The 144,179-nt window shown below is 43.2% G+C and overlaps 3 protein-coding genes across 5 annotated transcripts; 1 reads left to right on the top strand and 2 right to left on the bottom strand.

Moving 5' to 3' along the window:
• Positions 1–33,837: 33,837 nt before the first annotated feature.
• Positions 33,838–118,299, bottom strand: snx7 (sorting nexin 7). Of its 3 annotated transcripts, XR_013788549.1 has the most exons (10): positions 117,978–118,299; positions 109,106–109,324; positions 106,361–106,471; positions 104,583–104,741; positions 101,868–102,066; positions 101,026–101,231; positions 98,042–98,185; positions 86,199–86,351; positions 36,803–37,486; positions 33,838–36,437 (listed from the first exon to the last, which is right to left on the bottom strand). XR_013788549.1 is itself a non-coding variant. In XM_079490191.1 (9 exons), the coding sequence occupies exons 1-9, from the start codon at positions 118,116–118,118 to the stop codon at positions 37,409–37,411; spliced, it is 1,410 nt and encodes a 469-aa protein (XP_079346317.1). In that variant the 5' UTR covers positions 118,119–118,299; the 3' UTR covers positions 33,838–37,408. The 3 variants fall into 3 exon arrangements, 2 of the variants coding, with proteins under 2 accessions (XP_079346317.1, XP_079346318.1); XM_079490191.1 differs by having other exon boundaries at positions 33,838–37,486; XM_079490192.1 differs by having other exon boundaries at positions 33,838–37,486; positions 98,099–98,185.
• On the bottom strand, positions 50,828–51,958 carry LOC306913500 (actin, cytoplasmic 1-like; the record flags this gene model as incomplete). Its single annotated transcript, XM_079490198.1, has 1 exon — positions 50,828–51,958. One exon carries the CDS (start codon positions 51,956–51,958, stop codon positions 50,828–50,830), a length of 1,131 nt encoding a protein of 376 aa, XP_079346324.1.
• On the top strand, positions 65,749–67,389 carry LOC306912802 (general transcription factor IIH subunit 1-like; the record flags this gene model as incomplete). The annotated part of the gene is made up of 1 exon (XM_079489258.1): positions 65,749–67,389. The coding sequence occupies one exon, from the start codon at positions 65,749–65,751 to the stop codon at positions 67,387–67,389; it is 1,641 nt and encodes a 546-aa protein (XP_079345384.1).
• Positions 118,300–144,179: the final 25,880 nt, after the last annotated feature.

Below are 144,179 nucleotides of genomic sequence, written 5' to 3'. Positions count from 1 at the left end.
TGTGAATTGTCTGGACCCAGTGGCGTGGTGTGTTAGAACACTGCCACATGAACGGGAGATGGTGAGTTCAAACCCTACTCTAGTCTTTACTTTCAAGACCGATTTCAGAAGAAGAAAACCAACAAAAAAGCAGTGTGAATTGTCTGGACCCAGTGGCGTGGTGTGTTAGAACACTGCCACATGAACGGGAGATGGTGAGTTCAAACCCTACTCAAGTCTTTACTTTCAAGACCGATTTCAGAAGAAGAAAACCAACAAAAAAGCATTGTGAATTGTCTGGACCTAGTGGCGAGGTGTGTTAGAACGCTGCTACATGATCGGGAGATGGTGAGTTCAAACCCCACTCAAGTCTTTACTTTCAAGACCGATTTCAGAAGAAGAAAACCAACAAAAAAGCAGTGTGAATTTTCTGGACCCAGTGGCGAGGCGTGTTAGAACACTGCCACATGATCGGGAGATGGTGAGTTCAAACCCCACTCAAGTCTTTACTTTCAAGACCGATTTCAGAAGAAGAAAACCAACAAAAAAGCAGTGTGAATTTTCTGGACCCAGTGGCGAGGTGTGTTAGAACGCTGCCACATGATCGGGAGATGGTGAGTTCAAACCCCACTCAAGCCTTTACTTTCAAGACCGATTTCAGAAGAAGAAAACCAACACAAAAGCAGTGTGAATTGTCTGGACCCAGTGGCGCGGTGTGTTAGAACGCTGCCACATGATCGGGAGATGGTGGGTTCAAACCCCACTCAAGTTCAAACAAAAAACTAAAGGTCCAGGGTGCAATCCCACCCCAGTCTTTACTGTGACACTTTGCTTTTCACACTGACATCAAGTAGCACAGAAAAGCTGTATTGTAGTAACCAGCAGTTAGCTCAGTGTGATGAGAGGCTGTCCTTGGGAGCCACAGGTCCAGGGTTCAGATCCCACATTAGGCGTAACTGTGACACTTTGCTTTGCACACTGATTTCCAGAAGGACAACTTTAAAGCAGCCCAGATATTCACCATGATTGTGTGCCGGTAAGTGGCCCAGCGGATAACGCCCAATGCATTCTCAATGGCAATAGCACAAACTTTGGCATGCTACTAGTCCTACATACTTACACCTAGAAACCCCATTCAAGCCTACTTAGGTTCATCTTACGGTGGACATGTTTGCCTGAAAAGGAATCTTTGAAATCTTTCATAGTTTTAGAAATATAGTGCTTTTAAATTTGAGAAATTCAGAATGGGGGTCAATGGCAGATTTTGGCAAGTAAAGATTTGAGTGGGGTTTGAACCCACTATCTCCAGATCATGCAGCCAGTGTGCTAAGTCACTGATCTACTTGCTACCTGCCACAATGCAGTCTGCTGTTCCCTTTGAGTACAACATTGATACAAAAATAAAATACAAAAAATAAAATAACAGGAGTTTTGTCTTTTGTTTCTTTTGCTGTTGTTTATCTCTAGACGCTCGAATGTTTATGAACCACAATGGAAACAAGTCTCTGGCTCTTCTGTCATTATCTATTCGGCCTTTTAAGAACACCATGCACAGTGGCGCACTGGGTACAGAGCCAAAATTCATGAAAATATGACATAATATATTATGCCGTCCCAAACCATGGACTATAGTATGTAGTTTTTTCATGATTTTCATCTTTTTTTCAAATCCTCCAAAATCATGAAAAACTACATGCTATAGTATGCCGTCCGAAGCCATGAACTATAGTATGTCGTTTTTTCATGATTTTCATCTTTTTTTCAAATAGTCCAAAATCACGAAAAGCGACATGCTATAGTATGCCGTCCGAAAAAAATTATAACTTTGGCATGCTATTAGTCCTACATACTTACACCTAGAATCCCCATTCAAACCTATTTAGGTTCATCTTACGGTGGACATGTTTGCCTGAAAAGGAATCTTTGAAATGTTTCATAGTTTTAGAAATATAGTGCTTTAAATGTGAGAAATTTATAATGGCAGATAGTGGCACGTCAAAATCACTTTCACCTAGAAACTCCATTCACACGTTTTATAATTCAGCTTACTGTGGAGACACATGCTGGAACTTTTTACTTTGAAATGTTTTGTAGTTTCTGAGTTATTTAACTTTAACGCCCAATGCATTCTCAATGGCAATAGAACAAACTTTGGCATGCTACTAGTCCTACATACTTACACCTAGAAACCCCATTCAAGCCTACTTAGGTTCATCTTACGGTGGACATGTTTGCCTGAAAAGGAATCTTTGAAATGTTTCATAGTTTTAGAAATATAGTGCTTTTAAATTTGAGAAATTCAGAATGGGGGTCAATGGCAGATATTGGCACGTCAAAAAAGCACTTTCACCTAGAAACTCCATTCACACGTTTTATAATTCAGCTTACTGTGGAGACACATGCTGGAACTTTTTACTTTGAAATGTTTTGTAGTTTCTGAGTTATTTAACTTTAACGCCCAATGCATTCTCAATGGCAATAGTACAAACTTTGGCATGCTACTAGTCCTACATACTTACACCTAGAAACCCCATTCAAGCCTACTTAGGTTCATCTTACGGTGGACATGTTTGCCTGAAAAGGAATCTTTGAAATGTTTCATAGTTTTAGAAATATAGTGCTTTCAAATTTGAGACTTTTACAATGGGGCTCAATGGCAGATTTTGGCAAGTAAAGATTTGAGTGGGGTTTGAACCCACTATCTCCAGATCATGCAGCCAGTGTGCTAAGTCACTGATCTACTTGCTACCTGCCAAAATGCAGTCTGCTGTTCCCTTTGAGTACAACATTGATACAAAAATAAAATACAAAAAATAAAATAACAGGAGATTTGTCTATTGTTTATTTTGCTGTTGTTTATCTCTAGACGCTCGAATGTTTATGAACCACAATGGAAACAAGTCTCTGGCTCTTCTGTCATTATCTATTTCGGCCTTTTAAGAACACCATGCACAGTGGCTCACTGGGTACAGAGCCTGCCTGGTAATCAGGAGGCTGCAGGTTCAAGTCCTGGCTCTGACATAGTGTCCCAAAATCATGAAAATATGACATAATATATTATGCCGTCCCAAACCATGGACTATATAGTATGTAGTTTTTTCATGATTTTCATCTTTTTTTCAAATAGTCCAAAATTACGAAAAACGACATGCTATAGTATGCCGTCTGAAAAAAATTATAACTTTGGCATGCTACTAGTCCTACATACTTACACCTAGAATCCCCATTCAAACCTATTTAGGTTAATCTTACGGTGGACATGTTTGCCTGAAAAGGAATCTTTGAAATGTTTCATAGTTTTAGAAATATAGTGCTTTAAATGTGAGAAATGTATAATGGCAGATAGTGGCACGTCAAAATCACTTTCACCTAGAAACTCCATTCACACGTTTTATAATTCAGCTTACTGTGGAGACACATGCAGGAACTTTTTACTTTGAAATGTTTTGTAGTTTCTGAGTTATTTAACTTAAACGCCCAATGCATTCTCAATGGCAATAGCACAAACTTTGGCATGCTACTAGTCCTACATACTTACACCTAGAAACCCCATTCAAGAATACTTAGGTTCATCTTACGGTGGACATGTTTGCCTGAAAAGGAATCTTTGAAATGATTCATAGTTTTAGAAATATAGTGCTTTTAAATTTGAGAAATTCAGAATGGGGGTCAATGGCAGATATTGGCACGTCAAAAAAGCACTTTCACCTAGAAACTCCATTCACACTTTTTATAATTCAGCTTACTGTGGAGACACATGCTGGAACTTTTTACTTTGAAATGTTTTGTAGTTTCTGAGTTTTTTAACTTTAACGCCCAATGCATTCTCAATGGCAATAGCACAAACTTTGGCATGCTACTAGTCCTACATATTTACACCTAGAAACCCCATTCAAGCCTACTTAGGTTCATCTTACGGTGGACATGTTTGCCTGAAAAGGAATCTTTGAAATGTTTCATAGTTTTAGAAATATAGTGCTTTTAAATTTGAGAAATTCAGAATGGGGGTCAATGGCAGATTTTGGCAAGTAAAGATTTGAGTGGGGTTTGAACCCACTATCTCCAGATCATGCAGCCAGTGTGCTAAGTCACTGATCTACTTGCTACCTGCCACAATGCAGTCTGCTGTTCCCTTTGAGTACAACATTGATACAAAAAAAAAATACAAAAAATAAAATAACAGGAGTTTTGTCTATTGTTTCTTTTGCTGTTGTTTATCTCTAGACGCTCGAATGTTTATGAACCACAATGGAAACAAGTCTCTGGCTCTTCTGTCATTATCTATTCGGCCTTTTAAGAACACCATGCACAGTGGCTCACTGGGTACAGAGCCTGCCTGGTAATCAGGAGGCTGCAGGTTCAAGTCCTGGCTCTGACAGTGTCCCAAATTCATGAAAATATGACATAATATATTATGCCGTCCCAAACCATGGACTATAGTATGTCGTTTTTTCATGATTTTCATCTTTTTTTCAAATCCTCCAAAATCATGAAAAACGACATGCCGTCCGAAGCCATGAACTATAGTATGTCGTTTTTTCATGATTTTCATATTTTTTTCAAATAGTCCAAAATCACGAAAAACGACATGCTATAGTATGCCGTCTGAAAAAGATTATAACTTTGGCATGCTACTAGTCCTACATACTTACACCTAGAATCCCCATTCAAACCTATTTAGGTTCATCTTACGGTGGACATGTTTGCCTGAAAAGGAATCTTTGAAATGTTTCATAGTTTTAGAAATATAGTGCTTTAAATGTGAGAAATTTATAATGGCAGATAGTGGCACGTCAAAATCACTTTCACCTAGAAACTCCATTCACACGTTTTATAATTCAGCTTACTGTGGAGACACATGCTGGAACTTTTTACTTTGAAATGTTTTGTAGTTTCTGAGTTATTTAACTTTAACGCCCAATGCATTCTCAATGGCAATAGCACAAACTTTGGCATGCTACTAGTCCTACATACTTACACCTAGAAACCCCATTCAAGCCTACTTAGGTTCATCTTACGGTGGAAATGTTTGCCTGAAAAGGAATCTTTGAAATGTTTCATAGTTTTAGAAATATAGTGCTTTCAAATTTGAGAATATTACAATGGGGCTCAATGGCAGATTTTGGCAAGTAAAGATTTGAGTGGGGTTTGAACCCACTATCTCCAGATCATGCAGCCAGTGTGCTAAGTCACTGATCTACTTGCTACCTGCAAAAATGCAGTCTGCTGTTCCCTTTGAGTAGAACATTGATACAAAAATAAATAAATAACAGGAGTTTTGTCTATTGTTTCTTTTGCTGTTGTTTATCTCTAGACGCTTGAATGTTTATGAACCACAATGGAAACAAGTCTCTGGCTCTTCTGTCATTATCTATTCGGCCTTTTAAGAACACCATGCACAGTGGCTCACTGGGTACAGAGCCTGCCTGGTAATCAGGAGGCTGCAGGTTCAAGTCCTGGCTCTGACATAGTGTCCCAAAATCATGAAAATATGACATAATATATTATGCCGTCCCAAACCATGGACTATAGTATGTCGTTTTTTCATGATTTTCATCTTTTTTTCAAATCCTCCAAAATCATGAAAAACGACATGCCGTCCGAAGCCATGAACTATAGTATGTCGTTTTTTCATGATTTTCATATTTTTTTCAAATAGTCCAAAATCACGAAAAACGACATGCTATAGTATGCCGTCTGAAAAAGATGTATAACTTTGGCATGCTACTAGTCCTACATACTTACACCTAGAATCCCCATTCAAACCTATTTAGGTTCATCTTACGGTGGACATGTTTGCCTGAAAAGGAATCTTTGAAATGTTTCATAGTTTTAGAAATATAGTGCTTTAAATGTGAGAAATTTATAATGGCAGATAGTGGCACGTCAAAATCACTTTCACCTAGAAACTCCATTCACACGTTTTATAATTCAGCTTACTGTGGAGACACATGCTGGAACTTTTTACTTTGAAATGTTTTGTAGTTTCTGAGTTATTTAACTTTAACGCCCAATGCATTCTCAATGGCAATAGCACAAACTTTGGCATGCTACTAGTCCTACATACTTACACCCAGAAACCCCATTCAAGCCTACTTAGGTTCATCTTACGGTGGAAATGTTTGCCTGAAAAGGAATCTTTGAAATGTTTCATAGTTTTAGAAATATAGTGCTTTCAAATTTGAGAATATTACAATGGGGCTCAATGGCAGATTTTGGCAAGTAAAGATTTGAGTGGGGTTTGAACCCACTATCTCCAGATCATGCAGCCAGTGTGCTAAGTCACTGATCTACTTGCTACCTGCAAAAATGCAGTCTGCTGTTCCCTTTGAGTACAACATTGATACAAAAATAAAATACAAAAAATAAAATAACAGGAGATTTGTCTATTGTTTATTTTGCTGTTGTTTATCTCTAGACGCTCGAATGTTTATGAACCACAATGGAAACAAGTCTCTGGCTCTTCTGTCATTATCTATTCGGCCTTTCAAGAACACCATGCACAGTGGTTCACTGGGTACAGAGCCTGCCTGGTAATCAGGAGGCTGCAGGTTCAAGTCCTGGCTCTGACATAGTGTCCCAAAATCATGAAAATATGACATAATATATTATGCCGTCCCAAACCATGGACTATAGTATGTCGTTTTTTCATGATTTTCATCTTTTTTTCAAATCCTCCAAAATCATGAAAAACGACATGCCGTCCGAAGCCATGAACTATAGTATGTCGTTTTTTCATGATTTTCATATTTTTTTCAAATAGTCCAAAATCACGAAAAACGACATGCTATAGTATGCCGTCTGAAAAAGATGTATAACTTTGGCATGCTACTAGTCCTACATACTTACACCTAGAATCCCCATTCAAACCTATTTAGGTTCATCTTACGGTGGACATGTTTGCCTGAAAAGGAATCTTTGAAATGTTTCATAGTTTTAGAAATATAGTGCTTTAAATGTGAGAAATTTATAATGGCAGATAGTGGCACGTCAAAATCACTTTCACCTAGAAACTCCATTCACACGTTTTATAATTCAGCTTACTGTGGAGACACATGCTGGAACTTTTTACTTTGAAATGTTTTGTAGTTTCTGAGTTATTTAACTTTAACGCCCAATGCATTCTCAATGGCAATAGCACAAACTTTGGCATGCTACTAGTCCTACATACTTACACCTAGAAACCCCATTCAAGCCTACTTAGGTTCATCTTACGGTGGAAATGTTTGCCTGAAAAGGAATCTTTGAAATGTTTCATAGTTTTAGAAATATAGTGCTTTCAAATTTGAGAATATTACAATGGGGCTCAATGGCAGATTTTGGCAAGTAAAGATTTGAGTGGGGTTTGAACCCACTATCTCCAGATCATGCAGCCAGTGTGCTAAGTCACTGATCTACTTGCTACCTGCAAAAATGCAGTCTGCTGTTCCCTTTGAGTACAACATTGATACAAAAATAAAATACAAAAAATAAAATAACAGGAGATTTGTCTATTGTTTATTTTGCTGTTGTTTATCTCTAGACGCTCGAATGTTTATGAACCACAATGGAAACAAGTCTCTGGCTCTTCTGTCATTATCTATTCGGCCTTTCAAGAACACCATGCACAGTGGTTCACTGGGTACAGAGCCTGCCTGGTAATCAGGAGGCTGCAGGTTCAAGTCCTGGCTCTGACATAGTGTCCCAAAATCATGAAAATATGACATAATATATTATGCCGTCCCAAACCATGGACTATAGTATGTCGTTTTTTCATGATTTTCATCTTTTTTTCAAATAGTCCAAAATCACGAAAAACGACATGCTATAGTATGCCGTCTGAAAAAATTTATAACTTTGGCATGCTACTAGTCCTACATACTTACACCTAGAATCCCCATTCAAACCTATTTAGGTTCATCTTACGGTGGACATGTTTGCCTGAAAAGGAATCTTTGAAATGTTTCATAGTTTTAGAAATATAGTGCTTTAAATGTGAGAAATTTATAATGGCAGATAGTGGCACGTCAAAATCACTTTCACCTAGAAACTCCATTCACACGTTTTATAATTCAGCTTACTGTGGAGACACATGCTGGAACTTTTTACTTTGAAATGTTTTGTAGTTTCTGAGTTATTTAACTTTAACGCCCAATGCATTCTCAATGGCAATAGCACAAACTTTGGCATGCTACTAGTCCTACATACTTACACCTAGAAACCCCATTCAAGCCTACTTAGGTTCATCTTATGGTGGACATGTTTGCCTGAAAAGGAATCTTTGAAATGTTTCATAGTTTTAGAAATATAGTGCTTTCAAATTTGAGACTTTTACAATGGGGCTCAATGGCAAATATTGGCACGTCAAAAAAGCACTTTCACCTAGAAACTCCATTCACACTTTTTATAATTCAGTTTACTGTGGAGACACATGCTGGAACTTTTTACTTTGAAATGTTTTGTAGTTTCTGAGTTATTTAACTTTAACGCCCAATGCATTCTCAATGGCAATAGCACAAACTTTGGCATGCTACTAGTCCTACATACTTACACCTAGAAACCCCATTCAAGCCTACTTAGGTTCATCTTACGATGGACATGTTTGCCTGAAAAGGAATCTTTGAAATGTTTCATAGTTTTAGAAATATAGTGCTTTTAAATTTGAGAAATTCAGAATGGGGGTCAATGGCAGTTTTTGGCAAGTAAAGATTTGAGTGGGGTTTAAACCCACATGCTCCAGATCATGCAGACAGTGTGCTAAGTCACTGATCTACTTGCTACCTGCAAAAATGCAGTCTGCTGTTCCCTTTGAGTAGAACATTGATACAAAAAAAAAAAAATAACAGGAGTTTTGTCTATTGTTTCTTTTGCTGTTGTTTATCTCTAGACGCTTGAATGTTTATGAACCACAATGGAAACAAGTCTCTGGCTCTTCTGTCATTATCTATTCGGCCTTTTAAGAACACCATGCACAGTGGCTCACTGGGTACAGAGCCTGCCTGGTAATCAGGAGGCTGCAGGTTCAAGTCCTGGCTCTGACATAGTGTCCCAAAATCATGAAAATATGACATAATATATTATGCCGTCCCAAACCATGGACTATAGTATGTCGTTTTTTCATGATTTTCATCTTTTTTTCAAATCCTCCAAAATCATGAAAAACGACATGCCGTCCGAAGCCATGAACTATAGTATGTCGTTTTTTCATGATTTTCATATTTTTTTCAAATAGTCCAAAATCACGAAAAACGACATGCTATAGTATGCCGTCTGAAAAAGATGTATAACTTTGGCATGCTACTAGTCCTACATACTTACACCTAGAATCCCCATTCAAACCTATTTAGGTTCATCTTACGGTGGACATGTTTGCCTGAAAAGGAATCTTTGAAATGTTTCATAGTTTTAGAAATATAGTGCTTTAAATGTGAGAAATTTATAATGGCAGATAGTGGCACGTCAAAATCACTTTCACCTAGAAACTCCATTCACACGTTTTATAATTCAGCTTACTGTGGAGACACATGCTGGAACTTTTTACTTTGAAATGTTTTGTAGTTTCTGAGTTATTTAACTTTAACGCCCAATGCATTCTCAATGGCAATAGCACAAACTTTGGCATGCTACTAGTCCTACATACTTACACCTAGAAACCCCATTCAAGCCTACTTAGGTTCATCTTACGGTGGAAATGTTTGCCTGAAAAGGAATCTTTGAAATGTTTCATAGTTTTAGAAATATAGTGCTTTCAAATTTGAGAATATTACAATGGGGCTCAATGGCAGATTTTGGCAAGTAAAGATTTGAGTGGGGTTTGAACCCACTATCTCCAGATCATGCAGCCAGTGTGCTAAGTCACTGATCTACTTGCTACCTGCAAAAATGCAGTCTGCTGTTCCCTTTGAGTACAACATTGATACAAAAATAAAATACAAAAAATAAAATAACAGGAGATTTGTCTATTGTTTATTTTGCTGTTGTTTATCTCTAGACGCTCGAATGTTTATGAACCACAATGGAAACAAGTCTCTGGCTCTTCTGTCATTATCTATTCGGCCTTTCAAGAACACCATGCACAGTGGTTCACTGGGTACAGAGCCTGCCTGGTAATCAGGAGGCTGCAGGTTCAAGTCCTGGCTCTGACATAGTGTCCCAAAATCATGAAAATATGACATAATATATTATGCCGTCCCAAACCATGGACTATAGTATGTCGTTTTTTCATGATTTTCATCTTTTTTTCAAATCCTCCAAAATCATGAAAAACGACATGCCGTCCGAAGCCATGAACTATAGTATGTCGTTTTTTCATGATTTTCATATTTTTTTCAAATAGTCCAAAATCACGAAAAACGACATGCTATAGTATGCCGTCTGAAAAAGATGTATAACTTTGGCATGCTACTAGTCCTACATACTTACACCTAGAATCCCCATTCAAACCTATTTAGGTTCATCTTACGGTGGACATGTTTGCCTGAAAAGGAATCTTTGAAATGTTTCATAGTTTTAGAAATATAGTGCTTTAAATGTGAGAAATTTATAATGGCAGATAGTGGCACGTCAAAATCACTTTCACCTAGAAACTCCATTCACACGTTTTATAATTCAGCTTACTGTGGAGACACATGCTGGAACTTTTTACTTTGAAATGTTTTGTAGTTTCTGAGTTATTTAACTTTAACGCCCAATGCATTCTCAATGGCAATAGCACAAACTTTGGCATGCTACTAGTCCTACATACTTACACCTAGAAACCCCATTCAAGCCTACTTAGGTTCATCTTACGGTGGAAATGTTTGCCTGAAAAGGAATCTTTGAAATGTTTCATAGTTTTAGAAATATAGTGCTTTCAAATTTGAGAATATTACAATGGGGCTCAATGGCAGATTTTGGCAAGTAAAGATTTGAGTGGGGTTTGAACCCACTATCTCCAGATCATGCAGCCAGTGTGCTAAGTCACTGATCTACTTGCTACCTGCAAAAATGCAGTCTGCTGTTCCCTTTGAGTACAACATTGATACAAAAATAAAATACAAAAAATAAAATAACAGGAGATTTGTCTATTGTTTATTTTGCTGTTGTTTATCTCTAGACGCTCGAATGTTTATGAACCACAATGGAAACAAGTCTCTGGCTCTTCTGTCATTATCTATTCGGCCTTTCAAGAACACCATGCACAGTGGTTCACTGGGTACAGAGCCTGCCTGGTAATCAGGAGGCTGCAGGTTCAAGTCCTGGCTCTGACATAGTGTCCCAAAATCATGAAAATATGACATAATATATTATGCCGTCCCAAACCATGGACTATAGTATGTCGTTTTTTCATGATTTTCATCTTTTTTTCAAATAGTCCAAAATCACGAAAAACAACATGCTATAGTATGCCGTCTGAAAAAATTTATAACTTTGGCATGCTACTAGTCCTACATACTTACACCTAGAATCCCCATTCAAACCTATTTAGGTTCATCTTACGGTGGACATGTTTGCCTGAAAAGGAATCTTTGAAATGTTTCATAGTTTTAGAAATATAGTGCTTTAAATGTGAGAAATTTATAATGGCAGATAGTGGCACGTCAAAATCACTTTCACCTAGAAACTCCATTCACACGTTTTATAATTCAGCTTACTGTGGAGACACATGCTGGAACTTTTTACTTTGAAATGTTTTGTAGTTTCTGAGTTATTTAACTTTAACGCCCAATGCATTCTCAATGGCAATAGCACAAACTTTGGCATGCTACTAGTCCTACATACTTACACCTAGAAACCCCATTCAAGCCTACTTAGGTTCATCTTATGGTGGACATGTTTGCCTGAAAAGGAATCTTTGAAATGTTTCATAGTTTTAGAAATATAGTGCTTTCAAATTTGAGACTTTTACAATGGGGCTCAATGGCAAATATTGGCACGTCAAAAAAGCACTTTCACCTAGAAACTCCATTCACACTTTTTATAATTCAGTTTACTGTGGAGACACATGCTGGAACTTTTTACTTTGAAATGTTTTGTAGTTTCTGAGTTATTTAACTTTAACGCCCAATGCATTCTCAATGGCAATAGCACAAACTTTGGCATGCTACTAGTCCTACATACTTACACCTAGAAACCCCATTCAAGCCTACTTAGGTTCATCTTACGATGGACATGTTTGCCTGAAAAGGAATCTTTGAAATGTTTCATAGTTTTAGAAATATAGTGCTTTTAAATTTGAGAAATTCAGAATGGGGGTCAATGGCAGTTTTTGGCAAGTAAAGATTTGAGTGGGGTTTAAACCCACATGCTCCAGATCATGCAGACAGTGTGCTAAGTCACTGATCTACTTGCTACCTGCCACAATGCAGTCTGCTGTTCCCTTTGAGTACAACATTGATACAAAAATAAAATACAAAAAATAAAATAACAGGAGATTTGTCTATTGTTTATTTTGCTGTTGTTTATCTCTAGACGCTCGAATGTTTATGAACCACAATGGAAACAAGTCTCTGGCTCTTCTGTCATTATCTATTCGGCCTTTTATGAACAGCATGCACAGTGGCTCACTGGGTACAGAGCCTGCCTGGTAATCAGGAGGCTGCAGGTTCAAGTCCTGGCTCTGACATAGTGTCCCAAAATCATGAAAATATGACATAATATATTATGCCGTCCCAAACCATGGACTATAGTATGTCGTTTTTTCATGATTTTCATCTTTTTTTCAAATCCTCCAAAATCATGAAAAACGACATGCTATAGTATGCCGTCCTTAAGCCATGAACTATAGTATGTCGTTTTTTCATGATTTTCATATTTTTTTCAAATAGTCCAAAATCACGAAAAACGACATGCTATAGTATGCCGTCCGAAAAAAATTATAACTTTGGCATGCTACTAGTCCTACATACTTACACCTAGAATCCCCATTCTAACCTATTTAGGTTCATCTTACGGTGGACATGTTTGCCTGAAAAGGAATCTTTGAAATGTTTCATAGTTTTAGAAATATAGTGCTTTAAATGTGAGAAATTTATAATGGCAGATAGTGGCACGTCAAAATCACTTTCACCTAGAAACTCCATTCACACGTTTTATAATTCAGCTTACTGTGGAGACACATGCTGGAACTTTTTAGTTTGAAATGTTTTGTAGTTTCTGAGTTATTTAACTTTAACGCCCAATGCATTCTCAATGGCAATAGCACAAACTTTGGCATGCTACTAGTCCTACATACTTACACCTAGAAACCCCATTCAAGCCTACTTAGGTTCATCTTATGGTGGACATGTTTGCCTGAAAAGGAATCTTTGAAATGTTTCATAGTTTTAGAAATATAGTGCTTTCAAATTTGAGACTTTTACAATGGGGCTCAATGGCAAATATTGGCACGTCAAAAAAGCACTTTCACCTAGAAACTCCATTCACACTTTTTATAATTCAGCTTACTGTGGAGACACATGCTGGAACTTTTTACTTTGAAATGTTTTGTAGTTTGAGTTATTTAACTTTAACGCCCAATGCATTCTCAATGGCAATAGCACAAACTTTGGCATGCTACTAGTCCTACATACTTACACCTAGAAACCCCATTCAAGCCTATAGTTCATCTTACGATGGACATGTTTGCCTGAAAAGGAATCTTTGAAATGTTTCATAGTTTTAGAAATATAGTGCTTTTAAATTTGAGAAATTCAGAATGGGGGTCAATGGCAGTTTTTGGCAAGTAAAGATTTGAGTGGGGTTTAAACCCACATGCTCCAGATCATGCAGACAGTGTGCTAAGTCACTGATCTACTTGCTACCTGCCACAATGCAGTCTGCTGTTCCCTTTGAGTACAACATTGATACAAAAATAAAATACAAAAAATAAAATAACAGGAGATTTGTCTATTGTTTCTTTTGCTGTTGTTTATCTCTAGACGCTCGAATGTTTATGAACCACAATGGAAACAAGTCTCTGGCTCTTCTGTCATTATCTATTCGGCCTTTTAAGAACAGCATGCACAGTGGCTCACTGGGTACAGAGCCTGCCTGGTAATCAGGAGGCTGCAGGTTCAAGTCCTGGCTCTGACATAGTGTCCCAAAATATGACATAATATATTATGCCGTCCCAAACCATGGACTATAGTATGTCGTTTTTTCATGATTTTCATCTTTTTTTCAAATCCTCCAAAATCATGAAAAACGACATGCTATAGTATGCCGTCCTTAAGCCATGAACTATAGTATGTCGTTTTTTCATGATTTTCATCTTTTTTTCAAATAGTCCAAAATCACGAAAAACGACATGCTATAGTATGCCGTCCGAAAAAAATTATAACTTTGGCATGCTACTAGTCCTACATACTTACACCTAGAATCCCCATTCTAACCTATTTAGGTTCATCTTACGGTGGACATGTTTGCCTGAAAAGGAATCTTTGAAATGTTTCATAGTTTTAGAAATATAGTGCTTTAAATGTGAGAAATTTATAATGGCAGATAGTGGCACGTCAAAATCACTTTCACCTAGAAACTCCATTCACACGTTTTATAATTCAGCTTACTGTGGAGACACATGCTGGAACTTTTTACTTTGAAATGTTTTGTAGTTTCTGAGTAATTTAACTTAAACGCCCAATGTATTCTCAATGGCAATAGCACAAACATTGGCATGCTACTAGTCCTACATACTTACACCTAGAAACCCCATTCAAACCTATTTAGGTTCATCTTACGGTGGACATGTTTGCCTGAAAAGGAATCTTTGAAATGTTTCATAGTTTTAGAAATATAGTGCTTTTAAATTTGAGAAATTCAGAATGGGGGTCAATGGCAGTTTTTGGCAAGTAAAGATTTGAGTGGGGTTTAAACCCACATGCTCCAGATCATGCAGACAGTGTGCTAAGTCACTGATCTACTTGCTACCTGCCACAATGCAGTCTGCTGTTCCCTTTGAGTACAACATTGATACAAAAATAAAATACAAAAAATAAAATAACAGGAGATTTGTCTATTGTTTCTTTTGCTGTTGTTTATCTCTAGACGCTCGAATGTTTATGAACCACAATGGAAACAAGTCTCTGGCTCTTCTGTCATTATCTATTCGGCCTTTTAAGAACAGCATGCACAGTGGCTCACTGGGTACAGAGCCTGCCTGGTAATCAGGAGGCTGCAGGTTCAAGTCCTGGCTCTGACATAGTGTCCCAAAATATGACATAATATATTATGCCGTCCCAAACCATGGACTATAGTATGTCGTTTTTTCATGATTTTCATCTTTTTTTCAAATCCTCCAAAATCATGAAAAACGACATGCTATAGTATGCCGTCCTTAAGCCATGAACTATAGTATGTCGTTTTTTCATGATTTTCATCTTTTTTTCAAATAGTCCAAAATCACGAAAAACGACATGCTATAGTATGCCGTCCGAAAAAAATTATAACTTTGGCATGCTACTAGTCCTACATACTTACACCTAGAATCCCCATTCTAACCTATTTAGGTTCATCTTACGGTGGACATGTTTGCCTGAAAAGGAATCTTTGAAATGTTTCATAGTTTTAGAAATATAGTGCTTTAAATGTGAGAAATTTATAATGGCAGATAGTGGCACGTCAAAATCACTTTCACCTAGAAACTCCATTCACACGTTTTATAATTCAGCTTACTGTGGAGACACATGCTGGAACTTTTTACTTTGAAATGTTTTGTAGTTTCTGAGTAATTTAACTTAAACGCCCAATGTATTCTCAATGGCAATAGCACAAACATTGGCATGCTACTAGTCCTACATACTTACACCTAGAAACCCCATTCAAACCTATTTAGGTTCATCTTACGGTGGACATGTTTGCCTGAAAAGGAATCTTTGAAATGTTTCATAGTTTTAGAAATATAGTGCTTTAAATGTGAGAAATTTATAATGGCAGATAGTGGCACGTCAAAATCACTTTCACCTAGAAACTCCATTCACACGTTTTATAATTCAGCTTACTGTGGAGACACATGCTGGAACTTTTTACTTTGAAATGTTTTGTAGTTTCTGAGTAATTTAACTTAAACGCCCAATGTATTCTCAATGGCAATAGCACAAACATTGGCATGCTACTAGTCCTACATACTTACACCTAGAAACCCCATTCAAACCTATTTAGGTTCATCTTACGGTGGACATGTTTGCCTGAAAAGGAATCTTTGAAATGTTTCATAGTTTTAGAAATATAGTGCTTTCAAATTTGAGAAGTTTATAATGGGGCTCAATGGCAGATAGTGGCACGTCAAAAAATCACTTTCACCTAGAAACTCCATTCACACGTTTTATAAATCAGCTTACTGTGGAGACACATGCTGGAACTTTTTACTTTGAAATGTTTTGTAGTTTCTGAGTTATTTAACTTAAACGCCCAATGCATTTTCAATGGTAATTGCACAAACTTTGGCATGCTACTAGTCCTACATACTTACACCTAGAAACCCCATTCAAACGTATTTAGGTTCATCTTACGGTGGACATGTTTGCCTGAAAAGGAATCTTTGAAATGTTACATAGTTTTAGAAATATAGTGCTTTTAAATTTGAGAAATTCAGAATGGGGGTCAATGGCAGATTTTGGCAAGTAAAGATTTGAGTGGGGTTTGAACCCACAATCTCCAGATCATGCAGCCAGTGTGCTAAGTCACTGATCTACTTGCTACCTGCCACAATGCAGTCTGCTGTTCCCTTTGAGTACAACATTGATACAAAAAATAAAAACAGGAGTTTTGTCTTGTTTCTTTTGCTGTTGTTTATCTCTAGACGCTCAAATGTTTATGAACCACAATGGAAACAAGTCTCTGGCTCTTCTGTCATTATCTAGTCGGCCTTTTAAGAACAGCATGCACAGTGGATCACTGGGTACAGAGCCTGCCTGGTAATCAGGAGGCTGCAGGTTCAAGTCCTGGCTCTGACATAGTGTCCCAAAATCATGAAAATATGACATAATATATTATGCCGTCCCAAACCATGGACTATAGTATGTTGTTTTTTCATGATTTTCATCTTTTTTTCAAATCCTCCAAAATCACGAAAAACGACAAGCTATAGTATGCCGTCCGAAACCTTGAACTATAGTAATTAGTTTTTTCATGATTTTCATCTTTTTTTTCAAATCCTCCAAAAGAACGAAAAACGACATGCTATAGTATTCCGTCCGAAGAAAATTATAACTTTGGCATGCTACTAGTCCTACATACTTACACCTAGAATCCCCATTCAAACCTATTTAGGTTCATCTTACGGTGGACATGTTTGCCTGAAAAGGAATCTTTGAAATGTTTCATAGTTTTAGAAATATAGTGCTTTTAAATTTGATACATTTATAATGGGGCTCAATGGCAGCTCTATGGCACGTCAAACAGTCACTTTCACCTAGAAACTCCATTCACACTTTTTATAATTCAGCTTACTGTGGAGACACATGCTGGGACTTTTTACTTTGAAATGTTTTGTAGTTTCTGAGTTATTTAACTTAAACGCCCAATGCATTCTCAATGGTAATAGCACAAACTTTGGCATGCTACTAGTCCTACATACTTACACCTAGAAACCCCATTCAAACGTATTTAGGTTCATCTTACGGTGGACTGAAAAGGAATCTTTGAAATGTTTCATAGTTTTAGATATATAGTGCTTTCAAATTTGATACATTTATAATGGGGCTCAATGGCAGCTCTATGGCATGTCAAAAAGTCACTTTCATAGAAACTCCATTCACACTTTTTATAATTCAGCTTATATGCTTATTCCGTCCAAAACCTTGAACTATAGTATGTCGTTTTTTACCGTGATTTTCATCTTTTTTTCAAATCCTCAAATCGTGAAAAATCGTGAGTCTAGTTTAATAATGTTGAGGATATGCAGCAGCAATCAAACCAGACAAACGCAGAACATTTTTTTTAAATAATAAACTATTTAAGTGTAAATACAACAAAATGAGCAGGGCACTTCAGGGAATTGAACCCTGTCCCGGTAAACCAGGGGTGCCAACACCAGTGCCTTCATTTTAGTTTTGTTGTCATTTACAGAAAATTTACGAAAAACAAATCACATAGTACATTCACACTCATTTACATTTTAACAGTAAAGTCACTTCAATTACAATTACAATACAATTGGACACTAAGGGTCCCCAGTGTCTGCCCATTGCCTCCCTAGTGTCTGCCCAGCGCCTTCCCAGTGTCTGACCAGTGCCTCCCCAGTGTCCCCTCAGTGCCTCCCCAGTGCCTCCCCAGTGTCCCCCCAGTGCCTCCCCAGTCCCCCAGTGCCTCCCCAGTGTCTGACCAGTGCCTCCCCAGTGTCCCCCCAGTGCCTCCCAGTTCTTTCAAATCCTAAAAAATCATGAAAAATGACATACTATAGTATTCTGTCGAAACCATGAACTATAGTATGTTGTTTTTTCGTGATTTTCGTATTTTTTTCAAATCCTCAAAAAGGATGAAAAACGGCATGCTATAGTATGCCGTCTGAGACCATGGGCTTGCATGGTATCGGAGTGATTTTCGTCTTTTTTTCAAATCCTCAAAAATGTAGATAAACGGCGTGCTATAGTATGCCGTCCGATATGGGCATACCCACGGTAAAACAATGATGAAAAACGAGGATTTGAAAAAAAAGACGAAAATCACTCCGAGACCATGGGCCATGGTATTGGAGTGATTTTCGTCTTTTGGGTTACACTGGGGAGGCACTGGGCAAATGGCAAATGGTGCATTTATATAGCGCCTTTATCCAAGGCGCTTTACATAGATTGTGCATTACATTCACCCATTCACACACACATTCATACACCGATTGCGGCGGGAGCCATGCAAGTTACCAACCAGCAAATCGGGAGCAATTTGGGGTTCAGTGTCTTGCCAAAGGACACTTCGACATGTAGACAGGAGGAGCCGGGATTCGAACCGCCGACCCATGGATCATTGGACGACCTGCTCTACCTCTTGAGCCACAGTCGCCCCTACAGACACTATAGGCAGGCACTGGGCACTGGGCAAACACTGGGCAGACACTGCATGGGCAGGCACTGGGGAGGTCTGGAGTGTTTGGAGTCATGACCTGAACTGGTTTAGTTTGTTGTGGTTTGAACCCATACCTCCAGATCATGTAGCCAGCGTGCTAACTCACTGAGCTACTTGCTACCTGCCACAACCCTGTCTTCCTTTGCCTTTGAGTAACACGATTGATTACAAAATAATTTAAAAAAAGATTTGTCTATTGTGCTGTTCTAGACGTTTGAATGTTTATGAACCACCATGAAAACAACCCTCTGGCTATCTCTTCTATCAATATCTATTTGGCTATTTCTACACAGCAAGCACAGTGGCTGACAGGGTAAAGAACCTGCCTGGGGATCAGAAGGGCCACAGGTTCAAGACCTGACAGTGTGTGCCTTAATTTTGATTGTGACAAGTCAATAAATAAATCTGCTACGCTGAAGTGCCGTAGGTGAAATCCCTCGCTTCGACAACCCAGCGCAAGCGTACAGTTGGGTGTCACCGATATTGTCCCTTATCATTTGACCCATTTAGGCCTGACCTCAAAATTTTAAAAAAATCCTTCTAAATCCTCCAGTTTTCTGAAATAAATATTTTCACGATTTTTCAAAAATAGCAGACCTACAAGCTCGTATGAGCTTGTAGATCTGCTATTTTTCAATAGCTAAATTATAACATAATGTTTAAAACACCAAAAGGGGTTCCCGCCCAAAATGGGTTAACTGTCCTTTTGCGCAGATCACGCAAACCTCAGCAAAAAGAAAAGGACAATATCGATGGCCTCCAACTGTATGTGGCGGCGCTCCCGAGACGGCAACATGACAGACGCAAAGTAACGTTTACTTGCAGTCAGTAAGAATACTGAAGTTTGAGGTACTCATACTTACCTCAAGTGTTAACAATTTCACTTCTACTCCACTACATCTCGGATCCTGATATTGTACTTTTTACTCCACTACAATTATTTGAAAACGTTAGTTACTTTCTAGATTTTTAATATTAGAACACATACAATTAACCATGTGTATACATTTCCGCCATTTGAAAATAGCAGATCTACAAGCTCACAATGTGTCCCATCGCAACACATTGCTTGAAGATCTGCTATTTTCAAATGTTTATTTATTTTTTTACATTTGAAAACATTCTGCATAAATTGAGTGGTTTCTACTTTTGGAACTTTAAGTAGAAAGTACTCAGCTACTTAGCTACTCAGCTACTTAACTCGAAAGAGGGGCAAGTCGCAACTTTGCCTCAACTCTGCTGAGTTGGTTTGGCTTCCCCTCTTTCCCAGCCTGCATGCCTCTCTCACTAGGTCCTCTCCCTTGGGCCTTCTCTCCTCTGGCGTCCTCTCCCAGTGCCTCCACAGATGGGTCCTGCCACAGGCGGGCAGGGCACACCCCGCCTGGTGCCAAGCAACCATTTCCCCCGGCTGGAGTGTCCCTGTCCTCGGTGCCCCGACACCGGCCCCCGTCCATGGCCGCTCTCCTTCCATCCGGCCAGCTCCTTCTTCTCCCCCTCTGCTCCTCTCCACCACCTTTATTCTCTCTGTGCACTGCTTTCTCTCTCTCTCTCTGTACTGCTGCAGCCTGCCTTTTAAAGGCTCCACCCAATTACTCAGGTGCAGGTGATTTCCTAATTAGCAGTTTCTCAAACACCTTCAGACACCATCAAAACCGACCCTGTCACAGTTGCACCACTCAAATATACATGCTTATACACTTTTATATGTATTATGTAAATATATACAATTCAGTGCCTCTTCAGTTGGAGAAATATTGGATTTAATGTAGATGTAAACCTTTTTTTCTGTACAGTTCCTCATGGGATTTGTGATACTTGGTAGAGTAACAGAAGTTGTGTGAGCCAGCCAATGGTCCTATAATCATTAATTGGTTCACAAGAGCGCCCTCATTTTGGCATTGCGCGCTGTTTTTAACTCACACATTGAAATGTGGATGCGGTGGTGGTGGGTATAACCAAACTGCAGTTTGCACTGCGCCACTGAAGAATTAGGCCCCTAATGCTCTTCTAATGGCACTGCCCTGGGAGGGCCAGAAGTCATCCAATATCATTATGAGGAAACAAATGGTTCACTTCTGCCTCTTCCTCTCTCTCTCTCTCTCTCTCCCCCCCCACCCTTGCCTCGTCTGGATTCTCACCAAGGCCCGCTGGCCTCCAGAGCCCCGGGGGCCAGTGAGACGGCACGGCGGGATGTGTTGGCGTATCCATCTCAATAACCGTCGCCAGCGTCCACATCCAATCTACCCGCTCTCACTTTGTCTTGCTTAATGTTGGTATAACAGTAGATTGTGGATTACTGCAGAGGGTGAGCCACAGCAGAGTCCGTATAAGACAACAATAGTGGTCCGTAACGGGTAGGTAAATGTACTTGCGTATCCCACTGTACGCAAGTACATGTTTGGAGAATCTACTACACTGTACTATTTCTTGGGATATACTCCGCTAGATTTCATTTCAAAGACAAATAAACAACATTGCACTGAATAAATATTTGAAAAACCACAACCAGCCTACTTTTGAATTTGACTTCAGTTGACTAATATTATTTGACCAGGAGTATCAATACTTGACTTGGTTATCTGCATAAAACTAAGCTATTTCAACAATTTGATTCGCCGCCAAATAAGTGGCATTACAAAGCTATCAAAGTGCAATCTTCCCTCCTAGGTGGGGTTTTGGATTTGGATCAAACACACAAACATGCTAGAATGAACTGGCACAGAGATGAGGTCATGTCATGGCAGTGGGCTGTTGCTGCTGCTGTGGTCATTATGTCCTATCATGTCACGGTGACTAAGGAGCTGCACATGGGCACTCGACCCGCCTCGGGGCGCGCAGCGCTGCGAGGGTCCTTCCATTCATATGACGGAAGAAACACAAAGAGAAGAGACAGGCGGTCTGTGGTTAGCACTGAGAAGAACCGCATAAAGCACAGAGATTGGACGAGTTGTTGTCCTGAAGAGTGAAAATAGGCTATCACATGAAAAAGTAATAACGAGAAAAAGATATATCGTTTCGACTGTTATCAATAGACAAGACCGCAGTGATCACTTAGGATCAGTACGATTGTTTTCGACGAGTATGGGCATTCTCTGCTGACTGATAAAGTAGGCAGTAGACCAAAACAACAGGATTAAGGTTGGCGAACATGCGTTAATATTAGGACCGCGCTGCGACATGCTTGCGGTTAAGTTTAGGGGAGGGTATGAGGATGCTTGTCATTTTCAGTAGGCTCCAAGCATGTCCAGTAGACCTGAGTAGACCGATAAGATCGGTTAACGTGTCATCAACGCCAATCGCAGCCAGTAGGCTCCAGACTACATGCAGTAGTCGGCTAGATAAAATCGGCGTAATAAGTAACCTACTGGGAATTATCGGTTGATTTTCGGTCGAAACGGCTCTCGGGCATGTGTGTCCAAAACCCTTCTCAGGAAATGGACAAAAAGGATCAAATTTAATTCTTCTTCTTTTCACACACCTGGGGGCCCCTGGGCCCTGGCACAACACAATTATTTTCTAACAAGCTTCTGGAAGTTATATTAACTATATTAACTCATTTTGCTTTGGTCCCCCTGGAACCCCCTCCTCCCTCAAGGACCCATGGGGGTCCCCGGACCCCACTCTGAGAACAACAGCACGAATGCATTGCACGGCGGATTTTTCCACCCGACAGATTGGATTTGACCGGGCACGCCCCCCAGGTCCTGGCACCCGTGCCAGGTTCACACCCGCCGCGGCAGTAATTGCACGCACGCACGCACGCACGCACGCACGCACGCACGCACGCACGCACGCACGCACGCACGCACGCACGCACGCACGCACGCACGCACGCACACACGCACACACGCACACACACACACACACACACACACACACACACACACACACACACACACACACACACACACACACACACACAGCGTTAACTATAGAGCAGTGACTATAGAGCAGTGGTGGACTGTCACAAAGTTAATTTACTTGAGTACTGAAGTAAGTACACAGTAAAGACTTGAGTAATCATTTCAAAGGCAAATATTGTACTTTTGACTACATTACATTTCAAGGGAAGTTAAATTATTAATTAACCACTAAAACATAGTTTTCATCTTGCTCGTCTATAGCAGAGAACATGGACAAGATGAGGAATATTTTTCATTCCTTCCCCAGGGCCACACTTGTTCTTCTTTCTTTGTAGACTTTCCAAAGCTGAAGTATATATGCCTCTCTTGGGTCTTGTACAAAAAAAAAAGTAACGATTGATGAGGGAAAGAGCTGCCTTTATGCCAGTGGAACGACGGGAATCGATGGAGTGTGCGATGAAGGCCAGTAGTTCAGAACATGTAAGTGGCCAGCTTTGTGCGATCAATGGCTTTCAACTTTAAAATTATATTTTGGAGAACCATTAGGTTTGGAATGGTGTTTTTGTTTTCCTTCTCTCTGTTGTGCTTTTCAATATTTTTATTAAGCAGAAAAAGACATGGACAACACATGAACTTATGACACATGGACACAACATACGACACTTAACCCATTCTGGGCGGGAACCCCCTTCTGTAACAGTTTTTTTATTTTCTCTATTAAACACTTGAAGGTTCTCAGAGGGTTTAGATCAAGATCTATAAGACATTCATAAGATCAACCATAATCCCAAATGGGTTGACATGATAGCCCATGGTCTCGGAGTGATTTTCGTCTTTTTTTCAAATCCTCGTTTTTCATCATTTTTGACCATGGGCTATAGCCCATCTCAGACGGCATACTATAGCATTTCACCTTTCACCTTTTTTTCAAATCCTCCAAAATCGTAAAAAAAACATACTATTGTATGCCCTCCGAAACCATGGACTATAGCCTTTCACTTTTCCTTGATTTTCACCTTTTTTTAAATCCTCAACAATGATGAAGAATTGGACAGTGTTGGACCTGTAAGGGTCCATTTGGTTACATGTGTTACACTCTCAGACTTACAGACATGGACCAAATGGTCAATGTGGTTACACTAGACCTGTACGTGCCCGTCGGCCACTCTCAGAGTTACAGACCTGTAAGGGTCCATTTGGTTACATGTGTGTTACACTCTCAGAGTTAGACCTGTAAGTGTCCATTTGGTTACATGTGTTACACTCTCAGAGTTACAGACATGTAATGGATGGTCCATTTGGTTACATGTGTTACACTATCAGAATGACAGACCTGTAAGGGTCCATTTGGTTACATGTGTTACACTCTCAGAGTTACATTTGGTTAGCGTGTGCATGCGCATGTGCGCCTGTGCGTGTGTAGGTGCATGTGTGCGTGCGTGTGTGTGTGTGCACGCTTCAATGACCACTGTTGGACCCCATGGGGATCAGGGACCTCAGGGAGCCACCCATAATCAAAACGGTCACAGCAAACTCTGTTGCATCAGAACTGGTGGCCAACACCGCCGCCGACCCACAGGAGAATACCATCGCACAGTGGTATCAGACCAACCACAATCAGCCAGCCCTCAAACCAAACCCTTCGACCTAGAAGAACTCGAAACTGCAATGGGGAAAGTTGAAACCCGGAAAAGCAGCAGGGATTGATGACATACTGGCAGAAATGATACAGAACCTGGGACCTAACGCAAAGACCTGGCTCGTGGGGATGCTGAACACATGCATGGCACAGAAAACCATCCCTTCTGTCTGGAGAAAGGCCAAAGTGGTTGCAATCCCCAAACCTGGCAAAGACCCATCATCCCCAAAGAGCTACCGACCCATTTCCCTCCTCTGCATCACCTACGTACAAGCTCTATGAGAGGCTGCTACTCCAACGCCTCATGCCACTCATAGACACCAAACTGACTAAAGACCAAGCTGGTTTCCGTCCCGGCCGCTCCTGTGCTGGACAGAGCTCAACCTCACCCAACACATTGAGGATGGGTTTGAGGGAAACCAAATAACTGGAGCAGCATTCATAGATCTCTCTGCTGCCTACGACACTGTCCAACACCGCACAATGGTCAGGAAAAGCCTCCTCAACAACAGGCTAACAAGATAAAAATGTTACATAAATAGTTGAAATACATAAAAACAAAAAGTGTATGCAAATCATAAATCATATGCCAAAGGGGCACAAGGACAGAAAGTATATACAAATCATCTTGTACCTATTTACATTTTCACACCTAATTGAGTATTTTAGACATCACAATATAGCTGCTACCATCATCTTTAATTAATGTAAGTCTGACCCCTATACCTCCCCATTGGTATGTCATCTAACTGGCCTCCTCGGTCACTCCAATACACATAACATTTGACCACTCGTCCCCTGTATGAGGCACCAATGGCAGCCATGCTTCGACGACTTCGGCCAGGTTGCCCCGTAGGACACATGAGAGCCTCTCCAGTGGCATTAAGCGTAGCACTTTTTCAAACCATAATATAACACTATAGAGGGCTGTCATCTTGTCTATCCATTTATGAAGAATTGACAGCCGAGCAGCATAGAGCAAGGCTCGTACTAGATGTTGGTGAATGGTAAATGGTGCATTTATATAGCGCCTTTATCCAAGGCGCTTTACATAGATTGTGCATTACATTCACCCATTCATACACCGATTGCGGCGGAAGCCATGCAAGGTACCAACCAGCACATCGGGAGCAATTTGGGGTTCAGTGTCTTGCCCAAGGACACTTCGACATGTAGACAGGAGGAGCCGGGATTCGAACCGCCGACCCATGGATCATTGGATGACCTGCTCTACCTCCTGAGCCACAGTCGCCACAGGTGACTTTTAGTTAGTGTGGTATTTATGTCTGCCCCTAAGACGTAGTAAATTGGATCTAATGGTATTCAAATTCCAATCAGTTTCAGAATTTCATCTTGAATAGATACCCAAAAGGGTCTGATTAGTGGGCATGTCCACATCATATGGCTGTGGGTACCTTGTCCACTTTTGCACAGGGGAGAGCATAGGGGGTCGAATTTACTCCTGGTTACTGGGGAGGTACTGTACGTAGCTTGTGTATTATTTTATATTGGGTTTCATAGGACTTGTTTGTGCATGTTATTTTATTTGCATTGAGTAATTATGTTACACCATAATAGAGCATCGCAGTCCCGTCCTCTTTCATGACGACGCCAGGCCCAGGAAACTCATGACAACAAACACAATATTTTGGACCAAACAAATAATTACAAAGAAGAAAAACAACAAAAAAAGTGTTGTAACCTGCCGTTTTTCCTTCTTTCTAATTATTTGTTCGGCCCAAAACATTGTGTTTGTTGTCATGATTTGTCACGACTCGAGTTGGCTTTGTCCGCGGCGTAAACGTCTTTAAATAAATACTTTTTGAAATGTCTATGAGGAAAATGAATGGAGAATCAGTTCCTGGGCCCTGGTAGGGGGCGGGACTGCGATGCTCTATAACCCCTCGTCAAATTGTAATTGGAGATGGTTTTCCCATGCTGTTTTACTATTATTAGTTGAGGCTTTTTCCACCTGGAATAGGCTCTCGTAGAGAAAGCTGACTCTCTTTTTGGGGAGAGTTGATTATTTTATTAGGATGGATTCTACTTGGTTGGGGGTCGTGCTCAGGCCAGTCCTATATTCTGGAACAGAGTTGATGTAGCTCCTGAGTTGCAGGTAACGGAATAATTGGGGTTGCTGTAAGTTCAATTCTGATTGAAGTTCTTGGAATGATTTTAGCACACCATCTTTGTACAGGTCTTTGATCGTCAAGATGACAGCATCTTTCTACACCCCAAAACCTGCATCATGACATGAATGTACAAAATCAGCGTTTTTTTTGCTACCGGTGCCAAACAAGAAATATGGTTTAGAAAATAGAGGAATGGAAGCAATGCAGGGATCTGTTAGTGGCTCATAGATGGGTGCTCTTTGGTGATACAGGTAAGACAATATAGACAAAAGGTATCCTTCCTCCAAGTTGTACTGCTTGTCAAGGTGTAAATTGCAGACTTGAAAAGAAAAGAGTCCAAGGCACTCTGTCTTTGGTGAAGAATTAAATCATTTATTTTATGATGAGCAATATGGTTTGTTATGCCAAAATGTTTCCGTATTCTGTTCCATGTTTTTAAAGTGTTTTTTAACAATAAGATTGTCTTTTAGGCCAGGAAGTACATCAACATTCTTTATGAATATCAAGTCGGAAATAGAGACCTGATCACAACCATAGGCCTCCAAGTCTAGAAAGGTGGAATTGAAATCATTTTGTATCATTTGTTTTCCTTCTCTCTGTTCAGTCTCATTGCACTGTGAAGAGGCACTTTAACTTAGCAGCACTTTAGCTCACAGAACATGTGAGCAAAGCAGACTCTGCAAGAACATTTGAATACAGTGAAGTGGCTTTATAATGATGTTCTCATTGGAAAGTGGACAGACACATCTATAGTGCCATAGAAATCGATAGCTCGCCATGTCGGTATGACACGTCATGATAGCGATGTGCAGTGTGACAAAAACAATCTGCTTTGTTCACAACATTGAGATTTTGAGAGCTGTCTTGCTAGTGCATGGATTCAACGTTTTTGGCTGGGCACCCCCGGAAATGCTTTTAATTTCCATTTTCCAGCCATTCAGTTGCAAAAAAAATAATATATATTATATATATATATATATATCATTTGGGGACCCCCTAAAATAGCCCACGGGTTGAGAACCCCTGCGCTAGTTAATGGAGCCCTATTTCTATTTTGTAATTTAATTTGTTGTAATTCTACTTGGACTATAAGCATTGTTTTTGTTTTTTGCAGACATTCTCATCATCATCATGCTGATTATGACTGTGTGTGGCTCTGCTGGGAGCTGCGGGTAAGTGAGGGAGTGTGTGCTTCAAAGAAGAGTGAACATTTTTTCTCACTAAAAACAGGTTACATGTGGGTCTTTAATGCATGTGTATGTGTGTCTCTCTGTGTGTGTGTGTGTGTGTGTGACTGTGTGTGTGTGTGTCTTTCAGATTGTCATGTCATTCCAGCCCCACTGGAGACCAGTGAGCTGTTGTTGCCTCCTCTAGTGGACAGTCTGGACTCTGGACCCATAATATTATATTACAGCATTACAACATGTCTAAATGTGTAATATATTGAATTATATTATATTATGCAATACATTACGCATTTTATTTAGACTTGTTGCGAGCTCGTGGAATGGCTATATTTTAACTTGTTCTTGGCTGCTGTCCTATACTGGCAGCAGCCAAGAAATAGGCCAAGGAAACACAATTTGTGAGATTAGCCCCAGACAGACAGACAGACAGACAGACACTAGTAGTACAGTATAGACTCATCAGCTCTACAGGACTTGTTCACAATGTTCAAGGTTGTAAAAAAAAAAATCTCTGTGTACCTGAGAAATTAATGGCATTTTAAAGGAGCACTGCACTCAATCTTCTTTTTTTTTACACTACATTTTTATCCCACGATTTTTTAACCCATTTTTTTTTCTAAAAGAAAAACGCTTCACAAAACAAGATAGCAAATCTGTGCACATTAAAGCCACATTTCCAGAAGCATTGTTAATATCCAATGTGAGTTACAAAGTGCTGCTGTCGATCAGAGTGAAATTTAGAGGGCCACTACACGAGGACGTCGCGGGCTGTTCCCCGCCTAAGTTTGAGAACGATATAAAACTTTACTGCGTCTACATTGCGGTTATGTTAATTATGTTTGCCTTACACACGAGACCGGTAAACTGCTCCGTTTTCAAGATAAAGATGCAGTACACATGGCTGGCCTGTAGATGGCCACAAAAAAAAAGAAAAAGCTTATTCTAAAAGTAGGCTATATGAAAGCGTTGGTATTTCACACAGGTGTTGCCAAATAACTAATTATCTTGATCAGATGCGCATATGACATATCTAGGTCATATCAATTTAATGAGCAGAGCAGTGCTGCTTCTCTCTCTGAGTCTGCACACACTAACTGACCAGCTAAAGTGTATGCCTACTAAACCATAATATATGACAAACCTTGGATTAATTCTTCTGAAAACAGCAGCAAGCACAAAGTAAGTGTGTGAGAGAGAGAGAGAGAGAGAGAGAGAGAGAGAGTGTGTGAGAGAGAGAGAGAGCGAGAGAGAGAGAGAGAGAGAGAGAGAGAGAGAGAGAGCGCGCACCCCTTCTCTCGCTCAGATCATCATACAGCTCACAGCGAGGAGCGGCATGGTACATTGTGAATTTATGAGTTTGACTTTGGAGATTGAATATATATTCGCTGGTGCGCAACACCTCTGAATGTCAGATAATTGCTCGTTTAGTAGATTGATTCCACCTGCTGGCAGCATAGCGCTAATCATTGCACATAGGCTACAAAAGTATATAAAAAAAAGAGCAATTGGAAACAGTGAAAACAGTCCGTTTATAGAGGAATATGGACAGTAAACAATGTGTTTATCCTACCTGTGGTCTCTCAATGCAAAGCCGTTTTGAAGTTACACAAAGAATGTTTAATTTCCACCCAAGAAGAGAAGCACTTTGATGAGGTCCATGCATGCTTTGCACTGTGCACTGCGCAGTCAGACCTGCCTGAGAGGAACGTGCGGTGGCTGTGCTGCCTATCTTGTATAGCCTATATACTAATCTATTCTACACTACACCATTTAATAGTAACAATAATGTAGAAGATCCGTTTTTTTTCTTGTCTTTCCGGATTGGTAATCACCATATATATTTATATCTGTTCTCCAAAAATAGCTCCTCTACAAGCTCGTGCATGCGGGCTGCAGATCGGCTATTTTTGGAGAAGAGATTTATAGACATTATGTGCAAATATAAAATAGCTGTGATACTTATATGTAAGTGGTTATGGTGAAATAAACCATTAACACTAGTTAGTTTGGAGGGGGCGAGGGGACTATGACATCACCGTTTCAGCAAATTAGGCGGCATTCGCTGTACGTGAAAGTCGCGTCTCCAAACTTTCCCACTCTGGAAGGTAGTTTCAAAATTAGCCGTTGAAGTCCCCCAAAACGCCGTCTCCGTGTGACAAAAAGGGCAGATAGGCTAATTACTTGCCCGAGAAACACCGAAATCGTCCTCATCTGGATGACCCCTTAGGCATTTACTGTAACAGACGGTCTTAACCCATTTTGACCTGAGATCAGGTTCTAAAAATGTCTTCTACATTCTACGACAGTTTTCTGACAAAGCTATGTTTCTATGTCAGTCGTTCTTCGATTTTTCAAAAATAGCAGACCTACAAGCTTGTAGCGCGCCACCCGCCCAAAATGGGTTAATCCAGAGCGATTTACAGTAAGCAGGAACAAAATACATGGTAATATATACACCAAACAGCATTAACCCTGGACAACCAACAAGTAAGTAAGTAAGTATAGCCTTGCCGAGCCATGAGGCCCATAGGGCAGGAGCCTATCTCCTGTTTCTGTAGCGTGAGGCAGCTTGATGTACAAGTACACCCCCTGGACATGACGCTAGTATGTCGCAGGGATTTACCCCCAATCCAACCCTTGATGAGTGTCACTGGGTCCCATTTCTAGAGTCTTTGGTATGACCCGGCCGGGGATCGAACCCCGACCTCCCAGTCTCAGGGCGGACACTCTAACCACAAGGCCACTGAGCTGGTGGACAACCAACAACAGGGTAAATAATAGTCACATGTACAGGCACGAACTGAGCTCATGCTTCCGTCAATGCACGGGGGGGGGGGGGGGGGGGGTGTTCCCCGGTTGGACGTAGCACATGGAAGGAACACGTTATTCCAACCAGTTCCTTTCCCCTCCATCAGACGCCCCGGCTGGCCAGGGGGAGGCAGTATAGAGACCAGGATTACTGCATGTTTTTTGTGAGGGTAGCTACCCTAGGGGACAAGGGGAGAACATGTGAGGGTAGCTACCCTAGGGGACACGGGGAGAACATGTGAGGGTAGCTACCCTAGGGGACAAGGGGAGAACATGTGAGGGTAGCTACCCTAGGGGACACGGGGAGAACATGTGAGGGTAGCTACCCTAGGGGACACGGGGAGAACATGTGAGGGTACCTACCCTAGGGGACACGGGGAGAACATGTGAGGGTATACCTACCCTAGGGGACACGGGGAGAACATGTGAGGGTATACCTACCCTAGGGGACACGGGGAGAACATGTGAGGGTATACCTACCCTAGGGGACACGGGGAGAACATGTGAGGGTATACCTACCCTAGGGGACACGGGGAGAACATGTGAGGGTATACCTACCCTAGGGGACACGGGGAGAACATGTGAGGGTATACCTACCCTAGGGGACACGGGGAGAACATGTGAGGGTAGCTACCCTAGGGGACACGGGGAGAACATGTGAGGGTAGCTACCCTAGGGGACACGGGGAGAACATGTGAGGGTAGCTACCCTAGGGGACACGGGGAGAACATGTGAGGGTAGCTACCCTAGGGGACACGGGGAGAACATGTGAGGGTAGCTACCCTAGGGGACACGGGGAGAACATGTGAGGGTAGCTACCCTAGGGGACACGGGGAGAACATGTGAGGGTAGCTACCCTAGGGGACACGGGGAGAACATGTGAGGGTAGCTACCCTAGGGGACACGGGGAGAACATGTGAGGGTAGCTACCCTAGGGGACACGGGGAGAACATGCAAACTCCACACAGAAAGGCCCTTTTGCCTTTGCACCACTGCCAGGAATGCAGTGCTATAATCTGTGCAGATTATAGCACTGTCTGTCTATCTGTCTCATTGCCCATGGCTCTGTGTTGTGACATTACGTGGCAGTTACAGTTAAATAATTACTTATTTTCTATCATTTGTCATCAAATTATTGGCTGTTATTGTTGCTCGTTCTCGATGTCATAACTGAAGAATCTATTTTTGCCGTTTTGAAGCCTGGCTGTATAGTCTCCAAAACTAAATTGGGTTGGATCATGTCAGTGTCAATAGCACGACAGCGTTCAAACCACTCTGCATAATCTGCACACTATTCAGCTCAGGGATTTTATTATCCTAAAGGGTGGGATTCTAGCTCACTCTGGGAAAGGTGTGGATTGAGTGCATTGTGTGCATTATTATGCGTGTACGTTAACGTTTATGTATGTATGCGTAGCAGCAGCATGCTATGTTTAACCCCCAAAGTGGGTTGCCCTACTTGACTTAACCCATTTAGTCCTGACGTTGAAATTTTAAAAATGTCTTCTAAATTTTGGCAGTTTTCTGAAATACCCATGTTTCTGTATCGGTGGTTCTCAATATTTCATGTCAAGGACACCCAAAAATGTATGTAATTGGCCGCCGACCCCCATCTGAAAATATGTTGTTCCAGGGACCTTCCAGAAGCAAAAAAAATAGTTAAAAACAGAATATATTCAAACATTTGGGCCACATTTTCACAATTTTTCAAAAATAGCAGACCTACAAGCTCGTAGCGCGCCACTCGGTGGCGCGCTATGAGCTTGTAGATCTGCTATTTTTCAATAGCTAAAGTATAACATAATACTTAAAACACCAAAGGGGTTCCCGCCCAAAATGGCTTAATCACATTCAATATTAAACTGAGTTATTCGAATGAAGCGCCACCTTCGTATAAGCCCCCCTAATGTGGAGCGATGCAGGGGGGCTGTCACACTGTCGCCTCTGTGGGCATTTGAGCTGAATAATGCAGCCTCACTGAGGTTGGTGTACATTCAACACTGTGATAACATGGCTGTCATGGCATGTAATAGCATGGCTGGCTAATCTCTATCCCGCTCGCTCTCTCGCTCTCACAAACACACGTCTGAACTTCTATACTTGTGAGGACGGTATTGGAGATAGTATAAAAACAGACAATATAGTAAAATAGATAATTAACAAGCTCACAACAAGCGCAGTTGTTTGTTTTTGGCGTTTTTAGCGCATGGCTATAAGCATAACATATGTGACAGAGTCCAGTGGTTTGATAAACAAGGGGGGCATGGTCATTTTTCAGTTTTTTACATATTATGAAACTACATAATGTAAGCTTTCATATGAAGATATGACCATCTGAAACTTGTTGAACTGGAAAACAACACCACCAAACAGAACCTCTACCTCTAATCTACATGTCTTAAGGCTAACCCCAAGCTGAATCATATCTACACTATACTATAGCCTACTTACAAAAAGTATAGTAATGCACGCACGCACACACACACACACACACACACACACACACCCTCCTCATCTTAGCCGCCTGTGCCTTGTTTCTTGCGCTTCTTTCCCACTAACGCTGCATGTGCCCTCCGGCTGGTTGGGGGGGATTCATAATTTACTATGATGAAGATGGGGGAAAGAAAGAGAATCAAACGGAAGAGGCAGAATCCCCCTCGTTGGCTCTGCCGAGCATGGCGTGGCTGGCCATAAGGAAATTAATATTCCATTAGCCTAGATGAGCTCTCGCCAGGATTGCGTACGATCACCCCTCCCCCGTGCTTTGTGTTTGTGCAGCATGCACTTGTTTTACTATGCTTGTGAAGGCCAAATAATGGCCCCACACACAGTCGAGAAGATTCCTTTTGGGGCTTTTTTTATTGATAGGACTATAGGACAGTATAGACTGACAGGAAATGGGGAGAGATCGGGAGTGACACGCAGCAAAGGTCAGGATTCGAACCCGCGACACGCCCGCCGTCAAGCTGGCATTGCAGCCTAGGGGGCCCGGCCCCGGACAACCACCATATGCTCGTGGGCCGGGCCCATATTTCAACTATTGAAATAGGGAGGCTCAGAAATCATGCTCAGAAACTCGCCTAACAGTGACATTTGGTCATTTGAAACAAGATTTCTTTTTTTTTTAGTAGCCACTTATTTTTCTTACTCCATTTTCTTCCCAATTTAGTCGTAATGCTAATTAATTCCTCACCACATATATTTCGTGTCGAACAACCCACATACGTACTAGCTCACTGTACCAAATGTTTCTTTATTATCATCAATCAAACACATGCTTCAGTCAGCATTGTTCCAATCATCATTCATTACATAATTCAATAACAATAAAAGCCAAAAAAAGAGCAAGAAATGTATAACAGTATAAAACATTTGGCATTATTATTAAAGTGTGGCAATCAACATCATTATTATTATTATTTTAATTTAATTAGCTATAGTCATCATAAACAGGTAAACAGGAGAAAGTCTCCGGATGCAGGCTTTAGACATTCCCGGAAACGGCAGCGTTCCGTTTTGAGTTTGCCGGCTCCTACTTATAGCCCATCGAGGCCTGAGGACCCGGTTCTACAAAATGTCTCCCAAATTCTGACAGTTTTCTGAAAAAGTTATATCAGTGGTGCACTGGTGCAGCCTCAAACTATTTCCTGTTAAGGACCCACATAATTATCTGTATTTGGCCGTGGTTGTGGACCACCCCCCCTCCCCCAATCTGAAAATATGACGTTCCAGATGCTAATGAGTTAAAACATTCGCTGTGAAAGAATATATAGTCAAAGATTTGCGCCACGTTTTCCCGATTTTTCAAAAATAGCAGACCTACAAGCTCGTAGCGCGGCACTCGGTGCCGCGCTACGAGCTTGTAGATCTGCTATTTCTCAACAGCTAAAGTTTAAAGGGATGGTTTAAAGTGGTTTAAAGCTATGAGGTGACACAGATGCGTCCTCAGGTCTCAATGGGGCGAGGTAACCGACTCCATTCACGTGGTGGCCATTTTGTCCAAAATGCGCAATATACGGTATTACAGGAAATCTGACACATCCCGTAAATTTAACCACTTAAACCCCCAGCATCAGATATATTTAACGTGGAGCGAAAACGGAAAAGGCACCGGCAAAGAGCCCTGAGGGACCCCTGCTTAACTAAGGATAGGGTTTAAGTGGTTAAGATTTTATTTAATTTTTTTGGTACATACGCTTTACTTCTGAGAGAGAGAGAGAGAGAGAGAGAGAGAGAGAGAGAGAGAGAGAGAGAGAGAGAGAGAGAGAGAGTTTACTTCTGAGAGAGAGAGAGAGAGAGAGAGAGAGAGAGAGAGAGAGAGAGAGAGAGAGAGAGAGAGAGAGAGAGAGAGAGAGAGTTTACTTCTGAGAGAGAGAGAGAGAGAGTTGACATGGAAGACATGGAATAAGGCACAATACATACTACTGCTATAACGACACGTCAACGTCGTTCCGAGCTTCGGTCCCATAACTTCATCAACGTCATTCACATCAACGTTGTTCCGAGCTTGGGAAAAAGGGTCCCATAACTTCTCCTCTGGACCCGTGCACCTCCAGAATGTCCCTATAATCCCTGAACTAGAGTTACGGGAAGCCCCTTCCGAAACGGGATGATTGTCTCCGACGTCGGAAAGGAGTGCAGTATGCGAGTTGGCCTCGAGGCCCGTGGTGGTGGTGTTCATACTCCCATGTTAGGTGACAAGCAGCTCACTGCTGAGTGAGTGTAGTTTTCTGACTTTAGAAAAGTACACTCATTACGCGGTGAGTAGCAACAGAGCCCCCAGAATGGCTGGGCAACGTTGAAGTCGTCTCCCTACTGGTCAAAACCTGGTACTGCAGGCAGGCTGGTCCCGCCAGCAGTACCATGACGTAGAGGTACTACAAGGACAGCACGGGTGGGGGGGGTACTACGATAGGAGCCAACCAATCATATCAACGCTCACGGTGGTACTACCCGGTAGACTTCGTCGTTCTTCCGGGTCCTTCAAAACACCACTGAGCAACTTCCATTGAAGTGAAAAGCGGCGGGGGGGGGGTTGTCGCTCCTAGATATAGTACAGCTCTATGGTAGCAGGCTCACTGGTCACCCTGACACACCTCTCGGTGTTTACTGACCCGACATCCACCCTTTCACTCTGGGGCTATCACCCCGTTCACGGATTGGTCTAAAAGTTGGGTGGGCGGTCCCCTTGGTTTACATAAACCTAATAATAACCACTGGAATGGTGCAAGCTTCAAGAACCCGGGATTTAGACCCCGAACGAGAGTCAACAACGACGTCTCTTTGGCTGGTGTGTGCTTCCGTGCCGGCTCTGCGCATTGTGCAGAGTGACGTTGTTGGAAGTCAGTAACTGTGTGTGTGTGTGTGTGTGTGTGTGTGTGTGTGTGTGTGTGTGTGTGTGTGTGTGTGTGTGTGTGTGTGTGTGTGTGTGTGTGTGTGTGTGTGTGTGCGCGCGAGAGAGAGTTCATGCACGTGCATGGGAGGGCTGGGCAATATATCAACATCATATCGATATAGTGATACAAGATTAGATATGGTCGGGGATTTTGGCAATCGTAATATTGTGATATGGCATAGGGGTTATTTTTTCCTAGACTTAACCACGTTAATGATGCGTTGACACGGGCAGATACTGTACAAAGACACAGTCTACCATTCATTTTCAATGGAAGGCAGCGACATGAAGATGCAAAGATACACCAGACGTTTGCAGCCGCTGTGAAAGATACAAAGATAACAAAGCTACAGAATGAGTTGAGCTCGTTTCAACTTCAGCTGCAAATACGCTGTGTAGCTTTGCATCTTCGTATCTTTTTCATCTGCCAGTCTGAACCTAAAGAGTATATATGAATAGAGACGGCACCCGGAGGAAACCCTGAGGCGAAATGGACATAGTGGCCGAATTTGGTATTGCGGCGTGGGCCCAAACACATGAACGCGTTTGTCCGTTGACTATCATTGTGCACGTTCATGATGACACGTGAACGCTGTTTCATACGTGAACGCCACTATTTCATACGTGAACGCGTGCAATGATAGTCAACGGCCAGCGCGTTCATGTGTTTGGGGCAAATCCATCCCAGAACGCACTCTGTTCCTGAGTGAAATCGCCCCATGCGCTTTTGAGCAACATAATGCAAGTGGATGGGAGGAGATATCCGGTGCCGTCTCTATTCATATATACTCTAAGGTCTGAACGCAGCATAAGCCCCATTTTATACTTTCACAACTTGCCAAAATCAGCTAAACATAGCCCACACGCTTGCTAGCAAGCTCAGGAATCTTGTAGATCTGCTATTTTCACTATTAAAATAAGTTGAGGTACAGTACAGTATTTGGTCAAAAATCAAGTTACATTTGAGGAAACTTGTTTGTGTAAATTATGAATGACGCATGGCTGCACGCCTATTGTATAGGTACAGTATAACAGTGGTTTTCAACCAGTGGTCTGGGGGACCACCTGTGGTCCTTGAGGGGGTTCCAGGTGGTCCCCAGCTAAATAAATTATGAGTTATTTTGATCAATGTTTTGCATGTATCTCTCCTTATGGTACCAATATCAATACAGCATGGCATTGTGGACAAGATCTTATCCAATGACCACATTTTGAGTCTGAGAGGCTAAATCTCATCAAATGGTGGTCCGTACGTGGCTCCAAAGCCAAATAAATAATGGACCTTGATATGAAAAGGTTGAAAACCACTGCTGCATACAACGGGGGGGGGGGGGGGGGTGTTCATTTTTTAAGCGAGGCGTGTAGCGGAGGAAGGAAGGAAGGAAAGAAGGAAGGCAGGCGTCTGGACGTTAGGAGTCATCCCTGTCGACGTCCTCGCTGGCCTCGTCCCTCTGCGACAGGAGGAAGGTCTCCCACACAGCCAGGCACTGGAAACATAGAAAAAACACACACAAGTGATGGATTACATTCTGTCTTTAACACATCGAACGTGATAAACGTATTTTGACGTTCTTAATTAGCCCTCGGTCCGATGCGAGAAATACGTAGAAATACGTTTCGAGCACCTTTTTATTGATTACTTTCAATCAACTTTCTACTAGATCAAGCAGCCCCGATCCATGCCACAACTAGCCTGGCTCCAGCCCTGAATCGCTAGCCACGCCCATTAAGAAAATATGTTCTGGCGATTCAGGTCTGGAGTCTCTGCCTACGGCGGCGTTAGTGTCGTTCGGAAATCCGATCACAGCAGCTGGTTGGCCATCAGCCGCGTCACTCGACAGCGTCAGACAAAAAACATGGCTGCCCCCACTGCGGTGACTCACGACCGCATCAATCGGCCGATCGGCTTGCCTCCCCCTACCCTCATGTTTATTTTTTTTTATTTTTCTCTCTCCAAAATGAGTTAATAGCACAGGCAGACTCTTCACATACTAGAGCATGTCTGAAATAAGTGTCAGAGCTGAAATCGACATGTAAATATGAAATAAATGCTTAAACATGTAGCTATGGTGTAATGTTAGAGACCACAGAAGTGAACCTTTCAAGCCTGTTTTCTCAACTCGCTGTTTTCTGCAAGACATTACTCTATAAGACATATCTCCAAAACTGGTGGATCAAACTGAACAACCAATGTCAATTGGTTCCCTGCTTTAATATGACGTGAAAAAACGAAAATAAAAAAAAATCCAATGGCAGTCCCTCAGTCAAATTTAGTCGCATATGGAGATCTAAAATTCTGAGAATCATGGTGTTATGTCAAATGTGTGTCAAAGACAAATTTCAGTATGAACTGACAATAAAGTAGTACTATAGCATCATCATCAATCAGGTTAATTGTCACATCACAGGTATAGAGTAAAAAAGTGAGGATAGCAGCAGATGTATACAGGACCATACAAATAAAAACAATGCATTTTATGGTAATGTATTAGATCATGTATCTATACTGTAGATGGTGTTCTGATCCAGGATTAGCAGCTCTGGATGCTGACTATGGGTGCAGTTGTTCCTGATCCTGATGGATACGTTTCTCATGGACATTGTCATGCAAACCAACCAGGCTGTATATATGGTGGCTACAGTAGAGAATCTATTCTATTGTTTGAGTTAGGTCATTTCAGTATAGCTATAGGCAGGGCAGGAATTTCACGGTGGCCATGGCCGTCGTTGCCCCTCTCTTTGGCCGTGTGCCCCTCGAAAAATTGTATGCCCAGGCGGCCACAGTGGCCGTTGTTGCCCATGTGCCCCGACAGGCGCCCACAGCAGTTCATTTTACAGTATTTCCTCTGCGCAATTTTCCAGTCATTACGGTAACCAATGTTCCCCAAATGTCCCCGCAGAACAAATCTGTGTAGCGCACATGAACATGAACACCAGAGATATATCTGTGTATTGTAGTTGTGTTGCCATTTGCCAAGTGGTTTGATTCTTTTGCGTTTCTTTGCCTTAATAACTACCCCCGCTGGTCGTCATCACACACACACACACACACACACACACACACACACACACACACACACACACACACACACACACACACACACACACACACACACACACACACACACACACACACACACACACACACACACACACACACACACACACACACACACACACACACACACACACACACACACACACACACACACACACAGATCTGTCACTCTTTACCTCTTCCCGTTCTCCCCCCCCCCTCTCCAACTCCCCAGCGATGTCATCAGCTTGGCAGCAGGCCAACAGTACACACATCACACTTCGTTTACAACGCCAATATAGTTCTATAGACCTGGACGGCCGGGGGAGGGTGCGGGGGCGAGGGCGGGGGTGGAGGCGATGGAATCAATTCAATCAATCAATCGCCGCTCCGTCAGCGCGTGTCAAAAAGAAAAGCGTCCCGAGTTTCTCCGCGGTAATATCGGGCCCCGTGTTTACGAGGTGACAATAAGTCACTTCTCTCTCGGCCCTTCTATTTTAACCCATTTTGACCCGAGATCAGATTCTGAAAATGTCTTCTACATCCTGACAGTTTTCTGAAAAAGCCAACGTTCTATGTCAGTGGTTCTTCGATTTTTCAAAAATAGCAGACCTACAAGCTCGTAGCGCGCCACTCGGTGGCGCGCTATGAGCTTGTAGATCTGCTATTTTCAATAGCTAAAGCATAACATAATGCTAACACCAAAAGGGGTTCCCGCCCAAAATGGGTTAAAAGAGCCAATTTCGTTGAGCGCTTGCGCCGGCTGCGGCGGCGGCCCGGCGCCGTCTCATCCGTTTGTCAACGCCGGGCAGGTTTGTTGATGAATGCCGCGACCCAGACGACCCCTCCCTCCCTCCCTCCCGCACGCCAATCTGTCACTCCGTTCTCCACGCCGCTCTGCATCCCTTTATGCCACCCTGTTATTTCTCATTTTCTCTTATCCTTTCTTTCCCTCACTTCTTTGGTCTCCTCTCTCTCTCTCTCTCTCATGTCCTCTCGTACATACATGTATAGAGTGCATATGCAAGGGGTAATGTATGACGTACGCGTAGGCTGTAGTTGAGAAATAATGATGATGTTTAACCCATTTTGACCTGAGATCAGATTCTGAAAAGGTCTTCTACATCCTGACAGTTTTCTGAAAAAGCTATGTTTCTATGTCAGTCGTTCTTCGATTTTTCAAAAATAGCAGACCTACAAGCTCGTAGCGCGCCACTCGGTGGCGCGCTATGAGCTTGTAGATCTGCTATTTTTCAATAGCTAAAGCATAACATAATGCTAACACCAAAAGGGGTTCCCGCCCCAAAATGATTTAAACACATTTAGACCTGAAGACGATTCTACAAATGCCTTCTAAATCCTGACAGTTTTCTGAAGAAAAAAAACAACATGTCTCTATGTCAGTGGTTCTCAAACTATTTCATGTCAAGGACCCCCAAAAATATATGTAATTGGCCACATAGCCCCATCTAAGAACTATGTTGTTCCAGGGACCCCCCCCCCCCCCCCCAGAAGCAAAGCTTTGAGTTAAAAACGTTCGCTCTGAAAGAATATATATTCAAAGCTTTGCGCCACATTGTCACAATTCTTCAAAATTAGCAGATCTACAAGCTCGTTGTGCGGCACTCGGTGCCGCACTATGAGCTTGTATATCTGCTATTTTTCAATAGCTAAAGTATTTTATTTTATTTATTTATTTGACAGGGACAAAGCTCATTAATCAACATGTCAGTTTTCATCTGTAAATGGGCCATAGGACTGTGTGAGATGTTTGGCAAAATGTTTAGGAGTAATATATACATGTTTTTTTGTTTGTTAGTTTTTTGCAAGAATTTTCTTCACTTATGCTACATAAGTTGTATACAGATCGATGCAGTTATAGCTAAAAACAGGAATTGGCCTGTTATAGCGCCGCCATGAGGCTGATTTGGGGGGAAAAAGAGTGGCATGTCGTCCTCGGCCTAGTGGAAATGTGCGTGTATAATTTCACGGAAATTGCACACTGTGTTTGTGATTTGTGGCATTTTGTTCGAAACGGACCAGTTTGGTTTGGAAGCCAATCTTAGCCAATCAGGATGGGAGATGGGAAATGGTGCAGATCCGTGTTGATCACATGACTATGGAGATAGTGTATACCAAATTGTGTGATGTATGGATGAAATTTGTACGAGTAATCTACAGAAATGTGTTTTGCCTAAATCGGCCTCATGGTGGCGCTATAACAGGCCGTTGAAGAATATTTGGGGCAGAGGTTCGTCGTTGGCATCCAGGGAGTGTGTGCAAAGTTTGGCATGGATCGGGCCAACGGTGGCGGAGATTAGCTGGTAACGGACGGACGGACGGACGGAAGGAAGGACGGACGGACGGACGGAGTGCAAAACATACTCTCTCCCCATGCCTTCGGCCTGGTGGAGACAATAAACATGGTACAGGGGACAGAACAACCGCAAAGTAAAGTGAAAAATGACACCGGTGATGAATACTAAATAGTGCTGATAATTACTATGATTACAGATTTGAATTGTTTTAGCCACCTTTTCAGGTTGAATTTGAAGGTTAGATAGTTGGAAGTCTCTTACTTCTGTGGGAAGACTGTTCCAGTGATGGGAGGCTCTAACAGAGAAGACTGTTTTACGAAACACACTACGTCTGATTGGCACTTCACAGTCCCCTCTATAACATAAACACCAAAAGGCGTTCCCGTCTAGAATGGGTTAAACACCGAGACAAAGTCGAGGTGTTTAACACTCTGACCGGGGCTATTTAATCCATTAAATCATAGCGCCCAGCGATTTATAGCAGCGGAGCACTTTTCCAGACGGACCGGATGTTATCCCGGATGTGGCTGAAGCAGCTAAATGTAGCCACTCTAGACACTCTAGAGCCGATCGACAACAACGGGAGGTTTTATTAATTCTATCTATCTAGACACTCTAGAGCCGATCGACAACAACGGGAGGTTTTATTAATTCTATCTATCTAGACACTCTAGAGCCGATCGACAACAACGGGAGGTTTTATTCATTCTATCTATCTAGACACTCTAGAGCCGATCGACAACAACGGGAGGTTTTATTAATTCTATCTATTTAGACACTCTAGAGCCGATCGACAACAACGGGAGGTTTTATTCATTCTATCGCGACTAGCGACTGGACCAGTTCTGCTGCATAATTACCGTTCCCAATATCGCCGCTAAGTCAAATAATAGTCAATAATATATAACATAATAATAATAATAATAAATCAAAAAAAGATATATAGGCAAAATCTGGAAACGAAATATAAACTAATTATACAAATATTGAAAAAAAGCTAAATCCGTGTCAGTGGCTTCAAAACCGTGGCATGTCGTCAGTTTATAGATTAGCTATGGCTGAAGTGGTTTGCGAAAAATGCATCAACAAATCAAAACCATGCTCGTGCTGCCCATATCGCTTGATTAACTCTCACTTGAATCTCCACCCGAGATCCTCCACTTGTCAAGTTGCATTAACCCATTTTGGGCGGGAACCGCTTTTGGTGTTAGCGTTATGTTATGCTTTAGCTATTGAAAAATAGCAGATCTACAAGCTCGTAGCGCGCCACTCGGTGGCGCGCTACGAGCTTGTAGGTCTGCTATTTTTGAAAAATCGAAGAACGACTGACATAGAAACATATACTTTTTCAGAAAACTGTCAGGATGTAGAAGACATTTTTTAGAATCTGATCTCAGGTCAAAAGGGGTTAAGGAACAGCCTCTCTCTGTCATGCTAGTTCACTACGGTGGCAGCCTGACAGCGGCTCAAGTTGAGCCCTTGCCGTTTTGATTAAAAAAGGACAAAACAAACCGTCAGACGCTTGGCAAACGTCTGGCCTGGCATGACTCGACTATAAACGGAGATGACGCGGAGCCGATCCGGGGGGAGCATTAAGCGACGCAGCGTATTATCGCTGACCTTGTAAAAAATAATTGGCTTGGTCGTTTCATTGAAATCACCTGGGTGGAGGATCAGTTCCTGGTCACGGCTCAAAGAAGGGTGCTCTTTATAAATACTTATAAACACTGGAGTCAATGTGGTGCGGTAAAGGCTGCAAACGTGCAGTCATGGCTGAGGGAAGTAGGGGTGCTGGGGGGGCTGTAGCACCCCCTCCCCCCAGGCACAGCCCCCCCTCGAACAGGAGGGGAAGAAGGAAAAAAATAATAAAATATGCTGTATCACAGTATTGGCACCTTATCCTGGTTAATTGCCTGTGTCAGTTCGTTCATATAACTTGCGTGTGTAGAGGGAAAGTAAAGGCCACGTTTGCGCGTGCAAATGCGCGTGCATGATGCGTGTGCACGCGCATTTTTGCGGCGCGCGCTATGCTACTACTAGACGCTCAGCCCCTGCTTGTGTAAAGTACTTCCCGCGGGCCTGCGTGCAGTGGCAGCCTTAGGGCCGATTCATACTCCTATTTTAGAGCCGAATAAAAGTCGGTTCGGCTCTGTAGAGCCTACAATGTGACGTCATTTGAGGTGGGGGGGGGGGGGGGTACCGTCCTAAAGTCGGCTCTTCGGTGCTACTGAAAATGTCTGACGAGCCGAAATCATTTCGGCACTACAGCGCCGAAACAGCGGTAAAATAGGAGTATGAATCGGCCCTTATGTTTCAGAAACGACTTGGTGCACAGTGTACTGGTTACAAACAGAACAGTGGGTCCTCAAACCTTGTCATGTCAAGGACCCCTGAATGAAGTGGCGGGGACTTTTTAAATATATTTTGGAAACAGAAAACAGACAGACAAAACAGTGGAATACATTTACATAACATTACATGGGGAACACAGCATACAAATAAACCTAAAACAAGATCACAAATGGTTGCAGCTTTGGTTTTCAAGCAACCGTCTTTTCAGATTGAATTTAAAATATGGAAATGTAGCACAATCCCTTATACGCCGAGGAAGGCCAGTCCATGCTACACAATCCTGTACTGAGGACATTTTGACCGAATGTTGTTTGCCGGTGCGGCACTTGGCAATCTCCTCGAGTGGTTGCTCTGGTACCGATTCCCCTATCAGGCTTCAGTTTAATTAATTCACTTAGGGGGGGGGCGGGCACAGACCATGGAGGGTCTTGTATATGACCCCAACCTGTTTGAATTTTTTAAAGTTATCAAAGCTAAAAAAAAAAATAGCCTCCGGAGGATGTTACAATGATGATATGAGTGAGGCTTCCTGTCTCAAGTTGTATACTCGTCTTTAGCCGATACAATTTTAATTGACGTAAATAATTAGCAATCACACTTTACAGATTATTTTTATCTGAGACCTCGAACGACAGAAATGGGTTTCAAAATTAGGTGCCGTCTTACGAGTACGGGGACATCATACAGTATGGTGCACTGTAACACATAAACTGCCAGAACATCATGTTTTTGTGTAATAAACGTCAATTATTAACCCTACTATATACTTCTGCGCACATCATGTGAACAATACCGGAAATACCCCAGATAACTGATCTAAAAGCGAGATTTGTAAATCTGCTATTTATGCCATTTCTGTAAACCTTTTGGCAATAATGTCCGCCTTAACCCATTTTAGGCCGGAACCCCTTTTGGTGTTAGCATTAGGTTATGCTTTAGCTATTGAAAAATAGCAGACCTACAAGCTCGTAGCGCGCCACCGAGTGGCGTGCTACGAGCTTGTAGGTCTGCTATTTTTTTTAAATCGAAGAACGACTGACATAGAAACATAGCTTTTTCAGAAAACTGTCAGGATGTAGAAGACATTTTGTAGAATCGTCCTCAGGTCTAAATGGGTTAAATTCCAGTGTTCGATTACATGTTACCCCCCTAGCTAGTAGCGAGCACTGCGGCTAAATATAACATTTTCCACCCCACATAATTCCCACGACTGAACTTGCATCGAACTACCATTGGAGCATTGGCAGCATAATCTACTCCACAAATCCCTTTTCAGGAATCCAGTGGCAGAGATAAGGGTGACAAACGGTGTAACACCACGGATGTCGATGCCGTTTCCCCGGGGGAACGATAAAAATCCATTTCAGGAGAATGGATTTATTTACAGGGCTTGCCGAGGAGGTCGGAACTCTCTAAGCCACGGCGATAACCACGGAAGCAGGACGTTGTAGCGATACGACTTGGGTAGCAACACAATGTATAGCAGCCGAAGGAAAGACAGCAATTATTTGTTTCCACGATATTCTCTGGGCTTTTCTGCCTACATTGATAAGGACACAGTGAATATATAATAGACAGGAACCAGGGAGAGAGAGTAACACGCAGCGAAGGTCGCCTGGGATCGGGACTCAAACCAGTGACACACTGTCAGGCATGTGCCTATATGGATATGGTAAATAAAATGGTAAATGGTGCATTTATATAGCGCCTTTATCCAAGGCGCTTTACATAGATTGTGCATTACATTCACCCATTCACACACATTCATACACCGATTGCGGCGGAAGCCATGCAAGGTAACAACCAGCACATCGGGAGCAATTTGGGGTTCAGTGTCTTGCCCAAGGACACTTCGACATGTAGCCAGGAGGAGCCGGGGTTCGAACCGCCGACCCATGGATCATTGGACGACCTGCTCTACCTCTTGAGCCACAGTCGCCCTGGACCGCTAGGCCAGCGGGCACCCCAGCAATTTGAGGTTTGAATAGATGTGCAGAGCACCGAGACAATGGAATGCTCAACTGACAGCCATATATGGCCATGAATTTCCTAACATTTGCACCAAACTTTTTTTTTATACGTATAATATTTCACCGGTAATGTTTCACAATAACCTTTTCAAATTATTTTGACCCTAGTTACGCTTAATTTCTGCTATGTCCAGCTTTGAGGGTTTGTGTTAACACATACATTGTCCTAACACAAACATTGAATGCACCACTCAGTTCACACGGGTGTGATTTTTATTCCAACTAATGCCTAATGCCTATATCAAAAACTGGAGCATGTGTTCTTCGCAAACAGAGGCAATGGTTAACCATTTATGGGGCCGACATGTACCAGAACGTTTACCCTTTCCGGTATTTATGTATTTACAGTTAACTACAATAATTAGTTACTTTTTCAGGTTCCTTCCGTATGGACACATGCTGTGATTACAGTAGAGCTACAAGGGGTGTCACTAGAACAGACTAGCCTGCCTGCAGGCAGTGGTGGAAAGTAACTAAGTACTTATACTTAAGTACTGTACTTTGTTTTGAGGTATTTGTACTTTACTTGGGTATTTCCAATTTCCAGTACTTCTACTCCACTACATCTCAGAGCCAAAATTTGTACTTTTACGCCACTACAATTATTTGAAAACTTTAGTTACTAGTTACTTTGGAGATTTTAATTTTGATTAGAAAACATACATTAACCACATCAACCCTATACATTTCGGCCATTTGAAAATAGCCGATCTACAAGCTCACAATGCGTCGCAACACGACGCATTGTGAGCTTGTAGAAAACACTCCTTGGGCCTTTTTAAGCCCGATGAGTGTTTTTCGTGCAAAACGAATGCTTGGAATGGATTCAGAATCATGAAAAGCCCCTAGTTTGACCCCTACTTTGGCCATAGACAAATTGAACACCCAATATATAGTAGCCATTGTTTTATAATAAAGCGAACACAAACTCGCAGCACTGACATGAATTGATTAACCCCTTTAGGCCAGAGGCGTATCTACAATAAGATGTCCAAATCCATTTCGGCCTGCAGGCCAAAATCCATACACCGAGGACAAAAACAAGACCTGAGAACTATTAGTGGGCAGCGGATTGGCCGTTGCGCGTATAAAGCGCGACCCTCGATCACCCATTGGAATGTAAATGCATGCCTTTCAGCCTTTGTATCCTACTGTCTGGCAGGTATATCTCTTTGAAAACCTTTAGTGCTATACTGATTGTGCGCGGGGGGACGACAATTAACACATCTTGCCTGCCCAAAATGTCGTTCCTGGAAACGCCACTGATTTAGGCCCGACGTCAAAATTAAAAAAATGTCTTCTAAATCCCGACAGTTTTCTGGAATACCTATGTTTCTATATCAGTGGTGCTCAATATTTCATGTCAAGGACCAACAATTGTAATAGGCCACCGACCACCACCTAAAAATATGTTGTTCCAGGGACCCTCCAGAAGAAAGGATTTGAGTTCAAAATGTTCGCTCAGAAAGAATATATTCAAAGATTTGTGCCACATTTTCACGATTTTTCAAAAATAGCAGACCGAGTGCCGCGCTATGAGCTTGTAGATCTGCTATTTTTCCAACAGCTAAAGCATAACATAATGCTATAAACACCAAAAGGGGTTCCCGTCTAAAATGGGTTAATGCAGCAGATTTGTGGATAAACTGTCCACCCCTGTTGTCTGGATGCCAAAGATATCGGCAGTCTGGGCGTGGGACACATATTGACAGGAAGATGAGGCAGCACAGTGGATGCAATTTATTTGCACGGAAATTGCCACATTATAAAATATATTATGAAAAAATGCTGGCGATACTGGCATGCAACGTTGACATGTACAGCACAACTAGCACGGCCTATATCAACCCATCATTTCGCAAGGGAAAGTATGTTTTAAGCAAAGTATTCAAATGCAAGTCAATCATTACACCCAAACAGAGCCATAGAGTGAGACAGAGTTACGACAACTCCGTTCACTTCATAGTGGCAGCGGTGGCCGAACGGATTGCGGAGCGGTCTTGATACCGGAAGGTCGCCATTTCGAATCAGCGGTCCAACACGTTAAAATTACCACCGCTGAAGTGCCCTTGAGCAAGGCATTGAACCACTACCATGAAATGTTCTATGAGCAGGGCCTGTCTGGAAACAAGTTATTGAGCTTAGCCCAGATACCCTGGGTAAATATAGTAACTTTGCTTTGCTTTGGGCCAGGCTCTTCTACATAGACTTCTATTGGGGGGACAACCGGAAGTTTACAGAATGCATTTGGAGTCTATGGGCTCGCACGAGTATATGAACCACGTGACCGGGCTGTTTTCTGCCCCCTCAATGTCTATGGCTCTGCACCCAACTAACCTCTAAGCCACATACGGTACCTAAATTCTAACCTAAATCAATGTTTAAACATAAAACAACCTAGTTGTGACTGAGCACCAGAAAATGGTCCTCAAATTGTCAATATCTCACATTCTACATACTACACCTACACACACACACACACACACACACACACACACACACACACACACACACACACACACACACACACACACACACACACACACACACACACACACACACACACACACACACACACACACACACACACACACACACACACGCACACACGCCCACACGCCCATCTAATGGGTGATACATTTACACTTGTTAGCAGGGGTGGACGATGTGAAACCTGACCTCCAAAAAAAAGCTGTGGACAGCAAATTTTTACTTCACTTCCATGCGCTCTTTGGATTAATCATGATCCTCAAAGGCTTTATATCCTCATGTTCCACATATAATGAACGAGGTCTGAACAAAATGAACACGTCACCCTTTTATCCGGCTTAGCCTTATCCACTTTTCTGGTCGTGCCGGCAGTGCCTTAACCCATTCTGACCTGAGATCAGATTCTAAAAATGTCTTCTACATCCTGACAGTTTTCTGAAAAAGCTATGTTTCTATGTCAGTCGTTCTTCGACTTTTCAAAAATAGCAGACCTACAAGCTCGTAGCGCGCCACTCGGTGGCGCGCTATGAGCTTGTAGATCTGATATTTTTCAATAGCTAAAGCATAACATAATGCTAACACCAAAAGGGGCCCCCGCCCAAAATGGGTTAATTCGCCGAGGCTTGCCTCAGCATCGCAAACCAACAAAAAAACGTGAGGATTTGCATCGATCTCGCTAAATAACCGTTATGGAAACAAAAGTCTTGCAGATCCGCAGAAATCTTTCATCTAAAGGGCCCCCCGAGGTTGATCTTTGCCTGCCGGGATTGGAAAGGACAAAGTCTCGGGGGGGGAACACTGGGTTCGGGGTGGATAATGTTCGGATTGAGCTGTGTAGCGGCACATTCTGCATGTCTGTTTCTCTGCTGATTCTATGAGTCCTAGGGTAGATGGTCAGACAAATGGTCATGGGCGACTGCGGCTCAAGAGGTAGAGCAGGTCGTCCAATGATCCACGGGTCGGCAGTTCGAATCCCGGCTCCTCCTGTCTACATGCCGAAGTGTCCTTGGGCAAGACACTGAACCCCAAATTGCTCCCGATGTGCTGGTTGGTACCTTGCATGGCTTCCGCCGCAATCGGTGTGTGAATGTGTGTGTGAATGGGTGAATGTAATGCACAATCTATGTAAAGCGCCATGGATAAAGGCTCTATATAAATGCACCATTTACCAAATGCACCATTTACAAACCAATGGAAAATATCATCCGTTTGAATTCTGCCCATTCTGAACATGGGCTTGTCATGTGGGTTATTTAAGGTCACTTGGGGGGGTGGGGGATTACATCTAAAAAATGTGGTCAAGGCATCTCTGATGAAAGAAACCTATTCGTCTGGGAAAATGTGAATGTTTTAGCGTTTTGCAAAGAAAGAACTAGAGCTCCGATGGCAAAAAGAGTGACAAAAAGAGTGGACAGCGTTATAGCGCTGTGCAGTCGTCTGAGATTCAAGGTACAGTCGTCCGTTCTAACCAGGACGAGACTGGGGCATTATGTTCTAACTTGGTGGTTTTCAAACATTTTAATTCCAAGGACACCCCAGATTGGTGTGCATTAACCCATTTTGACCTGAGATCAGATTCAAAAAATGTCTTCTACATCCTGACAGTTTTCTGAAAAAGCTATGTTTCTATGTCAGTCGTTCTTCGATTTTTCAAAAATAGCAGACCTACAAGCTCGTAGCGCGCCACTTGGTGGCACGCTATGAGCTTGTAGATCTGCTATTTTTCAATAGCTAAAGCATAACATAATGCTAACACCTAAAGGGGTTCCCGCCCAAAATGGGTTAAGACCACCCAAGTCAGAGAGAGTGCGTGCACAAATGGAACCAAGTGGACGAGTACGATTCCATCTGATTCCATGTGTGCAGTCTCTGGGTTACAGACTTGCAAGAGTCTATTTGGTTCCTGACAATCAATCATTTAAACAGGGACCCCCCCTGGACCGCACGTCCAAAGTTTTGTTTGAATGTCATAGGCAAGCATCCAGGCGGACCGTGTCAGTGTGGACATCTGGAGACAGTGCAACATGGTCTGTTTCTCGTGTAATACAAATAAGAGACATCATTTATTCAGGGGGATTTCCGGATCCGGGTCCTTATGGATTTCTCTTTCAAGTCTATATGGTTACATCGGTGGCGGTGGCTCAGGGGTAGAGTGTCTGGATGGTATCCGTAAGGTTGCCAGTTCGAACCCGGGCTCCCCCAGAGTTACTGTCGAAGTGCCCTTGAGCAAGACACTGAACCCCTAATTGCTCCCGATGTGCTAGTTGGTGCCTTGCATGGTTTCCGCTGCCATCGGTGTATGAATGGGTGAATGTAATGCACAATCTCTGTAAAGCGCCTTGGATAAAGGCGCTATATAAATGCACCATTTACCATTTTACATCCTAGAGGAATTTAACATATTGGAACTGTACTAATGGTCTATATTAAAAAATGCAATAAAACTAAACCGTTGGCCCGTCTCCACAGGCGACGGTTGTCGTCTTCTCGTGTACTGTCGGGAAATTCAAAGAAAGCAACAAAAAGGAGGACGTGTCTCGTTTCACGATATTTAACCTTAATTCTATAACGCCGTTCTGATCGAGGCTGGAACATTAAGCTTCAGAAGCACTTGTGGTGGACGATGTTGGGGCCCGACTCGTCGTACTCCTCCTTGCTGATCCACATCCACTGGAAGCCCGACAGGGAGCCCATGATGGACCCTCCGATCCAGACCGAGTAGGTCCGCTCTTGCGGGGCGATGACCTTGATCTTCATGGAGGGCGGCGCCAGGGCCGTGATCTCCTTCTGCATCCTGTCGACGATGCCCGGGAACATGGTGGAGCCTCCGGACAGCACCGTGTTGGCGTACAGGTCCTTGCGGATGTCCACGTCGCACTTCATGATGCTGTTGAAGGTGAGCTCGTGGATTCCGCAGCACTCCATGCCGAGCATCTGCGGGTTGAAGAGGGGCTCCGGGCAGCGGAACCGCTCGTGGCCGATGGTGACGACCTGCCCGTCGGGCATCTCGTACCTCTTGTCCAGGGCCGAGGAGTACCTGGACGTGTCCATCTCGAGGTCATAGTCCAGCGCGATGTAGGTCAGCTTCTCCTTGATGTCGCGCACGATCTCCCGCTCGGCCGTGGTGTTGTAGACCATCCCGCGCTCCGTCAGGATCCTGATGAGGTAGTCGGTGAGGTCGCTGCCGGCCAGGTCCAGCCGCTGGATGGCGTGGGGCAGGGCGTAGCCGTCGTAGATGGGCACCGTCTGGGTCACGCCGTCGCCGGAGCTCAGGACGATGCCGGTGGTGCGGCCCGACGCGTACAGCGACAGCACGCCGGGGTTGGCCACGTGCATGCCGAGGGCGTTGAAGGACTCGAACATGATCTGGGCCATCTTCTCCCGGTTGGCCTTGGGGTTCAGGGGGGGCTCCGTGAGCATTATGCAGTAGTCGTCGGGGGTGATCCGGAGCTCGTTGTAGAAGGTGTGGTGCCAGACCTTCTCCATGTCGTCCCAGTTGGTGACGATGCCGTGCTCTATCGGGTACTTGAGCGTCAGGATGCCTCTCTTGCCCTGAGCCTCGTCGCCGATGTAGTTGCTCTGCTGGCGCATCATGCCCACCATCACCTCCTGGTGCCGCGGGCGACCGATGATGGAGGGAAAGACCGAGCGGGGAGTGTCGTCTCCGACGAACCCGGCCTGGACCGTGCCGGAGCCATTGTCAATAACTATAGCGAGAATGTCATCTTCCATGACTGCACTCTAGTCTGTTGCACGTTTGGTTATAATGATTGGTGGGGAGCGTTTTCCTGTTCCTTTTATGCGAGCGTTGCCGTGATGTCGCCGCGGTGTAGAAATGCATATGACCAAATATGACCTAAAACACTAGAATACCTTGTTTAACACATGGTCTGCTGCTGACATGGGTGTATATATATATATATATATATATATATATATATGTTTATATATATATGTTTTTTAATATCCATCTATTGTCTGCTGCTGACGTATATATACGTTTTATATCGCTTTATATGGATATGAAACTGTGGAAACTATGGAAAATCAACTTTCAGTCCTGAGACGGTTGCTAGGCAACGCACATCCATAGAGTCCTGTTCAAAAAATGTCAATCTTCTCTCGCTGTTTTCTCGGAAACTACGGCACTGTCCGTGGTGTTGAACAGACATCAGAGGTTCGGATCAGATTTTTCACGGGGATTGCGATTACAATATTAACATTTCGGGAGAATGATAGACATCGTGTGCTAATGCTAACATTAGGCCTATTTTCTTTCTCCTCTCATTTGCCGAGACGGGAAAACAGAAGTGCTTGCGTAGTAATACGCATATCCGGCCGGCGCAAGCCAACTACCAACGCCGGCAGTCTAAGGGCCGATTCATACTCCTATTTTACCGCTGTAGTGCCGAAATGATTTCAGCTCGTCAGATATTTTCAGTAGCATCGAAGAGCCGACTTTAGGACGGTACCCGACCCTCCGGACCTCAAATGACGTCACATTGTAGGCTCTACAGAGCCGAACCGACTTTTATTCGGCTCTAAAATAGGAGTATGAATCGCGCCTAAGTGTTTTAAGAAGTCACTTTGGAACCTTTTCTCTACTATGCAGTTAATTGCAGCCTCTGCCTTACGGAAATTGCAGTAGGTCATGTTGTCATTTTGATCCTTTTTGAGGGGCACTAGCCGTCTGGCTTTTGAAATTACGTCATGTTCAGAGCACTTTAAACAAACATTGCCCAGGCACCCCTCACTTCACACGAGTGTGACTCGTTTGACTAATTGTCCATCCCTACTGTCCCATTGAGTAATTAGTGGACATTGACACCAGGCCAGCCAGCCAGTCAGGCCGTGCTGTAACGGAGGTGTTTGCTAGGATGTTTTGGGCCTATGGGCGAACGCTACACAGTAGCTCCTCTGTGCGTGGGGGTTGATGAGGTGTGTGTGTAGCACCAGGCTCCATGATGACACACTTTCACACCTCCAGCACATGGGGCACGCACAGCTCTGTGACACTGGGCTGTCACAAACCGCAGCTGGCACCATCAGACACCATGCACGTGAGCACGGGACGGTGCGTAACCTAATGCAGTGACACAGGCGCTCACACAGAGCCACACGCACCCGGGCCTGTCAAAGGGATGGCTCCATATTCAAATGCCAAATCAGAATAAGGCTGTCACGGTTGCACATTTAACACTCCGACCGCGATAAGCGTATCAATACGTTCTTAATTAGCCATGCGTCCGATGCGAGACACCTTTCTTTCAATGTGTTGTTGAGCCAAAACTAAATCTCAAAATCTTAAGTTTTGGAACCTTGAGGCAGAGTTGTATCACTCACTAGACAAACTACAGCATTAATGACATGAGAGTTGACCTGTGGGTCGGGGCAGCTTGCGGGGTAAGCTTCATTAGCATTTAGCTTAGAGCAAGGCAGTCGGCACACATATGAGAACAGTACAAAAATAATACAAAAGTGCACTCGTCGTAGCACATTATCCCCGCCAGGCTGGGTTACCTACCCAAGGACTGTCAGCTGTGCAGCTGCAGTTCCACGAGGAAGCTGCGGGGGAAATAGTTTGTACAAGTAGGTATTGCAATGGTGTAGGCAGTTGTATATACTTTTGTCTTTTAGATGTTCAGAGCTTAAAGAGCAATGTGTATTTTGTGAAGTTTTCAAAGTGTTTGCTTTGGGAAGGACGGGCGCTGCTCCACGCATGAACAGTCAAGACACTTCACTCGGGGTAATTAAGGACTCATTACCTACAGCATGTGTGCCTTCACGCACACATGCTTATAAAACCAATACGGGCAGATGCAGCAGATGCAACACACACACACACACACACACACACACACACACACACACACACACACACACACACACACACACACACACACACACACACACACACACACACACACACACACACACACACACACACACACACACACACACACACACACACACACACACACACACACACACACACACACACACACACACACACACACACACACACACACACACACACACACACACACGGCCCTGGGCTGAAGGACTCATTACAAGCTTCATTAGGAAAGCTGTGGACTGTCCTTTGGGCTCTCATGGCCTAGCTGGTGAACAGGTAAACATAATCAGAAGAACATACACAGATGGCCGAGCACATATTGTAGCACAGTGGTTCCCAAAGTGGGGTCCGGGGACCCCCAAGGGTCCTTGAGGGAGTTCCAGGGGGTCCCCAGCTAAATGATAGTTTAGAACAAAATGGACCCTTATGGGTCTGTAACTCTGAGAGTGTACAAATGGAACCAAATGGACCCTAACGGGTCAATTTGGTTGCATTTGTACACAGTTAAATTAACATTGATTTTACAATATAAATTGGGGGTCCCAGAGATATAAATGCCATTAAATGGGGGTCAGTAGACTAATGCATGTCAAACTGGGGGTCCTTGAAATTAAACGGGTTGAGAATCTCTGCTAGAGCCGTACAAATCTTCTCTCATGGGGGTCCCTGGCATATCTTTTCAAATGGGGGTCTGCGGGCCAATACATGTCTATTTGGGGGTCCTTGACAGGAACGGATTAACCCCCATGAGGGCCCCTGAGCCGTTAATGTGTTGGGGGCCCCATACCACATTTTTTGTGTTTTTATTAACTTTTTTACCTAATTTTAACTAAATCAATGGCCAATATCAGGGCCTCAAACCCAGTACCACGCGGTCCAGTTTTCTCAAAGGGCCCCTAACAGCCAAGGGCCCCTGGGCCCCGGTCCCACTGGCCCAATGGCTAATTTGGCCCTGGTCCTTGACATGAAAAAGTTGCTGTAGCAGAACCTCTCACTCACTTACTTTTTTTTAGCAGTGATGGAAAAAGTACTAGGCTATTGCTTTTACTCAATAAAAGTACCAATACTGCAATATAGAAACACTATATATATATATATATATATTAGTGGTGGGCATAGATTAATTTTTTAAATCGCGATTAATCGCACTGCAATCCTGGAGTTAATCGCGATTAATCGCGATTAAAATGGCTCATTTGAACTCTGCCGAAGGCATTGAAAATATGTGTGCGCTACCTAAATAATGACCAGAAGTAAGTCCTTGTGAACAGGTTTAGACCAGGAGCCCTAATTATGGATACAACTAGCCTATTAATACCTTATATTTCATATTGTGAGTTTGTAGAACTAGAAAGTCTAGTCATTATAAGCTACTTTGGACTTGTCTATCTGTAAAGTTTCTTTAAAATATTGGTGGTCCTTGATATGAAAATGCTTGAGAACCACTACTCTAAAACAACATTGGACAATGATGTTTGACAGTCAGCAAAATAGTTGCTTATTTTAGACTTATTTTCTGACTTTTTCGGATTTTCTGACTTGATATGGCCTGTTAACATTTTCATAGACCTGGTTGCTTGTTTCTCTCAGTCACGAAATGTGGCAACCCTGGTCAAAGCCGTGTTGTGATCATAATGTGATACATGGATGGTGGTTTAGCTTAGCACACAACAGCTAACATGATGCAGCAGGCTGCTGCCTGGATATGGAATATGGATATGGACTTATGGCTCCATCGCTGCCTCTTTCTTTTCTAGTAAGTATAACTTTTTGTTGGCGTTGCTGTTTACCCCCCGAACCCACCTCACCCCTGCCCACTTCGACAGGCTGGAATGGCTTAGGGTCGACGACAGAGTACAGCATCTTGCAATGGGTCTGGTCCACAAGATTCGATACACCACCAAGATACCCATGTACCTGTCTAGATACTTCCTTAATGTTAACGAAGTCCACACCCACAACACCAGAGGGAGTGCAACGAACCATGTACAACCCAGATTCGGCACAAACAAGGGACTAAATTATTTTCGCTCCTATGCCACCAAAATGTGGAACGCCCTACCAACTGTCATTAAGACATGCGAATCCCTTGACTCCTTCAAAACCGCTCTCAAAGGGCACCTACGGATGGCTGCAATTCGAAACTGGCCCCCGTAAAATCTGAATCCCCCCCCGCCCCCCCCTTCTTTCCCCTCACTGTATATATTTCTTTTCCCTTTTTACCTCCTTTTTGATGAATTCCTGTTCTGTCTATAGAAGTGTCTATTTGTACGTCTCTAAATGTTTTGATGATTTGAACATGGTGGACCCTGTTGGAAACAAGTGTAATGCTTAATTGGGTCGTCCACTCACAGTTAACAGCCTTTGTATTGAGTTTGTGCTTGAAATGTACTGTAATTCTGCAAACTGTTAATAAATTCTTCAATCAATCAATCAAAAAACCGTCCCTCTCACAGACTACAAGTCAGGGACGAGTGCACTGACTGTCTGACTCTGTCTCCGTGCAGTCTCCGACCGTCCTCCGCCTCCTGTGGGCGCGTTCGGAAATACCACACCGGAGTGTACTCGCCTATTAGTTTGCATTGCACAGTGGGCTCAGTGCGCTATTTCCGAACGCGCCCCACACGCACACACATGCGTGCACACACACACGCACACACAAGCCCGCCTCCTGGCTGCTGCAGACCCAGCTCCCAGACCCAATTTTGAGAATAGATTAACGGCGATATTTTATTTTATTTTTTTGAGTCTCGCGTTAACGCAGCACGTTAACACCGATAACGGCCCAGCATTAATATATATATATATATATATAAAATTCAGAATTTACTTGAGTAAAAGCACAACGTACTTAATGTACCAAAAGTAGAAAGCACTCATTATGCAGAATGTCCCAAGTTTTCAAATGTACAATCATCTTTGGAAAATAGCAGATCTACAAGCTCGCATTGTGAGCTTGTAGAGCAATAGAAAGCTCCTGTTGAAAAGGGATTTTGTGTTGTGAATTGTACATTTTAATGTATTGTACCTTTTTAAGGTTGTATTATTCATGGGCTTTCGACTATTGTTTGGACCCAATGTGTTATACATTTATATCAATAAATTCAACAACATGGATTATTTGCCACTGGTCAGGTTTCTGGGAATATTTTCTTTTTTCACATTCCGAGTTAGATTTAGTTTTTCTGCCTCAGCCAAATGAAGCGTAGCATACTGTACCTGTGAGTGGGATGTGAGTGGGATTGACATTCTTAACTAGTTCGGAAAGCAGCACATATTGACCGTAAGAACCGGTCAGGGACCGTTTGAAATGGACGGGGTGGCCAAGTGCTTAAGCCCAGAGGCAGTAACTAGTTGTTTTCTTGCTTGGTGTGAACACAATGTGCTAATCGTAATACTGTCTGTGAGAGACTGACGTTAGTTTGCAACAGACAACCCAGTGCCCTGTGCATAACATGTAATGCAATGTGATGCCTCTTGGAACTGTGGTCTGGTAGCCTTTTGTTTCTTTGTTTGTTTCTTTTTTCCCCCTCTCCGCAAGAGAGGAGCTGTGAAGTATTGTCAATGTATTGTGTGATCTTTTTTGCATTGTATACAGTGCTGTTGTTTTGTATCCTGAGGACTGGTGAGCACAAAACTAATTTCTTTTTTGTTTTGTTTTTGTTGTGGCTTTCGCCTTTATTTTATATATTTTATGGAGGGACAGACAGTAGGCTGACAGGAAATGGGGGGAAGACATGCAGTAAAGGCCGTCGGGATCGGGAGTCGAACCCGCGGCACACTGCCAGACTGGATTACCAGCCAATGTACCTGGACCATTGAGCCATGGCCCAGGCCACAAAACTAATTTCCGCAAGGTATCTATATTGTGTCTGCAGCATGGAGAGAGAGAGAGAGAGAGCGAGAGACGGTGACATGGAATAACTATTTTTCAATAGCTAAAGCATAACATAATGCTAACACCAAAAGGGGTTCCCGCCCAAAATGGGTTAAGAAGCCATACCTCCACAATTCACCTGCAGTCTGTATGTCCAAGTGTCCCTGTCCTGTGGCAGCGGTGGCCGAACGGATAGCGGCGCGGTCTAGATACCGGAAGGTTCCCAGTTCGAATCAGCCGTCCAACACGTTAAAATTACCACCGCTGAAATGCCCTTGAACAAGGCATCAACCACTACGATGAAATGTGTTCTATGAGCAGGGCCTGGCTGGAAACAAGTTCTTGAGCTTAGCCCAGATACCCTGGGTAAATATAGATTTCATTTCATTTCACACTTAACATCTGAATAGTAACACATGTTACAAGAACGCTGCAATGTCCAACAAGCCCAGTCATTTTTTACTCACTAGAGCGGTGCCCGTGTTGTGATGTCAGAACAGGCCAGATTCATATATGCAGATATAGGGGTGATCAGGTACAGAGCCCGGCAGCTGGTTCATACACGGAGTTGGCGGTGCCCACAATGGAACCCATTGCCTGGTGGTCGAATGGCTAGAGCTATACCGTCTGAGCTACCCGACAACACACACTGTCCAAGGAGAAGCAGCCATGAAGATGAACAGCTTCCTCATCTTTGCGTCTGTCTCTGTTCCTCCATCTGGATTCCTGTTGCTATGCGGTTGTAGCGCTGCCACATATGTTAAAAGAAGGATTTATTTTATTTATGGCATTTAAAAGTGTATGTCACAGATATTGTATAATGGTCCTTAATTAACGCCATCCTTTAAGGGTAATGTCCTAATAGGTTTTATTTTGTTATTGTTTAAGGGGTGTTTTGAAAGCCTATGTTATGATTTGAGGGGATTGTTTTGATTGACGGGTCCGAGACTGTCTGACGCACGTAAAGTGGGCGTTGGTGGCCGGCCCGCGAGAGGAACGAACGAGAGAGGCAAACCGTCCAGGAAGTCCACAGGAGACCTAGACCAGTTTGATCATTATTTATTTAATAATTAACTCTACTCGGAACGCTATAGGTGGAAAATAATAGGCCACACTGCAGCGCGCTGTACTTCATAAGAGAAAAGACTTGGTGAGACCGTTTATATTTTATTTTATACCCCGCGAGGATCCATTGTTGTTTTTTCCCTTGGGAGTCATTACTTTGTGGATTACGTCGTTGCTGGGGATCCCTTTACTTTTTGGATAACTTTTGGAATAATGTTTTTGGATTGACATTGATTGATTGACACTTTTCGTTTGTTCTGGGACGCGGTTTGGAGCCGTTTGGATTCACGGAGCGATAAGGAACAATAGGAGCGTGCGGGCGCGTGCGCGAGACGCGGACTTTAATTACTCTTTTCTTACAGACCTATCTAATAAACTATTTAGCGGACGTACGTGCGTGCGTGCGTGCGTGCGGGCGCGAATCGAGGACATTCGGTTCAAAGGGTTTCAACTTGTTTTCATTCATCTGAGTTGGTTGTTGTTTATACCTGGCTGTATTATTATTTCTCCTTTGAGTAGATAAATACTATCATAACTTCATCACAACTTCGCTGTGTTCTTACTGAGTGTGTTTGCTGTCTAATGTCTATTGCCATTCCTGTCATTCAGCATGAATCAATTGTGTCGAAGGAGATCAGTCACTATCCCGTGCTTTAAAAAAGAGTAACAGTTAATTTAATTATTTAATCGTTACATAATGGTGGCCCATACGGGGAACTGATTTAAATTGATTGATTGATTGATTGATTGATTAATTGATTGTGATACGCTGGTTTGGTTTAGCTTTGCAATATGGCAACACCAGAAGGAGTAGAAACAAGTGACGTCGTGTCTACTCCTGTCCATGATTCTCCCTATACTTCAATGGTTGATAGCCTACCTGTAGTTCAGGGGGACCCAGATTTCACTTCGGGATCTTTCACCACAAGGAGAAGTCCCCCTCATGAAACCTCGTTAAGTGATTTGTATGTTGGGGATGAGAATCAAAGAGGGCAGGTTGATGCCCAGGTTGAACATGAAACCGATAATGAAAATAATGACAATGAAAATAATGACGATGATGAAGATGATGATGATGATGATGATGATGGGAGGGATGAGAATGATGTGACTCATTACAATGAGCTTAAAGGGGAGGTGAATTCTCTAAAGGCTGATCATGATGAACTTAAAGGTGAGGTGACTTCTCTGAAGAGTGTTAATGGGGAACTTAAAGGTGAGGGAGACCCACCTAAGGCAGTCCATTGAATCTACTCTCACCAGACTAGGAGAAGATATGAGGGCAGACATGCAGAAACTGGAAAGGGATACAGTAAACTGTTTGTTACGCAGGGACGACAAGTGGAAGAAAGACCTTGCTAGGGCAAGACCTACTAGTACACCTGTAGCAAGCAGACCCCTAGAACTTTCCACAGATGTCAGCCCCATAGCGCCCCCTATACCATATAGTCAGCCTGGTGCGCATTCACTCTCCTCTCCGTCTTACTCCAAACCCTCGGTGCGGCTGGAGTTTCCTACGTTTGGTGCCACGACTGAAACTTCCGATGTCCTTGCCTTCATTGAGCAGTGTGAGACCTTCCTTGCCTTAAGACCCCTCTCCAACCGGGAACTTTTGGGAGCCCTGTCCTCCGTCTTCAAGGGGCCGGCACTCAGCTGGTGGCAGGCTGCTAAAAGCCAAGTCCACGATTGGGTCTCATTTAAAACTGCCTTCATGTCCGCTTTCCTCTCCTCTGACTACATGACAGAAGTGGAGGAGAGACTGAGGTCCATGGTGCAGAAACCAGAGCAATGTCTTAGGGACTTTGCATACGATTATCGTGCACTGTGCCTAAAGTGGAAGCGAGACATGCCAGAGGAAGATATAGTGAGACGCATCTTGAGTAACATCAACCCTAAAGTGGCTGGCTGCCTGCGGGGCACTGTGACGACAGTGACCGAGCTAGTAAAGGTGGGGTCCATGGTGGAGAAGGACTTCTCAGGAACCCAGGACTACTGGCAGAGGGTGAAGGCGAGTACTGACAAACAGGGCAAGGAGAAGAAGAAACAGTCGGCGAATACCATAGCAGAGCTTTCTCTAGTGCAACACAAGAGCTACAAAAAGAAAGAACATAAGCTCCTGTTGGTCCCAGTTACCATCAAGGGAATCCCAGTAGAGGCAGTGGTGGACACTGGGAGTTCTTTCACCCTGATTAAGGAAAGTCTGTGGAAGCGAGTCATGCTACCAGACGAAACCTTACCGGTTGTCAGACAGGGTTTTGTCCTAGCTGATGGCTCAGCTCATCAGGCCCTGGGCAAGAAAGACCTCGGGTTCAACTGGCATGGGGTGAAAAGAACCATTGACACCCATGTGATGCAAGATCGCCATCTTGTGTTCCCACTGATCCTTGGGCTAGATTTCCTTGCCGAGACCGGTGCCATTCTTGATCTGGCTAAGAATAGGTATGGGTTGAAGACTGGACAAGGTTACACCTATTATCCTTTCTTAAGCCAGAAGGCAGACTCCAGCTTGTGGGACAAGTCTCCCACCATCATCTACCAACCAGGCATCCTCCTCTATTATGCCTTGCCTCCAGGGGAGAGGAGAAGTTGCTGGGCCTCTACGGTCAACCCAGAGTTACGGGTTCCTTATGACACGGACTGTCCGGAGGAGCTCCAACAGCTCGTGGGTGACTGGCCCGCAGTCACCTCCAGTAAACTGGGGAAGACATCTGTGGAGAAGCACACCATCTTCGTGCAGGATGAAGTGCCTGTACGATGCAAGGCGTATCGTGTGTCTCCACAGAAGAAAAAAGTCATAGAGGAACATGTGGAGAAGATGCTGGTGGATGGGATCATTGAGCCGTCACAGTCAGCTTGGTCATCACATGTAGTTCTGGTGAACAAACCAGACGGGTCCTACAGATTCTGTGTGGACTACCGAAGGGTGAACGCCAAAACGCTACCAGACGCTTATCCGATGCCCATCATTCATGATATCCTTGAATCCTTGGAAGGGGCCTCCTGGTTCAGTTCCTTGGACTTGCAGTCTGGATACTGGCAGGTGGCGATGGCAGCGGAGAGCAAGGCGAAGACTGCTTTCATAACGTCTCTTGGACTTTTCCAGTTTAAGGCCATGCCTTTCGGTCTGCGGAATGCTGCAGCCTCCTTTCAGCGACTGATGGAGACGGTCTTGTCGGACTTGAGGGGAAAGCTATGCTTTGTCTACATCGATGACATCATAGTGTACTCCCACTCCAAAGAAAAACATCTTCGAGACTTGGAATCCGTCTTCCAGAAGTTGCATGCCGCCAATCTCAGCCTTAACATGAAGAAGTGTCACTTTTTCAAACGAGAGCTGAAGTTCTTGGGGCACATTGTCTCCAACAGAGGCGTGGAGGTTGATCCATCTAAGACCCAGGCTGTGTCTGACTATCCTGTCCCTCGGGATCTGAAGGCTGTACAGCGTTTCTTGGGGCTTGCGGGATGGTACCACAAATTCATTCCCCGTTTTGCCGACATGGCAGCCCCTCTTAACAACCTGAAGAGGAAGGGAGTAGAATGGAACTGGACCAGCCAGTGCCAAGACAGCATGGAAGCCCTGAAGCAGGCGTTGAAGAGCTCACCAGTGTTGGCGCAACCCAATACCTCACTACCATTCCAGGTACACACGGATGCCAGCGAAGTGGGTCTCGGAGCCATCCTCTCCCAAACCACCGACGACGGTGAGCATGTAATTGCTTACGCGTCGAGGGGACTCCGAGGCCCAGAGCGGAATTATTCCACTTCTGAGAAGGAGTGCCTGGCCGTGGTCTGGGCTGTGGAAAAGTGGAGGCACTATCTGGAGGGACCAGAGTTCACAGTCTTCACGGACCATGCTGCACTGTCCTGGGCTTTCAACTGCCCGAAGACCACCTCTCGACTGACTCGTTGGATACTCCGCCTGCAACAATTCACCTTCAAGGTTCATTATCGGAAGGGCTGTCTTAACGTCGCCCCGGATGCACTGTCCCGTGCTTATGAGCCACTCTCCATTCACTCCTCACCCTGTCTTGTCATGTCCTCGAAAAGCCCCTCGGACTTGCCGACCACATTGGCAGAATTGGCGACGGCCCAAGGAACAGACCAGGTTGTGATGGACCTGAGGAGAGACAGCGGTCGGACAACATCTCCACCCGATCGCATCGGCTTCTGTAACCACCAAGGGCTATTGTACCGCTGAAGAACCAGGGAGAAAAGTGGCAGTTGGTCGTTCCGCAGACTCTGGTGGCAGAATTCCTGAGGTACTTCCACGACAATCCGTTGGGGGGTCATCTGGGTCGCCTGAAGACCCTCTTAAGAGTGCTGGAGGTTGCCTGGTGGCCAATGGTCCGGAAGGACGTATGGGATCACACAAAGACTTGTGTGACCTGCCAGCAATACAAGGCAGACAACACCAAGCCGGCAGGGCTACTACAGAGCACTCAAGTCACCGCTCCCGGAGTGATGTTAGGCGTCGACCTGATGGGTCCATTCCCCAGGAGCAAAGCCGGCAACGTTTACCTCTTGGTGGTGGTGGACTATTACTCCAAATGGGTAGAGATGTTCCCCTTGAGAGACAGCAAAACACCTCGTCTCATCAAGATCCTCAGGGAGGAAATCTTCACCCGCTGGGGGTGCCCTCGTACCTCGTTTCGGACAGAGGACCTCAATTCACTGCCAACTTGTTGATGGACCTCTGCAAGGCTTGGGGTGTTGTCCAGAAACTCACCACCAGTTACCACCCACAAACCAACGTTACAGAACGCATCAACCGGACATTGAAAACCATGATTGCATCATTCGTCGGCCAGCACCATAACACCTGGGACCAGTGGCTACCAGAGTTCCGCTTCGCCCTCAACACAGCCCAACAGGAAACCACCGGGAAAGTCCCTGCTGAGCTGGCTTTGGGTCGGAAGCTCCAAGGCCCACTGGAGAGGCTGATCAATAAACCACCGTCTCCGGCAGACCAAGCCGCATACAACCTGGTGGAGAGACAACAGAAGATGGCGGAGGGGTCAGGAGGAGAGTGGGTGTGCACCAGGCTAGACAAGCTAGGTATTATAATGCCCGCAGGAAAGAAGCGCACTTTCTAGCGGGTGACCTAGTCTGGGTCAGGACTCATCCTCTCTCGAAGGCCAGCGACAAGTTCTCCGCCAAGCTAGCACCCAAGTGGGAGGGGCCAGCTAAAGTACTGAGAAAATTAGGGCCGGTGAATTACCGAATCGGATGGGATAACCCACCTGATAAACAGGACACTATCAATGTGGTGAATATAAAAAGGTTCTATGGTACCTCACCCTAGTAGCCGATGGCTGGAGGGGGGGTCTATGTAGCGCTGCCACATATGTTAAAGGATTTATTTTATTTATGGCATTTAAAAGTGTATGTCACAGATATTGTATAATGGTCCTTAATTAACGCCATCCTTTAAGGGTAATGTCCTAATAGGTTTTATTTTGTTATTGTTTAAGGGGTGTTTTGAAAGCCTATGTTATGATTTGAGGGGATTGTTTTGATTGACGGGTCCGAGACTGTCTGACGCACGTAAAGTGGGCGTTGGTGGCCGGCCCGCGAGAGGAACGAACGAGAGAGGCAAACCGTCCAGGAAGTCCACAGGAGACCTAGACCAGTTTGATCATTATTTATTTAATAATTAACTCTACTTGGAACGCTATAGGTGGAAAATAGCTAAGGCCACACTGCAGCGCGCTGTACTTCATAAGAGAAAAGACTTGGTGAGACCGTTTATATTTTATTTTATACCCCGCGAGGATCCATTGTTGTTTTTTCCCTTGGGAGTCATTACTTTGTGGATTACGTCGTTGCTGGGGATCCCTTTACTTTTTGGATAACTTTTGGAATAATGTTTTTGGATTGACATTGATTGATTGACACTTTTCGTTTGTTCTGGGACGCGGTTTGGAGCCGTTTGGATTCACGGCGCGATAAGGAACAATAGGAGCGTGCGGGCGCGTGCGCGAGACGCAGACTTTAATTACTCTTTTCTTACAGACCTATCTAATAAACTATTTAGCGGACGTACGTGCGTGCGTGCGTGCGTGCGTGCGCGAATCGAGGACATTCGGTTCAAAGGGTTTCAACTTGTTTTCATTCATCTGAGTTGGTTGTTGTTTATACCTGGCTGTATTATTATTTCTCCTTTGAGTAGATAAATACTATCATAACTTCATCACAACTTCGCTGTGTTCTTACCGAGTGTGTTTGCTGTCTAATGTCTATTGCCATTCCTGTCATTCAGCATGAATCAATTGTGTCGAAGGAGATCAGTCACTATCCCGTGCTTTAAAAAAGAGTAACAGTTAATTTAATTATTTAATCGTTACACGGTAACCAAGATAAACGTGTGAATTTGGTGCCTTAGTAAGTAAGTAAGTTGGTTCACAACAGAGTGATGTCATCAATATGTTGACCTGCCCAAATATGGAGTTCCACACAGCTCCACATTTGGAAAAAGGCCGATTAGTGGATCTGCAGGATGGTGGACCTGAGGTTATAAATGAAAAACCTCTTCGGGGATTTGCTTACATGACATTTGGTGCTGAGCATTGTAGTGGTTTGCATGAGTAGCCTGCAGACACACACACACACATACACACACAACAGCTGAGGTGTACATGACAATGAGGCCCTTGAAATCCGTGGTTCATGTTATCATGGTTTTGTCGTAAACAGAGGATCATCAACTGAATCTGAAGTGAAGTCATGGCGTCTCTGTCGGGCGGAGAACACTTGGTGGTGAAAAGGGTTTGCCACAGAAAACAGGACGGAACACTTTACCTGAAGGCCGAACGCATTGCCTGGGGCCCGGAGGGCAAAGGCCACTGCACCGTCAGTCACTTGTATGCGGATATCTATTGTCAGAAAATCAGTCCGGACGGCAAAGCCAGGGTCCAGCTGCAACTGGTCCTCCACACCGGCGAGAACACCACGTTCCACTTCTCCGACGAGAGCAGCGCTCTGAAAGACCGCGACGCCACCAAAGAACTCCTGCAGCAGCTTCTGCCCAAGTTCAAGAAGACGGCCAACAAGGAATTAGAGGAGAAGAACAGAATGTTGAAAGAAGACCCGGTGCTTTTCCAACTGTACAAAGACCTGGTGGTGAGCCAAGTGATCAGCGCGGAGGATTTCTGGGCCAACCGGCTAAGCAAGAGCAACGCGGAGCGCTTGCTGTCCAACAACAAGCAGGAAATTGGTATATCTGGAGCGTTTCTGGCAGACATTCGGCCTCAGACCGACGGATGCAACGGCTTGAGGTACAATCTCACGGCGGACATCATCGAGTCCGTCTTCAGGACATACCCCGCGGTGAGAGAGAAGTACGGTGAGAACGTGCCCCACAACATGACCGAGAAGGTCTTCTGGACGAGCTTTTTCCAGTCTCAGTATTTTCACAGAGATCGCACCAACGCCGGGACGCAGGACATCTTCTCGGAGTGCGTCAAGCAGGACGAGAAAGGTTTGACATCCATGGCGGTTCGAAGGGTCAGGAATCCCCTGGTCGACCTCCTTTCGTTGGAGGACAAGACGTGGGACGAGGGCTACGGGACCGCCGTTCCACGCTCTGTCAAGACGGCGAAAGCAGGCGGCAGCGCTGCCATTGTGAAGCGTTTCAACCATCTCAGTGCCATGGTGATGGCTGCAGGCTCGCAGACACGGGACGGTCCGAGCTGCCAATCGAGCGACACGAGCTGCGCGGACGGGCACTCGGGGGAATCGGACTTTGCCCGGCCTTCCGTCAAGAAGGCGAAATTACAAGAAGCCATAGCATACGAGGATCAGCAAAAGGAGAGCCAAACGAAGACGGTCGCGTTAAACTTCAAGAAATCCGACGGGTACTCTTACGGCCCCGTGCCTCTCCCGTCGCAACGGTGCGCTAGTAGCGGTCAGGACGTCACAAGCTCCCTCAGCTGTGTCCAGCGCGAGATGAGCCGCTACAAACCCGACCTCACTCGGGCCCTGTCCGGCAGCGCGGCCGCGTCCGCCATCGTGGATCTGTCTCCGGGGGGAGTCCTGGCGCCGGCGGGGGCATGGCAAGCCGCCACCACAAACCAGACAGTGACCGGCGAGCTGCAGGAGGAGCTGAGGCATCTTTACGCGGCCGCCGCGGAGCTACTGAGACACTTCTGGTCGTGCTTCCCCGTCAACACGCCGTTCCTGGAGCAGAAGGTGGTGAAGATGAGGTCCAACCTCGAGAGGTTCCGGGACACCAAGCTGTGTCCGTTCCAAGCCAAGGTCCAGCGGCAGCGCGTGAGTGCTGACCTCACGGGACATCTGGAGGAGATGATGCAGGCCGCGTACAAGAAGTTCCAGAACTGGCAGAGCCATCGCATGTTAACCAATTAACCCATTTTGGGCGGGAACCCCTTTTGGTGTTAGCATTATTTTATGCTTTAGCTATTGAAAAATAGCAGATCTACAAGCTCATAGCGCGCCACCATAGCCCGCCTATTTTTGAAAAATCGAAGAACGACTGACATAGAAACATAGCTTTTCCAGAAAACTGTCAGGATGTAGAAGACATTTTTTAATCTGATCTCAGGTCAAAATGGGCTAAACACTATATATATATCAGTAACTCCCCAACCTGTAGGTATTTATATTGGCCACATGACGTCTCACGTTGTCATTTAAGGCGACAAATGGTAGGTGAATAGGGAAAAAAAGTTAACTAATAGCTATCACAATGAAACTTCTCCAGTTGATTACTTATATTAAAACTAAGATTTTTTGTATTACAAGTTTTCTGAAAAGATATGTTTAAATATGCAAATTAGGCATTATATGCGCTAATTTGCATACATTTCGGGACGATAAATCTGAAGATCGGATAAAGCCAGGTTAAAAATGATTGTTTCATTTTGTTGACATATTAGAGACAAAGAAAATTACAGAAGGGATTTTAGATATCTCTAACTATCACTCCACAAATCAGAAAATAGTGTCAACAGGCATAAAAAAACCCAATTTTCGGCATGTTTTTAGGTATAAAATGTGATGTAAATCAGGCTGTGAATGATATATCAACAAACCCATCTGTAAATATCTGCAGAATATAGTTATGAATAAGACTGGAAAGTTTGGTGTATGTGAGTGCAACTGAAGTGGAGATTCTTTGTCCCAGGTATGAGGATAACTCATTTTGAGTAAACGGCCTTTAAAGAATTGTATTGTAAAATTCCAAAACGTTTTATTTGAAGCCACTATTTTGAGACAAAATAGATATGGTCACTTCCTTTGTACCAACAACCAATCATGAAAATTGAGAGGGTGGATTTTCACCCAGCAAAACGAGCTGTCATTGGCTGAAATAAACTACTAAAATAAACATCTAAATCTGTGTTTTGAATGTTTATTTTGCTTTAGTTTGAAAGAAAACATGTTTAGGAAGCAAAAGAGCAAAAAAATTAAAATAAATGAAAAATGATTTCACCTACCATGTCTCGCCTTAATGCCCTAAACAAACATTAAACGTCCATAGACTTGGCTGTCATATGCCGTAATCTAATCAAAAGCCATGCATTGGAGGGGCTAGCGCCCCTCAAAAAAATACAAATCCTTTAATAAGAGCAGTGGTTTTCAAATGTTCAAACGCCAGAGGACAAACCCTTAAAGGGGCATTCCACTCATTTTCAACATTTTACTATGTCATTAATATACCTTAGAGTAAGTATGAAAAAAATCATTAACATGGTGAAACACATCTTGATGACGTCATCAAGATGTGATTCACCATGTTAATGATTTTTTTCAGATCTCCAGTTCTAGGAAACACATAATGGGGGGGACTTTTTTATTATTTCCACACAGCTCTAAGGTATATACATGACATAGTAAAATGTTGAAAATGAGTGGAATGCCCCTTTAAGGAACACCTGTATTCATAGCGAACATAGCCGACCTACAAACCACGAACGCGGCGTGATGTGCTTGTTACTATGAGCCGTTAAATCACGTCACGCCTAACATCATGTGTGCTATGTTGAACTAGGAGCCACACTAATTGAATGCTGGAAGTATAGACGAATCCACGGAGCCTTTGCCCTGTAGGCCAGGTGTAGGCAATCAATGTGCTTAATGCGACTATCTTAATGAGACTGTCTATAGGCCACACAAACTAGTTTCACAATGTGATGCACAGCAGCACACTGCAGTCTTTCCATTTATCCAGGTCCTTCCTTTCAAATGCAATGGGGCTCATAAGCTACAGGCTTCCACTGAAAGCAATGGACGCCTGTAGCTGAAGCACATACAAAGCTACAGGCTACCATTCATTAATTGGTCTTCTTTTGAAAATGAATGGCGACACGAAGATACAAGGCCACCGTACGGTCTACCATTACATTTCAATGGAAGTCAACGACATACTTTACTTTATTTGTTTTAGACGGGACATTGCATATTAATGGACATTAATTATGTATAATGTACGTACACCGGATTTAGCAAAAGATGCAAATTGTGCAAGTCCCCACGCAAAACAAAACAGGCAGACTAGTGGACTACATTACATCAGGAATCAAAGCCTAAATTCATACAAGAACAATGCCCAAAGGTGCATCTATATGAAGGTCTACAAAGCGACGCCCGGCGTTTGTAGCTGCTACAAAATCTACAAAGTTACAATCGATGTTGAGCTGCTGGCTTCAACTGAAGCTATAAAACGATGTATGTAGTAAGCGTCTCTTCTCCCTTCACACAATTCTTGCCAGTAATGTCGGGGAAGTTAATTATTTCTGTCAGCCAGTTTCATGTTACGTTTAACCCATTGATGCCTGATGCAACGTATACGTTGTTCTACCCTTGATGCCGGCGCGCTCTCTGCGTCTCATCAGCTATTGCTATACATGTAGCAACATAACTATTTAAAAAAAAAACATCAGAATTTGAAGGTTTTTAGAAACCTTAGGTCAGGCCCTAGAAGGCGTTCCCAGATTCGGCCTCAGGCATCAATGGGTTAAACCCCAGGCTTTCCATTTATATTTCTACTTTGCTCATCAAACGCATGCTTGACATCAAAGAGTGTGTTGATCGACGCTTCAACAGCCACTCGGTGTCAGATATGCTTTGTTGCTGTATAGCTTTGTATATTTTGTATAGCTGCCAGTAGCTTCTAGCTTCTATGATGAATAGTTCATAAGTTACTACTTTACAGTGTGTTAATAACTGTCATATACTATATGTCATCTCCACATTTACTTGCGCAAGCAGAGCGAGCAAAAGTACTGCGATCGGCTGGGTATGTATGTATGTATGTATGTATGTATGTATGTATGTATGTATGTATGTATGTATACGTATGCATGTATGTATGTAAGGCGCATTTCTAGTTCAACTTGTTTCGCATGGCTTTTGAAAATTACGTCATATGGCAGCCAAGTCTATGGGCTTTTAAATGTGTGTTTAAAAGGGCGGCCAAGTATGTGGACTTTTAACTCTACCTCTACCGATAGCCGTTAGCATAAACCCCAGTTCCCAGTGCCAGCCTACGCGTTCACTTTAAAAAGTCGGAGTTTCCAAACCCATAGTTGGAACGGTGGGGCGTTGCTACAGGAACCGGACCAATGTTAAAAGCTTCCGTAGGACTAAACCATTATATAGACGGAGTATACGTTGGGGTACGTATATATACGGACTCGGGGAAAAAAAGAGTTAAGGTGGTTGCACACTGGACGCTTTTTTCCGGAAAACCGATGGAGAAACGCCGCTAAAAATCCGAAAAACGCGCTCTGTGTGCAGGGACCTTTAATGTTTGTTTATGGCAGCAGTTAAAGATGGAGTGATTTTTGTACTTAACATTACGCTAGTCTAATAGACCCCCAGGTGTGGTTCTAACATTCAATTAGTCTAATAGACCCCCAGGTGTGGTTCCAACATTCCATTATGTCTTCCCTGTGTATTGTTGGTTTCTTCCTGAAAGCCGTAAGCCATTGAGTCAAAAGGCCCAATCAAAATACACCACTTTAGTGACATCATAAAATCATTCCCTCCCTAACCGTTGTTAGGGTGTGTGTGTGCGCGTGCGTGTGTGCATGCATGCATGCATGCATGTACTGTATGTATGTATATGCATTTCTAGTTTTATAATATTTCTGTACACTTTTTTGAAAAATGTGTAATCATAGTACCCGATGATCATATTTTAGGAGGGGAAAAAAATCACGGCACTCTATCTTTAAACAAACATTCACGACGTGAGACTCACGTGGCCGACATAAATACAGTGGGAGTCGCTCACTTCATACAAGTGTATGCTTTGATTGGCTCATTTGTGTTTGTGTGTACCACACGATGATGATTTGATTGGCTGAACGGAATCTGTATGATCATAAGAGCACCCCTCACTTCACACAAGTGTGTTTTTGTCAGGTGAAACCACCCGACTAATAAAAGTGTGTGAAAACTAGACGACCTGTTCTAGCCCTAGTCATACTGAAGGTTCCAAGGGGTTCGCAGAAGTCTGTCTCTATGGAGAATAAACATGGGGTAATCTTAACATCGTCTCATATAAGAATCGTGGTCCAAAAATAAACAAACCGTCTCTGCGATATTGTCGGGGAGGTGTCTCTGTATCATTATTGACACTCAGTCACTCATATTTCATACAGTCCGTTTCTCATACGAGTGAAACGGCCTGGATGATTTGTTTATTTAAAAAAAAAAACAGTTCTCATGGCCATTTCAAATCCCCCTATGGGGATGATAATTCAAATTAAAAAGTGCACAAACCCGTGGACATAGCGCCCTCTAGCGATATTTACGTCAGACTTCGGTACTCTCTATAGAGCGTCGCAGTCCTGCCCCCCCTCGAGAGACCCGGAGAATAATTCCCCGTTCATTTTCATCATAGACTTTTCAAAAAGTATTTATTTAACTCACATGACGCCTATCCCGTATAGACGTTTACGCTACGGACAACGCCAACTCGAGTTGTGACAAATCATGACAATAAACACAATGTTTTGGGCCAAACAAATAATTAGAAAGAAGAAAAAAACGGCTGGTTACAACATTTGTTGTTTTTCTTCTTCTTCGTAATTATTTGTTAGGTCCAAAATAGTGTGTTGTCATGATTTGTCATAACTCGAGTTGGCTTTGTACGCGCTTAAAAGGTCTTTAAATAAATACTTTTTAAAATGTCTGTGGGAAAAATGAAAGGGGGCAGGACTGTGATGCTCTATTGCACAATATATAGTTAATTTTTTTCTGAAAAGTCATACAAAATTTTCACCGATAGTGGCAATGTTCACCCCAGCTGTAATCAGTAATGCTGATTGCGTATACGTGTTTCCAATCAGTGTTGATTTCCTACAGTACCCTTCAATCACGGCTCATTCAGGATCACAATCAGAATATGTTTATTTGCATTTGCATTTTCTTAATGCAATACTTGCAAAATTACACCCTGTCAGGGTTTTTATTCACCTGAATAGAGCGTCGCAGTCCCGCCCCCTACCATGGCCCAGGAAATGAATCCCAATGGATTTTTCCCATAGACATTTCTTAAAGTATTTATTTAAAGACGGTTACGCCGCGGACAAAGCCAACTCGAGTCGTGACAACTCATGTCAACACAAACAATATTTTGGACCAAACAAATAATTACAAAGAAGAAAAACAACAAAAAAAGTGTTGTAACCTGCCGTTTTTTTCTTCTTTCTAATTATTTGTTCGGCCCAATTGTGTTTGTTGTCATGATTTGTCACGACTCGAGTTGGCTTTGTCCGCGGCGTAAACGTCTTTAAATAAATACTTTCTGAAATGTCTATGAGGAAAATGAACGGAGAATCATTTCCTGGGCCCTGGTAGGGGGCGGGACTGCGACGCTCTATACATGGCTTGGTTGAATGCTTGATTCTGATTGGTCAATATGTGTTATGTCTGAATAATGATGTTATCAGCTCGATAACAGACCTCTGTCTAATCAAAGACTCAGAGCACCTGCTGCACTGCTTGGATTTTATGCTGTATCCAAAATGACAGCCACGAAAACAAACACACAATTATAATTATAACTAACGTTGCTCTCAAGAATGTTTTTGAAAACATTTCAAGCGAGAAATAGACCAAAAAAAAGGGACAAAAGTATAGGCATTAAAATGTACTTAATGTACCAAAAGTACAACATACTCATTAGGCAGAATGTCCCATTCAAGTTTTCAAATCAAGTGCATAAACATCTTTTGAAAATGGCAGATCTACAAGCTCACAATGCGTCACATCGTGACGCATTGTGAGCTTGTAGATCAGCTATGGCTGAAATGTACGGCAATGTAATGGTAATGTAATGTATGGTAATGTAATGTGTTTTGTAATAATAATACGTCTAACAATAAATAATAATACGTCTACAAGGTAAAAGTAGCTAAAGTTTTCAAATACATGTAGTGGAGTAAAAGTACAATATTTGTCTCTGAGATGTAGTGGAGTAGAAGTCAAAGTATTGGAATTGGAATTACTCAAGTAAAGTAGAAATACCTCAAAATTGTACTTAAGTACGGCACTTACAGTAAGTAAATATTCTTTCCACCAGTGGGTAAGCACATGCATAAAGTGAGTGGCGTTATAACGTTGTTATAAGGATTCTAAATCCTAATTTTTTTATGAAAAACCTATGTTTCTATGTCAGTGGTGCTCAACCTTTTTCATGTCAAGGACCCACAGAATTATCTCTATTGGGCCACGGACCCCCATCTCAAAATATGTAGTTCCCCCCAGAAGCAAATATTTTAGTTAAAATGTTCGCTCTGAAATATACATTCAATGATTTACGCCACATTTTAACGCTTTTTTAAAAATAGCAGACTGTAGATCTGCTATTTTTCAATAGCTAAATTATAGCATAATGTTTAAAACACCAAAAGGGGTTCCCGCCCCAAAATGGTTTAATGCAATCAGACAGGACTTTGTTTGAATGTACAGTATGGGCTGTCAAGGCGGCCAGTCAGTGGGCTGTCAAGGCGGCCAGCCAGTGTGCCGTATATATCCAACATGGCAGCTATATGTAAATAAACATAATTTACATCTAAACAGTACTCTCAAGAATGTTTTTTTGAAAATAAAATTGGGGTGAGAAGTAGACAATGCAGTGAACGAAATTGTATTCCATCAACACGTCACGTTGTTTTCCCGAGGCGACCACGTTAACCCATTTAGGCCTGACCTCAAAATTTAAAAAAAATCTTCTACATCCTCCTAAATATTTTCACGATTTTTCAAAAATAGCAGACCTACAAGCTCATAGCGCGCCACTCGGTGGCGCGCTATGAGCTTGTAGATCTGCTATTTTTCAATAGCTAAATTATAACATGTTTAAAACACCAAAAGGGGTTCCCGCCCAAAATGGGTTAAACTGGACTCACCTGGCATAAATAAACAGACTTCGTTCATTACCCGAAATCAATGAAATCCTTTGTTTTACTGTTACTTTTGGGTCTCTTTATGAAGTAATTTATTAGGTAGCCGTGTGATAAGCAGGATAATCAATGGGGTAATAAACTCTCTCAGCTATCGCGTCGAGGTCTGTCGGGTTTATTTCTCCATAAGGACCTGCTCCCCATTGATTATGCCTTACATAATGAATATCCGTCTCCTCGTGGAGGGCAGCTCTAGCAGGCAGAACGTCTCAGAGCGCTCTCCTTTCACCTTTTGATGAATTATGAATTACACACTCTCTAGATTTTCTTTTAAAATAATTTTTATCCCACGATTTTGCAACCCAGTTTTTTCACCCAGTGCCAATTATCTAATGTAATCCTGGCCGCTACACTTCCTCTGCCAACCTGGGGGGGCAGCGGACTGACCTCATGCCTCCTTCCATGCATGAGGAGTCCAAGCTGCTTCTTTTCACCTGACAGGGGGGAGTTTCCCTGGCCGGACGTAGCGCGTGGAAGGAACACGTTATTCAGACCAGTTCCTTTCCCCTCCATCAGGCGCCCCGGCTGACCAGGGGGGGAGGTAGTTTTAGAGACCAGGATTACTGCATGTTTTTGTGAGGGTATACCTACCCTATAGGGCACACGGGGAGAACATGCAAACTCCACACAGCAAGGCCCTTTCGCCAACCCCACCTCGGGTATGGGCACTGATGACACGGAGGAGGGAACACGCCCCCAGCGCCCACAGCGGGAATCGAACCCAGGACCTTCTAGCTGTGAGGCGACAGCACTACCAACTGTGCCACCGTGACTCACCGTACATAATGAATATCCGTCTCCTCGTGGAGGGCAGCTCTAGCAGGCAGAAAGTCTCATCAGAGCGCTCTCCTTTCACCTTTTTGATGAATTATGATTTTTAATACAGACTTTTACTTGTAGCAGAGTATCTCTACTCTGGTATCGCTACTTTTACTCAACCCATTTAGATCTGAGGCCGATTCTAAAAAAAAAAAGTCTTCTGAATCTTAAAAGTTTTCTGAAAAACCTGTTTCTATGTAAGTGGTGCTCAACCTTTTTCATGTCAAGGACCCCCAGAATTATCTGTATTTGGCCGCGGACCCCAATCTGAAAATATATTTCAGCATATATGTTTCATGCTCCATTGAGGTTCATAACCAACTCCCCCTATAGGACTCATCACTGTACTCTGTTCGCCCTAGTGGGTTGGTACTCCTTAACGTCTCGCAGGTTGCTACATTGGTATATTCTCACTTATAAAGCCATTCTTGGTAATCTCCCCCTTTACATTTGTACTAAATTTGAACTTGTCCAAAACTCTCTCAACCTCAGATCAAATGCTTGGGTGCGCCATGTCGTGCCCCCAACAAAATCTGAGTCTGGGAAAAAAAAGCCTTGCTTTTTTTGGACCCTGGTCTTTGGAATGACCTACAGACTAGACTCAAACTGGCTTCTGTGATTCCCTTAGTGTGAGCTTTAATCAACCCAGAAACGGTCTACTTCAGGGGTGCCCAAAAGGTAGAATGCGATCTACCAGTAGATCACAAAGGCTGTGCACGTAGGTAGATCACATGACATAAAGTAAATGGTGCATTTAAATAGCGCCTTTATCCAAAGCATAGATTGTGCATTACATTCACCCATTCACACACACATTCATACACCGATGGCGGCGGAAACCATGCAAGGCACCAACCAGCACATCAGGAGCAATTTGGGGTTCAGTGTCTTGCTCAAAGACACTTCGACACGAACTCTGGGGGAGCCCGGGTTCGAACTGGCAACCTTGCGGTTACCATCCGGCCACTCTACCCCTGAGCCACCGCCACCCAGAAGTTTACCACTTGAATTAGGGTGACTTGATTGATTGACATCCAAAAGGGGCCTGTCAGCTCAAACCTACAATGCAATTATTTGTTTTCAAGAGTGTTGTTGCTGTGCACAAAAACCTCAGTAGCAATACAAATTAAATACAACAAAAACCTTCCATTTCTCCCCCGTTTCCTATTCCATGTGCATTTGTCTTACAGTATATGCAACGCCAGCTCCTCTATTCCAAAGCCCCCCTCAGGTAAATATTTATTTCCAGCAGTGGGATCATATTTCTGGGGGGGGTTGGTAGATCTTGTTGAGCTGGTCATTTTGAAAGTAGCCCTCAGGTCGAAACAAAAAGTGTGTGCACCCCTGGTCTACTTAACCCATTCTGGGAGGGAACCCCTTTTGGTGTTTGAAGCAAGTTATACCTTAGCTATTGAAAAATAGCAGATCTACAAGCTCATACCGCGGCACCGAGTGCCGCGCTATGAGCTTGCAGGTCTGCTATTTCTGAGTGGTGCAACCACTCCAAGGAACAGCAATGTCCGTGTTAACCTATGTGCTTATGTATGTGTGTGGCTATGAGTAGCAGTAGGGGCAAAAGTGGCGCTGTTGTGCCAGAAACAGAGATAGAGAGAGCTGTTGCCTGCTAATGAGAGAGAGAGAGAGAGAGAGAGAGAGAGAGAGAGAGAGAGAGAGAGGCGGGGGGAGAGGGGAGTTGCACCACTCAGTTCACACGGGTGTGATTTTTTTACTAATCGTGAAAATGTGGCGCAAATCTATATTCTTTCAGAGCGAACCTTTTTAGCTTAAATCTTAAATCTGCTTCTGGGGGGGTCCCTGGAACAACATATTTTGAGATGGGGGTCGGTTAGTAGATATTTTTAGAACCACTGACGTAGAAACACATGGTTTTTCAGAACACCGTCATGATTTAGAAGACATTTTGTAGAATCGGTCTCGGTCGAAATGGGTTTATTAATATATTCATATGGGTCCGTCTGTCTGTGCTCGGGATCGATTAACCCGTTTAGACCAGACATCGACATTTAAAAAATGTCTTCTAAATTCTGACAGTTTTCTGAAATACCTCATGTTTCTGTATCAGTGGTGCTCAATATTTCATGTCAAGGACCCCAAAAATGATATGTAATTGGCCACCGACCCTCATCTGAAAATATGTTATTCCAGGAACCCCCCAGAAGCAAAGATTTGAGTCAAAAACGTTCATTCTGAAAGAATATATTAAAAAGATTTGCACCACATTTTTACGATTTAAAAAAAAATAGCAGACCTACAAGCTCGTAGCGCGCCACTCGGTGGCGCGCTACGAGCTTGTAGATCTGCTATTTTTCAATAGCTAAATCATAACATAATGTTTTAAAACACCAAAAGGGGGTTCCCGCCCAAAATGGGTTAATCATTCATTGAGCCCTGCAGCTAGTTCAACATCTGCATACCAATACCTCTGCATCTCTGACATCACGATGACTTGACCAGCATGTGGGCGTAAAAGGGAGACGTATAACTGGGTGAGGAAACGTATCTATGGACTTCTAACGTTTGCTTACAGCAGTAAAACGTCATGCGACGCCATGCGGGTCGATATAAATGCATCTTGTGTGACTGGTCTCGTTTTACACAATAATAACAACACACTGCATTCATATCTCGTAATGTATACGAGAGGCCCCTAGCTTCGATTTTTGAGTGGTGCAGTGCAACCACTCCAAGGAACAGCAATGTCCGTGTTAACCTACCTATGTGACTATGAGTACCAGTAGGGGCAAAAGTGGCGCTGTTGTGCCAGAAACAGAGAGAGAGAGATAGTGCTGCACTGTTGCCTGCTAATGAGAGAGGGGGGAGGGGAGAGGGGAGTTGCACCACTTAGTTCACACCGGGTGTGATTTTTCTTTTTCTGCATCCCTATAGAGCGTCGCAGTCCCGCCTCCTACCCGGGACCAGGAAATGAAATCCAATGCATTATTCTCATAGACATTTCGTAAAGTATTTATTTAAAGACGGTTACGCCGCGGACAAAGCCAACTCGAGTCGTGACAACTCATGACAACACAAACATTATTTTGGACCAAACAAATAATTAGAAAGAAGAAAAAAACGGCAGGTTACAACACTTTTTTTTTTGTTTTTCTTCTTTCTAATTATTTGTTTGGTCCAAAATATTGTTTGTGTTGTCATGAGTTGTCACGACTCGAGTTGGCTTTGTCCGCGGCGTAACCGTCTTTAAATAAATACTTTACGAAATGTCTATGAGAATAATGCATTGGATTTCATTTCCTGGTCCCGGGTAGGAGGCGGGACTGCGACGCTCTATTCTGGGCATGTCATAACAGGCAAACATTCGGCAAAAACAGGCAAACACTATTCAGTATTTAAGTCAGACGTCATTTTGTAGTGCTACGTTACGTCCGGGTCCAAGTGGCACCAGCTCCCGTCCGCATCTCATTGTAAATAGAATATCTAAACGCGTGAATCTTTTTACAATGACGTTATTTTTCAGAAAGGAAGCTATTGAGGGTTAAAATGGGTCTTAATGCTTCCAACTCGAGTAGAATTATTAATGTTTTGTACAAGTTTCCATGACAAAAAAAAATATGATGTAGAGACAATAAAGACTATTATCATTATTATTGAAGGTGGTAACAGTCCATTTGCTCAGTAAAATATTTCGGGGGCATATTTAGAATGTTTGCAGGCTTGAGTATGTTGAATCTAGTTTGCATTAATGAGGATTTAGTTGACACAATGAAATAAAATGGCGATATTATTCCGTGTGGGGCAGACGGCCTGTCACAGCCAGATTTGGGAGAGCAGCGCAGCTTTGTTGTTCTCAGATTAATTTTAGTCCGACGGAGCGTCACAGTATAACTCTATGGGGACACAAAAGCGTATATGGGGACACAAAAGTAGGACCCGGAAGTATCTCACGTGCTCGCGCTCACGTCACAGCTAAAATACTGAATAGGGTCCATTAGCTTGCAGATTGGTTATTTGAAGAGGTGAAAAGTAGGGGACCAAGTACATCTCTCTCTCTCGCACACCTGGCCAGCGAGGTGACCATTTATCTCTCTCTCTCTCTCTCTCTCTCTCTCTGAAATCACAAAGATAATGTCGAGTCAGTATATGCACATACGCAAAGACAATGTCGGACTCCTTAACCCATTTTGGGCGGGAACCCCTTTTGGTGTTAGCATTATGTTATGCTTTAGCTATTGAAAAATAGCAGATCTACAAGCTCATAGCGCGCCACAGAGTGGCGCGCTACGAGCTTGTAGGTCTGCTATTTTTGAAAAATCGAAGAACGACTGACATAGAAACATAGCTTTTGCCTGGGCCGTGGCTCAGTGGTCCAGGCACCTTGGCTGGTAATCCAGTCTGGCAGTGTGCCGCAGGTTCGACTCCCGATCCCGACGGCCTTTACTGCATGTCTTCCCCCCATCTCTCTCCCCATTTCTTGTCAGCCTACTGTCTGTCCCTCCAAAACATATATATAAAAATAAAGGCGAAAGCCACAAAAATTAAAACAAAATAAACAGCTTTTTCAGAAAACTGTCAGGATGTAGAAGACATTTTTAGAATCTGATCTCAGGTCAACATGGGTTAATATCCTCTGGTCCCCTGCCGAATATGATTAATGATGTGATGGACAGCCGTATGTCTTCGTTCAAGAGAGAGAGAGACTGCATACATCCAACTTGGGATGGTGGCGAAGCTCATCTCTAGAAATCTGGACAATTTTGTCAATAAAAAATGACCAGCCAGAGTCGGGACCGGAACACGTCCAGACCGTTTCATATAACCCATTTTGGGCGGGAACCCCTTTTGGTGTTTTAAACATTATGTTATAATTTAGCTATTGAGAAATAGCAGATCTACAAGCTCATAGCGCGCCACCGAGTGGCGCGCTACGAGCTTATAGGTCTGCTATTTTGAAAACTGGAGGATTTAGAAGATTTTTTTTTTATTTTGAGGTCAGGCCTAAATGGGATAATAATGATTTATTATGACCGATATTACACACACTTGTTAGAGCAGGTCGCAATCCTGAATAAACTCGTAAAATATGTTCAGGCATTCCCCAGCTCGTTTATTCAACGTTCATTCCGATTTCCGTTGTTGGAAGGAACATTAATCCATTTTGGGCGGGAACCCCTTTTGGTGTTTTAAGGATTATGTTATAGTTTAGCTATTGAAAAATAGCAGATCTACAAGCTCATAGCGCGCCACAGAGAGCTTCCTGTTAGTTCTGGCAGGAGAGAAAGGACAGTGGGCGGGTCCGCGGGGGGGGGGGTCGCTGGGGTGTGGCCAGCACTGGTTTGCTGCACCTGGCCGGAAGGTTTCGAACCACAGCCTGTTGGCCAGGACGGCTCATGTGAACTTTTAAACTTTGAATTGTCTGTGTAACCAAATAAAGTTTACATGGGAAAAAAAAAACAATGCTCAATCGCATCGGGTTTGTTCCATCGAGTCCACTTCGCTTTGATTGTTAGGACGCAACACACCAAAGTCATCTGCGTTTACACTGTCAAAGTTCTTCCAAGGACCAGAACTTTTCAAGAGGTAATTATTTGTGATGATGGACTCATTAACCCATTTTGACCTGAGATCAGATTCTAAAAATGTCTTCTACATCCTGACAGTTTTCTGAAAAAGCTATGTTTCTATGTCAGTCGTTCTTCGATTTTTCAAAAATAGCAGACCTACAAGCTCGTAGCACGCCAATAGCTAAAGCATAACAATTCTAACACCAAAAGAGGTTCCCGCCCAAAATGGGTTAAACTGAGGCATTGCTACCATCTGCTGGCAACATGCCAGGCTAGAAAGCCCCCCCCCCCCCCCCCCCCCCCCCCCCCCAAACATAAAGCCCACAGCAAATTGGCCCCGAACCAGCGCTAATGCCCAATTTATATTCTGTCGCACGGTTGTGACGCCAGTCCATGCGGACAGCACTTCACGCTAACGAGTTGCCCCACGCCGCATTCTTTGCTCAAAGTCCCGTGCTCGTCGGCGAGTCGCGAGTACGAATTGAGCTTTATAGGCTCTGAAGACAAAACAAATCTATAAAAACAGAACATTATTGTCAGCCTAAGCTTAACCCATTTTGGGCGGGAACCCCTTTTGGTGTTAGCATTATGCAAATGGTAAATGGTAAACGGTGCATTTATATAGCGCCGTTATCCAAGGCGCTTTACATAGATTGTGCATTACATTCACCCATTCACACACACATTCATACACCAATGGCGGCAGAAACCATGCAAGGTACCAACCAGCACATCAGGAGCAATTTGGGGTTCAGTGTCTTGCTCAAGGACACTTCGACACTAACTCTGGGGGAGCCCGGGTTCGAACTGGCGACCTTGCGGTTACCATCCGGAAACTCTACCCCTGAGCCACCGCCGCCGCTTTAGCTATTGAAAAATAGCAGATCTACAAGCTCATAGCGCGCCACCGAGTGGCGCTCTACGAGCTTGTAGGTCTGCTATTTTTGAAAAATCGAAGAACGACTGACATAGAAACATGGCTTTTTCAGAAAACTGTCAGGATGTAGAAGACATTTTTAGAATCTGATCTCAGGTCAAAATGGGTTAATCACTTCACTCCTGCTGTCCCCTCCGGTCGATCGGTCGGTTCTCTCCCCGTCTCTTTCTGGTGTTAGTCTTTGTCTCTGCTGTACTCTGCAGTCATTAATCTGAATCACGGGGCTGCATCTCCCTACTACTTCTTCCCTCTTTCAATACGGTCCTCGCCCTGTCTGTCCGTGCGTCTGTCTCTGCCTGCGTCTGTCTGTCTGTCTGTCTGTCTGTCTGTGCGTCTGTCTCTGCCTGCGTCTGTCCGTCCGTCCGTCTGTCTCTGCCTGTGTCCGTCCGTCCGTCCGTCCGTCCATCCATCCATCCGTCCGTCCGCCAGCCCGCCCGTCCCTGCTACACCGCCTGCCTGCCATTCCCCAGCATTTATAAGGGGTTCAAGAACGGTGTTCAGAAACTTTTTTAGGGGGTTAAGAAAATGTCTCGCCTCTGTTTGTTTATTCATGTATTTATTTAGTACATAATGGAACTCTGAGAGTACACTCAGTGTTCCATTATTATTATATGTACAAAATAAACACATGAATAAATGTTCTGCTGATGAACTGTTGACCTGACATGAGGATGATTCATCTCCGCTGGTGACAAAGCCATGGCCAGTTTCCAAATATTGAAAATGCAGAAATAAGAACCGGTGCAACGATGATTATGATGATGAAGAAGAAGGCAAACATCCTGTTTCCATCCGCCTCCAAGCCACCCAATTACTCGGAATAAGCAAACAGCATTTTTTGTCCTATCCTTGTGTGTGCGAGACAAGAGCAATCTTTATTTCCATTTGCAAAAAAAATATGGAAATTGAAATAAATGTTAGGTCATATTCTTGGGGCATTTCGGATTTTTTTTATTATAATTATTATTTTTGTTTTTATCTCCAGCAAACACAGTACATAGACGCTGTCGGGCCACAAACCTTGTATGTCCATATTTCATCTTTCTATGTGTTTTTTTTTGTCCATTTTCCACCAGCAACAATGACCTCATGACTTTACCCACGCCTACAGAGCTGCTTCAGACTGACTATAGCTGAGCTTAACCCATTTTGGGCGGGAACCCCTTTTGGTGTTTTAAACATTATGTTATAATTTCTCATAGCGCTCATAGCGCTATAGCTCGTAGCACGCCACTCGGTGTTATCGGCCAAAGATGGTCGGCCTAATTTTTAATTTTTAAGTATACTGACTTTTTTAGTGTAGAATAGATAAATAGCACAAATGAAAAAAAGGCTTTCTATCCTTTTGAAATGTATTTTTCAATAAAGTAATCAATCAATCAATCACGTCTGCTATTTTTTTTTTTTTTAAATCGTGAAAATATTTAATTCAGAAAACTGGAGGATTTGGAAGATTTTTTTTAAAATTTTGAGGTCAGGCCTAAATTGGTTAACGAGGATCCGTCTAGTGTGTGTCATGCCCTGAGATAAACATTCTGGGAATCATCATCACACACACATTACATGCCAGACTGTGTTCCACACTGTTGGCTCTGTGTGCTGCTGTGTGGGTTGTGTGTTGTTGTCAGTCATATACTAACTATAGAAACGAATACCAGCACTCACGTAGTATCCGGAAGGATTAACAGTTTGACGCCACATCACGCGGAACCCGACTTTTAATCAAATTTCCTACGCTGCCTGGATTGTTTTATTACCTTTGGAGCATACGCTGAAGTATTTGGGCATTTGTTCCGTGAAAATCGGGTAAGAAATGGTCCGTCGTCTTGTTATGATGAAACGAGCCAGCGGCCATGACAATGCGAAACGAAACCAGAGTGCAGAGCAAGTTGTAGTCCAAACAAGCCCCCCCGTTCACTTGCATTGGGCTCAATTTCCCAGAAGCCCTAGCAGCCCAGCATAAGTATCGATTTCCGGTTTCGTCGTCATAACATGACGCTCTCTCCCCCTGCTCCACGGCAGAGGCGGACTTTTATTATTTTTAATGCGATGCGATTTAGGTTCATAAAACAAATAGCGGGTCTGTCGTATTACGCAGCGACGCAACACTGGATCAAACAATTCCCGGCACTAGAACTGTTAAAGCTTTATTTTGTTTCCCCCCAGCAGAAAACCGTAAGGACGTTTCGGCCCGAGAGCCTTCTTCAGCGTAAATCTAGAGAACACTGTGTAGGTGTCACTTATAAAGAGGACCTAGGTGTCACGCACATAGCGGTCCGGGTGCACCTCGAGTTATCTCAGTTTACCTCATACAAGACATCTTGATGTCTTGTATGAGGTAAACTCAACTGTATGAGGTAAACTCAACCGAGTGCTTGCTTTTGCCTTCTTCTTCAGTCATATACTAACCCATGGATGTCTGAGGCTGCTCCCTATTGTGAGCATTTCACAAATCAGTCAGTGTTGGGGTTAAGTTACTTTATAATAGTAATAGTATGTTTCTATGTCAGTCGTTCTTCGATTTTTCAACAATAGCAGACCTACAAGCTCGTAGCGCGCCACTCGGTGGCGCGCTACGAGCTTGTAGATCTGCTATTTTTCAATAGCTAAATTATAACATAATGTTTAAAACATCAAAAGGGGTTCCCGCCCTAAATGGGTTAAGGTAAAAAAAAAAATGTAATTATTACCACAGTGCTAATAAGTGCTAAAACAATAAGTTGATGATGCAGTAAGTTGTCCGTCTCTATTCCCTAGAGTGTGCAGTCCCTTCCTTGGAAGGTTTATTTCCCTTTTTTTCCAAGTCTATGCCTGCTAACTAGCACTTGCACCTCCCACGGGTTTTTTTATGTGCAGGAGTCCTCTTTTTGTCTCATATAGTTTTAGATGGGGTTCCGTGGCCAAACACACACATTGGTAAAGAAAGAACAGCTGGTGCGTTTCCTCCGGATACTGCCCTTGGCCGAGGCAGTGGGTGCTCAGCTTTAAATATAACTTAACACGAGGCCCGCCACAAACGAGGAACACGAGGGTGTAAATTGGTACCCTAGCCCAGGGGTTCTCAACGTTTTTGGCCGGGGACCCCCGGAAATGCTTTGGCAACGTCTCGGGACCCCCGCCCCGCCCCCTCCCGACCCCCAATATAAATTGACTGCTACAATAACCTTAAACCATTTTGGGCGGGAACCCCTTTTGGTGTTTTAAGCATTGTTATAATTTAGCTATTTAAAAATAGCAGATCTACAAGCTCATAGCGCGCCACCGAGTGGCGCGCTACGAGCTTGTAGGTCTGCTATTTTTGAAAAATCGTGAAAAAATAAATAAAAAAAAAATCTTTTTTTTCTTTTTTTTTTTTGGAAAATAATTTGGGGACCCCCTAAAATATTTTGGCGACCCCCCGAGGGGTCGCGACCCACGGGTTGAGAACCCCTGCCCTAGCCCGCCAAACAAGAGACTTTCGTGAACCAGGGTTTACATTCTTTAATCCAAGTTTTAATCCCTGCCTGTATCTCAGAAACGACACTGAGGGGCAGTTTCTGTCCCAGACAAGCGTTTTCAACGGCCTGTAGCAGGCGCTGTGATACTCGCAGTCGGCTTTATCCACCATCGACCGAGAGAACAACAACCGGTGAAGACACCACACACAGCAGTTTGTCACATGAACATGCGATTACGGATATTTGGCTCTTCAAAGTAAGTGTTACGCGCGATAAAACCTTGGCAGTACGCTATCGAGGGATTAATTAATGCTGGCGGGAAATGGGTTAACTCATAAACCAACAAAGTGGAAAGAAAGTGGCACTCCAAAACAAAAGGTGCAAGACTGGCTCAGATGCAACGTCTCCTATTTTATTGAGATTGGCATAGCGTTGGCGTTCTCAATAAAACATGAGAAGTTGCATCTGAGCCAGTTCTGCACCTTTATTTTGGAGTTCCGCTTTTTCATCAATTTGGCTTGTTGGTGTTCCCCTTCTTGGCACGAAAGAGTATGAGAACGAGCATTTTGGCAGCAGTTTTTTTCACTGACGAAAACTGTATGAAAACTAAGCCATGACGACTAAAACTAAGACTAAACATACTGACAATTTCGTCAACAAATACAAACTAGACTAAAATGTTAGGAAGGGACTAATGGACAAGAGATCCAGTATAAGTCATTTTACACTTGGTTGCATGCTGAAAATATTTTCAGGAAGTGTCGCCATTGCGACGGCAAAATACATTTTAGTCGACTAAAATCTCATGGCATTTAGTAGACTAAAACTAGACTAACACTAACACATTCCAGGTGACTAAAATGTGACTAAAACTTATTTTTTTCCAAAGACTATGGAATAGTTTTATTCCAAAGACTATAACTAAACTAAAATAGAAATTTGCTCCCAACAAAACAACACTGTTTTGGCGGACAGAGAGAGAGAGAGAGAGACAGAGAGAACTGACCTTCTCGTAGTAGTCCACGTTCTTCTGGGCGGCGGAGACGAAGGCTGACCTCAGGTCGGTCCTCATGCCGTCGTGCCAGCGGCTCCAGTCTCCCTTCAGGGCGCTGTTGGCCGACTCCACGCGGTCCTCCAGTCTGTCCACCTCCTCCTTCAGCTGCCAAAGCCCAAGCACAACCATCCTTATCAGTCAAGTCAGTGGTGCATTCTACAAAATGTCTTCTTAAATCATGACAGTTTTCTGAAAACCCCAGGTTTCCATATCAGTGGTTCTCAAACTATTTTGTGTCAAGGACCCCCAAAAATGATATGTAATTGGGCCGCCGACCCTCATCTGGAAAATATGTTGTTCCAGGGACCCCCCCCAGAAGTAAATATTTGAGTTAAAAACGCATTTTCACGATTTTTCCAAAATAGCAGATCTAAAAGCTTATTTTAACAGGCTTACTGTACACATCTTGCAGGAAAAGAGAGAGCTTTACAACAGGGGACTAACTATTAGGGCATTTGAACACTGATGCCTGTCGGTCACGATGTGGGACAGGGTCTCAATTTGTGGGACGCTCTGAAAAGTCTTGGAAATGAGGGACCGTCCCACGCAAAGGGGGACACCTGCTGGTCACCGCTGGTAGTGGTGACTCTGGGCGATACAAATCAATCTCCTAGTGGGCGTTCCTGCTGTCATCACCGCATCCGTCCTCACCAGTGTTGTTTTTGGCAGCACATTTCTATTTTAGTCATAGTCTCTTGAATGGCTTTCATTTAGTTTTAGTCACATTTTAGTCACCTGGAATGTTTTAGTGTTAGTCGACTAAATATAAGATTTTAGTCGACTAAATCTACAGGTGATTTAGTCGACTAAAATGTGTTTTGCTTTGCCTTGATGCCGTCGTAATGACTGTTTTTACACTTGCTGAAAATAGCCGATCTACAAGCTCACAACACGCCGCAGCGCGACGTGTTGTGAGGTTGTAGATCGGCTATATTTAGCTATTTTCAGCATGCAACCAAGTGTAAATACTGGATCTCTTGTCCACTAGTCCCTTCCTAACATTTTAGCCTAGTCTTTATTTGTTGACAAAATCGACAGTATATTTAGTCTTAGTTTTAGTCATCATGGCTTAGTTTTTAATTTAGTTTCCATTTCGTTTTCGTCAGTGAAAAAAGGTAGTCGACGAACATTTTTCGTCATAGTGTTATTCGACAAAATCAACACTAGTCCTCGCTTTGAAGCTGCTTGGTGGTTATGGTTTCCGCGTGGAGGGTAAACCAAGCAACACATGAATTTGATTGGCTATCGCCCGGACGATGTCGTCCAAAAGATTTAATATTTTCAAGTTTTTTTAAAATTTGAACGACGTTCCTCTCCCCGCCTTTCGACTATCGTCTATTCGACCCGCTATCACCAGTAGTTGCCAGGGTCCCATAGACAATAAATAACGCAACTTCCGGAAAATACAGCCAGGCTGTCGCCCGCTCTTAACCCATTTTGGGCGGGAACCCATTTTGGTGTTAGCATTATGTTATGCTTTAGCTATTGAAAAATAGCAGTTCTACAAGCTCATAGCGCGCCACCGAGTGACATTTTTAGAATCTGATCTCAGGTCAAAATGGGTTAAAATGTACTGTCAGACTTGCCCCGCACCTCTCGACCCGCCCGCTCGCCTCTCATTGAAAACGAGTTACGAGGGAAAAAGCCCTCGACACTGAACAAGTGCATGCTGACTGTCTGCCAGCACGCTACGGCCAGGGAGGGACACACCTGCTCCCCATCAGCGGTGATGGATGGACGTGCTGCTCGCTCTGCTATACTGCCTTGATAAGGTGACTCGATCGATAACAGCCGCGGGTCACTAACGACGGGGGATACGAGAGCTCTCCGCGGCGCGCGAGAGCTCTCGTGTGCGAACATGTGCGTGCATGTCGAGTGACTCTTCATGTGTGGTGTGTAAAGTAACTAAGTACTTGTACTTTTACTCAAGTACTGTACTTAACCCATTTTGACCTGAGATCAGATTCTAAAAATGTCTTCTATATCCTGACAGTTTTCTGAAAAAGCTATGTTTCTATGTCAGTCGTTCTTCGATTTTTCAAAAATAGCAGACCTACAAGCTCGTAGCGCGCTGAGCTTGTAGATCTGCTATTTTTCAATAGCTAAAGCATAACATGATGCTAACACCAAAAGGGGTTCCCGCCCAAAATGGGTTAAGTACAATTTTGAGGTAATTTTACTTTACTCGAGTACTTCCGATTTCCAGTACTTTTACTTCTACTCCACTACATCTCAGAGGCAATTATGTGACTGGATCTGGCAAAAAGGGCCCTCATTTCGACTTTGGTGAAAGTCTATTCTCCAGGCTGGGAAGCATCTCTGTTCCCATATCTTCTCTCTAAAATGCACAGTTTTTGTCATGAAATAAAATGCATCCAAGTGGATTGGATGCAGGCGCAACCCTGAAATGCCGTAGTAGAAGAAGTTAAAGGACTACTTCACCACTTTTCAACCTATCTTCATAGAATAGGTCCTCACTAATAATCATGAAAAAATGGCGCATTTTTTTCCTACTCGGTCTGTGTCTCACAGGAGGGCTGTGGGCAGTTCAGAAACCGTCTTCCAGTGACATCATCGATGGGTAATACAAGCTAATAAAAACTGCAGGCTTTCTAGTTCTCACGATAATGAAAATCTAAACATTTTTGTAAAAAAAATCTTGTTTAAAAAGTAATCTGCCTAATGATGATGTCACTGGAAGACGGTTTCTAAACTGCCCACAGCCGTGAAAAAAATCGTGCCATTTTATCATGATTATTAGTGAGGACCTATTATATGAAGATTATTGAAAAGTGTTTGTTGAAAAGTGGTGAAGTGGTCCTTTAATCTGTCCGGTACATTACTTTATTAAAATGGTACAAAATGCATTTTATTGAGAAACTGGGGACCTGAGAGGCTTCCCAGGCTGGAGAATAGACTTTTTCCTAGGTCTAGCAGGCTTTGTTTCGGTGAGTAGCTACGTGGTTTTGTTTATTTTCTAAAGTATATCCCCTCGCACGGCAGTGTGATATTTTGCCTGTGAGCAGGCGTTATCACAGCAGTATCTGCTCTCCCACCGACAATGGGTGTCCATTTATCTCCAGCCGAGAGACACTAAGGGCCGATTCATACTCCTATTTTACCGCTGTTTCGGCGCTGTAGTGCCGAAATGATTTCGGCTCGTCAGAAAGTTTCAGTAGCACCGAAGAGCCGACTTCAGGACGGTACCTGCCCCCCCGAACCTCAAATGACGTCACATTGTAGGCTCTACAGAGCCGAACCGACTTTTATTCGGCTCTAAAATAGGAGTATGAATCGGGCCTTAGAGTTACTTCCACCGTAGCTATAAAATTCCAAATGCTACTCCATAGCCAATTCAGCCATGTTGAAGAATACTGTGTTTACAAACACACAAGCACGCTAATGGGCGGTGTAGTGGAGTAAAAGTACAATATTTACCTGGGAGATGTAGTGGAATAGAAGTAAAATAATTGGGAATTGGAAATACTCAGGTAATGTACAAATATCTCAAGATTGTACTTAAAGGAGAATTCCATGCTAGAAGGCTTTCTTACCTTTCTTTGTAGTTGTTACGTCCCCACCAAAGAGGTCCAGGTGTTTTTTCGTGCAAAAACTCCTTATTGGCTATAAGCCCTCAATGAATTGCATTGAATGGGGCGTTGTGCTAATTCGCTTATTTCCATCGAAATAAGTAGTAAAGTGTGCCGCTTGGGATATTATTTACATTATGAAGAGAGGATATATACAACAAAATAATAATTTTGAGCGATGGAAATAAGCGAATTAGCACAACACCCCATAGCCCTATTCAATTCAATTCATTTAGGGCAAACAGCCATGGTAGGGGAAACAGCCAATAAGGAGGTTTTGCAAAAAATAACACCTGGACCTCTTTGGTGGGGACGTAACAACTACAAATAAAAGGTAAGGAAGCCTTCTAGCATGGGATTCTCCTTTAAGCACAGTACTTGAGTAAATGTACTTAGTTACTTTAAACCATTGGTTATGACTCACTCGCACATACAGTCGAAACAATAATAACCTGCCATTGCAAGAAGGATGGATAATAATTGTAATTTAAAGACAACTATCCCTCCATTGATTGAAACGTGTGGTGTCCAGCTGTGACGCAGGCAGCAGGGCTGTAATGAAAGACGCCACCACTCGAGAAATGACACGTTTCCCTGTACTGGTGTCGAGTGTCGACGCACCGGGAGATGGAGTGTGGGCGTTAATAGCTCGTCAATTGAGGCACGCAATAAATTGCAGCTAAATCACACACAGGTGGTCATGCATTGTTCTCAGAATAAAGCACTCAAGTATTTGCCTTGAAGGGACACTTCACCCATGACATCATGGAGACTTTGAAATACAAAAATACAAAAAAATACAAAAGAAAGTGTTTCTTGTTTCCCAAAAATCATTAAAATAAGATCTGGTTGCAAAAGGGGTGAAGTGCCCCCCCCCCCCCCCCCGGGGCAATTTTAACATTGTCATAATAGTTAAGTATAGCTCTCAACATGCCCAATACACATTTGTTTGGGCTTTGAGGGGAAGTTGCGTCACTCTCGAGGGGTAACAGGTCCGCTCACCCCTTTTCCATCTCGCCCCACTACTCTACCTAGCTGTAAATAACAAACATAATTCATGTTTGTGATTATTTAAAAGGTATTAACATATTAATTTATCATTGTTAAGTTCACTCTGTATATCCACGGGCATAATAGCATGATGATGCCATTACAAAACATGGGCTACATGGAAGAAATGTGATTAATAAAACGAAATGAACTGCTAGAAGGTCATACATTAACTTAATTAAGCAGTCACCGTCTCTGTGACATGTTGTTCTTTCTAAATTTTACAGAGTATAGAGATCGACTACTATGCAATCAAATAAATCTGTATACAAGATAATTTCAGATAGGGAGGGAAATACCAAATCAACTGTTAACTACATTAAAAAAAATGCAGGGGCGAGTTGGTAAAGGGGCGAGCGGTCTCGTATTCCTCTCGAGGTGCCCATAAGCAGGTTGTGGCTTCTCAGTCAACTGCAGTGCTGGAAGTAGTATCTTTATTACATGTTTTGCTTGAGTAAAAGTACTGGCATCAAAGTAACAGTACCAATGTACTGTTTTGGGGAAACTCTGCTCCATGACATGGACTCATGACTGCGTTTATGGTGACGTCAGGTTAATAGACGTTTCATAGAAAAAGCTAGTCTTAACTCCTAAACACCTCTTGAAAGTTAAGCACTCTAAAATGTTCAAAGATTTTCCAAATCTACAAGTAGATCTACAAGCAAGCGTTGTGACAAGTGGACAAGTGTGACGCGAGGTATATAGCCAAGGGAAAAATCATCCTAATCCGTCTGCCCGCCACAAACGAGAAACACAAGGGTGTAAATTAGTACCCTAGCCCGCCAAACACCAGACTCTCGTGAACCAGGGTTTACATTTTTTAATCCAAGTTTTAATGCGATCGTATAAGATGCTATTGTTGCTATCGCGTCAACATAGAGTGGGACCGCGGCCATTTTGAAGATGCGCGCGCATCCACTTGCATAGGAAGCCCTGTCTTCAAAGCCCTGTATCTCAGAAAGGACATTGAGGGGGCAGTTTCTGGCCCAGACAAGCGTTTTCAACGGCCTGTAGCAGGCGCTGTGATACTCGCGGTCAGCTTTTTCCACTGCCGAGCGAGACAACTACAACCGGTCATGATACAACACACACAGCAGTTTTTTCACAGAAACATGCGATTACGGATAATTGGATCTTCAAAGTAAGTGTTACGCGCGATAAAACCTTGGCAATACGCTATCGAGGGATTAATTAATGCTGGCGGTAAATGTATTAATGTGGGTCATCAATCCTTCCGTTTCCCCTTTCCTAGCATTTTCCAGGGTCTGTCAGAAGTGAATGAAATGGATTTAAAGATGTCTCACTCTGTCACCACAAATCACACATCAGTGGCTTCCTCCCGGGGCCTCCGTGGAGAGGCAGACTGTAACTGTGTGAGCGGACAGACTCTTCCATCAGGCTTTGAAACCCCACGAGTCAATGTCACGTCTCTGACTGCATTGTTTAGAACAGTGGATCTCAAGCTGTCAAATTGTGACGTGACAAATGAACTGATTCTAATTATTTAAAAAAATATAGCCCGATTGCCATACTGTACAGACACTGTATATGACACATAGGCTATTTTTTGGAACTATAAGAAAAGAACAAATCAGATCCGCGAAGGCCATCTGGCACTCTCTACTGTACGATTTACCCACATTTTAATCAAATATTCTACGTTGCCGGGATTGTTGTATTACCTTTAGATCATACGCTGAAGTATCTGGGCTTTTGATCGGCGAAAATCCGCCGAAGATAGCTTGCGCCTTGTGTTTACTTCCATCGCACCACCATCGCACCACCCGCCATCTTGCTACGGGTGGTGTGAGGCTGTTGTAGTCAGACAAAACACCCGTTCACTTGCATTGGACTCAATTTCCCAGAAGCCCTAGCAGCCCAGCGAATGTGTCGATTTCCGGTTTCGAGATCATAACATGAAGCTCTCTCCCCCTGCTCCGCGGCAGAGACGGACTTTATTTTTAATTATTAAAATAGGGCGATTTAGACACATAAAACAAATAGCGGGGATGTCGTATTAAGCAGGGCATATCGTTTGATCAATCAATTTAAAGCAGGCAAACTGTTAAATAAAGTAATCAATTAAGGCAGACAGACACACAGACATTTTGCATGGCATGCCAAATGTTTCAAGGGCTCCGTCTTGCGCCACCCTTATCCCTAAACTTATTTGCCATTTTTTACTATTTTGAAAATAATTTTAAAATAGTTCAACTAGCCGATATACATCTACACATTGTGAGCTTGTAGATCAGCTATTTGAACTATTTTAAAAGGGGTTTTTTTAAATAGTAAAAAAATGGCAAATAAGTTTAGGTTTGAGCGCAAGGATGTGTGTAAATCGTCGCTGTGAACATTACATTGCGACACGTTCACAAGTTGTTAAACATGGCCATACAAGTGTGCGTTGCCAATTGCTTGTTGTATACGAATGTGTGTGTGCGTGCGTGCGTGCGTGCGTGCGTGCGTGCGTGCGTGCGTGCACTGCGAGGAAGGCCAAACAGTTGACACAGTACTGTGCAATATCAGCAAGCTGTTCAATTTGGAGGAGGCGTTGTTTCCTTTAACCATAATTGATGTCTACTGTTTCTGACAAGTATGTCAACTGTATTTTATGTAACAATGTTCTGCCGTCTAGGCACTTTGCAACTGGCCGTTTTCCTATTGTCTGACTCACTGGTACAGTATTTACAATCAAAATCATCGTCATCCGCCATGTGCACAAGATGTGCACATGCACGCACTACAGTGGGGTGACACACGACAGGCCAACAGCACACACACCAAGGCCCGCCCCCGCTCGATCATTATTGGTGGAAGGCCCCTCTCTATCCTGATTGGATGAAGGCTGGGCCACCTAGCCAAAAATGCAACCTAAGGTTTTTTGACCCACAGGGGTTAACTGAGGAAAGGGAGGAACTCCTTATATGGTCAGCACACTCTGTAGTAGGGAGGATTATCACAACAAAACAAAAAGTGATATTTGAATTAAGTGAAATCACTGAATATAGCTTTAAATATTTCAGATATTTAGAAGCTCGTTTCATAAACAACACAGCACTCGTTGCGTCTCTCTTATCTTATTCACAAACAGCACAGCTGTAGGGTCTCTCTTAGCTTATTTACAATACAAGCAAGGGGTTGAGGACATGGAGCTGTTGTCCGCTGTACGAGGAATTATTGTACTTCTGGTTCATGTGGATATAAACCAAAGTGTCAAATGTCTGTGTAAATAAATAGTAAATGGTGCATTTATAGAGCGCTTTTTAACCCATTTTGACCTGAGATCAGATTCTAAAAATGTCTTCTACATCCTGACAGTTTTCTGAAAAAGCTATGTTTCTATGTCAGTCGTTCTTCGATTTTTCAAATCTACCCCTGAGCCACTGTGTGTGTGCGCGTGCGTGCGTGCGTGCGTGCGTGCTGCGTTTGTCTGTCACGCTCTATTGCAGGGGTTCTCAACGTTTTTGGCTGGGGACCCCCGCAAACGATTTGGCCATGTCTCGCGACCCCACACCCACACCCCCCCCCTCCTCACCCCCAATACAAACTGACTGCAAAAATAACATTAATATTAGAGAAAATATATCATAAATTAATACTGAAACCAGATAAAACCATTAAGGGACGTTTATTTATTTATTGTTTTAATAATTTGGGGACCCCCCGAAATAATTTGGCAAAGCAAAGTTACTATATTTACCCAGGGTATCTGGGCTAAGCTCAATAACTTGTTTCCAGCCAGGCCCTGCTCATAGAACATTTCATGGTAGTGGATCAATGCCTTGCTCAAGGGGACTTCAGCGGTGGTAATTTTAACGTGTCGGACCGCTGATTCGAACTGGCGACCTTCCGGTATCAAGACCGCTCCGCAATCCGTTCGGCCACCGCTGCCACAACCCTATAGGTTGCGACCAACCTATAGGGTCGCAGCCCACAGGTTGAGAACCCCTGCTCTATTGGAGCGTTGCCTTATATTTTAAATAATACTAAGGTTATATTATCATTAAAAATATGTTTTGCCGATTAGTTGTTGGGGTCAACTTGCAATATCCTCAGGTTGAGAGTCACTGTACTAAACATTTCTGCATGGTGTAGGCAACCTTTCTGCTCATCAGCTCTGAGCTGCTACATGGAACATCACTGACCTCTGCTGGCCACACACTGACATGACAAACGTGTAAAAGCAGCTATGCCTGTCAACTGAACTGTGTGTCGTGAACAACAACAAAAAACACTATATAATGAAACATAGAACAATTATAATCTAGTCTATATAAATAAATAACTATTGATTAAGGCAGGCAAACTGTATCACAGGTCGTGGTTATTCGCCAATGCCAAATAAATAAAACGTTTAACCATTAAAAGAAGGGAGAGGGTATATTTCAGGGTTGATTTTCACGTCTACTTTGGTTTTGATGTGCACCTCAGACAGTTTTAATTAGGTATTTGTCAAACGAAAAGTCACATGCAGCATTAAGTGCTGTAAGAACATGGTACAAACCAAAATGAATGTACAATGAATGATGCAAAAGTTTTGTGCAAAATAACAGAATCAGTCTTAGACTAAAAATTAGAGGCTCAACACTTGAGCCTCTCAAGCGCAACACTTGATAGTCTTCATTTAGTCAAACGCAAATTCACAAATGATAACAGAAAAAGGGGGGGAAATCAATATAAAGCCCTGTAGGCTAGGCTCAATCTTTTATTAGGCCAATTTATTAGGTCAACGGAACTCTCTTAATGCATTGAAAATAATGCACAACTTACTGAGGAACTGTATGTTATGGAAAAACTAACATTCATACTTAGACTACAAGAGGATAAGTTCTATAAAAAGTGGGAAAAGTGGGATCTCTTCTCTCAGCCTAGTGTTAATGCAATAGGATTTCAATGAATGTATCTTGTAATATGAAAAATGCAGCTTTGTCTTGTTTTTTGTTTTTGTCTTCCTTTTTTTGTTTTTGTCTTGTCTTTTGGTTTTTGTTTTGTCTTTCCATCAATAAAAATTAAGTGAAAAAAAAAAGAAAATAATGCACAACAAAACAAATTACTACCGGTATTTAATAAATAGCCGTGGCGCGTTTGGAGCGGCTATTGATTAAATGCACTATGACAGGGCAGGCTATCCCATAATACTTACTTATTTAGCAAAAGAATAGGCCTACATTTCAGACCTGGATCACATCCTTGTTACACGCGAGGAAAACGAGCATCTCTCCTTGTTTGGCTTCAGAGAGGAATGCAAATTGGTAACGATATTCCCCGCCTCTGCCCACTGCACTGAAAACTCTCCTGCGATTTTAGAAAGCAGAGGGAATCTAGCCTGGTTTTCACGCCACCAGACAAGAGGATCGTCATTGGTGATTTAAACCAGGGGTTCTCAACGTTTTTGGCCGGGGACCCCCGGAAATGCTTTGGCAACGTCTCGGGACCCCCGCCCCGCCCCCTCCCGACCCCCAATATAAATTGACTGCTACAATAACCTTAAACCATTTTGGGCGGGAACCCCTTTTGGTGTTTTAAGCATTGTTATAATTTAGCTATTTAAAAATAGCAGATCTACAAGCTCATAGTGCGCCACCGAGTGGCGCGCTATGAGCTTGTAGGTCTGCTATTTTTAAAAAATCGTGAAAAAAAAACAAAAAAAAAACATTTTTTTTTTTTTTTGAAAATAATTTGGGGACCCCCTAAAATAATTTGGCGACCCCCCGAGGGGTCGCGACCCACGGGTTGAGAACCCCTGATTTAAACCCCAGATCCACGGGGTTTCCTTGTGCTAAATTCAGGGGCCAGCCTGTAGTTCTCCTTTCCACCACTACGTCTCGCAGATTCAACATTGGGCAAGCCTTTCTGGGGGCTTGGGCCTCGTCTGTATACTGTGTCTGTGCGACCCAACCACATTAGCTTCTGTATTAGCCTCTTTTCTCTGAAAATACGGCGCTTGTCCGTAGTTTTGAACAGATCGCCGATGTTCGGAGGTCATTTCTGATTATCCGGTGATCGTGTTTGGAACATTGTCGTTTTCTGGTCCTTGCCTTAGCTCGGTAGCATTGGCGCAATTACTGTTAGCACTTTTGTCCATTCCATTCTCATTGTTGCGACCGCATGTTGCATTACTATGAAAACCTGCAAAACCTGTCGCTCAGTCAGTCACGCCTCCATATACAGTATGGCCATTCAGTTGCAAAAAATAAAAAATAAATCACTTTTTTTGTTTTTGAAAATAATTTGGGGACCCCCCCCAAAATAATTTGGCGACCCCCCCCCCCCCCCGAGAGCGGGGTCGTGACCCACGGGGTGAGAACCCCTGAGTTAAGTCATAAGTCTGCAGGTGAATAAGGGCCGATTCATACTCCTATTTTAGAGCCGAATAAAAGTCGGGGGGGGGGAGCGGGTACCGTCCTAAAGTCGGCTCTTCGGTGCTACTGAAAATTTCTGACGAGCCGAAATCAAAATAGGAGTATGAATCGGCCCCAAGACTCTTAAACTAAATGTGTACATAACCTCACAGATGTCAAGTAAACTCTCCAGACACGTAGCTCCATCCTCCCTCCCTGCGCTGCGTCTGTCTCTCTTAACCCGTTTTGACCTGAGATCAGATTCTAAAAATGTCTTCTACATCCTGACAGTTTTCTGAAAAAGCTATGTTTCTATGTCAGCCGTTCTTCGATTTTTCAAAAATAGCAGACCTACAAGCTCGTAGCGCGCCACTCGGTGGCGCGCTATGAGCTTGTAGATCTGCTATTTTTCAATAGCTAAAGCATAACATAACGCTAACACCAAAAGGGGTTCCCGCCCAAAATGGGTTAATACCGGTGTCCATGACATTTGCAACCAGCCATCATCAAAAGAGGATTGTACGATCTTTCATTAGAGTGCGATTAGCCACCCGTGGGCGGGGATTCACGGCTTCATGAAATAATATCGAGCGCCCTTTATTCCAAGATGAGTGGCGTCCAGCTATAGGGCCTCCTGAGAAGCCTGGGATATTTAACGTAATCCTCCCAGGTGTCCACAACGCAAGCCCCCTGCCGAGCTCAGAGTGCATCTAAAAGCCTTCGCTTTATTACAAAAATCTGGGAGAATGACATGCAAGCCCCAAAACCTGTGTGTAGTGTGTACAGTACATTAGCTCGTGCATCTGTGTACCGTGTGTACTGTGCGTGCGTGCATGCGCGGGAGCGCAGGCATCAACATTCCACTCACTGCCTCTTGATCGACCTTCTTGGCAGCGAGGGCTTCGCTTTTGGCTTCGAACTCCGCCTGAATATTGTCTCTTTTCCTGAGCACAGCCTGGTGGATAATAAAAGAGATATACATGCATTATATATACGATATATCTATCATTCATACACAGTGCACACACAGTATAAATGCATTGTGTTGCAGTAGATTTCATTTACACACACGTGTACAATGTACATGCATTGCATACAGTAACATAACACACACATCATGCGCAGCTATACAGTATGTTACCAGTTCTAACCCATTCTGGGCGGGAACCCCTTTTGGTGTTTTAACTAAGCATTATGGTATACGTTAGCTATTGAAAAATAGCAGATCTACAAGCTCGTAGCGCGCCACCAAGTGGCGCGCTACGAGCTTGTAGGTATGCTATTTTTGAAAAATCATAAAAATGCGGCACAAATCTTTGAATTAGATTCTTTCAGAGCGAACGTTTTTTTTTATTTCGACGTCAGGCGTAAATGGGCAAATAAACATGACGTTTCAAAACAAGGCAGCTCTCCCCCAGGCTCTCGTCTCCATCACTCGTCTAATGGAAAGCACTGCACGGCAGCCACACTGAGTGACTTCACTATTACAGCAGGCTCTTACAGTTCTCTCCCGTCAACATGTCAACTTTCTGTTTGTGTTGTTCTTTAACCCATTTTGACCTGAGATCAGATTCAAAAAATGTCTTCTACATCCTGACAGTTTTCTGAAAAAGCTATGTTTCTATGTGAGTCGTTCTTCGATTTTTCAAAAATAGCAGACCTACAAGCTCGTAGCGCGCCACTCGGTGGCGCGCCACTCGGTGGCGCGCTACGAGCTTGTAGATCTGCTATTTTTCAATAGCTAAAGCATAACATAATGCTAAAACCAAAAGGGGTTCCCGCCCAAAATGGGTTAACCCATTCTGGACGGGAACCCCTTGTGGTGTTTTAACTAAGTGTTATGTTATAATTTAGCTATTGAAAAATAGCACATCTACAAGCTCATAGCGCGCCACCGAGTGGCGCGCTACGAGCTTGTAGGTCTGCTATTTTTGAAAAATCGTGAAAATGCGGCACAAATCTTTGAATACATATTCTTTCAGAAGACTTTTTATTTTATTTCGACGTCAGCCCTAAATGGGTTAAAGATATGAACTGCCAGTAGCCTGACAGTTTTTGACAGTAAGCTTGTTGTTGTGTGCCGTGTTCAACAGTAAAGAAGAAAGGAAGGTACCTCAAAGTAGTTGTAGTTGACACTACTTGTACAGTGCTTGACTAAATGTATTTGGTTAATTTCTGCCGCCGGCGTTGTGGATTTTGTTCGTAAATGGTAAATGGTGCATTTATATAGCGCCTTTATCCAAGACGCTTTACATAGATTGTGCATTACATTCACCCATTCACACACACACCGATTGCGGAGGAAGCCATGCAAGGTACCAACCAGCACATCGGGAGCAATTTGGGGTTCAGTGTCTTGCCCAAGGACACTTCGACATTTAGACAGGAGGAGCCGGGATTCGAACCTCCGACCCATGGATCAATGGACGACCTGCTCTACCTCCTGAGCCACAGTCGCCCCTGGTTCGTGAGACGGAGGCTTGTCAAGGAGGGGAGATATGACAAGTAGGTCAGGCAGTTTTAGTCTGTAGTAGGGCTGTCACGATTTTTGACGATTGTCACAAAGTTGATGATTACTAGTCACACAAATAATTGTGAATAACGATTTAATTGTGTTTTTATTTGCACTGCAGCGTCACACAAAAATAGCTTTTTTTGTTTTTTAACTTAAAGGAGCATTCAGTGATTTGGGTGATTTGGAAAACCACCCAGTCCACCCCGGTAACAAAATGTGCACATGCACGCTCTACAGTGGGGGGAAGTGCAACAGGCCAACATCATGTGCACCAAGGCCCGCCCCCAGTCGATCATGATTGGAGGAAGGCCCCTCTCATCCTGATTGGATGAAGGCTTTGCCACCCGCCACCAAAACTGAAACTAGGGTTTTTTGACCCCAGGGGCTCACTGGGGACAGGGAGGAACTCCTTATATGGTCAGCACACTCTATAGTAGGGAGGATTATCCAGAATAAAATAAAAAATAAGTGATATTTGAATTAAGTAAAATCACTGAATATACCTTTAACTTTTATCTCACGATATTGCAACCCATTTTTTCACCCAGACTGACCTCATGCTTCCTTCCATGCATGAGTAGTCCAAGCTGCTCCTTTTCACCTGATAGTGGGGAGTTTCCCCGGGCCGGACGTAGCGTGTGGAAGGAACACGTTATTCCGACTAGTTCCTTTCCCCTCCACCAGGCGCCCCAGCTGGCCAGGGGGAGGCAGTTTAGAGACCAGGATTACAGCATGTTTTGTGAGGGTACCTACCCTAGGGGACACACGTTGTGAGCTTGTAGATCGACAATTTTGGCTATTTTTTTAATTTGATTCCTGAAAACGAACAGTTGTGGACATATGCGGTTTTCACCCCTGACAGCGACACCATCTTATCTCCTGCATGAGGAACCACAGACTTCTGGCGTTAGGTTCTCCCTCTAAAATAGAAGTGGTGGAAAATACATTTACTCGCGTACTGTACTTAACCCATTTTGGGCGGGAACCCCTTTTGGTGTTAGCATTATGTTATGCTTTAGCTATTGAAAAATAGCAGATCTACAAGCTCATAGCTCGAGCTTGTAGGTCTGCTATTTTTGAAAGATCGTGAAAATATTTATTTCAGAAAACTGGAGGATTTAGAAGATTTTTTTTAAATTTCGAGGTCAGGCCAAAATGGGGTTAATCCATGTAGACTGGACCACACGGGGCGATTTAGGAACACAGACCCAAGGCTTTCCTCCGAGGTGGATAAAGTCTTGTTGACGCAAGGTTCAGCTCGCATGGCATCGCCGACCCACCTTGAGCGTGTCGGCACAGAGGACGTACTCGTGCAGGGCGGGCACCAGCACCTCGGCCAGGTGGTCGATCTGCTCCTCGGTCTCCTTGCCGCAGAGCTCGGCGCAGGCGGCCACGCCGGCCAGCGGCTCCGCCAGCGGGCCCTCCCCCTCGGCGCCGGCCCACTGGCTGTAGGTGGGCCCGTACTGACGCAACTCGTCCTGGTACTCTGCAGTATAGAGTAGGGCATTCACTTCTAGTCATTATTACTAGTTGACTAGTTGCCTAGTTTACTAGTCGACTAGTTGTTTAACTACCTATTATGTAAAAAAGAAAAAGAAAAAAAAAAACTGTGTACATTGGTGACTTTAACTATAATCTACCTGATCTTGAGGCCTACAGAATCAGAAAAAAAAAAAAAAAGCTTTATTTTTTCTTCTTATCAACTAGTCAACTAGTACCAACAAGGTCGACTAGTGGATTTACTAGTCGGGCGATGGGTGGGCCCCACAACTGTTATTATAGGGCGACGATTAATTCGTGTCAGTCTTACGCAATGTTTGTGTGTACACAAACACTAAAAATTGTCCATTCATTGTCAATGGCATTCAATGTTTGTGTTAGGACAAAATTTGTGTTTATACACACTAAAAGCTAGACATATAGGAGGGGATATCGCCCCTCAAAAAAAATTATATACACAAATTATATATATGTATGTATATATATATATATATATATATATATATATATATATATTTCACGATTTTTGAATAGACAAAGCATAAAATAATTGTTTAAGTATTTATCTAAAATGACACGGATGCTTTCCCAGTTTTAATGGGGTTCCATGACCCCACCGTACCCCTCTGTTCCTTGATGATCCTCTGGGTGACCTTGTCCAGGGAGGACATCTTGTTGCTGAAGGCGTCGGCGTACTCCTGCATGGAGCCGAACTCCTCCGGCCGGCTCCTCACGCCCCGCACGGAGTGGGCCACCGCCAGCACCTTGTCCCCCATCCAGCTCAGGAAGCCCGGGCCCTGCTTCTTGTGAGGGTTCAACTCCTGCAACAACAAAGACCCCCCCGGTTAACCCAATACATTACGTCTTCTACATCCTGACAGTTTTCTGAAAAAGCTATGTTTCTATGTCAGTCGTTCTTCGATTTAAAAAAAATAGCAGACCTAAAGACCTTTCAATAGCTAAAGTATAACATAATGCTCAGTTGAAACACCAAAAGGGGTTCCCGCCCAAAATAGGTTAACCCATTATAAGACCTGAGGACCCGATTCTGCAAATGGCTTCTAAATTATGACAGTTTTCTGAAGAAACTTTGCTTCTATGTCAGTGGTTCTCAAACTATTTCATGTCAATAGAGGGTATGCGCGTGACATCATCATCAAACCCGGAAGTTATGCAGGAATGTCTACTGAGTGTCAAAAAACTACTTTCTGGCCTTGACAGCCCATACATCCAAACATAAAAGTCCTATCTGATTGCATTAAACAACGTTAAACAATGTTAACTCACTTTGCATGTTGCTTTGCCACTCGATGTGCCATTCACTTTAAGCATGCGCATACCCTCTATTGGCCGCCGACCCCCATATGGAAATGTGTTGTTCCAGGGATTGTTCGTCGCATTGCCCATTTTGCTAAAATTATTTGTTTAAGTGGTTAAGTTGCCGGCGCTATTTTCATTTAGTTTCCTGTCTTTTTTATTGTTTTCGTTCTGAACCAATCAGAACTAAGTATTGTGCTGTGTCAGTCTGTCAGCCAAACCAGAAACGTGTTTTGAACATTGGTGGAATTTAATTTGTCGTAGAGCCCGCCTACTATATCTGGTCATATTATGCACGCATAGCTTAGGCAGATGAACGTAATTTTCCGTATCCTCTCTATACCGGATTTCCAACCTGCAAAGTGAACCGGTATTGCCTGCACCGTGATTCACACACACATGCACACATTGACGCAAGTCATGCGAGCCGAAGGGAGAGAAACACTTCTCTCTCCAGTCCGTGCGGTGGTGGATTAATAACGGATCATTACGCTGACTGACATAAACACGCGATTCAGAAGCACATTATTAAGAAAACTCAACTAATAACACTTGTGTGTGTTAATCTGACCGATTCTGACTTTAGTAGATTAGGTTTTGATTGGTTTCCTCTTGGAGATGCGTTTGTGGGCACAGTGGCAGGTTATTTAATATAGTATTTTGATAGCTACAGTGCGCAGGTTATTTAATATAGTATTTTGATAGCTACAGTGCGCAGGTTATTTAATATAGTATTTTGATAGCTACAGTGCGCAGGTTATTTAATATAGTATTTTGATAGCTACAGTGCGCTCCGGGGGGGGGTCAGGTCTTACCGGGCCGGAGCTCCGGACCGTCCCGGCCCACATTCACCACTGGGTGTACGTGAATAAACAGGCTTCAAAATAAAAGCAATGCAGTTTTGGTCCATGCATAAGGAAAAAATTAGAAAGTACATTTTATTTTCAAATTTCCAAGTAACCTTTGACTTTGAATTTGATGTAATGCCCAGGTCTGCAGTAGACTATGGACGGACAAAGAGTGCATTCAAGCACACATTCAAAGTCTTAACCCATTTTGACCTGAGATCAGATTCTAAAAATGTCTTCTACATCCTGACAGTTTTCTGAAAAAGCTATGTTTCTATGTCAGTCGTTCTTCGATTTTTCAAAATTAGCAGACCTACAAGCTCATAGCGCGCCACTCGGTGGCGCGCTATGAGCTTGTAGATCTGCTATTTTTCAATAGCTAAAGCATAACATAATGCTAACACCAAAAGGGGTTCCCGCCCAAAATGGGTTAAAGCATTTAAGCTAGTAATCTGATTAACTGGGAACGTACAGTTAGTGGAAAACCAGTGCCTTTAAATTAACAACAGCCAACCTAACCCAGCGGTGGCCTAAAGGTTCATTAAGAGGTTAAAGTTTAGACGTCAAAGGTCAGGGGAGCGGATGACCAGATCGGTTCCCAGTAGTGGTGGAAAAAGTACTCAATTGTTTTACTTATGTAAAAGTATCAATACTGCAATTTAGAACTACGCCGTTACAAGTAAAAGTCCGGAATTCAAAATGTACTTAATTAAAAGTATTGCAATTCAAGTAGCAAAATAGAAAGTACTCATTATGCAGAATGTCCCATTTCAAGTTTTCAAATGTATACAAATCTATTGAAAATTGCAGATCTACAAGCTCACAATGTGTCACATTGCGACGCATTGTGAGCTTGTAGATCGGCTATTTTCAAATGGCCTATAAACAGCTAACGAACGTTAAATAAAATACTATAAATTCTGGATTAACCCATTTTGGGCGGGAACCCCTTTTGGTGTTAGCATTATGTTATGCTTTAGCCATTGAAAAATAGCAGATCTACAAGCTCGGTGGCGCGCTATGAACTTGTAGATCTGCTATTTTTGAAAAATCGAAGAACGACTGACATAGAAACATAGCTTTTTCAGAAAACTGTCAGGATGTAGAAGACATTTTTAGAATCTGATCTCAGGTCAAAATGGGTTAAATGGACAGGACGGGGTGTTCATTACCTGAGCAGTGAGGAACACTTTGAGGTGTGCGTTGGATGACAGGATGGGGTGTTCCGCGACGCGGTTCAGGAAGCGATGGAGGGCTCTCCTCCTGGTCTCGATGAAGTCGTTGTTGAAACGCTCCACCATGCCTTTCATCACAAACTTCTCCGGCAGCGGCTGTGGTGAAGGGGATGAAAAACAAAACAAAACACCATGTCGCTTAATTTATTCTGCTCCGATTCATTGCCAGACTAGACTACCGTTAACCAAGGACTATTACAACACACCGCACGCGAACGATTCCCTCAGCCTGGTTACCTCTGACGCTAACGCTGATAGCATTGGACGACCAACCTTTCCCAAGGCCGACAGCAAATGTTCTCTTATAGCGAGAAGCACACCACATACCTCAAAAGAAAGCTTAATTTGTCCACTCAAATGTATTTGTTTTATTTTTTATTTTACCATCTTCCATTCTGGAGATATTTACCTTTATGTAACACCTGCTTTTGTAGTAATGTGCTCTTCTTGAACAGAAAGCCTAGTTAGGGACCGTTTTATGTCAGAACACAAAAAATATCCTATACACCGAATGAAAGCCCTGAATATCTACTTTTACGAGGAAAAAAGTACACATTGATCCCATCTACCATTTGTCGGTAATTGGCTTTTGTTTGAGCTACAGAATGAGCATAGGGACTGAGGGGACATATTGGGGCTACGTTACTACAGGTTTGTTTATTTTTGTTATGATGATGATGATCATGACGGATCAGGCAGACGCTAGACGGGCAGATGAAACGATGCAAAGACGCGTTGTCATTATTTATCCATTATGTACGTGTCCGTCACTGTGCATCGTTCCAACTCGGATAGCCGAGTTCGCCGAGGGACGTGGTGTTGCTGCTGTTTTCCTCCGAGGTGGAAAGACGTGTGAGGCGAGGTTAGTGTTGCTGTGTTATTTGTATGCAGCTGTGACTGTGTCTCCAAAACAAAGTTCTCCCAAGGGAGACAGATAAAGACAACCTTGAACATTGCCCCTCCAGTAACACAACAGAAATCAGAAAACTGTCGGGATTTTGAAGACATTTTTTAAATTTCGACATCAGGCCTAAATGGGTTAAGATCTTGTGTGAGCTAGCAGTTATGCAGTACGGTCTGAACTCCCACATAATAAATGTGTGTAAATTCAAAATGTATACTATTTTCATAACCGAAGGCAGCATTCAGGAGAATTGCCCTTTTCCGAACTCGAATGCAGCATTTTTACTTGAAAATAATTTGTAGAGAAATCAATGTCGTACACCCGCATCTTCAGTGGCTTCGGGGGCGCGTCAAGAAAATAGGGAGATTTTTACCCATGCATTATAAGCAACCTTGGGCTTGTTTTTCTATAAAGCTGCTTGTAAATAATTGTAGTTGCGGGATGCGGATTTTGGGGATTGTTTCTAAAGTGTAGACTGTAGTCGCTTATTTGGGCTTGTTTCCTTATGTTGTTTAAACCATTGAGTTCCCCAGAGTAATGTATTTGTCCAAGGACCCTACAACATCTAAACATATTTTGGTCCAGGGACCCCCATGCCAGATTTGTGTTGTTAAAACATTTGTAAAAATATATTTTTTGTAATAGTAGATCTACAAGCTCACAACTTGTCGCATCGCGACGCGTTGTGAGCTTGTAGATCGGCTATTTTCAAATCGCCTAGTCGCTTCTTTGGGGCTTGTTTTCATAGAACGGGGTCGCACATTTCTGTCACAGAATCTGGCAACACTGCCCCTCCGCCATATATACGTACATTGATGATGAGCGTGGGGTGGGCTTCCTCCAGCTTGCCTTTCAGCCACAGGAAGTCTTGGTATCGCCGGCGCACCTCGTACTCGCTGGAGTCGAACTCGCTGCGCGTGGTCTGCATGGGCGACAAAGACCGTTTCAGATGTGTCGATTGAGAACTTTTGAGACACATGTCCTGCCATTGGCAATTCACCCTTTGTCAGCGTTCTGATTGGTCCCTGACTGACTAACCAGGAGGCTCTTGTTCCGCCCTGGTTCCACCTTGTTTATGTTGAATTTGCTAAAACATAGTTTTTGGAAAAAATTATATATGCCCAGTCACCATGATGCACCTGTGGTGTTCCTTTTTACTGACACCAAGTTTAAAATAAGAATTGAACGCACAGAATATCGATATGAAGCAACTGAAAAACACGTTATTTCAATCGTAGTGTATGGAGAGAAAGGATTTTTGCACAACCACGGGCGGGACTTGACAAAGGGTGACTTCAATAGATTGTCAGTGCATTGACAGAAACAGAACATTGTCAGCGAGAAAGGGGGGCATTTGCCAAGGGGTTACTGTACATGTTAATTCAATTAGCCCTTCGCTAAATCTCACCCCAAAAAGCGATTGTCCAATGCCGATCCAAATAGTTTAGCAACTGTTGCTATGCAGGTCAGGATTTCGTCACCTCATAGCTGTAAGTGTTATTTTGCATGGCTGTGTTGTTGACCACATACATGGCTTAACATCTGGAAAGTTACATGCCTGACCCACCCAGGTGATGGCAATAATATGAATGACCATAGTCTTACCGTGCAACATGAAAACTCCTGTTGAGTAGTCGATAAAAGTTGATTTCTCCCCCTGTCATTTCCTTGTATTTCTAGTTTATATAAATAATGTCATGCAAACATGTGTCTAGTGCATAGCCTACTGCAGGCCTGGTAGAATAGATTTAGAAGACATTGTGATGCTCTTGCTACTGAAATGATCGATTATTTATATGGAGAAATGCCGTCATTTAACAAAATCCCGTCATTTAACCTGCATCTCTATGGGGGAGAAGGACAGCTTGCCCTGTCTCCTCGCTGCCAACGTGCCAATTGGACAACTTAGGACGGCTTGGGGAGGGACATAGCGACGGAGGACGGGCTAATTCCCGATTCCTTGAATAGATAGATTTCCTCTGCTGGAAGTGTGTCAAGGAGTGACACTTCTTTTCAGTAACAAAATCTGTAACTTCAACGCCTAAAAACCCAACTTCCAAACCCGACTCCAACCTGAATATTTTGTTCCCAATTGTAAACCTAGGATTTCATCTTGTGAGGAACATGAAAATGGTCCTCACAATGTTTATTTCTCAAATTAAGCCTCTCCAACTGATCCAAAATGCCGCAGCTCATCTGGTCTTCAACCAGACAAAATTCTCACATGTCTCCCCCCTGCTCCGCTCCCTGCACTGGCTCCCAGTCACTGCCCGCACAGAATACAAAACTCTGATGCTGGCATTCAAAGCAACCAAAGGTATGGCTCCCCCATATGTTACAAGCATGAATAAACCCTACAAACCCTCCCGCGCACTCAGATCAGCAGGAAAGCTGGAAGTACCCTCACTAAAAACGCCGGGACAACGCTCCACACGTCCCAAACTCATCTCCCTTCTGGCCCCAAAACTGTGGAATGCACTCCCCATTGCAATCAGAACTGCAGCATCACTCCCAATCTTCCGCCGTAGTCTGAAGACCCACCTTTTTAGACTCCATCATGGCCCATAGCACTTACCCTACCCCCCTTAGATAGCACTTTTTAGACTTAGATAGCATTTGATACGGACTTATAGCAAGTCATGTAGACAGCACAATAATTGCATTGTATGTAGTCATAGCACATCATAGTACATATGTATAGCATAGTATAGTATATATGTATAGTTAATATGTATAGTGTCATTATATAGATATGTTCTAGTTACGTTCTTAGCTTACGCATGTTTCTTGATAAATGCATTTTATATATGTGATGTATTCCCATACTTTTTGTTCTTGCCTAATGTAAATCGCTCTGGATTAAGAGCGTCTGCTAAATGCCTAAATTGTAAATTGTATTGGAAATACTCAAGTAAGTACAAATACCTTAAAATTTTACTTATTAAGTAAATGTACTTAGTTAAGTGCACATGCCGGTAGGCCAGTAAGGAGCGAATTACAATAGTCAAGTTTTGACAAGACTGTTGTCTGGATTAGGAGCTGGGCTGATTCCTGGGTGAGGAACGGTCTAATTCGTCGTATGTTATAGAGTGTGAACCTACAGGATCGAGTGACAGCTGTGATGCGAGTTTTAAACGAGAGCGGACTGTCCAGGACAACACCAAGGTTCCTGGCTGTCGGGAACCTTGGAATACTTTTACTTCTACTCCACTACATCTCAGAGGCAAATATTGTACTTTTACCCCACTACATTTATTTGAAAACTTTAACCACTTCAACACTATATACATTTTGGCCATTTGAAAATAGCAGATCTACAAGCTCACAACTTGTGCGTGCATGCGTACACACACACACACACACACACTACATTAGTCCATGTTGTGTCTTGAATAAAGGTTGCTATAGTTGTGTGTCCTTGCATCGGCCATATTTGTTTTAACTGAGGCTGCGCTCAGTACAAATGCACAATGAGAATATTAACACTCTCTCACACACACACACACACACACACACACACACACACACACACACACACACACACACGCACACGCACCTTGGTTGCTACTTTGTACACGATGAAGGTCTCGATGGCGGTGACGTGGCTCTCAGGGTTGTCCACGGTGATGAAGATGTCTTTGGCGTCGTCGTGGTGGTCGGCGGTGGTCTGTTCCTCCTCCCCCTCCCCCTCCAGCCTGTACTGGTTGACCATGGAGCCGGGAGAGTGAGGCATGCTGGGACACGGGACGGGACTGTCGTCTGTCAGGGACGTGTTCTGGAACGCAGACAGACACACAGACAGGACAGGCATGGAATGAAGCAACAAATAAATCTCAAAGTGGGCACGGTGGCACAGTCGGTAGTGCTGTCACCTCACAGCTAGAAGGTCCTGGGTTCGATTCCCGCTGGGGACGCTGTGGGCACTGGGGGCGTGTTCTCTACTCCGCGTCATCAGTGCCCATACCCGAGGCGGGGTTTGGCGAAAGGGCCTTTCTGTGTGGAGTTTGCATGTTCTCCCCGTGTCCCCTAGGGTAGGGACCCTCACAAAAAGCATGCAGTAATCCTGGTCTCTAAACTACCTCCCCCTGGCCAGCCGGGGCGCCTGATGGAGGGGAATGGAACTGGTCGGAATAACGTGTTCTACGTCCGGCTGGGAAAACTCCCCCTGTCAGGTGAAAAGAAGCAGCTTGGACTCCTCATGCATAGAAGGAAGCATGAGGTCAGACCGCTGCCCCCCCAGGTTGGCAGAGGAAGTGTAGCGCCCAGGATTACATTAGATAATTGACACTGGGTGAAAAAATGGGTTGCAAAAATCATGGGATAAAAATTATAAAAAGAGAAAAAAATAAAAAATAAATAAATAAATAAATATCAAGGGGATCGTGACATAAAAAACTTTTTAAGGGTTTTCTGAGCTCAATTGCACCCAAAAAACCTTAACATTCACAGTTATGTAAAGAGTAAAATATTGCATCCCAGGACCCCCGGAGGGTGACATGAATTGTGTCCTTTCTCAATTTAGTGAGTCTAAAAGGATGCAGGATGCAGTAGATTGTATGTGGTCTGGGGTTTTCTGGCTCAAACAAGTGCTCTGATTTGCCTGTGGACTGTGATGTAAGAGTCCACAAATCCCATATGACATAGCAGATGTCACTGTTGAGGGATTTTGCCCGTTTTCATTGCAGCTCAAAAGGCTTCAGAGGACACAGAGAAAACCCCAGCCCACAGCAAATCCACATAATGTTCAATGTTCAGGTTGTGTGGGTGTAATGAAACCTCAACAAAAAATAAAAATAAATGAAAATTAATGTTGGCAAAAGGGCCTTCCTGTGTGGAGTTTGCATGTTCTCCCCGTTATCCCTGGGATAAGTACCCTCACAAAAAACATGCAGTAATCTTGGTCTCTAAAACTGCCTCCGCCTGGCGTGTTCCTTCCCTGCGCTACGTCCAATCGGGGAAACTCCCCCCTGTCAAAAAAAGGAAGACGATAAACACTCAAAACCAGAATAGTCAGTCCTAAAGAAAGTGAAGGTTTGGTTCCGACCTCTGGCAGCGAGCTAACAGTACAATAATGTTGAGTGATCCGTCGTCTCGGCAACAACAATACACCGTGACCTCAAAACCCACGATAGCATCGCTTCTAGCTGGGTGGATGGCAGCGGCCACGCACAATGGCTTTGATTCCGTCTCCCTTTAAGACCAGATTCTACAAATGTCTGCTATATAGCTGACAGTTTTCTGAAGAACCTGTTGTTTCTATTCAGGTGGTGCTCAAACTATTTCTGGTCAAGGAGCCCCAAAATGACATGCAATTGGCCGTCGACCCCCATCTGAAAATATATTGTTCCAGGGACTCCCCCAGAAGCAAAGATAATGAGTTAAAAACGTTTGCTGTGAAAGAATGATATATTCGAAGATTTGCACCACATTTTCACAGTTTTTTCAAAAATAGCAGATATACTATGCTATTGTTCAACAGCTAAAGTTTAAAATAATGGTTAAAGTGGTTAAAAGCTAAGGCGACACAGATCTAAATGGGTCTAAATGGGTTAACTGTGCTCTTGAACACAATGGTTGGTTTTGTACACAAACCTGCATTTGACAGTGAACCCAACACACTAAAAAGCACCGTGTCCCCATGGCTCCCTGGCTGGATCGGACTCACATTGTCCCAGAATAGACCGCCGGAACATTCTGGTGGCCCTAACTGGGGCTGGTGCGATATGACTTCAAAATCAATAGAACCAATCATGATCATTTCAAACTTTTGCCATGGTAAATTTGAATTATTTCCTTCTACAAAAATAAGTGGAAATAGCCGATCTACGAGCTCACGACGTGTCACGTTGTGGCGCGATGTGAGCTTGTAGATCTGCCATTTCCACTATTTCCATACACCAAAATTGCACAACACAGTGTAATACACACACAGTTAAATCATAACCGATAGTGAAATATGCGTCGATCTTTGATGTAAGAAATAAAAGAAAAACCTGCTTCTCGATTAGTTTTAACCTACAGTACATGAGCAAGATTGATTCTAAATATCGGAATAGGCCTATCTCACAGCATTTCCCCGCCCCCTTTTGGAGCTAGTGGTGTTATTTTTTCTGTGGTCCATAGGCTTCCGTGTTAAAAGAGGTATTTTCACAAGCCACAAACTACTGTTTTGTAAAGGTAAGGTTTATTCTACTTATTTGAGTTGTTATACCATTGTGTTTTCTTCATATTATTATCGGTCTTTGACATTAGGAAATGTACTTAGATTCTCCAGAGAAAAAAAGTGTAAATGCTAATGGTTAAATAACAGCACTAGCTCCAAAAGGGGGCGTGGAAAGGGGGCGGGGAAATGCTGTGAGATAGGCCTATTATGTTCGTCACTTTGTGACGACCGCTTCCATAGAAACCCCTCCTGCAGTGCTGCGTGTATTTCCTCTGATGTTTCCACTGTAATCATGGTCGCTGTCACAGACAACTGGACGACACCACACTGTCCCCCTTTGTTCCCAGTTGATCTTACAGTATGTCACAGTCAAATGATGTGCTGTCTGTCTGTGTGCAGCGTGTATATATATATACAGTATGCAAACGTCCAGGGAACCAGCACAAACTGAACTGAAGTGTTGGAAGGTTGTTGAGTGGTGCAACCACTCCAAGGAACAGCAATGTCCGTGTTCAACTATGTTTGTGTGTTTGTGACTGTTTGTGTGTGACTATGTGCACCAGTCAGTACCAATGAGTACCAAAAGTGGCGCTGTTGTGCCAGAAACGGAGAGAGAGAGATAGTGCTGCACTGTTGCCTGCTAATGAGAGAGAGAGAGAGGGAGGGAGAGAGAGAGAGAGAGAGGGGGGGGGGGGGGGGGAGGGGATTTGCCCAGAGTTGCTTATAATAAGCAGACATGGCAACACCGGTCGTCATCATCCACTGCAGTAGTGTGGTGGTGATTACCTGCAGAAATACCAGTGGTGGAAAGTATCTACCGGTAAGTACATTTACTTAAAGTACTGTACTTAAGTACAATTTTGAGGTATTTTTTTTTTACTTCACTGGAGTATTTCCAATTGTACTTCTACCCCACTACATCTCAGAGGCAAATATTGTACTTTTACTCCACTACATTTAATTGAAAACTTTAGCTACTTTGATTAATATTACAAAACATACATTAAAAACTTCAGCCCTATATACGGCCATTTGAAAATAGCCGATCTACAAGCTCACAATGCGCCGCGGTGCGACGCGATAGGTCAATGCACATTGACCTATCGCTGTAGTTTGGTGTGTTTTCTTTCAACGTTTGTTTTGGTAGACGGAGATGTTTTTGCAGCGAAAACACCTCAACACAAGAGCAGTGTGTTTCTCTGCAGGTAAACAAAAACGCAAATGACTGGCGTCCTTTAAAACAGGCCTGAAAATGAAAGTCCACCTTTCAGCACGCCAAAGGGAGCAAAGCAAAGCAAAGTTATTTGTTTACCCAGGGAAGTGGACTAAGCTAGAGATGCTTGTTTACAGCCACGCCCCTGCTCATAGAACATTTCATGGTAGGGGTTCAATGCCTTGCTCAAGGGCACTTCAGCGGTGGTAATTTTAACGTGCCGGTCCGGGGATTCGAACTGGCGACCTTCTGGTATCAAGACCGTTCCGCAAACCGTTCGGCCACCGCTGCCCTAGGAGAGGAAATGATTTATCCCCCCTATTAGTCAAGTGACTAACCCCATTCATTTTTCCCCACCCAACCTGTATATCTACCATATCTATTTTTTTAATTATTACTTGGTATGATGATTTGAATGTTGTTGTTATTTTCCCATGTCATGATTATGAATTGAATACCCAGGACCTGAATGGAACCTGATCATCCTTTTGGACACGTGTGTGACCGTATTCTGTACCGTTTATATTTCTGCCAATAAAGTATCCATTTAATCAATCAAACACCGCCACGCTACTCCAGTGGCTGGTATGGAGGGAAATTAAAAACTATATATATTGCTTTGTCATGTAAACACAGGGAAAAGTTACATATAATACAATGTCTTTAAGTCAAAGTACCAATACCACAATGTAGAAATAATATGTTACAAATAAAAGGGCCTGCCTATTATTCATGAATGTAAGAGTAAAAAAAAGCATTAATTAATTACAAATGTCCCATTTGTTTCACAGTGGTTTGCAAAGATGTCTTGTAGATCTGCTATTTGAGCATAAAATAGGAGTTAAATGGTTAATGCATTATGTTGTAATAATAAGCTAATTAACCCATTCTGGGCGGGAACCCCTTTTGGTGTTTTAAACATTGTTATAATTTAGCTATTGAAAAATAGCAGATCTACAAGCTCATAGTGCGCCACCGAGTGGCACGCTACGAGCTTGTAGGTATGCTATTTTTGAAAAATCGTGAAAATATTTATTTCAGAAAACATGGACCCAGACATGTTAAATGTCCGGGTTGAAATCCGGGGTAGAAAAGGAACGTTACATAGTGCAGTACTATTAGTGTACTGATACTTGTTACATAATGCAGCTACGTACTACTAGTGTACTGATACTTGAGTAATTTTGCACTTAGTTGCTTAACTGGCTTTCCACCACAGCTGAAGCTTTCGCCCCTTTTTGTATCGCTTCTGTTTCCTGTATAAACAACTGGGAGAAGATACTGTGGTCAGCAGAAAAACCATGCACACACACACACACACACACACACACAGGCGCACACTCGCACGCGCACACACACACACGCGCACGCGCACACACATAGCTATCAGAGTGGTCCAGACCGCCCAGTGCTCCTGGCCTCCACACACACAGACACGCGGACACTTTACAAGCATGACCCATGTTTTCCATGTACGCTGACATCGACACATCAATTTTGCCCATGACTTCTGACAATACTGACAATAGCAGATGTAGAAGCTTCACAACTTGTGAACTTGCTATTTTCACAACTACTATAATAATAGGAACTTTTCAACCATAATCAACATGCCCAATACTGGAATTTATTGAATCGATTAATAATGTAATTATTGATTATCGATTCATTTCGATTAAGTTGATTAATTTGATCAGTTTGAAATCAATTAAATGGATCAGTTTTATTAAATGCTGCCTGCATCCCTAAAAACACCATCACCCCCCAAAAAAGTGAACTTGTAGATCGGCTATTTCCAGTGAAAGGTTGGTGTAGTAGTCCGTCCTCTTGCCAGAATGTGAACCTGTTTTAGGTTGCGGCCATATTGGATTTGGGCGCCATGGCGACCCCGAAGGTCGGCGGCTCGGGCGCCCTAGCTAAATCATTAGAGCACGCCCTGGGCTATACAACTGGGCCATATTTGGTGATTTTAGATTGATTGGCGCGGAAATATCCGTAAGGCCCGGGACTATTGCTTAAATATTGTCCATAGGTGATTATGCTAATTAAAGCTAATTATGCTCATTATGGAAATTGCTCAAGTTAGCATACAGCAGTTTCTACATGCTGGGGACCCTCATACTTAACATTTTTAACATCCAACTTTGGTGTAGACCTACTCAACATTAACCTGACTCCGCCAGATGGGGCAGCAGAGAGTACACTGGGTTCCCTCCCTCCTGCTCCCATCTGGGAACTCTCAGGCAGACTTGATGCCCGGCCACCAAACGGCCTGGCCAATCAGCGGCAGCTAGAGGTGGGATCAAGGCAGGACTGTGTATGGGAGCAGGAGGGGGGGAACCCAGTGTACTCTCTGCTGCCCCATCTGGCGGAGTCAGGTTAACTCAACATGTCCGGGTTCACAATGGGGCTCTATGGGCTGGGCCCAGTGTTGTTTTCGTCGACTAAAACTAAGACAAAAGATGTCGACTACCTTTTTCCACTGACGAAAACTAAATGGAAACTACATGAAAACTAAGCTATGATGACCACAACTAAGACTAGATATACTGACGATTTCGTCAACAAATAAAAACTAGACTAAAATGTTATAGGAAGGGACTAATGGACAAGAGATCCAGTATAAGTCCTTTTACACTTGATTGCATGCTGAAAATAGCAGAATCGGCTATTTTCAGCAAGTGAAAAAAAACGACAGCATCAAGGCCCGACTAAACACATTTTTTGTTCGACTAAATCAACTGAAGATTTAGTCGAGTAAAATCGTATGACATTTAGTCGACTAAAACTAGACTAACACTAAAACATCCCAGGTGACTAAAATGTGACTAAATGAAAACTATTCAAGAGACTGACTAAAACTAAAATTTGTTGCCAAACACAACACTGGGGCTGGCAAGTAGAGTATAGATGGAAAAAGGAGCACAGCAAGTAATACAGTGCAACTAGGTCAGTATAGAGCGTTGCAGTCCCGCCCCCTACCATGGCCCAGGAAATGATTCTCCATTCATTTTCCTCATAGGAAGGATAGTTATGCCGCGGACAAAGCCAACTCGAGTCGTGACAACTCATGACAACAAACACAATATTTTGGACCAAACAAATAATTACGAAGAAGAAAAACAACAAAAAAAGTGTTGTAACCTGCCGTTTTTTTCTTCTTTCTAATTATTTGTTCCGTCGAGTCATGAGTTGTCACGACTCGAGTTGGCTTTGTCCGCGGCGTAACCGTCTTTAAATAAATACTCTCTGAAAAGTCTATGAGGAAAATGAACGGAGAATCATTTCCTGGGCCATGGTAGGGGGCGGGACTGCGACGCTCTATATAGAGGGTCTCTAGTACTATCTATCTATCTAGTCCAGTGGTTCATAAACTTTTCAGCCCGTGACCCAAAACAGAAATTAGATAATTTGCCCGGGACCCAAACTAGTGAAAATAGCAGATCTACAAGCTCACGCTGTGTCGCTTCACGCCACGTTGTGAGCTTGTAGATCGGCTATTTTCACTACTTCTTAAATGTGTGTTGTAATTTATGGAATTTCTTAGATTTGTCTTTAATTTCTGGGAATGTTATATATTTGTTTTTGTTATGTTTTGAAATAATAATTAAAAACCAAATGTAGGAAACAAAAACTAAGGGGACACATAATAATGTGTCCGCGACCCACAAATGGGTCCCGGCCCACTGTTTGGGAACCTACTGATCTACTCTGTAGTCTGTACTGATCGGAGGTTTTCCACACTGTTAAAAATAACCCACACATTCAAATCCCTGGTGTTATTTGAACTCCAGAAGTGTACCACACACACACACACGTACAATTCCAAGAGTGTTTTAACACAACCTTTAACCTCTTTAAACAGTTATCTTATACGTTTGCCTATTCGAAAATAGCAGATATACAAGCTGTGGATTTAAGAAGACAAGATGAGTGTGTGTGTGTGTGTGTGTGTGTGTGTGTGTGTGTGTGTGTGTGTGTGTGTGTGTGTGTGTGTGTGTGTGTGTGTGTGTGTGTGTGTGTGTGTGTGTGTGTGTGTGCGCGACCACACGTATGGACACACTCTTGGGTGTTGTGTCAGGTCAGGTCCTTTCGGGCGTTTAAGAGGAAAATAACATCACCTGATCAGAGTGAACTTTGGTTCCATTTCTGTTGAATAAAGCCTGCGGCTGTGCATCGCTGATTCATGATTAAATGATAACAAAGTAGTCCTTAATGTCCCCTTGATCCCTGGCTGGGGATCAAGTATCATTGCCATCAGCTGATGATCAGCATCATTGACACTGAACAACTTATAAACAGGCAGACAAGAGTGGAGGAAATGCAGACAATAGCAGTGGTGGAACGTATAGCCTCAATTAACGTATATATAAGAATGTATTTACTCAAGTGTACTTTCACTTAAGTTTCTATACTTTATACTTGCCTCCACCATTTATACTTACCTCCACCATCTCAAAAGGCAGATATTGTACTCTCCCCCCCCCCCCCCCCACATTACATTTACTAGCTACTTTCTAGATTTGTATTATCATTAAAACATCCCTATTTGATACATTGACACAAGCACACACATATTGCAAGGAAACATATTGTGAGCTTGAAGATCTGCTATTTTCTAAAATAAATTGAAAGCATTGAAACATATAGCTTGTTTTAAAAAAGTGTGCATAATATGACGAGTACTTTTATTCATGTATTGGTACTTTACTACTTTGGGTACATTGTCATGCCAGTTTAGCACTTTGTTTACTTGGGTAACAACATTGTGAATACAAGCCTTTTTACTAGTAGCCTAACAGACATTTTGAATACAAGAAGCTTTTTACTGTATATCTGTAGGCTACAACTGTTGTATTGCTACTTTTACTTATAGTAGCAATAAAAACAAGTACATAGACACCACCGTTTCCTGGTAGAACTGTGTGACAGTTAATTCATAGGAGACTACATGTCACAGCTTGACTGCATGTCCACGTCGCAGTAAAGTTTGGAAAACTCTTTTTGAAGTCCAAAAAGAAGGGTAGGAAGGAGGTGGCATGCATTGCTCACCTTACTGAAAACTTCCAGGTCATCGTCCTCCTCATCCAGATCCAGCATAATGTTGTGGTTCTGTCCGTGCGCGTCCGCCGGCTCCGTGCGCGACAACACACACGGCTGCTCTCCCATGGTGGTGGTGGTGGTCGCGCTCATCACTGGTGATTATTAAGGACTGTAGGACAGGTTTTGTGGATGAGACACACGGAGCCCTCATCGGTCTGTCAGCAGATCTGCTGATGATGTTGTTGTGAATAAAAAACTACTTCCAGCTCAACTCTCAACTTTCTGTCCACAGTGCAGGGAGAGCTCGAGCTCGTCCCCAGTGCGCAGGAACGGAAACGTTGCCAGAGAAAATAAAAAATAAAATAAAATTCCACGCAAGAAGACCAGAGAAGAGAGCAGTGTTGCCAGGTTCTGAGAGGGAGGGAGAGGGAAACAAGTAACCGAGTCCATGAAAACCAATCTGGGTGGGTACTGATTGTTGGCAAAACAACATTGAAAGGAAATTGAAAACAAGCCCAAAATAAGTGACAGCTGCCACACAGGCAGTCAAACTCAAGGTTCAAGGTCAAGGTTAACGTGTACTTATTCAGTTCACAGCGGTGGAAAAAGTAGGCTACTCACATTCTTTTTCAGGTTTTTTTTTGATTGATTGAAATATGTATTAACAGTTTGCAGAATTACAGTACATTTCAAGCACAAACTCAATACAAAGACTGTTAACTGTGAGTGCACGACCCAATTAAGCATTACACTTGTTTACAAGAGGGTCCACCTTGTTCAATTCATCAAAACATTTAGAGACGTACAAATAGACACTTCTATATACCGGTAGTCAAGAACAGAACAGGAATTCATCATAAAGGAGGGAAAAAGGGAAAAGAAACATATACAGTGAGGGGAAAAAAGGTGGGCGGTGGGGGGGATTCAGATTGTACGGGGGCCAGTTTCGAATTGCAGCCGTCCGTAGGTGCCCCTTGAGAGTGGTTTTGAAGGAGTCAAGGGATTTGCATGTCTTAATGACTGTTGGTAGGGCGTTCCACATTTTGGTCGCATAGGAGCGAAAAGAATTTAGTCCCTTGTTTGTGCCGAATCTGGGTTGTACATGGTTCGTTGCACTCCCTCTGGTGTTGTGGGTGTGGACTTCGTTAACATTAAGGAAGTATCTAGACAGGTACATGGGTATCTTGGTGGTGTATCGAATCTTGTGGACCAGACCCATTGCAAGATGCTGTACCCTAAGCCATTCCAGCCTGTCAAAGTGGGCAGGGGTGAGGTGGGTTCGGGGGGTGAGGCCAAGTAGGAGCCTGACCAGTTTGTTTTGGGAAGTCTGGAGCCTAGTTTTAAGGGCCTTTGAGGTGCTGTGGTACCAGGAGGTGCATGCATAGTTAAAGAAACCTTGTACGAGGGCTCCTGTTAAGGTCTTCAAGGTGTCTTTGTTGACCAGTGAGGAGATCCTGTAGGGTATGCATGTGTAGCCCCCAGCCAAGACCCAGCCTGTAACAGCGGCCCGGGTTCAATCCCTGCTTTCCGCGCAATGCTACACATGCATAGTGAGTGAAAAATCGAGTGGCAAAGTGCAGTTTAACGTTGTTGTTTATTTAACATTGTTTTTAATACAATCAATCACATAGGACTTTTCTGCTTAGATGTGTGGGCTGTCAAGGCCAGATTTTATTTTTGTATTTGTTTGCCATTCAGTAGGCGATAATTGTAACTAACAGATAACAGTATAGAATAATGATTACAAAAAGACATAACAAGATTGAAGAAAGGAAGAGAGTGCAAAAGAGAGCAATTATGGTTCAAGAGAATCATCAAATCAAATGTACATGTGCATATAATATTGGTACAATGTATTTGTATAGTATATAGCCTACCAGCAGCTTTTTTCTTTTATTTTTTCCCAGTATGCATTAAATACACAGGACAGGTCCACAATGGAAATAAGTTTGCAAACGGTTAAAAAGTATTCAATCAATCAATCAATCAATCAATCAATCAATCAATCAATCAATCAATCAGTCAATGATATGGTATTAAGGGTATATGGAGCCAGGCTAACAAAAAAAACGCAACTTCCAAAGTCGCTTATAATAAAGCTGACTTGGCAACACTGCGAGGGAGAGGATCCATGTAGATGTAACACCGACACTTGTTGCTCTATCGAATACTGTGACTCCAGAGGGCGTTTTCTACAACTTTTCAATGCCAGGTGGAAATCAGTGAAACAGTACGTGGGTCAGGGGATGTACGTTTGTACATGTGGTCCAGGCCCAGCAGTACAGGACATTTATGGAAAATGCAGGATCAACATCAAACTAATTGCAAAAAAACAAACTCATTTGATTTTTTATCTTCAATATATCCTGAAGAACAGAAAAAAGTTGCCTGGAATTGTCTGAGGGGAAGTTTAGAAAATGGCCTGTAGGCTACAGTATGGCCCCCATTGACATCCTATATAAGGCAAATATTTAATAGCCACACACATATGTGCTGACCTCATCACATTTGTGATGACGGCTATGGCCGTTTTTAGCCCAATAGGTGTTTTTATGCAAAACTAATGCTTGGAATGGATTCAGAATCATGAAACCCCCTATAGTTTGACATGTCACATGCTACTTAAAGCAAAAGGAAATCTAGGAAATAGTGACCATACTGTACAGGCGACTTTCCCCTCAGACAATTACAGGCAACTTTTTTCTGTTAATCAGGATATATTGAAGATACAAAATCAGCTGAGGTTGTTTTTTTGCATTTAGTTTGAGGTCAAATTGCATTATTACTGGACTACAGGGGGTGTAGGCCTACTTGCAGTCTACATCATGTAGGCCTACAGCCATAGATCGCTCCGATGCCCGTCCGGATAGCAGACTGATCTTCACGGTAACAAGACATCTCACCCTTTTTGCACGTCCAAGTGAGTTGTCCGGACATCTCACCCCGAAAGTCCGGACAACTCACCAGACATCTCACCCCGGTGAGATGTCGTCACTTTCGGGGGTGAGCTGTCTTCACTTTCGGGCACTTTCGGGGTGAGTTGTCTTCACTTTCGGGGTGAGTTGGTTGACTGAATATGTATACCCTTTGAGCTCTTTTATATACTTTACTGAATATTTTCCATTTATCCTTAATATAATCTAGATTTATTCAACCTTATCTTCCTGAATTACGGCATAGATACACGGTTCTTGATTTCTCTCCAGTATTTTTTCTCCAGTATTCTCCAGTATCTTTCTTGTCCAGTATTCTGTGTACTCACCCAATAGTCAGATATTGTCCTCTAGTTCCATACACATTTGAAAGTTCTGTCAGAAAACGTGTCTTTAGTCAAAAATATCTCCACTTTTCCACGAGCTGCACACGTTTTACTAGTAAACACACGTTTTGTGCCCGGACTTCCAAATGGACATGAAGTTTGTAGAGTAGATTTCTTATAAATAAATTTAAAAAAAACAGGTGCGCTTCCTCTGGAGACTTCCTCTTTTGACAATTTGGCCAATGTTTGACTTTTTTATAGCTTTGTTGATAAGGCTACGTTTGGATGCAGTAGGCCTACCGGTCTTTTTTATTGTCTCTTTTTTTAGGTATTAAAAAGGTCATAAAAGTCACTTTCACTGTAATCTCTCAAACCCTTGAAATCATGTCAAGGTCCATTATTTATTGGGAATTTGAGCCACTACTGACCGCCATTTGATGAGATTTAGCCTCTCGGACCAAAAACTTATTATTATTAATATTATATTTTGTTGTCGTTGGATACGATTTTGTCCACAATTCCATGTTGTATTGATGTGGTACCCGCGAGATAACAGGCAAACAATGTCTACATTATCTTCTTGTAGATTAAGATCAGGGGTTCTCAACCCCCGCCCCGCCCCCTCCCGACCCCCAATATAAATTGACTGCTACAATACACCATTAATAAACACTGAAACCAGATATACATTAGGGAAGATGTATGCATGTACTACATGTAAACTCTTCATTTCCTTTTTCCAGACATTCAGTTGCAAAAATAATTGAAAATAATTTGGGGACCCCCCAAAATAATTTGGCGACCCCCCGAGGGGTCGCGACCCACGGGTTGAGAACCCCTGGATTAAGTAATGCCAGATGTTTAACAATAATTAAAAGCTTGAGAGCGTACAAATGATATGGTTTAATTATTTTTTAGAGTTAAAGAGATGTATAAGGGTCAATTTGGTTACAAACTCTCCTTCATCTTCGCTGGGGACCACCTGGAAACCCCTCAAGGACCACTCGTGGTCCCCGGACCACCTGGAAACCCCTCAAGGACCCCTCGTGGTCCCCGGACCACCTGGAAACCCCTCAAGGACCACTCGTGGTCCCCGGACCCCTGGTTGAGAACCACTGCTAATAATGACAAACTCTGCACAGCAACAGGTCAATTACATCTTATATAAACACATTCAACATGCACCATGCATGCAGTAACGATCGCAATAAAATACCCCCAAGTGATTCTCAGAACGTATGCGTTCTGCAGCGCCACTTTAATCATCACATCGCTGTGCAGCTGTGCTATAGTCCAATCCGTCCCGTCGGTTGCCTGAAGGACCCTCGTTCAAATGATGCTCGTTACATAGAGAGCAAGGTTCTGACATCACTCTTAGCGACTGGGGGGGGATTAGCACTATTATTTACTGTAGGGAGGCAGTGTTGGAAAGTAACTAAGTACATTTACTCAAGCACTGTACCCAAATTTTCTTTTTTTCTTTTTAGAGGCGACTCACACCTTTCGATCTAGGCCTACAACATTGATGCATGCTAGATGTATGAGACTTGTTTACTGATGCAAGCTCGCAATTAATTTCCAATGGGAGTCACATGGTTTGACACAAAAATTTTGTTGTATGGCTTTCGGCTGTGTTTCGACTGCCCCCCTCCCCCTCATACAACAAAAATGTTGTGTCAAACCATGTGACTCCCATTGGAAATGAATTGAGAGCTTGCATCAGTCAATAAGTCTCATACAACAAGCATACATCAATCTGTTGTAAAGGTGTGAGTCAGGCCTTACTTCGCTGGACAGTGGACTTCTTCCAATTTGCAATACTTATACTTTACGACTCCACTCCACTACATCTCAAAAGGCAAATATTGCAGCCTATAGGCTACTTACTGTAATTACTTGAAAACTTGTCAGCCACTTTGGCAATTTGCATCATAGCAACACATGATTGTGGCTTGTAGATCTGCAATTATCAAAGGATTTTTGTATACATTTAATTTACGTTTGGAAACTTGTGAAGTGGGACATTCTGCATATGAGTACTTTTACTTTTGTTCCTTTAAGTACATTTTGATTCCAATGCCTTTGTAGCCTACTTTTACTCAAGTACATTTTGAATACCAAACTTTTACTTGTAACAGACAATTTCTGCAAGAGGGTATTGATACTTTTACTTAAGTGAAAATTAAAAACGAGTAGGCTACTGTACTCCACTCACAACATGAGACACAAGTACCAAGACCAACCAATAGATGTCACTGTTGCACAACTGGTGGGGAAGCACACTCGCCATAGTTCAGTGTGTCACTGATAGACCGGATATCACTGCAGGTCACAAAGGCAAAAATATATTTTTACTCTGTGATATTGTACAAGTGGAACCCTAGCTCACAGGTCCATTTAGTTTAAAAAATGGGAACCGTCTCATTCTTTGGGAATGAACAAATACAAATAATAATAACACCACCATGTTATTTGTTTTATTCGTTTTTTATTCGCTGGCCCTCAGTATATTTGCTATTTTTGAATAGCCAAAGTCAAAAATGGTTGGTTCAAATGATTGTGATGCTATACAATCTATGTAAAGCGTGCGTGCGTGCGTGCGTGCGTGCGTGCGTGCGTGCGTGCGTGTGTGCGTACGTGAGTGAGTGAATAGGTGAATGCGCTATATAAATGCACCATTTACCATTCCCAATGCGATAGAGAACAATAATGGTTCAGTGTATACCGTATTGTGATCGCGAAGAAGAAAAGCTCCATTATGAAAAGTACAAGACCTCCCCGTGCAGCCGCGATCGATCCAAGGGCAATAAAGGCATCAGATTGTGATGTATCAACTGAAGCCTGCACTGTCAACATTGTTCCGTCGCTGCTCGCCATCAATTCATATATAGGAGGTGTTGTTTTTTTGTACTCCCTCGATTCCCCACCGCCCCGGTTCCGTTATATCGACACGCGCCATCTCATTGGTCAGTGAAACATCAACAATTATTCCTAATGGACATGCATGGGATAATCAATTGAAAGCGGTCGAGTTTCTCTCTCTCTCTCTCTCTCTCTCTCTCTCTCTCTCTCTCTCTCTCCTCTCTCTCTCTCTATCTCTATCTCTCTCTCTCTCTCTCTCTCTCCTCTCTCTCTCTCTCTCTCTCTCTCTCTCTCCTCTCTCTCTCTCTCTCTCTCTCTCTCTCTCTCTCTCTCTCTCCTCTCTCTCTCTCTCTCTCTCTCTCTCTCTCTCTCTCTCTCTCTCCCTCTCTCTCTCTCTCTCTCTCTCTCTCTCTCTCTCTCTCTCTCTCTCTCTCTCTCTCTCCCTCTCTCTCTCTCTCTCTCTCTCTCTCTCTCTCTCTCTCTCCCTCTCTCTCTCTCTCTCTCTCTCTCTCTCTCTCTCTCTCTCTCTCTCTCTCTCTCTCTCTCTCTCTCTCTCTCTCTCTCCCGTTGCACCTCGGGCCCACGGTGCTCTTCTTCGAGATGCTTCCTTCAGGCCTTCTATTGACAACAACACACAAAGGACGTCCACTCTGAAGTGTACAAGTGCACAAACACCCCTAGACACACGTGCACGTGCACGTGCACGTGCACACACACACACACACACACACACACACACACACACACACACACACACACACACACACAAACCTACACACACGTATACACACACACATGCACACACACACACATGCGCGGATACACGCACACACGCACACACGCACACACTCACGCGCAAGCACGCTCACACACGTACGCACGCATGCGCAGATACACGCACGCGTCCCTGTTGGTATCTCTTGTCCTATTATGTCAGCTGTTAATTTACAGCCAATCTGCAAGCATGCTACACTTCGCAACCTGACACGTTCCGATAGATCGGTATTTAGGGCTTTATAGTTAATTAGGCTAAAAATGACCCCCCCCCCCCCCCCCCCCCCCCCAAAAAAAAAGTAAAGTAAAAATGACCTTCATGAAACTGTTGTCCTCGCAAGTAAAACGTGTGTGTGCGTGTGTGTGTGTGTGTGTGTGTGTGTGTGTGTGTGTGTGTGTGTGTGTGCGTGCGCGTGCGCGTGCGTGTGCGTGTGTGTGTGTGTGTGTGTGCGTGTGCGTACCGTGCATGCGTGAGTGTTTGCGTGCATCGTCAGGTGTACATCCGTGCTCCTACCCCCCCCCCCCCCCCTCCCTCCCCCCAGTTCAGATTAGAAGCTTCTATAATGGTTATCCAAAAGGTCAGGGTTTTTCTCAGTGTGAGGAGGAGGATTCCAGAGGCATGGCGCTGAAGCATGGGCACGTGCAGAGGAAAGGTCACACGCAGACACAATCGCATTATCTCTCTGCCATTTCATACCAGTACTGCTGTCTGATTGATTTTTCCTTTACAAAATAGAGCTTCATCTGCCTTCCCATGCCGCTGACTATTTTGTTTTTGTTGTTGCGTGCGTGCGTGCGTGCGTGCGTGCGTGCGTGCGTGCGTGCTGAAGTCACAGTGACAGTATAGAAACAGGTTCATGTTTCACCATCTTATCTGTGATTACATGGAGATGTGTCGTACTCGTACATGCATGCTGCCTCATTTCTGCTATAGGAAAAAAAAGAAAACCATGCAACGCTCCACTATACACAAATGCCAGTGTGTCCTATCGGTTTATCCATCATTGTTTTGTTGTTTTTATGTAATGGTGGAATGGCCTTCTCTATGTGTACCGGTGAACCATAGACATTTAGATGTGTGTGGGTTTCATCTGCAGTCTTAAAATGCCCAAGTTACCTGTGTAGGGGGGAGAGAGAGAGAGAGAGAGAGAGAGAGAGAGAGAGAGAGAGAGAGAGAGATTATGGGGGGGGGGGCATGGCCACCTGGCTGTATACGGATGATGCAGGGACTGAACAATTAAAAATCAGTTTAGCGTCAAAAAGCTTTGCTTCCTAATTAGCGCTGCTGCTGCATGCGGGCCAGAAGCACACGGTCCTCGCTCTGCCTCTCGCACATTGGTGCATGTTTGTGCAAAAGGGAAAAAAAGCGAAAAGCTTGGGCTCCCCGCTAACTATCCCATTGTCTTTCCATCCACTGCTCACACAATGATAAATACCGAGCCCATTCAGACGACGAAGGACTTAAAAAATGGGTTGCGTGCCAAATTGAGAGAGAGAGAGAGAGAGAGAGAGAGAGAGAGAGAGAGAGAGAGAGAAAGAAGACATTTTCTTTTTTCATTCAGACAGGTGTGTTGCTGTGCAGCCCGTGACGGTGACGCGATGGAGGACACAGCTGCTGGTCGTCAGGGAGCAGACAGTGGTGGAGAAAAAAAAGCACTCAAATGTTTTACTTAAGTAAAAGTATCAATTCTGCAATATAGAAAATACATACTCTGTCACAAGTAAAAGTCCGGAATTCTAAATGGATTAAAAGTACAAAGGTATTGGCATCGAAATGTATTTCATCAGGTATGACGAAGACCCGTCAAGGGTGTAAGCGTTGTGTCCTCATGCTTTAATAAACTAAGTAACCTGGGAGCTGACAGACTAGACTATGCACCCACTGCGCCATCTAGGCAGATATAGACACACATAGTAGACTCAAACTGTACACGCACTGCACACATACAGCAGACTAGTAACTGTACACCCACTGCACACACATACAGCAGACTATAGTAACTGTACACCCACTGCACACACATACAGCAGACTATAGTAACTGTACACCCACTGCACACACATACAGCAGACTATAGTAACTGTGCACCCACTGCACACACATACAGCAGACTATAGTAACTGTACACCCACTGCACACACATACAGCAGACTATAGTAACTGTACACCCACTGCACACACATACACCAGACTATAGTAACTGTACACCCACTGCACACACATACAGCAGACTATAGTAACTGTACATCCACTGCACACACATACAGCAGACTAACTGTACACCCACTGCACACACATACAGCAGACTCAAACTGTAGGCCTACACATCATATCATACAGAGAGATTTGAACAAAGTTGACTTCATGTGATCCACCGGACGGGGCGTGCGTGCCGCTCCGCAGTGGCCTCTCAAAGACGGCATTTGACCTTTGACCTTGATTAGTTGAACACACACCTGGTTACCGGGCAGAGGTCACGGAACAGAGATGAAGCATTGCACCCCCCCTCCCCCCAACGCAGCTGTGCGTGTGTGTGTGTGCGTGCGTGCGTGCGTGCGTGTGTGTTGTGTGTGTGTGTGTGTGTATGTGTGTGTGTGTGTGTGTGCGTGCGTGCGTGCGTGCGTGCGTGCGTGCGTGCGTGCGTGCGTGCGTGCGTGCGTGTTCAGATTAGAAGCTTCTGTAATGGTTATCCAAAAGGTTTTTCTCAGTGTGAGGAGGAGGATTCCAGAGTTGTGTGCGTATGTGCATGCATACGTGTTAGTGTGTGTCACTACCATGCAAACAACTTGCACATAACGGGCCGTGTGTGCAGGGGCGTTACTATAGCGCTATGCAGACAACGCGACTGGTGTGGGGGCCCAGAGGCAAGGGGGGCACACGGCCGCCCACCCGTGCCGTCTGTAATATAAAAGTATAAATACATACAGAGATGCAATGACAGTCGAGTTGAACAAAGTTTGGCGGGGCCTGGTGGTGACTGCTGCTATAGCACACACAGCCACATACCATATACCATATGCATATATTGCATCGTTTTCCATCTCGCCCCACTACTCTACCTAGCTGTAAATAACAGACATAATTCATGTTGGTGATTATATATGCTGTCGGGGGCACTCGCCGATCAGCCTGCGTGCGTGCGTGCGTGCGTGCGTGCGTGCGTGCGTGCGTGCGCCTCTGTTTGTTTAAATTGTACTTAATGATGTTTGGGTGAATTTATTTCTACTTGGTACGGGCAGTGCAAACTCAGCAAACAAACCAGCGATATGTCCTGCGAGCCAAATTCAATGCGGAAGAGCTGTGGGCGTTTTGGACTCTGCACAGCACTAGGATAACACAACTGCTACGATCTGGGAATTTAATTTTGTTGAAGCCGTGAATCAGAGAGAGAGAGAGAGAGAGAGAGAGAGAGAGAGAGAGAGAGAGAGGGAGAGAGATGTCAAGCTTGTAAGTAGGGTCCATGCATGGAGCCTCAGGGTTCCAGGAGGGGATGCAAAATGTGTGTTAGGACTCTGAGAGTAGCCTGGATCCAGCCCATAGGCCTCACTCACACCTTTCGATCTAGCATACAACATTGATGCATGCTAGATGTAAATAAAGGGTTTGTTTACTTGCCCCAATGCATTTCCAATGGGAGTCACATGGTTTGACACAACATTTGTGTTGTATGGCTTTCGGGTGTGTTTCGACTGCCCCCTCAATGCCCTCATACAACACAAATGTTGTGTCAAACCATGTGACTCCCATTGGAAATGCATTGTGAGCTTGCATCAGTCAATAAGTCTCATGCATCAGCCATACATCAATCTGTTGTAAAGGTGTGAGACCTATAGACCCCGTTCCCAGTGTGTATACGGAACCAAATGAACCCGTGCATTTATACACACTCTGAGTTATGGGGGGTCCATTAAATGAAAAAGGTTTGGGAACCACTGATATAGTGGCTTATACGCAGTGAAAATGTACAATTAAAAACTTTTGTGTTTTGAGTTTGTGTCTCTGTTGCCATTCTGCTCACACCATAGACATAAAAAGCTTCTTCAGGCTCTGGGGCATGGCTATCGTCTGGTGGGCGGCTGCCATTTTTGTTTCCAATATGGCAGAGGCGCCGCACGCTGCCACTCAAAGTGACTTCTGGCCAATCACATCGTGTCTTTTCCCGCGGACTTCCGGGACAGAAACTAGGGTGCGCTCTATTTGCACACTGAGCACTCTGGCGCCCTCTGGTCATTTTGTGCATTCGAACACACCCTATGGATTCTGTCAAGTCCCGGAAAAGACGTGCTGTGATTGGCCATGTAGTCACTTTGAGTGGCAGCGTGCTCGTGCCTCCGCCATATTGGAGTTTAAAATGGCAGCGGTGGAAAAAGTACTCAATTGTTTTACTTACGTGAAAGTATCAATACTGCAATTTAGAAATACTAAAAGTATTGGAATAAAAATGTACGTAAAGTACCAAAAGTAAAAAGTACTTACTGTGCATAATGTCCCATTTCAAGTTTTCAAATGTATGAAAATATTTTTAAAATAGCAGATCTACAAGCTCACAATGTGTCGCATCACGACGCATTGTGAGCTTGTAGATTGGCTATTTTCAAATGGCCAAAATGTGGCTAATGTATGTTTTGTAACGTTTCCAAATAAATGCAGTGGAGTAAAAGTAAAATATTTGCTTCCTAAATAAAGGTAATTTTAGGGTATTTGCAGTGAGCAGATTAGGGTAGATTGTTTATCCTGGCTAGTAGACCTAATGTCCTGTCAGAATCAGTTGAGAAACAAAATAAAGCAATTTATTCCGACCTCTGCCATTTATTTATTGGACAATTTATCCAAGGCGCTTTACATTCATTGTGCATACATTCACACACACATTCATACACCGATGACGGCGGCAACCATGCAATTAAGGCACCAACCTGCACATCAGGAGCAATTAGGGGTTCAGAGTCTTGCTCAAGGACACTTCAACACTAACTCTGGGGGAGCCCGGGTTCGAACTGGCAACCTTGCAGTTGCCATCCGGCCACTCTACCCCTGAGCCACCGCCGCCCCCGCATCAAGACATTGCAACACGTTATGAGCTTGTAGAGCGGCTATTTTCACTGTGTTTTATTCATAGCAATACTACAAATAATAAAAAGTAAACATTTTGGGCATACAGTGACCATATGAGCCCCCCCGTCCCCGTCCCCCCGTCCCCTCTCTCTCTCTCTCTCTCTCTCTCTCTCTCTCTGTGATTGATCTTCTTGTTTGTTTTTGTTTTTTTTACCAGCCCTAATTAAACATTTAGAGCGTTGGGCCCCTCTGCTGCTCAATGCAATTTCCTCTGCGTTCCAAAGTGGTGGAGGCCAAGAAATCTTTATTATTGATGACACCACCAGTTTAGAAACAAACCAAAACCCAGCCCCTATCTCTGACAACACCCACGGGGGGGGGGGGTACAGTAAGTGAATGGCGGAATACAGTTTTTCCCGATTGTTAACGCACGTTTCTCGAAACAACACATAAGGGCTTTCTCAAAAACGCACACACGAAACTGAAAACGTCACACACAAAATGCTAAACCCTCTGATTTTGCAAGATAAGATGACTCATTGCCATCAAATCTCTTAAAGGACCACTTCACCACTTTTCAACTTCTCTTCCTATAATTGGTCCTAACTAATGTTCATGATAAAATACCACCATTTTTTCATACTCAGTCTGTGTCTCATAGGAGGGCTGTGGGCAGTTCAGAAACCCGACCACCAGTGACATCATCGATGGTGAATCCAAGCTAATAGAAACGGCAGGCTTTCTTTTCCTGAAAAGTTGCAATGCAAAAGTTGAAGCCATCGTTCTCACGATAATACAAATCTAAATATATTTTAAAACAAATCTTGTTTAAAAAAAATCTTGCCTAATGATGATATCACTGGTGGTGTTTTATCATGAACATTAGTGAGGACCAATTATAGAGATGTTGAAAAGTGGTGAAGTGGTCCTTTAACTGTTCACAAAATGGAGCTTGTGTTTTCATTTGGCACACAGACATATTTTCGAATGACACACACACATACCATTCATTGAGTAGGCAACTACACACAACTAAGAATTTGCTGCACACTACCAATCATTTACAGCACATTGAAGTGCAAAATTGAAAAAAAAACAATCATATAAGTGGAACACACCATATGAATGGAGAATGAGACATTTCTCCTTTTGTAAAATGACTTGACATGTGACAGTGTATAGGCCTACTTTTTCAATAGTCAAACATAAAACAGCGCACGTGCGTGCATGCGTGCATTGTATGCATGTAGGCAGGCTGCTACATTGGCAGAGACCAACTTTCCTTCCCTCTAATTGTTGTTTATTAAGCAGATCAATCACAATCCATATACAATCACAGTGAAAAAAGGTTCAATTCTAAACGGAGCAAGGACTTCAACGACAGGGCAACAATCACATTTTGACCTCTGACAAATTCTTTCTTTCGTGTGCCTTATTTATTTATTTTTTTCCTCGCAGAGCCGAACAGAGGATGAAAATTGAATCGCGAGGACGACATTACAGATAATCCAAAACCTTGCAAAGCCAAGGGCTGCGGTGTCGCGTCACAGCCAGACGCAAGACGTGCGACCTTACCAAATGTTTTAAATTTGAACAAAACAGGGAAAAGTGGGGGGGGGGGGAGGGGGCGCAACCCACACACACACACACACACACACACACACACACACACACACACACACACACACACACACACACACACACACACACACACACACACACACACACACACACACACACACACACACAATCAATGATGATTGGAATGTTATTCAATTTGGCGCGGTCACAGACTGCTCGCCTGCCATATCTCATAGTCTGGTGGATTTCTCCCGGGCCTCGGCTTGCCCTGCACCGGACCTCCCTCGTAACCTTAACGAGACAGATCCCGGGGCTGGGGAGAAGAGGATGGATGGGTGGGTGGGTGGTTGGGTTCGTGGGTCGGGGAGGTAAGTGGGGCCAGGGAGTGATTCGTTAAAGCGGCCTCCGTCCAAAGCCGGTTACGGTGATCGGACAAGGAGGGGGAGGCGGAGCCATCCGTCACCTGGACGAATGTGCAGCACCAACTCCTCCTGGAGATTCCAACGGGGAGCTGTCTTCAGAACGACGAGGGACCGCCAGAGCCAATCGCTCCGCTTACCACAGGCCTCCGAGCGCAGATTCATAGAAACACAGAGGCCCCTTTTTCACCGGTTGGTTCCCAATGGTAACCGGTTCAGTTATTTTTGGTTTTTAGTCCATAAGCCATCCAGGGCTCAAAAATTGGAACGTTAATTATGAATTGAGTGGGCAAAACCATACCTATATTAGATTGTTATCACCATGAAACGTCCCCAATTGAGTACTTACACGAAGACAAGGATTTATTGTATTACAAATTTTACATTTTTAAATATGCAAATGAGGCATTATGTAGGAAAATGTGCAAAATAATCGAAAATATGAAAAAGCTAAATGTATTAATTTACTTGTATTGATCCTATAAACAATTTAATATTGGTCTAGTTTTTCCCACCAATTTTGGAGCTCTGGACTAAGAGCCAAAAAGAACTGAACCGGTTCCCATTGGGAACCAACCGGTGGAAAGGGGGTCAGAGAGGGGAGGAGCAGGATGCGGAATAAAAGTATACCCTGTGTCTGCTAAAACAGCCAATGTCCAACCGTTGAGAACGCTTTTTTTTAGAATGAATCCAGTCCAATGGGAGCAACACGTTGCAGAACACTGGCAGGTGAAAGAGAGAGAGAGAGAGAGATCTCAAGTTGCTCCCGGAAGTCGCGTGATACAGGATTTCGGCCGCGAGTTGGAAGAAAAGCCAAGTATAAACAATACGGCAAGACATTTGGGACAAATACCATTGTGAACTGCTAGCAGGGATGCTAATGATCATATATCTATATGGAATCTTTCATTTTGGAGCGGATTTAATATAGTGGAGCAGATTACTGAAACGATCGTTCACTTGATCATACAAGCACCAAATTTGGCACACAAGTGCTTCAGAACCTACTCTCTCAGAAAAGTACGTTGTCCACTTGAAAAAACAAAATGGCCACCATTTTTCAAGATGGCCGTCTTTCAAAATGGTTTTAAACAGTGATTGAACTATAGTTTGATTGAATAATCTTATTGTGATGGCCTATACATCAAAATGTATGTTTCTGAGTATGAGAAATCCAATTCTGCATTTAGCAAATCAAAATTATTGAATATTATGATGATACAATGGGAATTAAACGAAAAGCTGGGGCAGATTAAGTCAATATTCCATAAGAATCTTTCACTTGGTGGTACAAGCACCAAATTTGGCACACATGATGTCCAGGATGTATTTCTATGAAAAGCACCTTATCCAGCTGAAAATCCAAGATGGTTGCGAGTATTCAAGATGGCTGCCTCGTCAAATGCAAGAAAACAAAACAACAAAAAGGTTTTCGAAGTAGAATTCAAATGTGTTAATGATCCAAACATCAAAATGAAAGTATTCTGACTGTAAGAACTTAATGGTGTTGGAATTGAATTCCAATATGGCCGCCAGTTTGCAAGATGCAGTTATTACGTGACTCAAAATTAGCGTTTTCGGAAGCTGTATGATCATAGATATTGTTGAAGGGCTACATCATTCGTTGATCATGCATTGAAATGCTGTGATCAAGCCCTATTGGTTTGTAATTTTGTATATAAGAGTGATGTCAAAGCACAACCAGGACACACTGGTGACATCACTGCTGTGAGACATGGGGTTCAGTGTCGGCTTGTAGCGTAGCTGTAGTTGTGGTTTACTAACTGTTGTAGTGTACTCACTGTAGTTTGTTGTATACTTTAGTGTCCTAAATGCTAATTAGCCCCTATATCTCCACTAGAAGTTTAGTTAGTTGTAGTATTGTAGTTAGATAGCCGCACCTGAATTGACAAGATGTGCCAGCGTGGGAGAGCTGAGACAAGGGTAACGGGGCTTCAGTTACCTGGATGGTGTACAGATCGCACAGGACTTAAATGGCACTGGATGAACGGTCGGGCTAGGTGTAGGGCACCAGCTGCTTGAACCTAGATCAAGGTTGGACTTTATTGTTACATCTTATGTAGCCTACAGGTATATAAGAGTAAAACGTATTTTTGTTTGGCTTCCTTACAAACAATGCAGCGGCATAGATAGCATAATATTCAAACAACAAAAAACACAGCAAGCACAGCAAAACAAAGGGATAGAATAAAGAGTGCTAGAAAAATAGTAACATATGTACATGTTTCCCTGTAGTAGCAAAGTTAGGTAAACTCGCCCTGGTTCTTATCAGTTCGTTCATGTATCTGATTGTTTGGGGAAAGAAGCTTATTTACAGTCTATTTCCAGTGGCTTCGAGACTGCGAAAACGTTTTCCATGTGGCAGCATCTCAAACAGTCTGCGGTTGGGATGGCTTGGGTCCCTCATAATTCCACGACGAGCTTTGCTGACACAACGATCGTCATACAGGGCTTCGATGGGGGGGAGATCACATCCGCTGCACTGCACTCTTTGAATTTCTGCGTGTCCTTCACCAGGATCATTCTGAATTTCAGCTGCTCTCTTAGTGGAACGCTGGAGTTTCAGTTGCTAAACATTTGCCCGACAATTTTGGTGATACTTTGTACTGTTTTGCCTCAATGTATCCTCACTGCCACCTCCATCATCCAATCTGGATGAGTCTAACATGATGGGCAACAGGTGTATTGCCTGAAATACGGGGAGACTTCAACTCCAATCTGTTTGACTTCCAATCAGTTTTAGTAGAGGAACATCTTGTGTTATACGGTTAAAGGCCGAGGTCTATATCCTTTTACCACCCAACCGTACAAAACATCAAAGCACATTGAAATATGGGATGCATCTAGGTTCAAGCATCTGGTGCCCTACACCTAGCCCGACCATTCATCCAGTGCAAGTCCTGTGCGATCTGTACACCATCCAGGTAACTGAATCCCTGTTACCCTTGTCTCAGCTCTCCCACGCTGACACATCCTGTCAATTCAGGTGCGGCTATCCACTACAATGCTACAACTAACTAAACTTCTATTTGAGATATACAGTATACAGGGGCTTATTAGATAGCATTTAGGACACTAAAGTATACTACAAACTACAGTGAGTACACGACTACAACAGTTAGTAAACCACAACTACAGCTACATTACAAGCCGACACTGAACCCCATGCGGAGTCTCACAGCAGTGATGTCACCAGTGTGTCCTGGTTGTGCTTTGACATCACTCTTATATACACAATTACAAACCAATAGAGCTTGATCACAGCATTTCAATGAATGTTGATGTTGCCCTTCAACAATATCTGTGATCAGACAGCTTCCGAAAACGCAAATTTTGAGTTGCGTAATAGCCCCCATCTTGAAAACTGGCGGCCATATTGGAATTAAATTGACACCATCAGAATACATTCATTTTGATGTTTGGATCAATGTGTGGATCACACATTTCTGTTCACTAAAGTTCTACTTATTAATTTGACGAGGTGGCCATCTTGAAAACTGGTCGGCCATCTTGGATTTTCAGATGGAAAACATATTTTTCCTAGAAAGTACATCCTGGACATCAATTGTGCCAAATCTGGTGCTTGTACCACCACATGAAGGATTATTATGGAATATGGACTTAATCTGCCCCACTTTATCGTTTAATTCCCATTGTATCATGATAATATTAAATAATTTTGATGTTCTAAATGCAGAATTGGATTTCTCATACTCATAAACATAAACATATATTTCGATGTATAGGCCATCAAAATAGGATTTTATAGCTCAATATAACTCAAACACTGTTTAATACCACCTCGAATGGCGGCCATCTTGAAAAATGGTGTCCATTTTGTTTTTTCAAGTGGACAACGTACTTTTCTGAGAGAGTAGGTTCCGAAGCACTTGTGTGCCAATTTTGGTGCTTGTATGATCAAGTGAACGATTCTTATGATATATTGACTTAATCTGCTCCACTAATAGGCTGCTTTCGTTTTCGTCAGAATCGCTGAAACGGAACCGCGAGGTCGCGGGGATTTTTTTATATTGTGCTCCTAAAACATTGATGTTTTGTATGATCACCTCAATCTGAGCTTCAATTCCGAGATGGATGCCAAAGTATGCCCACGATAGGGCACACTTTGCAGCGTCAAACCCGCAGTGTCATCGAGTCCTGCCGGCTGCATCCGAATACTGAGACAAATGCAGAGAGCGTAAGAGCAACTGAGAGAGACATAGAGGGAGGGGAGGGAGAGCGAGAGGACAGAAGCAATATCTGTCTGTATCGTTTCCAGTGCCTCGGCCCTAATGGCTGTGATTATCATGGACCAAATTCAATTCAGGGCCGGATATTATTAGTGATACACGAGTACTCGTCAACATTGCCATTTCCCTGGTATATGCAGGACATTACCCAGAAGGCACCGCTGCTGCTTCCATATCCTCGCTAACCCTCAGCTATACCGCGCGGCGGTGCCACAATTATACACGCATGCAGGGAAGAAGAGATGTGAATACAACATGGACGGTGCAGATGTACTAGTCACACGCTCTCACACAAACACGCCGATAAACATCTCTATTTGTCATTTGACACGGGCACACACACAGGTGCACCCCCCACCCCCCCACCCAATGTACAATGTCACGCTGTACAAAGACATACAGTGTGCGCACGAACGCACGCACGCACGCACGCACGCAAACACGCACACACACAGAGAGAGAGAGCAGAGCAGCGGCGCCCATGTGTGAACAATGCTCTGGTGATTAGTGATGTGCGATTGTTTTTAAGGCCGTGCAAATAGAAAAGTTCCAGCTGGTAAACGCGTGCGTAATCGATTGGGGCGAGCGTGCGTGCATGGGCCCCGGCGACGAACGCGCTCAGCAAATTGTTCCCACAAGTGAAACAATTCAATCACAGGCTCACAGCAGCAGCTCAGGACGAGAGGAGCTATAGACAAACTGGTTTTAACCCGTCAGAACCCGTCAGGTTCCGAGTCTACAAAATGTCTTCTCCTTGTCTACAAAATGTCTCTAAATCCTAACCGTTTTCTGAAAAAAGGTTATGTTTCAGTGGAACTCAAACGCTTTCACATCAAGGACCACCAACATGTATTTGTGCCGCGAACCCCAATCTCACAACATTTTGTTCCAGGGACCCCCAGAAGCAAAGATTTGAGTAAAAAAAAAAAGCTAACTTACTTTAAAATATATATTCAAAGATTTGTCACAAATGTTCCGATTAAAAAGTAAATAAAATAATAGCAGATCTACAAACTCATATCTATGAGCTTGTATATTTGCTATTTTTGTGCTAATCAACTAATGTGCTATATATATATATATATATATATATATATATATATATATATATATACTGTAGCTAAAATCTAAAATGACAAAGGTGCTTTCCCGGTTTTAATGGGTTAATTGCGAATGCAAGGCACATCTCTGCAAACAGCGGTGTGTATATGTATATGTATATGTATGTGTGCGTGTGCGTGCGTGCGTGCGTGCGTGCGTGCGTGCGTGTTAATACATTATAGAATGTACAGTAGAACTTTGAGAAACAGACATTGCATGGAACATTTCCCTGGTCCTTCACGGTGATGGAAAAGGAAAAGATACATTATTATTTTTTTATTTTTTTCCAGTAGAGCTATTTTGAGAATGGGGGTTCGTAACATTTTTTAGCCGCTCAAATCCAACCTTCTTTCCCGCTTTCTTCAAAGATTTCTCACCACACAGCTATAATAGAATAGCTGATCTTTTGAAGCTGGCTCAGAAATCAATCCAATTACATACTGTACACATATATGAGGAAACATGTTGCACGGCGACAGGCTTCAAATGTCAGCGTGTGTTCTGTGCTGTGTGTACTACAGTGTATATACAATACCTCCATGTGGATCCATATCTGATTTCCTCTAGCCCATTTTGACCTGAGATCAGATTCTAAAAATGTCTTCTATATCCTGACAGTTTTCTGAAAAAGCTATGTTTCTATGTCAGTCGTTCTTCGATTTTTCAAAAATAGCAGACCTACAAGCTCATAGCGCGCCACTCGGTGGCTTAATCGAGATTCCGAAATCTCTGACACAGCGATGACTGGCTTGTATAAGGCCAGACATCACTGAGGATATCTGGGTTGTAAGGCCAGACATCGCTGAGGATATCTGGGTTGTAAGGCCAGACATCGCTGAGGATATCTGGGTTGTAAGGCCAGACTTCACTGAGGATATCTGGGTTGTAAGGCCAAATATCCTGTCTCGTATGAACTTATGAAGGAAGTATGTGAACTAAAATCCAGCCTCCAGTTCACTCAAAAGGAGGTGGATGAGCTGAAATTGTCCTGCAAAAAGGTCTCCTCTGATTGTGGGTCAAATGAAAAAGATGTCCACAAATTAGCTGAATCTCTACTGACGATGGATTCAAAATCAGACTATTTAGAGAGCCAACTTAGAAGAAATAACATTGTGGTGGATGGCATTCCAGAGTCTACCAATGAAAAATGGGCAGACTCTGAAGAAAAAGTGAGACAGATGATTCAAGAAAATCTAGATCTAGACCCGAGAAACATCTGTCTGGAGAGAGTGCATAGGACTGGAAAACCCAGGGAAACCACCAACACCAGGCCACGCTCAATTGTGGTCAAATTCCTGAGGTTTAAGGACAGGGACGCTGTATTGCAAAGAGCAAAAAAACTGCAAGGAACCAACATCTATCTGAATGAGGACTTTACAGAGGCTGTGCGGCAGAAACGGAAGGAACTGCTGCCAGCCATGAGAGCTGCAAGGGAGAGGGGGGACATAGCCTATCTTCACTATGACAAACTTATCTCTCACCCACCAAGAAATGGAGGTAACACTGAACAAGAAGAGGCATAGGCAGCATTATTCACTCAATATTTTTAGGAATGTGTCTTTTACATAAACCATGTCAATATCAACAAAATTACCTAGGAAAGGACTGAAATTGGCTCATATAAATATTTGTAGCCTCAGGAATAAACTGACTGAAATAAATGACTTATTAATTTCAAATAATATACATGTTTTGGCTATCTCTGAAACGCATATTGATCACACAGTGTCTGATAATGCTGTGAATATACAGGGATATAGTATTTATAGGAAAGACAGGAATATACATGGAGGCGGGGTGGCCTTATATATTCAGAGCCATATTCCAGCTAAACTAAGACAGGACCTTATGCCAAGCAGCATTGAGGCTCTGTGGTTGCAGGTTCATTTACCACATGTCAAACCATTACTGATAGGATGTTGCTATCGACCACCAAGTGCTAAGAGTGAATATTTAGATACATTGTGTGAAATGATGATTGATGTGTGTGACATTGGACATGAGGTTTATTTAATGGGAGATCTAAATATCCACTGGCTATCACGTGAATGCCCACTAAAAAACAAAGTTGAGTCTGTAACTAATGCATGTTTTTTAACCCAAGTTATTAAACAAAATACACGCATATGCATAAATAGCGCTGGTAAAATGACATCAACATGTATAGATCACATCTTCACTAATGCTGTTGATCTCTGCTCTAAGGGAGTATCAGTTCCCATTGGATGTAGCGATCACAACATAGTGGCCATAGCAAGGAAAGCCAAAGTGCCTAAAGTGGCCCCTAAGGTGATCTACAAGAGATCATACAAGAGGTTCTGTCAAGAATCATTCTGCAAAGATGTAAGTAATATATGTTGGTCAGAAATATATGAGGAGAAGAATCCAGATGAGGCACTTAAAGCCTTTGAGAAGGTATTTTATGAAATTATTAATAAACATGCACAAATAAAGACATTTACAGTGAAAAATGTTAGAGCTCCATGGATTGACCAAGATCTGAAAGAATGCATGGTTAAAAGAGATGTGGCAAAGGGGGTAGCAAATATGACTGGCAGCAAAGATGACTGGCAAATCTACTGCAAACTGAGAAATCAAGTCACCAAAACAAATAGGAAAAATAAGAAGATGTATTTTAAGTCAAAATTAAATGAGTGTAAATATGACGGGAAAAAGCTGTGGAGTACTTTAAATTATGTAATGGGCCGGAAACCCAGTTCAACTCCATCATTTATTGATACTGGTGAATCATTTTTAACAAAGCCCAGTGAGATAGCTGATTATTTTAACAATTTTGTCATCAATAAGGTGGATAAATTGAGAAGTGAAATGTCATCCACAAGTAATGCATCAGCATATTCCAACATACAAGAACAAATTATGAAAGGTAAGAACTGTCATTTTGAATTAAAGAAAGTAAATATAGAAAAAGTGAAACAGCTACTATTAAGTATCAATAATGACAAACCAGCAGGTAAGGATAATTTGGATGGTAAACTTCTAAAAATGGTGGTCAATGATGTGGCTAGCCCTGTCTGCCACATATTCAATGCCAGTATAGCAAGTGGTGTATTTCCGGAGGGGTGGAAAGAAGCAAAAGTAACTCCTCTGCCAAAAAATACAAATGATAATTTCAGTGGAAAAAACAGTCGTCCAATCAGTCTGTTGCCGATCCTCAGCAAACTATTGGAAAGAATTATAACTGACCAAATACAAAGCTTTTTTACAGTGAATAAACTATTTTCAAACTTTCAGCATGCTTACCGCGAAGGACATTCAACTGGTACAGCACTAACACAGATAACGGATGACTGCTTAAGACATATAGATAATAAAAAGGTAGTGGGCGCAGTACTATTAGATTTTAGTGCAGCTTTCGACGTTATAGATCATACTTTATTATTGAACAAACTGAAATGTTATAATTTTTCACATAATGCTATAGAATGGTTTAAAAGCTATTTGTCAAGCAGGAAACAGTATGTTTTTTACAATGGCAGTTTTTCACAAGTGGGACAGCTACAGTGTGGGGTACCACAGGGCAGTTGCTTAGGTCCTGTTTTATTTTCCATTTTTACCAATGACTTACCATTAGTTTTAGATCAGACAACAGCAGTAATGTATGCTGATGATACAACTCTATATATGCCAGCAAAATCAATTGATTATCTAACAGCCACTATGAACATAGAATTACAATCTGTCATAACATGGGTCAATAGTAATAAACTAGTTCTTAATTTAGCAAAAACAAAAAGTATTGTATTTGGATCAAAGTTTGCGATGAAAAATAAACCTCTGTTGAATCTATTAGTCAAAGGGATGCCAATCCAACAGGTAGAGGAGACAAAATTGCTAGGCATCATTTTAGATAGTAAATTAACATGGTCAAAGCAGGTTGATAAGACTGTTGCAGCAATGGGAAGAAGTCTGTCTGTTATTAAGAGATGTTCCAAATATATACCACAACAATGCATTCCCCAAATTGTGCAAACACTGGCACTCACTCATTTGGATTATTGTCCAATGGTATGGTCTAGTGCTGCAAAAAAGGACTTAGTGAAATTACAATTGGTCCAAAACAGAGCTGCACGTATTGCTCTGTGCTGTACAAAAAGAACAAACACCAACAGAATGCACGCCACTTTGGGATGGCCACTGATTGAGGACAGACTTCATATTTCCCTGCTGTCTTTTGTCAAAGGTATTATTACATCTAAAGTTCCGGCTGTCCTGTATTGCAGGCTGAAGTTCAGCTCTGACGAACACACCTACAATACTAGACATTCAGCACAAGGTCTTTTTACGTTTCCCATCTCAAAAACTAATGCAATGCAACACACAGTAATATATAGAGCAATGAAAGAGCTGCATAGTCTTCCATCACAAATCAGACAGGCAACAAGTAAATCAGATTTTAAAAATAAGTTAAAGAAATATCTCATGTCACTTGCTTTTTGAGTCATTGAGCACTGTTTAAAATATTTCATACTGTAACGGTAGGCTACTCAAACTGAAATTGTATATATATGCAATGTTATTAATCACTTGTTTTATATTTAGTTGTATTTTTTTTTTTAACTGTTTTTCTTACAGTCTTGTAAAATGTATTTCATATGACTGTATTGATTGTAATGTATTTTATGTGTGGACCCCAGGAAGAGTAGCTGCTACTAAGGTAGTAGCTAATGGGGATCCAAATAAACAAACAAAGTATGGAAGGCGATGAAGTCTCTTGCGAGGAGCGTAGCAAAGCAGCTAGCCAGAGCCTTAGGGCCGATTCATACTCCTATTTTACCGCTGTTTCGGCGCTGTAGTGCCGAAATGATTTCGGCTCGTCAGAAATTTTCAGTAGCACCGAAGAGCCGACTTTAGGACGGTACCCGCCTCCCCCGAACCTCAAATGACGTCACATTGTAGGCTCTACAGAGCCGAACCGACTTTTATTCGGCTCTAAAATAGGAGTATGAATCGGCCCTTAGATATAGACAGAGTTACTCATGGCTACCCTTGGGATGGCACTTTCCATTCTGCACACGTGACCTATCCACATCCATCGTTTGAGCTTGATGACACTTGACAGTGGGGTCAGGCCTGTGCTGCGGTAAAGGTCTTCATTGGAGACTGTCATGGGCCAGAATATTCTTAGTATTCGTCTAAGGCATCTTGTCTGAAACACGTCCAGCTTGTCTGTTGTTAGCTTACTACCCAGATAGGTGAATTCCTGGACCTCCTCCACAGTATTGTTGTTAATGATGAGGGGTTGGACAGTTTTGGGGTTTAACTTCATCAGTTTAGTTTTGTCTGTGTTGATGTTGAGACCGATCTGTTTGCCAAATGTTACTAAGTCTTCTGTTTTACTTTGAATGTCCTGGTGGCGATGGGCTAACAAGGCAATTTCGTCTGCATAATCAATATCCTCAAGAGTTTCTGTGAGTGTCCATGTTATTCCTCTTTTGTTTTCTCGTGTGGTTTCTTTCATGAGCCAGTCTATGCAGAGTGAGAAAGGTAGTGGGGATAGCAAGCAGCCTTGTTTGACTCCGGTTTTATGAATTCCTCTGTGAGGCTGGAACCACATATAACTCTAGCACTAAAGTCTCTATATAGCATCTTAATTATGGAGACGATCTTATCGGGAATCCCATAATGGCTGAGCATTCTCCATAGTGCTGGACGATTAACACTGTCGAAGGCTCGAAGCTCGAAGTCGAGCTGCAAGCCTGCAACGCGTCGTGCAACTCTTAGATTGGCTATTATTGATAATCATATCGTTGCTGTCGGAAGGAAACCTATAGTTCCAAAACTGTGACAAAGAATAACAGATCTGGAAGCTCAAAACACGTCAAAATGGAACACGTTTTGCGCTTGTAGATCGGCTAATGATGACACTTTTATTTATGTCACGTTGTATGTCGTTTGACCAAGTAGCCTAAAATAAAGGGCATCCGTTTTTTTATGAAAAAAATAAATATGCTATGTTAAAGGGGTAGTTCACTTTAAACAATTCTGGAATGGTATGGCAGAATTCAGGGGTCTGACTGTGGTGGCGTTAACAAAATCATGCTCACTATTCAAGGCAACACAAAGGTTTTCGATGACAGTTCACATGATGAAAGGTCACAGGAAGGTTCTGCGCTGCTAATTAAGTCCAATTGGTGAATGTCAGATCCACAAAGGGCAGCGCTAATCCCCAAGATATTGTCATTCTCACCTCGCCTAACTGGAAATCTCTGGAGGAGGGGCCGTGTGTGTGTGTGTGTGTGTGTGTGCGTGCGTGCGTGCGTGCGTGCGTGCGTGCGTGCGTGCGTGCGTGCGTGCGTGCGTGCGCAAACATGCGTGTGTGTACTTGTATTGCTATACAAGGCTTAATGTCCCCGCACGTATAGTTGATTTTTTAAAGATTGTTGTAGAAATAGTTGTTTAGTGGTTAAAAACGAAATACATTAATGTGATGGTCTTTGTTTGACATGAAAACGTTTAAACCACTGACATTATAGGCATGTTCCGGGACCCTACAAAAAAAAGCTGTTTCACAAAATAAAATAAAACTAGCAAACCCTGCTTCATTGAAAACATCAAGTTAACATCATAATTAAATCATAATTACTATACATTAGTCCATACCCGTTTGGGGATATGACAATTATTCATTTTTTTTCTTTCTTTTGCTGAATGTGGTATATTTTGTTGAGTGCATTGTAAGTACATTTCACCCTGTAGGTGAAGGAGGGTCCGGGCTCTGTCCTCGATCGTCTTTTCTCTGTCAGTAAAACCTACTCGAGTACTTTTTTTTCAGAATTTTGAGCGAGGCTCAGCCAATCACAGCGCAGAATGGCACACCTTCCAGCCAATCACGACGGCAAATCACAGCCACAATTCTGGCACCAT

The sequence above is a fragment of the Electrona antarctica genome (genome assembly GCF_951216825.1).
Source record: "Electrona antarctica genome assembly, chromosome: 20".
NCBI classification, from domain to species: domain Eukaryota; kingdom Metazoa; phylum Chordata; class Actinopteri; order Myctophiformes; family Myctophidae; genus Electrona; species Electrona antarctica.
The sequence above is the reverse complement of the archived record's forward strand: the minus strand, read 5'-3'. Positions and strand labels throughout refer to the sequence as shown.

What these genes read in the sequence shown, in the direction of transcription:
- snx7 (XM_079490191.1), bottom strand. Translation starts at nt 118,118, where the DNA reads ATGAGCGCGACCACCACCACCACCATGGGAGAGCAGCCGTGTGTGTTG. An exon ending in ACCTGGAAGTTTTCAGTAAG is followed by an intron (nt 109,325 to 117,977) that starts GTGAGCAATGCA and finishes TCTGCGTTCCAG; the next exon opens with AACACGTCCCTGACAGACGA. An exon ending in TCTGTGCCGACACGCTCAAG is followed by an intron (nt 98,186 to 101,025) that starts GTGGGTCGGCGA and finishes ATTATCCACCAG; the next exon opens with GCTGTGCTCAGGAAAAGAGA.